At 52.0% G+C, this 124,171-nt stretch overlaps 10 protein-coding genes and 1 long non-coding RNA gene across 16 annotated transcripts; 5 read left to right on the top strand and 6 right to left on the bottom strand.

Annotated features, from left to right (window-relative positions):
- The first annotated feature begins 14,515 nt into the window (after positions 1-14,515).
- BST2 (bone marrow stromal cell antigen 2) lies at positions 14,516-21,334 on the top strand. Its single transcript, XM_049877368.1, has 5 exons — positions 14,516-14,954; positions 19,863-19,938; positions 20,351-20,411; positions 20,621-20,754; positions 20,946-21,334. Exons 1-4 carry the CDS (start codon positions 14,721-14,723, stop codon positions 20,736-20,738), a joined length of 489 nt encoding a protein of 162 aa, XP_049733325.1. The 5' UTR covers positions 14,516-14,720; the 3' UTR covers positions 20,739-20,754; positions 20,946-21,334.
- A 7,141-nt stretch (positions 21,335-28,475) lies between these two features.
- On the top strand, positions 28,476-34,132 carry CCDC194 (coiled-coil domain containing 194). Its single transcript, XM_049877367.1, has 4 exons — positions 28,476-28,796; positions 32,560-32,656; positions 32,960-33,092; positions 33,982-34,132. Exons 1-4 carry the CDS (start codon positions 28,476-28,478, stop codon positions 34,130-34,132), a joined length of 702 nt encoding a protein of 233 aa, XP_049733324.1.
- An 8,812-nt stretch (positions 34,133-42,944) lies between these two features.
- On the top strand, positions 42,945-58,625 carry PLVAP (plasmalemma vesicle associated protein). Its single transcript, XM_049877364.1, has 6 exons — positions 42,945-43,364; positions 47,215-47,311; positions 47,396-48,108; positions 50,865-50,928; positions 51,083-51,164; positions 57,573-58,625. The coding sequence occupies exons 1-6, from the start codon at positions 42,984-42,986 to the stop codon at positions 57,577-57,579; spliced, it is 1,344 nt and encodes a 447-aa protein (XP_049733321.1). The 5' UTR covers positions 42,945-42,983; the 3' UTR covers positions 57,580-58,625.
- A 7,342-nt stretch (positions 58,626-65,967) lies between these two features.
- GTPBP3 (GTP binding protein 3, mitochondrial) lies at positions 65,968-71,594 on the bottom strand. The gene is made up of 9 exons (XM_049877362.1): positions 70,379-71,594; positions 69,788-70,035; positions 69,593-69,679; positions 69,290-69,492; positions 69,049-69,121; positions 68,815-68,958; positions 68,497-68,662; positions 67,943-68,221; positions 65,968-67,762 (listed from the first exon to the last, which is right to left on the bottom strand). The coding sequence occupies exons 1-9, from the start codon at positions 70,855-70,857 to the stop codon at positions 67,537-67,539; spliced, it is 1,905 nt and encodes a 634-aa protein (XP_049733319.1). The 5' UTR covers positions 70,858-71,594; the 3' UTR covers positions 65,968-67,536.
- A 109-nt stretch (positions 71,595-71,703) lies between these two features.
- LOC126072345 (uncharacterized) lies at positions 71,704-74,647 on the bottom strand. The gene is made up of 3 exons (XR_007516492.1): positions 74,610-74,647; positions 73,876-73,986; positions 71,704-71,894 (listed from the first exon to the last, which is right to left on the bottom strand). It is a non-coding gene; the product is annotated as an uncharacterized LOC126072345 (long non-coding RNA).
- ANO8 (anoctamin 8) lies at positions 73,109-82,616 on the top strand. 3 transcript variants are annotated; one of them, XM_049877359.1, is made up of 18 exons: positions 73,110-73,465; positions 74,215-74,325; positions 74,434-74,566; positions 74,741-74,879; positions 75,146-75,242; positions 75,902-76,018; positions 76,099-76,226; positions 76,316-76,477; positions 76,649-76,801; positions 77,095-77,221; positions 77,334-77,389; positions 77,474-77,548; positions 78,161-78,961; positions 79,678-79,869; positions 79,973-80,104; positions 80,189-80,299; positions 80,827-81,505; positions 82,181-82,616. In XM_049877359.1, the coding sequence occupies exons 1-18, from the start codon at positions 73,360-73,362 to the stop codon at positions 82,561-82,563; spliced, it is 3,702 nt and encodes a 1,233-aa protein (XP_049733316.1). In that variant the 5' UTR covers positions 73,110-73,359; the 3' UTR covers positions 82,564-82,616. The 3 variants fall into 3 exon arrangements, with proteins under 3 accessions (XP_049733317.1, XP_049733316.1, XP_049733315.1); XM_049877358.1 differs by having other exon boundaries at positions 74,176-74,325; XM_049877360.1 differs by lacking the exon at positions 75,902-76,018 and having other exon boundaries at positions 73,109-73,465; positions 74,176-74,325.
- A 403-nt stretch (positions 82,617-83,019) lies between these two features.
- DDA1 (DET1 and DDB1 associated 1) lies at positions 83,020-92,918 on the bottom strand. The gene is made up of 5 exons (XM_049877363.1): positions 92,796-92,918; positions 87,563-87,643; positions 87,301-87,352; positions 86,224-86,285; positions 83,020-85,386 (listed from the first exon to the last, which is right to left on the bottom strand). The coding sequence occupies exons 1-5, from the start codon at positions 92,796-92,798 to the stop codon at positions 85,276-85,278; spliced, it is 309 nt and encodes a 102-aa protein (XP_049733320.1). The 5' UTR covers positions 92,799-92,918; the 3' UTR covers positions 83,020-85,275.
- A 1,623-nt stretch (positions 92,919-94,541) lies between these two features.
- On the bottom strand, positions 94,542-95,593 carry MRPL34 (mitochondrial ribosomal protein L34). Its single transcript, XM_049875838.1, has 2 exons — positions 95,457-95,593; positions 94,542-95,219 (listed from the first exon to the last, which is right to left on the bottom strand). Exons 1-2 carry the CDS (start codon positions 95,522-95,524, stop codon positions 95,006-95,008), a joined length of 282 nt encoding a protein of 93 aa, XP_049731795.1. The 5' UTR covers positions 95,525-95,593; the 3' UTR covers positions 94,542-95,005.
- A 2,143-nt stretch (positions 95,594-97,736) lies between these two features.
- Positions 97,737-107,307, top strand: ABHD8 (abhydrolase domain containing 8). Of its 2 annotated transcripts, XM_049877357.1 has the most exons (6): positions 97,737-97,930; positions 98,423-98,566; positions 99,970-100,714; positions 103,388-103,558; positions 103,712-103,928; positions 104,798-107,307. In XM_049877357.1, the coding sequence occupies exons 3-6, from the start codon at positions 99,978-99,980 to the stop codon at positions 104,954-104,956; spliced, it is 1,284 nt and encodes a 427-aa protein (XP_049733314.1). In that variant the 5' UTR covers positions 97,737-97,930; positions 98,423-98,566; positions 99,970-99,977; the 3' UTR covers positions 104,957-107,307. The 2 variants fall into 2 exon arrangements, with proteins under 2 accessions (XP_049733314.1, XP_049733313.1); XM_049877356.1 differs by lacking the exon at positions 98,423-98,566.
- On the bottom strand, positions 107,299-113,410 carry ANKLE1 (ankyrin repeat and LEM domain containing 1). Of its 2 annotated transcripts, none has more exons than XM_049877354.1 (9): positions 113,340-113,410; positions 113,111-113,263; positions 112,737-112,842; positions 112,512-112,644; positions 111,163-111,951; positions 110,886-111,063; positions 110,467-110,626; positions 110,226-110,355; positions 107,299-109,982 (listed from the first exon to the last, which is right to left on the bottom strand). In XM_049877354.1, the coding sequence occupies exons 1-9, from the start codon at positions 113,399-113,401 to the stop codon at positions 109,810-109,812; spliced, it is 1,884 nt and encodes a 627-aa protein (XP_049733311.1). In that variant the 5' UTR covers positions 113,402-113,410; the 3' UTR covers positions 107,299-109,809. The 2 variants fall into 2 exon arrangements, with proteins under 2 accessions (XP_049733311.1, XP_049733312.1); XM_049877355.1 differs by having other exon boundaries at positions 107,299-109,859.
- A 1,363-nt stretch (positions 113,411-114,773) lies between these two features.
- Positions 114,774-123,583, bottom strand: BABAM1 (BRISC and BRCA1 A complex member 1). 2 transcript variants are annotated; one of them, XM_049877353.1, is made up of 10 exons: positions 123,416-123,583; positions 122,983-123,106; positions 122,149-122,484; positions 121,223-121,281; positions 119,453-119,573; positions 119,296-119,374; positions 117,799-117,823; positions 116,205-116,334; positions 115,926-116,012; positions 114,774-115,208 (listed from the first exon to the last, which is right to left on the bottom strand). In XM_049877353.1, exons 3-10 carry the CDS (start codon positions 122,431-122,433, stop codon positions 115,005-115,007), a joined length of 990 nt encoding a protein of 329 aa, XP_049733310.1. In that variant the 5' UTR covers positions 122,434-122,484; positions 122,983-123,106; positions 123,416-123,583; the 3' UTR covers positions 114,774-115,004. The 2 variants fall into 2 exon arrangements, with proteins under 2 accessions (XP_049733310.1, XP_049733308.1); XM_049877351.1 differs by having other exon boundaries at positions 122,959-123,106; positions 123,416-123,582.
- Between the last annotated feature and the right edge of the window lie 588 nt (positions 123,584-124,171).

Genomic DNA, 124,171 nt, shown 5'->3' with positions numbered 1-124,171 from the left:
GTCAGTTTGTCATACTATCGTGGCTTGCGTGTTGCTGTGATGCTGGAAGCTGTGCCACCAGTATTTCAAATACCAGCAGGGTGACCCATAGTAGACAGGTTTCAGTAGAGCTTCCAGACTAAGACAGACTAGGAAGAAGAACCTGGTGGTCTACTTCTGAAAAAACTGGCCAGTGAAAACCTTATGAATAGCAGCGGAACACTGTCTGATATAATGCCAGAAAATGACCCCCTCGGGTTGGAAAGCGCTCAAAATATGACTGGGGAAGATCTGCCTCCTCCATGGAGAAGGACATCATGCTTGGTAAGGTAGAGGGTCAGCGAAGAAGAGCAAGACCCTCGAGGAGATGGATTGACACAGTGGCTGCAACAATGGGCTCAAGCATGACATGGGTTGTGAGGATGGAGCAGGACCAAGAAGTGTTCTGTTCTGTTGCACATGGGGTCACTATGATTCAGAATTGACTCGATGGCACCTAACAAACAACAACAATGTCCCCAAATAAGGTATTATGTCAGTACAATCAAATATATGCCATAGGTTAATGAACAGAAATAAGACAGCTGAGTCAGAAAAGCATGACTTTTTCCTTTAATGTCCCCATATTATCATCTCAAGAAATTCCTGGGTGGTGCAAACAGTTAAACACTAGACTACTAGCCACAAGGTTGGCAGTTCAAACACACCCAGAGGTGCCTTGGAAGACAGGCCGCGATCTGCTTCTGAAAGGTCACAGCCTTGAAAACCCTTCAGAGCAGTTCTGTGCTGACACACATGGGGTCACCATGAGTCAGAATTGACTTGATGACAACTAATGACAACAACATTATCATCTTAGCATTAACTGTTGTTATGGATTGAATTATGTCCCCCCCAAAATGTGTGTATCAACTTAGTTAGGCCATGATTCCCAGTATTCCCTGGTGGTCCTCCATTTTGTGATTGTAATTTTACATTGAGAGGATTAGGGTGAGATTGTAACACCACCCTTACACAGGTCACCTCCCTGATCCAATGTAAAGGGAGTTTCCCTGGTGTGTGGTCTGCACCACCTTTTATCTCTCAAGAGATAAAAGGAAAGGGAAGCAAGCAGAGAGTTGGGAACCTCGTACCACCAAGAAAGCAGCACCTGGAGCAAACCACATCCTTTGGACCCAGGGTCCCTGCACCTGAGAAGCTCCTCGACCAGGGGAAGATGGAGGACAAGGACCCTTCAGAGAGAGAAAGCCTTCCCCTGGAGCTGACACCCTAAATTTAGATTTGTAACCTACTGGACTGTGAGAGAATAAATTTCTCTTTGTTAAAGACATCCACTTGTGGTATTTCTGTTAAAGCAGCACTAGATGACTAAGACAACCATAAAAAGAAAAATAGGTGCTCCCTGTTTCTAAACTAGCCTCTCTTCCCCACTTCACTTTCCCACAAAGGATGTTCCAGAACTTTTTTGTCAAATTAAATTTGCCAAAGCTAACAAAGAGCCAAAGCTGGAACAATATGAGCCAGAAAATAAGTAACCTAAAGTATAAAATTAAGTTCATACCGATACAAATAAGTGATTGAAAAAATAAATAAATAGAAGAGACAAGTCTCCCATGCAGAAGAACTCCAAATCATTTATGTAGCTACTCTGCCCTGCACCACCCATCTGTCAGTCAGTGTGTTGTACTGTTATGCCTTGTTTGTTGCTGCGATGTCACGCTGGAAGCTATGCCACCTGTATTTCAAACACCAGCAGGGTCACCCATGGTGGACAGATTTCAGCAGAGCTTCCAGGCTGAGACACACTAGGAAGAAAGACCTTGCAATCTACTTCTGAAAATCAGCCAATGAAGACCATATGGATCACAAAAGAATATTCCCCAATTAGACTCAAACATGTAAACTATCGTGAAAAAGGCACAGGACCAGGCAATGTTTCATTCTGTTGTACACTGGGGCCAACTAGCCAGCAACTGACAACAACGACACACCACAATCGAGGAGGGGATGCATAACTCCTACCCTTAAGTGAGGGCTGCACATGGTGACTTCCTTCCTGAGAGAACAGTATGGAAAGTGGGGGAAAGAGTAATTTTACAGTAAAGAAACCTGACAAACACACCTCAACCAGGTCATCAGGGTCAACATCAAAAGTGATAAGTCATGTTGGCAGTATGTACCCTGGATATGGAGTTAAGCCCTCGACTACTAGCCAAAAGGTTGGTGGTTCCAGCCCACCCAGAGGTATCTCAGAAGAAAGGCCTGGCAATCTACTTCTGAAAGGTCACAGCCTTGAAAATTGTATGGAGCACAGTTCTGCTCTGCACACATGAGGTCGCCATGTGGTGGAATTGACTGACAGCAGCTAACAACAACAACCCTTGATAAGATGTGATAAGAACAGCCTTTGTGGTTTCCTCTCCAAAACCCGTCACCTCAGTCTAGTCATACGAAAAACGTCAGGCAAATCCCGACAGAACAATCTATGAAACTCCTGACCAGCACCCCTCAAAACTGCTAAGGGCGTTAAGAACAAGACAGTCTGAGAAAGTCGGAGGATCCTCAGGAAATACTATGACTAAATGTCATGTGAGTCCTGGATGGGATCCTGGGATAGAAAAAGGACATTAGGGGAAAACCAAGGAAACCCGAATATTATTCTGAATAATAGGTCCCAGGCTGGCGCAAACGGTTTGCTCTCAACTAACCTAAAGGTTGGTGATTGTTATAATGCTGTTGAAGTAGAAATTAATAACAGAAACAGCAAGGGAAAAAAACAAATATATGGAAACTGAACAACACCTTGCTTAAAAACTTCTGGGTTACAGAAGGAATCAAGGATGGAATAAAGACATTCATAGAATCAAATGAGTACAAAAACACACCTTACCAAAACCTTTAAAAAAAACCTTTAGGACACAGCAAAAGCAGTGCTTAGAGGTCAATTTATAGCAGTAAATGCACACTTCCAAAAAGAAGGGCCAAAATCAAAACATTAGTGCTACAACTCAAACGAATAGAAAGAGAGCAGCAAAAGAGGCTCTTGGTCACCAGACGAAAGGAAATAATAAAGATTAGAGTGGAAATAAATAAAATAGAGGCTAGAAAAACAATTGAATGAGTCAACAACACCAAAAGTTGGTTCTTTGAAAAGATCAACAAAACTGACAAACCATTGGCCAAACTGATAAAAGAGAAACAGGAGAGGAAGAAAATAACCCAAATAAGAAATGAGATGGGTGATATCACAAAAAAACCCAACTGGAATAAAAAAGATCACAACAGAATACTATGAAAAATTATACTCCAACCAATTTGAAAACCTAGAGGAAATGGGCAAATTTCTAGAAACACACTACCTACCTGAACGAACACAAACCAAGGTAGAAAAACTAAATAAAAGAAGAGACTGAAGAGGTTTAAAAAAAAAAAAAAAAACCCTGGCCCAGATGGCTTCACTGGAGAACTCTACCAAACTTTCAGAGAAGAGTTAACACCAGTATAGAAAAGGAAGGAATACTCCCAAACTCATTCCATGAAGCCAGCATAACCCTGAGAGCAAAGCCAGGCAAAGACACCACACACACACAAAAAAAAATACACACCAATTTCCGTCATGAACATTAGACACAAAAATCCTCAACAAAATTCTAGCCAATAGAATTGAACAGCGTATCAAAAAAAAAAGAAAACCATCATGACCAAGTGGGATTCACACCAGGTATACAAGGATGGTCCAACATTAGAAAATCAATCAATGTAATCCATCACATAAATAAAACAAAAGACAAGAACCACATGATCTTATCAGTCAATGCAGAAAAGGTATTTGTCAAAAGTCCAACACCCATTCCTGATAAAAACCCTCAGCAAAATAGGAATAGAAGAGAAATTCCTCAATGTAACAAAGGGCATTTATACAAAGCCAACAGCCAGTATCATTCTAACTGGTGAGAGACTGAAAGCATTCCCCTTGAGAATGGGAACCAGACAAGGATGCCCTTTATCACCACTCTAATTCAACATGGTGCTGGAGGTCCTAGCCATAGCAATAAGGCAAGAAAAAGAAATAAATGGCATCCAAATTGGTAAGGAAGAAGTAAAAGTGTTCCTATTCTCAGATGATATTGGCTTATACACGGAAAACCCCAAAGAATCCACAAGAAAGCTACTGGAACTAATAGAAGATTTCAGCGAAGTATCAGGATACAAGATAAACATACAAAAATCAGTTGGATTCCTCTACACCAGCAAAGAGAACTTTGAAAAGGAAATCACCAAATCAGTATCATTTACAATAGCCCCCAGGAAGATAAAGTACTTGGGAATAAATCTAACCAGGGACATAAATGACCTATACAAGGAAAACTACAAGACACTACTGCAAGAAACCTAAAGAGAACTACATAAGTGGAAAAACATACCGTGCTCATGGATAGGGAAGACTCAACATTGTGAAAATGTCAATTCTACCCAAAGCAATCTACAGATACAATGCAATCCTGATCCAAATTCCAACAACATTTTTTAATGAGGTGGAAAAACAAATCACCAACTTTATATGGAAAGGGAAGAGGCCCCGGATTAGTAAGCATTACTGAAGAAGAACAACAAAGTGGGAAGCCTCACATCACCTGATTTTAGAACCTATTATACCATCCCAGTAGTCAAAACAGCCTGGTACTGGTACAAAACAACAGGCACATAGACCAGTGGAACAGAACTGAAAACCCAGAAATAAATCCATTCTTCTATGAGCAGCTGATATTAGACAAAGGCCCAAAGTCCCTTAAATGGGGAAAATAACAGTCTTTTTAACACATGGTGCTGGCAGAACTAGATATCTATGTGTAAAAAAAATGAAACAGGACCCATACCTCACATCATACACAAAAACTAACTCAAAATGGATCAAACACCTAAATAAAATCTAAAATGATAAAGATCATGGAAGAAAAAATAAGGACAATGCAAAGGCCCCTAATGTTGTTGTTGTTAGGTGCCGTCAAGTCAGCTCCGACTCATAGCGACCCGATGCACAACAGAATGAAACACTGCCCAGTCCTGCGCCATACTTACAACTGTTGTTATGCTTGAGCTCATTGTTGCAGCCACTGTGTCAATCCACCTCGTTGAGGGTCTTCCTATTTTCCGCTGACCCTGTACTCTGCCAAGCATGATGTCCTTCTCCAGGGAATGATCCCGCCTGACAACATGTCCAAACTATGTAAGACGCAGTCTCGCCATCCTTGCCTCTGAGGAGCATTCTGGCCGCACTTCTTCCAAGACAGATTTGTTCATTCTTTTGGCAGTCCATGGTATATTCAATATGCTTCGCCAACACCACAATTCAAAGGCATCAAATCTTCTTTGGTCTTCCTTATTCATTGTCCAGCTTTCACATGCACATGCTATGATTGAAAATACCATGGCTTGGGTCAGGCGCACCTTAGTCTTCAGGGTGACATCTTTGCTCTTCAACACTTTGAAGAGGTCCTTTGCAGCAGATTTGCCCAATGCAATGTGCCTTTTGATTTCTTGACTCCTGCTTCCATGGCTGTTGATTGTGGATGCAAGTAAAATGAAATCCTTGACAACTTCAATCTTTTCTCCATTTATCATGATCTTGCTCATTGGTCCAGTTGTGAGGATTTTTGTTTTATGTTGAGGTGCAATCCATACTGAAGGCTGTTGTCTTTGATCTTCATTAGTAAGTGCTTCAAGTCCTCTTCACTTTCAGCAAGCAAGGTTGTGTCATCTGCATAACGCAGGCTGTTAATGAGTCTTCCACCAATCCTGATGCCCCATTCTTCTTCACACAGTTCAGCATACAGATTAAATAGGTATGGTGAAAGAATACAACCCTGACGCACACCTTTCCTGACTTTAAACCAATCAGAATCCCCTTGTTCTGTCTGAACAACTCCCTCTTGATCTATGTAAAGGTTCCTCATGAGCACAATTAAGTGTTCTGGAATTCCCATTCTTCGCAGTGTTATCCATAGTTTATGATCCACACAGTTGAATGCCTTTGCATAGTCAATAAAACACGGGTAAACATCCTTCTGGTATTCTCTGCTTTCAGTCAAGATCCATCTGACATCAGCAATGATATCCCTGTTTCCACGTTCTCTTCTGAAACCAGCCTGAATTTCTGGCAGTTCCCTGTTGATGTACCGCTGCAGCAGTTTTTGAATGATCTTCAGCAAAATTTTGCTTGCCTGGGATATTAATGATATTGTTCTATAATTTCCACGTTAGGTTGGATCATCTTTCCTGGAAATAGGCATAAATATGGATCTCTTTCAGTCAGTTGGCCAGGTGCTGTCTTCCATATTTCTTGGCATAGATGAGTGAGCACCTCCAGCACTGCAACCGTTTATTGAAACATCTCAATTGATATTCCATCAATTCCTGGAGCCTTGTTTTTTGCCAATGCCTTCAGAGCAGCTTGGACTTCTTCCTTCAGTACCATCGGTTCCTGATCATATGCCACCTCTTGAAATGGTTTTGTATTGACTAATTCTTCTTGGTATAACGACTCTGTGTATTCCTTCCGTCTTCTTTTGATGCTTCCTGCATCGTTTAATTTTTTTCCCATGGAATCCTTCAGTATTGCAACTCAAGGCTTGAATTTTTTTCTTCAGTTCTTTCAGCTTGAGAAACACTGAGCGTGTTCTTCCCTTTTGGTTTTCCATCTCCAGCTCTTTGCAAATGTCGTTATAATACTTTACTTTGTCTTCACGAGAGGCCCTTTGAAATCTTCTGTTCAGTTCTTTTACTTCATCAATTCTTCCTTTTGCTTTAGCTGCTTGATGCTCAAGAGCAAGTTTCAGAGTCTTGTCTGACATCCATCTTGGTCTTTTCTTTCTTTCCTGTCTTTTCAGTCCTTGATGTCATTCCACAACTCGTCTGGTCTTTGGTCACTAGTTTTCAATGCATCAAATCTATTCTTGAGATGGTCTCTAAATTCAGGTGGGATATACTCAAGGTCATATTTTGGCTCTCGTGGGCTTGCTCTGATTTTCTTCAGTTTCAGCTTGAACTTGCATATAAGCAATTGATGGTCTGTTCCACAGTCGGCCCCTGGCCTTGTTCTGACTGATGATATTGAGCTTTTCCATCATCTCTTTCCACAGACGTAGTCAATTTGATTTCTGTGTGTTCCATCTGGCAAGGTCCACGTGTATATGTGTATAGTCGCCGTTTATGTTGGTGAAGAAGGTATTCATGATGAAGAAGTCATTGGTCTTGTAAAATTCTATCATTCGATCTCCGGCATTGTTTCTATCACCAAGGCCATATTTTCCAACTACTGATCCTTCTTCTTTCTTTCCAACTTTCACGTTCCAATCGCCAGTAATTATCAATACATCTTGATTGCTTGTTTGATCAATTTTAGACTGCAGCAGCTGATAAAAATCTTCTATTTCTTCATCTTTGGCCCTAGAGGTTGGTGTGTAAATCTGAATAATAGTCGTATTAACTGGTCTTCCTTGTGGGTGTATGGATATTATCCTATCACTGACAGCGTTGTACTTCAGGATAGATCTTGAAATGTTCTTTTTGACGATGAATGCAACACCATTCCTCTTGGAGTTATCATTCCCAGCATAGTAGACTACATGATTGTCTGATTCAAAATGGCCAATACCAGTCCATTTCAGCTCACTAATGCCTAGGATATCGATGTTTATGGTTTCCATTTCATTTTTGATGATTTCCAATTTTCCTAGATTCATACTTCGTACATTGCAGGTTCCGATTATTAATGGATGTTTGCAGCTGTTTGTTCTCATTTTGAGTCGTGCCACATCAGCAAATGAAGGTCCCAAAAGCTTGACTCCATCCCTGTAATTAAGGTCGACTCTACTTTGAGGAGGCAGCTCTTCCGCAGTCATCTTTTGAGTGCCTTCCAACCTGGGGGGCTCATCTCCCAGCAATATATCAGGCAATGTTACGCTGCTATTCATAAGGTTTTCACTGGCTAATGCTTTTCAGAAGTAGACTGCTGGGTCCTTCTTCCTAGTCTGTCTTACTCTGGAAGCTCAGCTGAAACCTGTCCTCCAGGGGTGACCCTGTTGGTATCTGAATACTGGTGGCATAGCTTCCAGCATCACAGCAACACACAAGCCCCCACAGTACGACAAACTGACAGACATGTTGGGGAAGGGCCCTGATACATGGCATAAATAGTATACAAACCATAAGCAACAATGCACAAACACCAGAAGAGAAACTAGGTAACTGGGAGCTCCTAAAAATCAAACACTTATGCTCATCAAAAGACTTAACCAAAAGAGTGAAAAGAGAACCTACAGACTGGGAAAAAATTTTTTTGGCTATGGCATATCCAATAAGGGTCTAATCTCTAAAATCTGTAAGATACTGCAATACCTCAACAACAAAAAGACAATCCAATTAAAAAATGCGCAAAAGATATAAACAGACACTTCACCAAAGAAGACATTCAGGGAGCTAACAGACAAATGAGGAAATGCTCATGATCATTAGCAATTAGAGAAATGCAAATCGAAACTACAATGAGATACCATCTCACCTCAACAAGGCTGGTACTAATCAAAAAAACCCAAAATAACAAATATTGGAGAGATTGGAACTCTTATGCACTGCTGGTGGGAATGTAAAATGGTACAACCACTTTGGAAAATGATATGGCGCTGCCTTAAAAAGCTAAAAATAGAAATATCATACGATCCAGCAATCCCAATCCTGGGAATATACTCAAGAGAAATAAGAGCCATCACAGGAATAGACACACCCGTGTTCACTGCAGCACTGTTCACAATAGCAAAAAGATGGAAACAACCTAAATGCCCATCAACAAACAAATGGATAAACAAATTATGGTACATACACACCATGGAATACTACGCAATGATAAAAAACAACAATGAATCCATGAAACGTCTCAACATGAATGAATCTGAGTGAAATCAGTCAGTCACAAAAGGACAAATATTGTATGAGACCACTATGATAAGAACTCAAGAAAAGGTTTAAACACAGAAAAAAGCATTCTTTGATGGTTATGAGGGTGGGGAGAAAGGCCTAGCAACATGCTTCCATAAAGATTATAGCCACAAAAACCTTTTGGAGTAGTTCTACTCTGTAATACATGGGGTCACCATGAGTAGGAATCAACTCCTTGGTAATTCGTTGGGTTTGGATTTTAGTTAACGATAATGTATCAATATTGGTTCATTAATTGTGACAACGTACCAACCTGATGCAAGACGTCCCCCACCTGTCTGTCAGTTTGTCGTACTGTGGGGGCTTGCATGTTGCTGTGACGCTGGAAGCTATGTCGCCAGTATTCTGATACCAACAGGATCACCCATGGGGAACAGGATTCAGCTAAGCTTCCAGACTAAGACAGACTAGCAAGAAGGACCCGGCAGTCTACTTCTGAAAAGCATTAGCCAGTGAAAACCTTATGAATAGCAGCGGAACACTGTCTGATATAGTGCTGGCAGATAAGCTCCCCAGGTTGGAAGGCACTTGAAAGACAACTTGGGAAGAGCTGCCTCCTCAAAGTAGAGTCGACCTTAATGACGTGGATGGAGTAAAGCTTTCGGGACCTTCATTTGCTGATGTGGCACGACTCAAAATGAGAAGAAACAGCTGCAAACATCCATTAATAATTGGAGCCTGGAATGTATGAAGTATGAATTTAGGAAAATTGGAAGTCATCAAAAACGAAATGGCCGTAGTGAGCTGAAATGGACTGGTATTGGCCATTTTGAATCAATCATGTAGTCCACTATGCTGGGAATGACAACTTGAAGAGCAATGGCATTACACTCACTGTCAAAAAGAACATTTCAAGATCTATCCCGAAGTACAATGCAGTCAGTGATAGGATAATACCCATATGCCTAGAAGGAAGACCATTTAATATGACTATTAATCAAATTTATGCACCAACCACTAAGGCCAAAGATGAAGAAATGGAAGATTTTTACCAACTTCTGCTGTCTGAAATTAATAAAACATGCAATTAAGATGCACTGATAATTACTGGTGATTGGAATTCAAAAGTTGGAAACAGAAAGATCAGTAGTTGGAAAATACGGCCTTGGTGATAGAAACGATGCTGGAGATGATATGACAGAATTTTGTAAGACCAATGACTTCTTCATTGCAAATACCTTTTTCACCAACATAAATGGCGAAGATACACACGAACCTGGCCAGATGTAATAAAGAGGAATCAAATCAACTACATCTGTGGAAAGGCATGATGGAAAGGCTCAATATCATCAGTCAGAACAAGGCCAGGGGCTGACTGTGGAACAGACCATCAGTTGCGCTTATGCAAGTTCAAGCTGAAACTGAAGAGAACTAGAACAAGTAGATGAGAGCCAAAGTGTGACCTTAAGTATATCCCACCAGAATTTAGAGACCATCTCAAGAATAGATTTGATGTGTTGAACCCTAATGACCGAAGGCCAGACGAGCTGTGGAAGGACATCATACATGAAGAAAGCAAAAGGTCATTAAAAAGACAGGAAAGAAAGAAAAGACCAAAATGGATGTCAGAAGAGACTCTGCAACTTGCTCTTGAATGTCGAGTAGGTAAAGCAAAAGGAAGAAATGATGAAGTAAAAGAAACTGAACAGAAGATTTCAAAGGTCGCTTGAGAAGACAAAGTATTATAATGACATGTGCAAAGAGCATTTTTCAACCTGAAAGAACTGAAGAAAAAATTCAAGCCTCAAGTTGCAATACTGAAGGATTCTATGGGGAAAATATTAAATGACACAGGAAGCATCAAAAGAAGATGGAAGGAATACACAGGGTCATTATACCAAAATAAATTGGTCAACGTTCAACCATTTCAAGAGGTACCATATGATCAGGAAGCAACGGTACTTGAACGAAGGAGTCCACGCTGCACTGAGGGCACTGGCAAAAAACAAGGCTCCAGGAATTGACGGAATATCAATTGAGATGTTTCGACAAATGGATGCAGAGCTGGAGGTGCTCACTCGTCTATGCCAAGAAATTTGGAAGATAGCACCTGGCCAACTGACTGGAAGAGATCCATATGTATGCCTGTTCCCAAGAAAGGTGGTCCAACTGAATGCAGAAATTATCAAACAATATCATTAATATCACATGCAAGTAAAATTTTGCTGAAGATCATTCAAAAGAGGCTGCAGCAGTATATCGACATGTAACTGCCAGGAATTCAGACCAGATTCAGAAGAGGACACGGGACTAGGGACATCATTGCTGATGTCAGATGGATCATGGCTGAAAGCAGAGAATGCCAGAAAGATGTTTACCTGTGTTTTATTGACTATGCAAAGGCATTCTGCTGTGTGGATCATAAAAAATTATGGATAACACCACGAAGAATAGGAATTCCAGAACAGTTAATTGTGCTCATGAGGAATCTGTATATAGATCTAGAGGCAGTCATTTGGACAGAACACGGGGATACTGCATTTTTTAAAGTCAGGGAAGGTGTGCATCAGGGTTGTATTCTTTCACCCTACCTATTCAATCTGTGTGCTGAACAAGTAATCCAAGAAGCTGGACCACAGAAGAACGGGGCATCAGGATTGGATGAAGACTCATTAACAACCTATGTTATACAGATAACACAACCTTGCTTGCTGAAAGTGAAAAGGACTTGAAGCACTTACTAATGAAGATCAAAGACCACAGCCTTCAGTATGGATTACCCTCAACATAAAGAAAACAAAAATCCTCACAACTGGACCAACAAGCAACATCATGCTAAATGGAGAAAAGACTGACGTTTTCAGGGATTTCATTTTACTTGGATCCACCATCAACACCCACGGAAGCAGCAGCCAAGAAATCAAAAGATGCATCGCATTCACAAATCTGCTGCAAAAGACCTCTTTAAAGTGTAGAAAAGCAAAGATGTCACCTTGAAGACTAAGGTGCGCCTAACCCAAACCATGGTATTTTCAATTGCATCATATGCGTGCCAAAGCTAGACAATGAATAAGGAAGACTGAAGAATTGATGCCACTGAATTGTGGTATTGGCGAAGAATACTGAATATACCATGGACCGCCAAAAGAACAAAGAAATCTGTCTTGGAAGAAGTACAACCAGAATGTTCCTTAGAAGCAAGGATGGTGAGACTATGTCTTACATACTTTAGATATCTTGTTAGGAGGGATCAGTCCCTGGAAAAGGACATCATGCTTGGTAAAGCAGAGGGTCAGCAAAAAAGAGAAAGACCCTCAGCAAGATGAACTGACAAAACCACTGCAACAAGGGGCTTAAGCATAGCAACAATTATGAGGATGGCACAGGACAGGGCAGTGTTTTGTTCTGCTGTGCATAGGGGTCGCTATGAGTCAGAACCGACACAAAGACACCTAACGACAACAACAATAACAACACAAGATGTTAATAATAGGAGAAATCAGCATGGGGTTTATGGGAACTCTCTATACTATCTTCACAATTTTTCTGTAAATCTCAAACTGCTCTAACATAGAAAGTTTATCTTAAAATAACTAACAAAGCTAAAATCAGAAGAATGGCGGCAAAACAGTTCCCATTTGGAATTTTAGAGGGAAAAGCTGCAAACTTTCTATTTGCAGAAGATGAGTTGGAGTGGACTGGAGGGCAACAGGTTTGGGTTTTTTGCCAGGCAAACACAGGGCTGAAGAACCCAGCCAGGGGGCAGAGGAGACCTCAGGTTTGCAACACATATTCGACCCTTGAAGGAAGGTTCTATTATTATCTTCATGTCACAACTGGGGAAACCAAGGCTGACAGAAGGAAGTTATCGGCCCAGAGTCCCACAGGAAGGCAAGGCTGTCTACCCACAACTCTGACCCACAACTGTGGCCGTTGATGGGTCTCAAGGCAACATTAAAGTTTGAAGAGAAGACTGTGGCTCGGATAAGTCAGCTTTGCCAAGGACCATGTCTTCTGTGCCTGGGATCCTGGCCCAGGGAGGGAGACCCCTCCCCATGGGACACACAAGTTCCCCCTGGGGCTTTCCAGCAAGATTATCCCCCTTCCCTTGGTATTTGATTGCTGAGTGCTTTAATGGGGGACTTGTAGGCAGAGAGATGTCCCACCAGGGTGTTTTGCCAGGCCTTCTGGGAGGCCTGGGTCCCTGGCCTGGGCCCCTGCTTGCCTGCCATCTGGCCTGGCTGAACGCAACACTTGGAAATTGCCTACCTAGTGGAATCTGGGTTGTGGTCAAGCGGTGGCTGAAGGAGCCACTGGAAAAACTCACACTCCATGGGGCCAGGCCCAGCTTTGGTTTCACCAGGAGGGAGCAAGCTGCCTGGCGCCCTGAGCTGAGGAATGTCCTTTCTCTAGCCCTTAGGAACCTGTTGTCTGAGGGGGGAATCTGGCCTCCAGGTGGGGTCACCCTAAGCCTCTCCCCTCAGGCCATGACTTGCCTCCTGGTATGTCCTCACAGAATCGGGTCTCTCTGCATGGCCCCCTGGCCCAGCTGCTGTTGGACAGCCCTTGTCTGCTTGGACGCTTGATGATGGGGAACTCACCGCTTACAGCCATCGCACCAAGCAGGCAGGACCCTGTAATTGGGCTGATTTCTCACAGGAAGCTCTGGTTCCCTTGGTCACATAGCCAGGCAATCAAATGTGGCCTGAACAATCCCACCCCCACCTCCCACCCCCTTGGGTCCAGCCACCTCCTGGCCTCTCTCTTGGTTGTCTCCCAGGCCTGAGTGTCTTTCCCCAAAACGTGCTCCTCGCCTTGTGACCCTGTCTCACCACTATCCATCTGTCCACCTTGAGCCATCAGCTGGTCAGGTGGCCGCACACCCATTAAGCGCCTACTAGATGCCGAAGCACTTCGCTGACATCTTCTCACCAACCCCTCTTGGCAAGGCTCGTCCAATATTGTCCCACTTTACAGACAGGGAAGCTCAGGCTCCGAGGGTTGCTTGGCGTCCTGGGGTCGCACGGGCAGATTCTGGAAGAGCCGATTCCACTTCAGCCGGACAAGTTTCCGCCTCCACCTCCTTTGAGGTCTGGGGCGGCCCCTGGTGGTCAAAAGGGGAGCTGCAGCCTCTTTTTACTCCTGTCCAGGGCGCCTCCCGGCCTCCTGCCCGCTCAGGTTCCTCCCCTCCTCACTCACCCTCCGTGGCTCCTCATGGCGCCCCTATGCGGAGGCAGGGGCGCTGGGTGAACCCCTGCTGCGTTACCACAGAAACCCCTGAACACAAACCCCAGCCTCATGGGTCAGTCCCTGGCTCTGCACCACCAGTCAATCATTCACCGTCCCAGCCTCAGTTTCCCCAGCTAGACCAACCAAGGCCTCTGCTTCTGCAGGTTGTGATGAAGGCTAGCATGCAGTAGGCGCTCAGTAATGGCGATTGTTGCCCTCGAGAACTCGCATGAGAGGGGCAGGGACACGAGCTGGCGCTGGCGTATCCCAGGTGGCCCCAGCGCCCCTCCCACAAGCTTCCCCCGACCAGGGAAAGACCCGGGGCGCTAAAGCAGCAGAAACAAAACACGCTCCTTCGAGGGAAACGAAACTGAAAGTCTCAGCGGTCTTATGCCTACGAATACCCATTCCAAAGCTGCAGGTCAACACGGTCCCCAGGAATCTATCATTGGTCAGGGCTGCTCCTATGCTAATAAGGAGGCAGCCCTAGAAGATTCCAGCGCTGCCTGCAAGGCCCATTCTGCATCTCAGAGGAGGTCTGAGTGGCCCCAACTTTTAACCATCATTGTCCCACGGACATGAATGACATAATGGAACGAGTCATGGCGGGGGTCCTGCTGTTTCTGGTGGTGGGCTTGGCGGTGGCCCTGAGCATCTTCGCAGTCCAGGCCAACAGCGAGGCCTGCAAGGATGGTCTGAAGGCCCAGCAAAAATGTCAGAACACCACCCGCCTCCTGGAAGGCCAGCTGACCCAAGCCCACCAGGGCTTGCGGAGGGCTCAGGCCCAGGCAATCACCTGCAATCGGACTGTGGTAAGTGGGGGAATCCCCTACCAGGGCCCAGAGCTTTGCGGGGGGGGAGGGCGGGGGGGGCTACAAACTCCCCCCAAAATCCCCACAGCGGCAGTCTGGAGGTGGAGGGCTTGAAACTGCCCCTGGGCTCCCATATCAGGGGCTTGGCGGATCTCCAAATTCTCTCCAGGGTGCTGATGTGTGGTGGGGGCCTGAAAACTCCCCAGAACACCCAAAGCAGAAGCCTCAGTTTCCCACTAGGACTTGGGGGAATCTACACATTCTCTGTAGGAAGCTAGTGTGGAGGAGCTTGAAACTCCCAGTGGGCATCAGTCTTGGGGGGAACGGATATCCCCACTAGAGACTGGGTCTCAGGTCCTCACCAGGGCCCAAGGAGAGTGGCCTTAAAACTTCCCACTGCGTCCCTGGGAGATGAAACTTTCACCAGGTTCGAATGTTAGGGACCTTGAAACTCCCCTTAGATTTGGGCTTGGAAATCCCCCCTTTTGGAGGGAACCTCTAAATCTTGGCCACTTGCCCAGTGCATCTGGCAGTTTCTGTTAGGGTTTGGGCGTGAGTTTGGGGGAGTGGCTCAAAACTTCTTTTCAAATATGATATTTTTACTGGTGGCCCTGGAAGGGTGGATGGTTGTGACCATTCTTTGGAGTTGGAAGCTGAGATATGGAGAGGGTTGGAGGGGAACTGAAAGGGCATTTAACCCTAAGTGTCTCTGTCTCTAGACCTTGGTGAGAGGGTTCAGAGCCTTGGGACAGTGGCCAATGTCCCTACCACTGGGACCCCAGTTTCTTTTTCCCATTTTTTAAATTGTAGTAAAATATACATGACTTGAATCTTATCATTGGAACCATTTTAAGCATACAGTTGAGTGGCATTAAGTACATCCATAATGTGTAACCATCGCTATTGTCTATTTCTGGAACTTTTTAATCATCTCAAACAGGAACTCAGCACCCATTACCCACTAACTCCTCATTCTCCCTTCTTCCCCGCGGCCTCAGAAAACCACTCACCTACTTTCTGTTTCTATGTATTTGCCTGTTCTGGAGATTTCGCATACATGAGTCATACAACGTGTGTCCTTTTGGGTTTGGCTGATTTCACTGAGCATAGTGTTTTCAAGGTACATCATTGTTGTAGCATGTAGCAGGATTTCATTTTTTTAATAACTAAATAATATTTCGTGGTGTGTATATACCATTTTGCTTATCCGTCACCTGTTGATGGACACTTAGGTTTTGTCCATCTTTTTGGCTATTGTGAATAATATCGCATTGAACATTGGTATATAAGTATCTGTTCATGTTCGTGCTTATAATTCTTTGAAGTATATACTTGGGAGTGGAATTGCTGGGTCATATGGTAATTCTATGTTTAACTTTTTGAGGAACTGCTATACTGTTTTCCACAGCAGCTATACCATTTTATATTTCCATCAGCAATGCACGAGGGTTCCAATTTGTCCACATCCTCACCAACGCTTGTTATATTCTATATATATATATATATATATAGAATAGCCATCTGTCTTGGTTATCTAATGCTGCTATAACAGAAATACCACCGGTGGATGGTTTTAATGAAGAGAAATTTATTCTCTCATAATCTAGTAGGCTACAAGTCTGAATTCACGGCGCCAGCTCCAGGGAAAAGCTTTCTCTCTCTGTCAGCTCTGCAGGAAGGTCCTTGTCATCAATCTTCGCCTGGTCTAGGAGCTTCTCAGAGCAGGACTCCTGGGTCCAAAGGACATGCGCTGCTCCCGGCGCTGCTTTCTTAGTGGTACGAGGTCCCCCTGTCCCTCTGCTCTCTTCTGTCTTGTAGATTGAGTCCAGTCTCATTAACATAACTGCCAATAATCAGGTGACAAAACGGTGGACAATCACATAATACTGGGAATCATGAACTAGCCAAGTTGACATACATTTTTGGGGGGACACAATTCAATCCATAACACCATCCTAGTGGGTGTGAAGTGGTACCTTGTGGTTTTGATTTACATTTCCCCAATGACTAACGATGTTTAGTATCTTTTCAGGTGCTTATTCGCCATTTTATTTCTTCTTTGAAGAAATCTGTATTCAAGTCCTTCGCCCATTTTTTAATTGGGTTGTGTGTAGTCTTCTAAATTGTTGAGTTGTAGAAGTTCTTTATATATTCTGGATATTAATCCCTTATCACATAGATGATTTGTAAATATTTTCTCCCATTCTGTGGGTTGTCTTTTTACTCTTGATGCACAAAAGTTGTTAATTTTTTTGAAATTTTTATTGTGCTGTAAGTGAAAGTTTACAAATCAAGTCAGACTCTCATGCAAAAATTTATAAACACCTTGCTATATACTCCTAATTGCTCTCCCCCTGATGAGACAGCACACTCCTTCCCTCCTCTGTTTCTTTTCAAGTCCATTCAGCTTCTGACCCTCTCTATTCCCTCATCTCCCCTTCAGACAGGAGATGACAACATAGTCCTATGTGTCTAAAAAGTTGTTAATTTCCATGAAGTTAATTTCTATGTTTTCTTTTGTTGCTTGTGTTTTTGGTGTCATATCTAAGAATCCACTCCCAAATCCAAGGTCATAAAGATTTCCCCCATGTTCCTCTAAGAGTTTTACAGTTTTGGCTCTTAGATTTAGGTCTTTGAACCATTTGGAGTTAATTTTTTTGCATATGGTGTGAGGTAGGGGTCGAAGTTGCATGTTCATTTGCATGTAGATGTCCAGCTTTCCCAGTACCATTTCTTGAAAAGACTGTTCTCTCCCTCATTAAATAGTCTTGGCACCTGTCATGGAATGAATTGTGTCTCCCAAAAATACGTGTATCAATTTGGCTAGGCCATGATTCTCAGTATTGTATGACTGTCCACCATTCTGTCATCTGATGTGATTTTCCTATGTGTTGTAAATCCTATCTCTATGATGTTGATGAGACGGGATTAGCAGCAGCTATGTTAATGAGGCAGTACTCAATCTACAGGATTGGATTGTGTCTTGAGCCAGTATCTTTTGAGATATAAAAGAGAGAAGTGAGCAGAGAGACTTGGGGATCTCATACCACCAAGAAACAAGAGCCAGGAGAACAGCACATTCTTTGGACCCAGGGTTCCTGTGCTAAGAAGCTCCTAATCCAGGGAAAGATTGATGACAAGGACCTTCCTCCAGAGCCGAAGAGAGAGGAAGCCTTCCCCTGGAGCTGACACCCTGAATTTGGACTTGTAGCCTACTAGACTGTGCAAGAATATGCTTCTCTTTGTTAAAGCCATCCACTTGTGGTATTTCTGTTATAGCAACACTAGATAACTAAGACAGTCCTTCCAGTAAAATTTCCTAGAATAAATGCAAAATAATATTTTCTAGTATGAGACTGGTGAATTTTGTGGGTGTGGGGTTTACATTGACTTTACCCAAAGAGTTTGGTCTTTGCCCTCAGTTCCTGAGACATGATCTCTAAAAAGTCTTGGAATTTAAGTGTCTTCAATAAGGACTCCAGACCACACTCAACTAACAGGTTAGATGAGGTGACTCTGGGACGAGCGGATGGGGAAGGGGGAACTGCTCAGGCCAGAAGGACCACCTCATGGTATCAGCTAACATCAGGGGAGAGGGGCTGGTGTTTACATTATGTAATGTGCCTCTCAATAAAAGCTCTGGACACGGAAGCCCCATGGGCATCTGGTTAGTGAAAGACATCTGTGCACACGAGAGGGTAACGCATCCCTTTTTGAGACGTGGAGGCTCCGCGTTGGGAACCATCATAGGCCTCACCCTATGCATCTCTTCATTGTTTTTTTTTTTTTTTTCCTACAATAAAACTGTAATTGTAAAAAAAAAAAACTTTACACCCCAGTCTGAATCAATTGACCATATATGTGAGGGTTTATTTCTGGGCTCTGTATTCTATTCTATTGTTTTTTTTTATATGTCTGTCCATATGCCAGCATCACACTGTTTTGATTACTGTAGCTTTGTAGTAAGTTTTGAAATTGGGGATCGTGAGTCCTCCAACTTTTTATTTTTCAGTATTGTTTTGGCTATTTGAAGTCCCTTGGAATTCCGTATGAGATTTTGGATGTATTTTTCTATTTCTGAAAAAAATGCCATTGGGATATTGATAGAGATTGCATTGAATCTGCATAGTAGTATTGCAATTTTAATATTAGGTCTTCCAAACTATGAACACAGATATCTTTCCATTTATTTAGGTCTTTTTTAATTTCTTTCAGCAATGTTTTATGGTTTTCAGTATATAAGTCTTTCACCTCCTTGGCTGAATTTATTCTAAGTATTTTTTTGTGCTATTGTAAATGGAATTGTTTTTTAATTTCCTTTTTTAATTGTTCATTGCTAGTGTATAGACATAGAGCTGATGCGCTAATTCCGAATCCTGCAACTGTCCTGATTTTATTTGTTCTAACAGTTTTCTCTATTTCATTTATCTCTGCTCCAACCTTTATTATTTCCTTCCTTCTGCCAGCTTTGGGTTTAGTTTGCTCATCTTTTCCTAGTTCCTTAAGGACTACAATTAGATAATTAATTGTGATCTTTCTTCTTTTTTTAATGTGTTTACAGCTATGAATTTCCCTCAGAGCACTGCTTTTGCTGCATCCCATAAGTTTGGGTGCATTGTGTTTCTATGTTCATTTGTCTCAAAGTATTTCCTAATTTTCTCCTTTGACCCATTGGTTGTTTGAGTGTGTTGTTTAATTTCCACATATTTGTAAATTTTTCAGTTTTCCTTCTGTTATCTGTTTCTCATTTCATCCCATTATGATTAGAAAAAATATTTTGAAAGATTTCAATCTATTTAAATTTATTAAGCTGTACTTTGTGGTCTAACATATGGTCAGTCCTGGAGAATGTTCCACGTGCACTTGAGAAGGCTGTGTAAAATTTCTCACCTATCCCTTCTGTCCAAGGTGAACCTGACAGCTTCCCTGGAGGTGGAGAAGGCTCAGGGCCAGAAGAAGCAGACGCGTATTAAGGAGCTTGAGGGTGAGAGGAGGAGATGGGGCCACTGTTCCAGGGAGGGGGGTGAGGGGTGGAACCAAAGCCCTAGTAAGAGGTGGATCTAGATGGGGTGGCAAGGTCCTCCAAGTGGCAGGGGTGAGGGGCGGGGCCACAGCCAGGCCATATGAGATAATGGTTCATAGAAGGGGAGGGGTCAGAACGTGGGCCCAGTCAGGCACTGGAGAAGGGCCTGGTTCCAGGGTTGGGGTCATACAGAGAAGAGCAGCCAGAATCTCTTGGAGAGTGAAAAAGGAGCATACTATGGTTCCAAGGTGGAGTCAGGTGGGGGCTGGTCCAAAGTCCCCTGAAGGGGCAGAGCAAGAGGCAATCTGGGGTGGGCCCAGGTCAAGGGCAGGGCCACAGAGTGGACTCATCCCTGTCCTGTCCCACCCCCCAGGAGAGATCAAGAAACTGAACCAGATGCTGCAGGAGAAGTTGGCAGAAGTGGAGCAGCTAAGGTCAGAGAGCCCTTAGACAATGCCCTTGTCACCCCACCCATCCTTCTCCAAGATCTAGGACCCCCTTCAGCCCCAAAATCCCCATTGCCCAGGGGGCAAAGTTGAGGATTAGACTGGGGCAGCACCACCGCCCACTCCCTACCCCTGTGACTCTGGATGGGGAACACAGGCTTAGAGCCACTGCCTAAGTTACCCCATCTCTGTCCCAGAAAAGAGAAGGAGGTCCATAGAAATTCCAACAGCTACACCAGCGCTTCGACCACCCTGAGCCCCTCAGTGGCCTCTGAGCTCCTCCTGCTCCTGGGCCTCAAGGCTGCGCTGCTCTGAATCCCGAAACACTGCAGTAAGGAGGGGAGGGCCCTCGGAGAAGAAAGGTGGGAAGGGGCGGTAGGGAGTCAGAGATTCCACAGGGTCATGAGCTGGGGAGAGGGGACAAAGGGGGGTCAGGGGTGGGGCCCGGAGGGCCTGGGCTTAGGAGAGTAGGGTATTCTGTCTGCCTCTAGTTGGTCCTGAGTCTCTTATTGTTCCCCTTAGGTTACAGCCTGGACCGGTCCATTTCCCTTCTACTCCCCCTTTCGACACCTTCTTGACGTGGCCAGCTTTGGGGAGCCATGAGGCAGCCTTATGAGAGGCACAGGGTAGCATTATGAGGGGCACGGGGTAGTATTATGGGGGCATGGGGCAGTATTATGGGGGGCACGGGGTAGTATTGAGGGGCACAGGGCAGCCCTGGGGGTGAGAAGTGGCTTAGCTGACCCCAGGTGGCCTCCCCCCAGAGCAGGGCAGGGAATGAGCCCCCTGCAGGCTTGAGCATGGAGTGAGGGCCACCTGCTTCTTTGTCACAGTATCTGGGAGGGTCATTGTCTTCTGTGCCTTTGGGCTACAAAAAGTAATTAAAATCCCCTTTTGAGGGAAAGAAGTTACTCTGCTTTTGGCATGTGTCACTGCATCACCCGCAAGCATTTGGGGCCTTCCCTGGGGATGATGTGGACATCTTCGTTTTCTAGAAGGTTCCCAGGCACCCCCCCTGGGGCCAGGCAGGTATCCACCCCAGTGCTTTGCTCCACCTTCTCCTTCATCATACTGACTCTGCCACCACTCACTGTGGGCGCGTGCTGAGCGTCGTACTCCTCCTCATCCTCTTGTGATGCCCCTGGTTCAGATGAGGAAACTGAGGCTGTGATGAGGGCCACCCTGGTTCCAATCCTCTCACAGAAAGGGGGAGCTGGTATTCAAACCTGTATCTTCGGGCACACAGAACAGGCCTTGGTCAAGCTGTTCCCCCCTCTTCCATCCCCTGAACTCTTATTCATCCTGCAGCACCCAGCCCCAGGAACCCCTCTGTAAAAATGGCATGGGCGTGGTGTCTCTCCTCTAATTTCACAAGGGGGAAGGGGAATCAAGATCCAAAAGCCCAAGGCTGATTCCTATGAGGCGGAGGTCGGACATGCCTCCTCCCTCAACCATCTTTACCAATTCTGACACCAACCATCCCTCCCATGCACTCTCTACTTCTCACCTGGGTTCAGTAATTCATTGCAATGGCCACACAGAGCTCACAGACCATACTCATGATTATGGGGTTTATTAGGGAAGTAACGTTAACAGGATACAATTCAGGTTCAGAAATGTTCAGGATACAGTTCTCCCATCAGGACAGCCTCTTCCCAGCCGTACTCGCAGGCACAACTCTCTCTGGCCCTCTGCCTCTCCCAGGGGCACTCATCTTTCTCACTCCGTGGGTCGGGAAGCCCACTGCGACATCTCTCCTGCTGGTCTCTCCTGATACTGCTTCTCTGCCACCGCTTCTCACCATCTTCAGGGTTATAGCTTGCTCTCTCTTCTGGGTCCAGGAGTTTCTCAGTGCTGGAATCCCAGGTCCAAGGGATGCGCTCTCCTCTCCTGGTCGTTCCCCCATGGTGGTGGTAGGATCCTTTCTTTCCCATCTCTGGGGTGGCTCCTTTCAAGTCCAGTGGAATGGCAAAACTGACCAATCCCTTTGGTGGGCCACAATTACCCTACCGCACAGTCCCACCCAATCACCTGGATAGGAGTTAATGAAGTGCATTGGCCAGGAATCAAACCCTGGCCTCCAGCATGGAAGGCGAAAACTCTCCCACTGAACCACCACTTCCTTGAATTCCGTGACTGATGTCCTTACAAGAAGAGAGAGATTTGAAGACATACAGATGACACAGGAGAGAAAGGCCACATAAAAGTGATCCGTCGCACTGCACCCTCCTCCAGAGAACATATCTGCTTCCTCAAAACTGAGAGCTTAAGACCTTTCACCTGCCTTCCTGGATTCTCCCAGGCCCCCATGTCCCTTTCTTCTTATCTTCCTTCTTCTGAGTTCTTGTGGAATCCCAACTATTGTCCAATTTCCTGTCTGTGACTCTGGAGTCAGGACCCTGGATTCCCCACATTCCACACCGTCCTCAAGTCCCATGGCCCCGGCTGAGATGGTCAGTGGACTGAATGGTACCTCCTCCTGGATGGCTCCTGCTGTCCCTCAGGGCTGCCCCCATGACTTCCCCTACCACAGGGTCCCACACCGCAGACCGCATGTCCTCTCATTTACCCTGGAACCACACTCTACCCTCCCTGACCTTTTCTCTGTATATTGACCCTGCCAGCCTTCTTCCTGCCACTGGACCTTTGCCTGAGTGCAACCTGCCGCCCGGAGCACTCTCTTTGCTCTGAAATTTCCCCACTGCAACAAGGTTGATGCTTCAGCTGTGGGGGGCTGTATGAGTGACCTAGAGCTGAGCTGAGACCAAAAGAAGAAGGAGGCGGAAGGTCTGGGGAACTGTGATGCAGCCAGAGGAAACAGCCACTGCAGCGTTCTGGGGTGGCAATGAGCAAGCTTGGGTGTAAGAAGGACATCCTGGGGGCAGTCGATGTCTGAGCTTCCTGGGGCTGTCACAATAAAGCACTGCAAGCTGGGTGGCTTAAAACAACATAGATTTATTCTCTCTCAGTTCTGGAGGACAGAAGTCTGAAGTCAAGGTGTCAATAGGCCTGCTCTCCCTCGGGAGGTTCTTCCAGCTTCTTGCGACTCCAGGCGTTCCTGGATTTGTGGCTGTTCTGTCAGTTGCCATCAAGTCGATTGCAATTCATGGCAACACCATGTGTGCAGAGTAGAACTGTGCTCCACAGGGTTTTCACGGAGGTGACCTTTTGGAAGCAGATCACCAGGCCTGTCTTCAGAGGTGGCTCTGGGTGGATTTGAATTGCCAGCCTTTTCGCTAATAGTTGAGTGCTTAACCATTTGCAACACCCAGGCTTGTGGCTACGTCATTCAAATCTCTGCCTCCATTTTCATATGGCCTCGTCTCCTGTGCCTCCTCTGTGTCTTCAAATCTCTCCTTGTAAGGACGTCGGTCACTGGATTTGAGGCAGTGGTGGTTCAGTGATAGAATTTTCACCTTCCATACTGGAGTCCTGGGTTTGATTCCTGGCCAACACACCTCATACACAACCACCACCCAACCTGTCTGTCAGTAGAGGTTTGCGTGTTGCTGTGATGCTGAACAGATTTCAGAGGAGCTTTCAGACTAAGACTAGGAAGAAAGGCCTGGCAATTGACTTCCAAAAATCAACCAATGGTCTGATCTGCAACTGATCATGGGGATGGCGCAGGACCAGGCAGCATTTCATCAAGTTGCGCATGACTCAGTGGTTACTAACAGCAACAACGTTGGCCACCCTAATCCAGTATGATCTCTTCTTAACTTGATTACATTACATTACATCTGCAGAGTTCCTGTTTCCAAACAAGGTCACACTCACAGGTACCAGAGGTTAGGATTTGAACATATCTTCTTGGGGGACACAATTCAGTCCAGAGCAGGGGTCATCCTATGCACTGTAGGGCATTGAGCAGTAGGGCATAGATGTCGGTGGTGTTACCCGATTGAGATCCATGTCCTGGAGCAGCTGAGCCAATGAAACATACTCAAGTCAGAAAGAGAGAGAAAGTTTATTGGGAGGTGACACCAACGGGTGGGGGGGAGTCGAGAATAACACAGGCTGTCTTTTATATAGTCCCCCAAAAGCAATTTTTACATCAGAGCTTATATATCATTTTGGCAAGGATTACCTAATGTTTTTAAGCACTTAGCCCACAAATGACCAAACACATCACAAAACAACTACAGGAAGTGCTTTGTTAAACTAAAGATATGCATGCCGGACATCTGGACAGTTATCTGTATGTTTGTAACAGGCTGGAAAAAACTTACGTAAGAATCTCGGCTAGTGAAACTGGCCTGCCAAGTCCACTCTGACTGAGATAGGAAGCAAGAAAGGAAGTTGCAGACCAAAGTGTCAGGCAGCCTTCCTAGTTGAAGGCTACTGCAGGCTGAAGGCCATTTCTCAAGAGAACCTAGAAGAGGAGAGACACCAAGGCCACAGGAGCCGAGAGGGCTCTGCACCCCTTTGGAAGAGACCAGTGCCCCGGTGCAATAAAAATGTGTATAGATTACTTAGAGCATCATTTTGGCGTTAGTTATGTCAAGCTCTCAATCACCCATTTTGAAGAAGAGAAAACATGTTGCAAGGTATTAGGGTCACAGTAGCACCACCATCTCCAGGTGTGACAACCAAAAATACCTCCAGACATTGCTAATGTCCCCCTGGGGGCAGAAACACCCCCCCCCCCCGTAAACCTCTGTGCTCTAGAGAGTAGCTCTCATCTGCCTCCCCTCGTTTCCATGTCCCCAGCCCACAGGAGGGCTCAGGAAGTTACAGAACTAAGTCACCAACAGCCCCATCTAACAGATGGGAAAACTGAGGCCCAAGAAGCCATTTTCCAGGTTTTACAGCTGGTCAGAGGCAGAGCTGTCAATCAAACCCTTGGTTTCTACCAGGTTCCCTTTTGCCCGGGAAGTAAACACTTCCCATGAGATCTCAGCCCCACCTCCATTCACCCTCCCCTACTTCCCACTTCCAGCTTATACTATTCCCCGCCACCACCCCTCCCCCACAATGTCCCAAAACAGCTGCTACTGCCTCCTGTTTGTCCTGGGCTGCATTTAGCTGGTGGAGGCTTTGCCCAATATAATGGATTCGACCGCTCAATTTTTCTCCCAGATCCCCGCATCATAGTCCCAGGATAAATTTCTTTCCTTCCTAAAAATCCCCCCTGGTGAAAATGTTAGCCCAACAAACGAAAGGGCCACATAAACCAGAGACTCCATCAGCCTAAGATCAGAAGAACTAGATGATGCCTGGCTACCACCAATGACCGCCCTGGCAGGGAACACAACAGAGAGCCCCTGACAGAGCAGGAGAAAAGTGGGGTGCAGAACTCAAATTCATATAAAAGACCAGACTTAATGGTCTGACTGAGACTAGAGGAACCCCAGAAGACATGGCCCCCAGACTTTCTCTTAGCCCAGAATTGAAACCATTCCCGAAGTCAACTCTTCAGACAAAGATTAGACTGGACTGTAAAACATAAAATGCTACGCCTGAAGAGGGTACTTCTCAGTTCAAGCAGATACGCGAGACCAAATGGGCAGCTCCTGTGCAGAGGCGGGATGAGAAAACAGAAAGGGACAGGAGCTGGTTGAACGGACACGGAAAACTGGGGTAGAAAGGGGGAGTGTGCTGACGCGTTATAGGGATTGCAACTAGGGCCACATAACAATGTGTGTATAAATTTTTGTATGAGATACTAGCTTGAGCTGTAAACTTTCACCTAAAGCACAGTAAAAAAATAAGTAAAACTGTCGAGGTCATGAAAAAGGAAAGAAAAAAAAAAAAAACCCTTGCAATTTTGTCCCTTTTAGATGGCATCTGACTCCCCTGGCTGTGACCCACCCCATGGTCGGGAAGGTGACGCTGTATGGTTGTGCCTGCCTGAGTGGGTTCCAGCTCCTGCGGCAATCCACCTGCACCAGAGGCCGCTGTGTGTCCCTGGCCTAGGACTGGGCCTTTCTAGGCTCTGGTTTCTTTTCCTGGAATGGGTGTGGGGAGGGAGGGCTGAGTTTCTAGGGCACAGTCAGCTGCCTATCAGCTCATATTTACCACCCACCTACTGTGTGCCTGTCCCCGGGCAGGTCACAGCAGAAGTAAGGCAGATATGGGCTTTGATTTAAGAGTCTCCTGCAGTCCGATGGGGAGGTGGCAGGAATCAGTCTCGCATGCCGAAATGTAACATCACAGCGGAGTCCTCAAAAGGGGCCTGCACACAATGGAATACATACTACTCAGCCATAAAGAGAAATGAAGTCTTGGCACATGCCTCGTTATGGATGAACCTTGAAAACATCATGCTGAGTGAAATAAATCAGTCGCAAAAGGACAAATACTGTACGATCTCACTTATAGGTAATGCAACAAATATATAGAAACTAAAGCTTGCTAGTGGTTATCAGGGATGAGAGGAGCCCTGGTGGTGCAACAGTGAACCACTCAGCTGCTAACCGAAAGGTTGGTAGTTTGAACCCACTGAGCGGCTCTGCAGGAGAAAGGCCTGGGGATGTGCTCCCTCACAGATTACAAAAAAAAAAAACCTAGAAAATCCTATTGGTCGGTTTTACTCTGTAACACATGGGGTCGCTATAAATCAGAAATTGACTGGAGGGCACCTAACGAAACAACAACGACCAGGGGTGAAAGGAAGGAGGAAAAAGGGACTTCGTGCTTAGGGAGCAGTGAGTTCACGTTTGTGGCAGTGGAATGATCTGTAAAAGGATAGTGAGAATAGTTGCACGACTTAAAGAAGTTAATCAACGTCACTGAATTGTACAGGTGGAAATGGTTGAGATGGTGTATGTTTTATGATGTATTTTTTCACCACAATAAATTTTTTTTAAAAGAGAGCCCTAAGCTAGTGGTAAAGGGTGCTTCCTGGAGGAGGCAACATGTGGGTGAAAGCCAGGAGGTGAAGGGCAGCTAGGCAGGAGAGAAGCTCAGGCAAGGAATCAAACATGCAAAGGCCCTGGGGTGGGAATGTGTTCACCACAGGGGCACTGAGGGGGCTGGTGAAGAGGATAGTGACATCAAAGATGTCATCGTCGTTGTTGCTGTTGGTTGCCTAGTCTCCTTTGACTCATGGTGACCCCGTGTTCCATAGGGTTTTCAAGGCAGATCACCAGGCCTTTCTTCTGAGGTACCTCTGGGCAGGAGTGTTCGAACCGCCAACCTTTTGGCTAGTACGCGAGCACTTAACCGTTTGCAATACCCAGAGACATAATAGATCTTGTAAGAAGACCAAAAAAAACGCGCTTGCGGTAGAACTGATTCAGATGACCCTACAGCACAGAGTAGAACTGTCCCATAAGGCTTCCAAGGAGCAGCTGGTGGACTTTAACCGGCAACCTTTTGCGTAGCTGACAACCTCTTAACCACTGCGCCACAAAGGTTCCCGTGTAAGGAGGAGGAAAAGGAGAAGGGGACCGGGAAGGACAAGAAGGGGGAGGGTGCTATGGAGGGCTGAGGCTGAGCTAGAAGGGCTTGGGGGAAGGAGAGGAAGGAGGAAAAGGGAAGGAGGAGGGGAAGTTGGAGGTAGACAAAGGCGGAGGGAGAGTCGGAGGAGGAGGAAGAAGATTGGATCCGGAGGGAAGGGAAGCCAGGGACTGATCCTTAACAGACCCGGATTCGATTCGCGTTACAAGACCGCCCCCTGGAGGCCCAGTGGGGAATGAGGCCGGTCCGCCCTGCGGCCCTCACAGTGGGTACAGGAAAGCAAGGTTAATCGTGTGGCTCCCGCTTCCCAGCCTCTTTTCTCATCGGCAGAATGAGGACAACAGAACCCCAGACTCTGGCCAAGAGCCCCTTGCTCCTGCGTGGATGTGCTCGTGATTCATACCAAGCCCCAGAGAGGGAAACTGAAGTTCAGTGGGCAGTACGTGGAAGGCAGAGGCAGGACTCGAACTGGGATCCCCAGTCCAGTCTTGGGCACAAGCAGACTGTACTGGTTCCTGGCAGGGATCCAGCCCCTCCCCAAGGATCAGGAAGCCTTGTCTGGGTGGGGCGGAACCGTGGGTGTCCCTGGTGTCCCAAGTACCAATTAAATGCTCGTGGCCGTCTGGGGAGAGCGCTGGGGACCACAGCATGGCCGAGCTCGGGCCTGAGCCGAGCCGCGCGTGGCGGCTGTTCGCACTGTGCGGAGCTGCAGTGTTCCTGGCGGCCGTGGCAGCCGGCGCGGCCCTGCTGGCCTGGAATCTGGCCGCCTCGGCCGCCCGGGGGCCTCACTGCCCGGAGCTCAGGGCCAACACCACCGCGTCACCCAGGGACCCTCCCGAAGTAGAGGAGCTGAGACGCCAGCTGGCCGAGGCAGCCCAGCGCCAGGAGGCCCTCCTCAGGCAGCTGGACCAGGCCGAGGGTATCCGCCGGGAGCTGGAGGAGGCGCTGAGGGCCTGTGAGGGCCACCAGGTAGGTGGACAGGGTGGGAGGCCCGGGAATAACCCAGAATGTGGAGGTAGAGCACCTGTGCACCCATCTCAGGGCTCCAGATTTGAGGCCCTGCCACAGCCCATGCCTCCATTTTCCCAATTCTTCAGTCGAGCGAGGCAAACGCCCATGGAACCACAACCTCTTACAAGTTCTACAAAGTCAGTTCATCCTTGAGTGCACCTTCTGGCCAAGAGGGTCCCACTGCCCTCTTCTGCTATTGGGGGGTTAAATGGTGGCTGAGGAAGTCCTAAGAAGCCTGAGTGGCACAACCGGTTTACAATTGGCTGCTAACCTAAAGTTTGGAGGTTTGAACTCACCAGTGGCATCTCCGGAAGAAAGGCCTGTTGATCTACTTCCTCGTAAAGACTGCTAGGTTGTTGGGTGCCATCAAATAGATTCTGACTCATAATGACCCCATGTGACAGAGTAGAACTGCTCCATAGTGTTTTCTTGGCTGTAATCTTTACAGAACGGACCCCTGGTGGTGCAGTGATTAAACCCTCAGCTGTTAACCAAAAGGTTGGTGGTTCGAACCCAACACATCCTCTGTGGTAGAAAGATGTGGCAGTCTGATTCCATAAAGATTACAGCCTCAGAAATTCTATGGGGCAGTTCTACTCTGTCCTGTAGGGTCACAATGAGTTGGAATAGACTCAATGGCAATAGGTTTGGTTTTGGTTTTTGTGATCATCACAGAAGCAGATCACCAAGTCTTTTTCCCATGGGGCCACTGGGTAGGTTCAAACTACCAATCTTTCACTTAGCAGCCGAGCACTTAACTGTTGCACCACCAGGCCTCCTTTCCGTAAAGATTCCAGCCAAGAAAACATTGTGGAGCTTAGTTCCACTCTTTAACACATGGGGTCGCCATGATTGGAACTGACTCAAAGGCAAGAGGTTTTAATGGGAGTAAGTCTTAGACCCCAAGTCCACTTGGAGTAGCCCAGTGAATCCTTCCCACCCCCCTAGCCAGTGTCCAGCAGCCCTATTTCGAGAGAGACTCATATTTCGAGAGAGACTCATACCACCTGTAATTAGGAGGCTAAAGTTGGTGGTTTGAGGGAGGTATCCGCCAGGCCCTCCCTTTCCTCCAGCCACCCCCCTTCAGACTCTTTCTTAACCTTTTCAGCCTTGAGCCTCATAGAAGTTGTTGTTGTTAGTTGCCATTGAGTCAATTCCAGCTCATGGTAACCCCATGTGTGCAGAGCAGAACTATGCTCCATACGATTCTCGAGGTTGTGATCTTTTGGAAGACGGCCAGGTCTTTCTTCCAAGACACCTCTGGGTGGGTTTGAACTGCCAACCGTTTGGCTAGTAGTTGAGCGCTTAACCGTTTGTGCCACTCAGGGACTCTTCTCACAAAAGACCCATCCTCAAAATCCCAACCATTTATTGAGTGACTGGTATGTACCCTGACCAGCAAAGAGGTTGAACAGGATCTGAGTTTTAAACATCAAAACGGACCCCTTTTCTGTCTGCCCAAGGGAAGGGACTGGAGCGACTAAGGTTAAGAGGAGCACCCTGGGTTCAAGTCCATCTCTGCCGCTTTCTGGAAGATTCTCTGAAGAGGTCAGCGCAGTTGTTTCACAAAATATCCCATAGAGGGAACCAACACATACGCAGAAGCCCAATTATTGTCAACCACCAAATTGGCTTGGGTTGGCTTGAAACCCCAAGCTCAGGCAAATCTAAGCCCAAACTGAGATTTGAACTGGGGTCCGTTTAACCGCAAAGATAAGCCATTTCCACTGTCTGGTGGCTTGTGGTGGGGAGGGTGGGCGTGGGTGGAGACCACCCTCCAGGCGGGGGATACCACCACTCTTTACCCTGGGTTTCAGTGGTTACTTCTGTGTTTTACAACTACCAAATCAAAAACCAAAACAAAACACGTTGCCGTAGAGTGAAATCTGATTCAAAGAGATCTCAAGTGTTACATTACAGAACAGAACTGCTCCATAGGGTTTTCTTGGCTGTAACCCCTTTTTTTTTTTTTTAATTTTATTGTGCTTTAAGTGAAAGTTTACAAATCAAGTCAGTCTCTCACACAAAAATTTATATACACCTTGCTATATATTCCTAGTTGCTCTCCCCCTAATGAGACAGCACGCTCCTTCTCTCCACCCTCTATTTTCATGTCCATTCAGCCGGCTTCTGACCCCCTCCGCCTTCTCATCTCCTCTCCAGACAGAAGCCGCCCACACAGTCTCATGTGTCTACTTGATCCAAGAAGCTCACTCCTCACCAGTATCATTTTCTATCCTATGGTCCAGTCCAATCCCTGTCTGAAGAGTTGGCTTTAGGAATGGTTCCTGTCTTGGGCTAACAGAAGGTCTGGGGACCATGACCTCTGGGGTCCTTCTAGTCTCAGTCAGACCATTAAGTCTGGTCTTTTTATGAGAATTTGAGGTCTGCATCCCACTGCTCTCCTGCTGCCTCAGGGGTTCTCTGTTGTGTTCCCCGTCAAGAAAGTCATCGGTTGTAGCCGGGCACCGTCTAGTTCTTCTGGTCTCCGGCTGATGTAGTCTCTGGTTTATGTGGCCCTTTCTGTCCCTTGGCTCATAATTACCTTGTGTCTTTGGTGTTCTTCATTCTCCTTTGCTCTAGGTGGGTTGAGACCAACTGATGCATCTCAGATGGCCTCTTTCTAGCATTTAAGACCCCAGATTTGGCAGATCTCCTAGCCTTTCTTCCATGGCATGGCTGGGTGGGTTTGAACCTTTAAGTGAGTCATTGAGCGCAAACTGTTGTGCTGCTTAGGAACCTCTTTACTACTATGTTGTTGTTAGGTGCAGTCAGGTCACTTCTGACTCACAGTGACCCTATGTACAAATGAAACACTGCTGATCGTGCACCATCCTCACAATCATTATACTTGAGCCTGTTGTTGCAGTCACTGTGTCAATCCATTTTGTTGAGGGTCGTCTTCTTTTTTGCTGACCCTCTACTTTACCAAGCATGATGTCCTTCTCCATGGGCTGGTCCCTCCTGATAACATGTCCAAAGTGCATGAGATTAAGTCTCGCCATCCTCGCTTCCAAGGAGCACTCTGGCTGTATTTCTTAAGGACAGACTTGTTCGTTCTTCTGGCAGTACATGGTATATTCAGTATTCTTCGCCACCACCATATTTCAAAGGTATCAATTCTTCTTTGATCTTACTTATTCATTGTCCGGCTTTCACATACATATGAAACAATTGAAAATATCAGGACGTGGGTCAGGCACACCTTAGTCCTCAAAGTGACATCTTTGCTTTTGGGCACTTTAAAGAAATCTTTTGAAGCAGATTTGCACAATGCAATACGTTGTTTGATTTCCTCACTGCTGCTTCCATGGGCATTGATTGTGGATCCAAGTAAAATGAAATCCTTGACGTCAATCTCTTCTGCATATTTGTCCAGTTGCAAGGATTTTTGTTTTCTTTATGTTAAGGTGTATGTAATCCATACTACTATAAACTCATTGCCGTCGACTCCAACTCATAGTGACCCTATAGGACAGAATAGAACTGCCCCATCTTGTTTCTTAGGAGCAGCTGGTGGATTCAAACTGCCAAACTTTTGGTTAGCAGCCTTAGCTCTTAACCACTGCACCACCAGAGCTCCAATCCATACTACTATAAAAATACTATACGGACCCCAAATGACTTTCCAACAAAAATCTCAGACTCCCCCAGAAAGGGCGGAGTCAACTTACTGCCTGCCCCCACCTTCCATCTCTCCCTCCTTCCCTTCTCTCTGCAGAGCCGGCTTCAGACTCAACTGAAGACACTGAAGTCTGAGATGGACGAGGCCAGGGCACAGGGGACCCAGATGGTGGAGCAGAACGGGGCGCTGACAGGTGTGTTGGGGCTCAAAGGCGTAGGCAGGAGTAGAAGCGGGGAAGACCAGAAGGTTCGTGGATAGGCAAATGAAATGCAAACGAAATGTAAATGACCATGAAAACTTACGGAGAGAATGCAAACAACAGGCAAAGACTATGCAAGTATCTCAAAATCAACGCAAATGTAACAAAATATGCGAACGCCAGGTAAACAGCTCACAAAAGCAACAGAAAAACTATGCAAATACCACTCACGTTTAATGCAAATAAAGCAAAGCATGCAAATTATATGCAGACACTAAACCCTGCTCCTGCCCGCAGAAGCCCTAGCACGGTGGGAGGAAGCTGCAGCCGAGGCCGCCCTGCGGCTGGAGGAGACGACGCAGCGCGCACGCGCGGCTGAGGCCGAGGGTGGAGCCTGCGCAGCCCGGGAGGAGGCACTGAGAGAGCGAGTGTGAGTGAGGGGCGGGCCCGGGGCGGACGGGCGGGGTGCGCGGCAAATGGCTGTGCAGGGATTACTTCTTTCAGCCAATCGTCACATGGGGCGGGACGGAGAACAGGTTCTTCGGGGAGGCGGGTGGGGTTGCGGCTGTAAGGGCGTGACTTTGGGGAGGCAGGTGCGGGGAAGGTCAAAGTGAGGATCCTAGTGTAGGAAACCAGGGTTGGTGAAGAGGGTTGGGCTCTCTGGGGCAGGGGTCCCCAGGTAGGGCAAGCATTCTGGGAGGCAAGGGCTCCTGGGATCGGGCGCTGATAGGAGAGGTCCCAGGAAGGGACAGGGAGCCGAAGGGAAGTGTCCAAGGAAAAGGAAGTATCGAGAGAGTGGTCGCTGGTTTTGGTTTTGGGACCGGGCTTTTGGGGAAGGGGCGGGGCGGAAGCGTGGATCGGGGGGTCTTTGCGGACAGGCGTCCCTGGGGAACGGGGTTCCCAGAAATGGCCGTAGCTGGGAGACGGTTGGAGGAACCTGGGGTGGGAGTCCCGGGGAAAGGACAGGGATGAAGGGATCCCTAGAGGAAGGGGGTGGGGGGGCAATAGAGGTGGGTCCAAGGAGACGGGAGTTTGGAGGGCCTGCCTGAGGTATCTGAGGGTCAGTATGTAGGGGAGGGGGCTTCCAGGGAAAGGCCGGGGTTTGGATGGGGGACTCTGGGGGTGGAGGGCTGGGAGGAGGGGCAGGTGGAGGATCCTTGGAAGACGGAAAGAGGCGGTGGGGCAGGGGGTGGCTGTCCCTGGTGGGTAGAGATCTCTGAGGAGTGGGGTTCTAGGGAAAGAAGTGCTCAGATAGAGGATGGCTGGGGTCTCTGGGGACAGAGGTCCCGGTGCTGACCGGCCCCTTCCTATCCCGGCAGCAACGCCCTGGAGATCGAGACGAACCCCCAACGCAGAGGGTCGCGCCCCCGGCCCCGCTTGGGATCCCGACCCCGGTCCAGCCCTCGCTCGCGCGCCCGTCCCGGACCCCCCGGGGGCTGCCGGCGGACCACGCGGCGCGTACGGGGGTGACTCGATACCCAGCAGGTCGGGGCTTGAGATCAGGAGGACAAGCACCGCAGGGGTTCTTGCGGGGACATCCTGGATGAGACGCCCAGTCGCCACATCAGCGCTCAGCTTCAGACCCACAAGTCTCCCCAGACAGAAACTCTACAGACCCAGCTCCTGACTACTGCTTATTCTACAGTTGGGAAAACTGAGACCCATTTGGTCACTTTAAGTCGCATTTGGGACTTGAAGACCCCCCTGACTTCAGGACCTCCCTCATACCACATACATGAGAACTTGGAGACCAGTCCTGGCTCCAGAGTGACCCGGAAGGGTCACTTACCCTCTCTGGGCCTTAGTTTACCCTGTCTGTAAAATGGGCGATTTGACTCATTTTTAGGGAACTGGAACTTTCTTGACACCAAATGCAAACAAAGATGGCACAAGGGGAAAATTGCAGACCCATCTCCTTGTGAGGAGGGTATGAAACTCCCAGATGGAATTTTAGCAACCCAGTGGTAGGTTTCTTTAAATATGCCACATGAAAGATGACTCACACCTGAGATGCAGGGGTGGTTCAATATTCAGCAGCTTGTTAATGTAATCCACCATAATAATGAATCAAAGAATATAAATTCTGAAAAAGTCCTCAAAACCAGGGCCTAGGTAAGGTATTTAATATCGTTCTGGAGGTATTGGCCAATGCAATTAGACAAGAAAAAAAAATGAAGTATGAATATTAGAAAAGAGGAAGAGAATTCATACACTGAATCATATAAAAGTGCTGTTTATATAGTCAAAAATTGTTGAAATAGCAACAATTTTATATGGCTCAATTTCACATTATATTTGTCTTTTAACTTTATATTTCACATAACTTCAGAAAAACTGCAAGAATTGAAGAATTCCTGCGTATCTTACACCCAGATTCCTCAAATGTTGATTTTTTACTGCTTTATTTTATCCTTTCTTTCTCCCTACACACACACACACATAAACATACATACACACATACACACACATAAGACCCCTGGTGGTGCAATGGTTAAGTGCTCGGCTGCAAACTGAAAGGTCGATGATTGGGACCCACCAGCTGCTCTGTAGGAGAAAAGACCTGGCGATCTACACCTGTAAAGATTTCAGCCTAGGAAACCCTATGGGGCAGTTCTACTCTGTCCTATAGTGTCACTTTGAGTCAGAATCAACTCGACAGCACACAACAACACACACGCACACTAAGGAGTCCCTGAGTTGTGCAAACAGTTAACATGCTTGGCTGCTAAGGTTGGAGTTTCAAGTATACCCACAGACACCTCAAAAGAAAGGCCTGGTGATTTCCTTCCAAAAAATCAGCCATTGAAAACCCTAAGGAGCACAGTTCTACTCTGACACACATGGGGTCGCCATGAGTCAAAGTCGACAGCAACTGGTTTTTTAACGCTGAACCTTTGAGAGAAAGTTGCAGAAATGATGTCTCCCTACCCATAAATACTTGAATATGCATTTCCTAAAAACAAAGAAACCTCCCGTATAATCCTGGCACAATGATAAAGATCAGGAAATGAACGTTGATAAAATACTATTATCTAAGCTACAGACCTTAATCAGATTTTGCCAACTGTCCCAATAATGGCCTTTAGGACAAAAGAACATCCTGTCTCACACGCTGCATTTGTCAAGTCTCTTTAATCTCTTTAAACCTGGAACATGCCTCAGTCTGTCTCTGCCTTTTCAACACTGACATTTTTTTTATGCCCAGGCCAGTTAGTTTGTGAAGTCCCTCAGTTTGGGTGTGTTTGATGTTTCCTCATGATTAAACTCAGGTTGGCATTTTTGGCAGGAATACCCTAGAAGTGATTCAGTGTAAGATATCATTTGCTGATGGTAGGAACCCTGGAGAATTGACAGAAACTTTACTCTGTGTAAACAACTAGCTAGAAAATCCTTTGGAAGGAAACAAAACTTCCAATTCAAATCGTTTTTTATACCTGAGAATAAACTAATTTCTTTATTACAGAAGGCACCCTTATAAATTAATCATTAAAAAAAATTTGATAGAAAAATGGGCAAAGGACATAAACAGCCAGTTCACAGAAACATACAAAAAGGTGCTTAACCTCATTCATAGAAAAGAAATCCAAATTGTAAGTATGGTGTGGTACCACTTTCCACCCATAAGTTTGGAAAAGATAAAAACAAAAACACTTATTACACTGAGCTGGCGCTGCTGTGCAGTGGTTAAGAGCCAAGGCTGCTAACCAAAAGGTCGGCAATGCTGGTGAGAGTATTTGTTGGTACAGCCACTGGGGAGGGCAATTTCCTAGACTCTATCAAAATTTAAAACTTACATAGCCTCTGACCCATAAATTCCCCTCTAGTAGTTTTTCTACAACCACATGAAGGACTAAATGCCGTAGGGAACCCTGAATTGGATCTTGGGACAGAAAAAGAATATTAGTGGAAAAGAGGGGAAATCAAATAAAGTCTCGAGCTTAGTTAATAGTAATGTACTAAGGTTAATTTCTTAACTTTGACAAACATATAGGTCCCTGGGTGGTGCAAGAAGTTTGCTATTGGCTGCTAACCTAAAGGTTGGCACTTTGAACCCACTGAGCGGTGCTGCAGAGGAAAGTCCTGGCCACTTGCTTCTATAAAGATTACAGCCAAGAAAACTCCATGGGGCGGTTCTCTGTCACACATGGGTTCGCCATGAGTCAGAATTGACTCGACGGCAACTTCAGGAGAAGCTGGATGAGGGCCATTCAGGAACTCTCTGTACTGTCTTTGCAACTTTTCTATAAATCTAAAATTATTCCGTGATTAAAAAAAGTTTATTTTAAAAAAGGAGAAAAATTTTTAAAAATAATAGGGACATTTATTGCCTAATTCTTGGTAATTGCAAAAATTGGCAACAACCTAAATGTCCATTAATTGGGGATTGTTTAAATAACGTTTCTCTATATACCCATGGCCATCAAGTTGATTCCAACTCCTAGTGATCCTATAGGACAGACTAGAACTGCTCCGTGGGGTTTCCAAGGTTGGTGAATTCGAACTGGCAACCTTTCAGTTAGCAGCCTTGGCTCTTAACCATTGTACCACAAGGCTCCTGTTTATCTATACACTAGAATATTATATGATTATTATATATAATTATATAATATAATTTAGCATATTAAATATGCTAAAGGAGAGCTTCTCCGAGGATATGTGAGTGTAAAAAGCAGGGAGGGGAATAATTTTTTTTTAATTGGGGAGGGTTTTTTACCCAAATATTATGGAAGGAAACACTGGTAAGAGCTGTGGCCTCAGCAGAGAGGACCAAGGGGCTGGGGCTGGCGGGGGAGGCAGTCTCATGTTTCTCTATATACCTTTTGTACAGTTTCCAGTTTTTAAAAATCATGTGCATGTATTGCCTTTAAAACATTAAACTTTGTTTATAAAAATAACTAAGAGGCTGGTGTGCCCACCCCCCCTCCCCCGCATCTGTCAGTTTGTTGTCCTGTGGTGGCATGCCTGTTGCTATGGCACTGGAAGCTATGCCAACAGTTTTTCCAATACCAGCAGGGTCACCCACGGTAGACAGGTTTCAGCAGAGCTTCCAGACTATGACAGACTATGCAGAAAGGCCTGGCAATCTATTTCCAAAAATCAGTCAGTGAAAACCCTGTGGATCACAAGAGAATAGTATCTGACTGGCTTACTTTGGACGTATCATCAGGAGAATCACTTGCTGGAGGAAGACATTGTATTTAGTGAAGTAGAGGGCCAGCGAGGGTGAGGATACCCTCAGTGAGTTGGATTGACGCAATAGCCGCAACGATGGACTCAGACATGCTGTGGAACCTAAGGCTGATGCAGGACCAGGAAACATTTTCCGTTGCACCTGGGGTCTGCATGAGTCGGAGTTGGCAGCAGCTAACAAGAGGCGGTGTGTGCAGGGAGGGGAGTGGGAGTCCTTGGAACTCTGACCGCCCCCCTCAGCTAGTCTTGCTCATTATCTCCCCCCCACGCACCTGGAGCTTGGAGGTGCCTGATCAGGGGCTTCACCTAAGAGGGGGCCCACCTGGAGGAAGGACTGGAGGCCACTGCCCAGAGAAGAGGGGTGGGATGTCCCACCATGGCCACCAGGGGTCGCCCCAGCCTGCAGAGGTGGCTGCTGTCCATAGATGGCCCAGAGCTTGGGAGGCTGGGGTAGGGGGAGGTCTGAGACCCCCAAAACAAGTCCTAAATCCGGAAGCCAGAAAGAAAAGGCTCTTCCTTCTGCAGTTAGCCAGAGCTGGAGCCTCCCCCGGGATTGGGAAGGTGTTCCAGAAACCACCTTACAACACAGCTGTGAGCTCCACAGGAAATGGGCCCTGTATTGTTATTATTATTAATGTACTGATTTATTCCACTAGCTCAATTTTATCCATACCCACCACATCCCTGAAAATTAGTGCCAGGGATGCAGGGTACTAGGGAGCCACATCAGGTGTGTGAGCAGGAAGGGCACAGTCAGATCTGGTGTCAGAGAGAGTTGGGAATAGAGGGCAAAGGCTGGAGGCTGCGAGACCCTAGGGAGGCCAAAGCGCAGGGAATAGGTGAGGGATGATTCTGGGCTAATGTGGGGAGAACCAGCCCAGGTCCCAGGCTCCCTAGCTGTCCAAGGTTGCAGATCACATTCCTTGGTGGGACCTGCCTGCTGAACCCCAGAAGGTCAGTCCCTGGCCTCTCCTTACTCTGCTCCTTACTCTTACTCAATCCCTGGTCTCTGCCTAATTCTCTGTGTCTGTCTCTGAGCCTGTGTCTCTATCTTTGCCCTAGCTGCTCCCATCCATGTCCTCCTCTGGGCAGGGACAGGGGCAGGGGCAGAGATGAGAAGCTCCAGAACAGCCACTGGGGTGAGAGGGCGCGTGGGACAGCAGCAGCCTGACCCCACCAGCGCCCCAGTTCCAGGCAAGAAAATAGACCCGTTTTTCAGCCGGATGCACAGAGGCCCAGTGAGGATAGGTTGCCTCCCCATAGGGCTCTCTCTTTGTCTTCTCCGTCACCTCCACAAACACAAAAGTTAATTTCACTTAAATTCAATCAAAAACCAAACACATTGACGTAAAAGCAGACAGTTTTCTGAACTTCACCAAATTTTTTCAGCAGAAATATCGCTTCCTCAAGCATTTTCCTAAAGTTCTGTGAAATTTCTTTTAAGACCTCATGTCTCCAAGGACTTCAGTTTCCGCCTCCAGGTAGTGACAAAGTCGGCTCCTTCACGACAGTTTTTCCTTCTCTGCCCAAACAAACAAAACGAAGTTGATTTTTTTTCATTAAAAAAAAAAAAGTTTGAAACTGTGGCTTGATTTTGTCATGACCCTCCAAAGGAATTCAAAGAGATTAATGTGCAAAATTTCCTGTGAACATGACAAATTGGTTTCAGGAAAAAACCGAATGAGTACACCAGGGAAAACTGACCAGGGCCAACACGTTTAACCTCGCGTGAATTCACGGATCAGTCACTTGCCCCTGCCCTCTGGAGTTATCTGGCTAGGAACATGGACAGATTGTTTATAGAAAACCTGATTTTAGACACGGTTGGCAAGGTGTCAAGGGGGATGATTTCTTTGGAAGACAAATGGGTGATAGCTGGGACTCAGTGGTATTATTTCTATGGATTTAATTAAAAATTTTATTTCATTCATAGAAACGAGAACAAAACCTTGGAAACAATCTAAATACCCATTGGTAGATATTATGGTAATATGTATGGAGAAAACCTAAACAGCTGGTAGAAGGAATCAACAGAACTCAAAGATACAACATGGAGCAAAAAAGAGCAAACTTCAACATTGTCTTTTCCATTAAAAAAGAACCTAGCTAATAAAACTAAACCCATTGCAGTCGAGTCAATTCTGATTCATAGTGACCCTGTAGGACAGAGTAGAACTGCCCCATAGGGCTTCCAAGGAGTGGCTGGTGGATTTGAACTGTCAACCTTTTGGACTGAAAGAAGAAACAATAATCAAAGATGTGAGATGAATTGGCAAAAAAGAAACACAACAATGTTTTTGAGCTTGAAACAAGCTACTTTAGTGTGCATATTTAAGGTTCTGGTTCTTATACTCTCACAATTGCTTAAAATTGTACATCAGCATGATCAGGTCTAGGGTAGCTTTTTGGTTTTCTGGGAGTTCATGGTTGCCTTTCTTTTTCCTTGTCAACAGGCATTACATTCATACATACGTATATGCAATACCTTCAATATATCATGGAGAATATGATATTTGTTAGAATAGTATATTAATAGCATATTAGTGCCGTAACAAAGTATCCAAAACTGGGTGGCTTAAAACAACAGAAATTAATTTTTTCACAGTTCTGGAGGCCAGAAGCCTGGAATCATGATATTGGTGTGTTGGTTCCTTCTGGAGTCTCTGAGGGAGGATCTGTTCCATGCCTCCTTACTACCTTCTGATGATGGTCAGCAATCCTTGGCATTCCTCGGCTTGTAGGTTACTACGATATCTGCCTCCATCTTTGTGTGGCCATCCTTTCTCTGTGTTTATTCTCCTTTATAAGGGCACCATTCATATTGGATTACGAGCCCTGGTGGCACAAACAGTTAAACGCTCACCTGCTAACTGAAAGTTTGGCGGTTCAAACCCACCCAGCAGCTCTAGGGGAGAAAGATCTGACAATCTGCTCCCATAAAGATTATGGCCAAGAAAACTCTATGGAACAGTCCTGCTTTGTCACATGGGGTAGCTATAAGTTGAAAGTGACTCCACAGCACCTAACTATAACAACAACATATTGGATTAGGACTCACCCTACTCCAGTAAGACCTCAGTTAATCTAACGGATAATACCTAACATTCACAGGTACCAGCGGTTAGGACTTTAACATATCTTTTGGGAGGACGCAATTCAACCCATAACAAATATCCAGGATCTTAAGTACTTTACCCCGCCCGTGTTTGTCCAGGCACTGCCCCTACCTAAGTTTCTCTGGTAGACTCTTGTCACCTAGGCTCCCTCCACCCCTGTCATGTCCCCCTTATCCTGCTGCTTCCAGTCCCAGCCCCTCCCATCTTTAAAAAAACCAAAGCCACCATTTATTACAACTGAGCGTGTGCCAAGCACTGTTAAGTGCTTCAAAACCAGCTACATTGCAGCCATTTTAGACAGGAGAAGGCTGGACTCAGAAGAGCGAAGTCACACAGCTGGTAGATGGCACCGCCAAAATTTAACTCCAGCCGCCCTAAATTGCAACTGGTTATGCACTGTGCCTGCATTGCCCCCATTAGCACAGTGCTCCTCCTCCCACCCTGCTCTGGGGGCTCTGGGTGGGCCTGGCCAACCTGGATAAACAGCTGGTTGGGCACCAGCTGCAGCCCCCGACCCTTCTCACCCCGCCCAACCCCCTTGAGCTGCCAAGGGTCCGGAATCACTGGGGTAGCTACAAAGGCCAAAGGTCAGACAGTGGTTTCCTGACTCCCCCTGGGAACTTCCTCCTTCTCAACTCAATCTCCCTCCCCTCCCCCTCTTGTGGAGCACCACCCTGGAGGACCCCTCCCCTGTCAAGTAGTCCCCCACTACATTACCCTGGCTAATGGGAGGGGTCCCCACGCCCTGGCCCTCACCCTACTATCTCCCACAGTGGACAGCAATTATGTTATTGTCATCCAGGACCCAGCTTCCTCCTCAGCCCTGTCTTCCCCAGCCCAGCTCTGACCCCCCGACCCCTGGGGCTAGGGGTGTCTGTCTCAGGCTCTGTCTCCCCAAGACTGGGGGTCAGTATGGGTTCGAGGGTCAGGAGGTCAGGAGGCAGGAAGCTGAGCCCCAACCTAGTCGGACACTTCCCAAAATCTCCCTGAGGCCCGAGTCGTGCTGCTGAGTAATATTAATATTAATAATAACAGCAGCCAATCTTTTCTCGTGAGCCTCACCACAGCTCTGTATCTTACAGAGGGGAAAACTGAGGCACAGAGAGGGGAAGCCCCTTGCCTGAGCTCACACAGGCTGAGTTCCAAATCCAGTGTTCCTTCTGCTGGCCCAAAGCATTTATTGATCGCCGACATGAGCAGACATTAGGTGGATGACAGAGTTTGGGGAACCTAGCGCTGCTGCAGTCCACGGTCCAGCTCTCCTCAAGGAGCTCTTGAGTGCAATTAATAAAAAAAAAGAAATTTTTTTTTTTTTTTTTTAATTGTGTACCCAGCTCTAGGCTTAGCCCTTCTTAAGTATTGTCTCATTGAACCATGCTGTGCTGTGGGTACACATTCAACCAGCCTGCAGGGGTTAAATTCCAGGAGGTCTTCGAACCATGAGACCCAGGGCAAGTCCCTCCTTCTCCCTGTGCCTCAGTTTCCTTCTTTGCATAACAGGGATAGCAACAAACCTGGATTGACTGCTGTCAGGTTGACCCTGACTCATCGCGACCCCACGTGTGTCACAGAACTGTGCTCCACAGGGTTTCCAATGGCTGACTTTTCAGAAGTAGATTGCCAAGAGTTTCTTCTGAAGTGCCTCTGGGTGGACTTGAACCTCCAATTTTTCAATTAGTAGCCGAGCACATGAACTGTTTGCGCCACCCAGGGACTCCAACAAGCAGGGGCATTAAATGAGATCATACACACCTGGTGCTGAGAACAGAGCAAGGGCAGGGGAGGGGAGAAACTGAGGTTCAGGGAGGCGGGTCACCCCTGGCAGTTGCGCCTGGCCCCCCCTCAACAGCCCGGGTGGGAGTGTTGTGATAACCCACAGCCCCTGTTTCCTCCTGGCCAGGAAGGAGCCAGGCAGAGGAAGTATTAAAAGAAGTAATATAAACACTCCTCCTGTGGCGGTATCCAGGAGGGGCCGCCGCCGTGCCCAGAGCAGACCAGCCACCCGAGGGGTGCACATGGGCCTGGTCATGGAGCGTGGGGGGCCATACTCGCGGGGGCTGCACAAGGCGGGGGTTGGTGAACACGGCTGCTGGTACTACTTGCGCTACTTCTTCCTCTTCGTCTCACTCATCCAGTTCCTTATCATCCTTGGCCTCGTGCTTTTCATGGTGTATGGCAACGTGCATGGTGGCACTGAGTCCAACCTGCAGGCCACCGAGCGCCGGGCCGACGTCCTCTATGGCCAGGTCGTGGGGCTCACAGCCACCCAGACCAACCTGACCAAGGAGCTCAACCTCACCACCCGTGCCAAGGAGGCCATCATGCAGCTTCTGCTGAATGCCCGCCGTGACCTGGACCGCATAAACGCCAGCTTCCGCCAGTGCCAGGCTGACCGGGTAAGGACTCGGGCCCCTCGCCACCCTGGGTAGCTTTACACCGTCTCTCTGAGCCCCTGTGTCCTCATCTGTGAGATGGGAACTCTCACAAACCCTACATTTTACCTGAGGAGCCCCTGTTGATAAACAGTGAAGACTTTTTTACAGGGTAAATATAAAAACCCAGTGCCGTCGAGTCGATTCCGACTCATAGCGACCCTATAGGACGGAGTAGAACTGCCCCCATATAGTTTCCAAGGAGCACCTGGCAGATTCGAACTGCGACCCTTTGGTTAGCAGCCGTAGCACTTAACCACTACGCCACCAGGGTTTCCAGGATAAGTATATCCCATTCAATTTGGGGGCTATATTTATCCTAAAAAAAGATTCGTTGTTTATCTGAAATCCACGTTGACCTGGGCATCCTGTGTGCGAACTGGCAGCCCAAGCCCATGACACGATATGTGTAAAGAGCTCTCAATGAGCCCACATATACCAGATGCATGCAAATTGTTGTCGTTATTGTTGCTAGTTGCCCTGGGTTTGATTCCAACTCATGGCCACCCCATATGTGCAGAGTAGAACTGCTTCATAGGTTTTTCAAGACCTTTTGGAAGCAAGTTGCCAGGCCTGTCTTCAGTTAAATAAAAGCTCTCAGCCTTTGGTTCTTATTCATAATAACTATAACCAACCCTTTGCCGTCAAGTTGATTCAGACTCATGGCGACTCCACGTGTGTCAGAGCAGAACTATACTCATAAGGTTTTCAGTGTCTGCTTTTCCACAAGTAGATTGCCAGGCCTTTCTTCCAAGACACTTCTGGGTGGACTTGAACTGCCAACCTTTCGGTTAGCAGCTGAGCACACGCACTGTTGGCATCACCCAGGGGCTCCATAAGAACTATGTTGTTGTTGTCGTTGGGTGCCCTTGAATCAATTCCAACTCATAGCGACCCTGTAGGACGGAGTAGAGCTGCTTCATAGGGTTTCCTAGGCTGTAACTTTTAAAGGAGCAGATCACCAGGTCTTTTCTCCCTTGGAGCTGCTGGTGGGTTTGAACTGCTGACATTTCAGTTAGCAGTCACGCCTTTAACCACTGTACCACCCGGGATCCTCATAATAACTATATTTCCCTTGTGACTGCATCCACCTTATAAATATTACCACATCATCGAATCCAAGGAGGTAGTGAGAATTTGTAAACCCTTTCACAAACCAGGAAATGGAGGCCCGAGAAGAGGAACTTTCCAGGTGGGGGGGTGGGCAGAAAAAGATGGCCTGGGGGACAGTCACAGCCGCATCCTGAGGGTCATGTGGAGACCCCATCACCCCCTTGCATCCCCAGCTCTTGCAGAACACACTGTCAAGTGTTACCTCACATACAGCTTCCCTGGGAAGGGCCCACCAACCAGGGATAGCAAGGAGAGGGGACCTTGAGAGCCTCCCCTCAGGCTGGGGCTGGGACAGGGGAGATGGGGAGGGCAGGAGTGAGAGGACGCTGGGTGGGGGGCAGCGGTGGTTTCTCCCACAGGAGGAAAGATCTACATTGGGGCCTCAGACCACCCAGCCCTCCCCACTGGGCTGGAAGGATGTAGGGAGTGCCGTTCAGACGACAGGGTCCTGTGTACCCCTTTAGACTCCCAGGGCGGGTCCCCATCCTTCCACTCAGACTCTCAGGACAGGGCCGTGCCTCCTCTACTCAGACCCCCAGGGTGGAGCTGTGTTTTCTCCCTCAGACTCCCCTAGGACAGGGATACCCCACAGGTGGTGCTTGTCACCGCTCTCAGAACCCGCACCCATATCTCTCCCCTCAGCCTTGGGATCAGCCAGTTTCCATCTCCCAGAACAGTCAGCCGCCCAACCTGGGAGCCACTGAAAATCCCAGAATCACAAAATCTTAGACTCACACATTCATCCCAGATTCCCAGGCCCTCCCCCAACCCTCATCATAAAATATATAAACATTTAAGAATCTTGGATGGTTAAAACTTTAAATTTGAGAATCACAGCCTCTTTTCCACTTCAAGTGTCAAATTCCTCTTACCTGGAACCCCTTAGGTTTTTTCCAACAACTCTGGGGCCCTCAGAGTCCCGTGCTGCCCCCCAGAGTGGCTTCCTTTCCACCAAGCCACAGCAACCCCACACGTCTCTGATCTTAAAAACCCAGTTGCTGTGGAGTTGACCCAGACTCATGGAGACCCCATGTGTGTCAGTGTAGAACTCTGCTCCATAGGGTTCTTAATAGCTGAGCTTTTGAAAGTCAATTGCCAGGCCTTTCTTCCTACGCACCTCTGGGTGGACTCGAACCTCCAACCTTTAGGTTAGCAGCTGAGTGCAAAAACCGTGTGTACCACCCAGGAGGGACTCTGATCATAGTGGGTCTGAATCTTGGTCTCTCCCCAATCCTGGTTGTGCTAGAAATATGCCCTAGCCAAGTTGACATACATTTTTGGAGGACGCAATTCAATCCATAATAGCACCTTTGTCGAAAATCTGTTAACCTCAACTGTGCACACAGTGTGTCTACTCTTCATCCATGTTGTAGCAGGTATGGGCACTTCATTCCTTTTTATTGCTGAATAGTATTAATTGTAAAACCTTTGAAGACTGCCTTAGTTTCCCAGGGCTGCCATAAAAGGTCAATGCACGAGGCTGCTAACCAAAAGATTAGAGGTTGGAATCTACCCAGAGGCACCTCAGAAGAAAGGACCCGGGTTCCACTTCTGAACAACCAGCATTGAAAACCCCTATGGAGCACAGTCTTGCTCTGACACACATGGGGCATGGGGTCACCACAAGTCAGAATCGATTTGATGGCAATCGGTTTTTTTTGGGGGGGAGGGGGGTGACTTTAAAGATGAGAAATTTGTTGTCTCACAGTTCTAGAGGCCAGAAGTCTGAATTTAGGGTGTTGGCAGGGTCGTACTCCCTCCTAAGTCTCTAGGGGAGAATTCTTCCTTATCTCTTTCAGCTTCTGGCAGCCCAGGCTTTCTTGGCATTCCTGGGCTTTTAGATATCTCATTACTTGGCTTCTTCTGTCTGTCTTCTCACCCGTGTGTGATTCTGTCTCTCTGTCTGTCCCTTTCTTTTATTAGACACCACTCCGGAAGGATTTGGGTTAGGACCCACCCTATTCTGGTATGAGTCCCAAACTAAAAAAAAAAAAAAAACCAAACCCGTTGCCATCTAGTGTATTCCAACTCATAGTGGCCCTATAGGACCAAGTAGAACTGCCCCATAGGGTCTCCAAGGATTGGCTGGTGGATTCGAACTGCTGACCTTTTGATTAGCAGCCAAGCTCTTAACCACTGTACCACCAGGGCTCCAGTATGAGTCCCTGGGTGGTGAAAATGGTTAAGTGCTAGACTACTAACCAAAAGACTGGGAGTTCAAACCCATCCCGAGGCAGCTTGGAAGTTAAGGCATAGCAATCTGCTTCCAGAAAGTTAAAAAAAACCTGTTGCCATGGAATCAATTCTGACTCACAGCAACCCTGTAGGTCACAGTTTTGAAAACCCTATGGAGTAGTTTTACTCTGCACACATGGGGTTGCCAAGAGTCAGAACTGACTTGACAGCAACCAACAACAACTACTCTGATATGGCTATTAATTTAACTGATAACATCTGCAAAGAAAATCTCTATTTCCAAACAAGGTCACATTCACCGGTTCAGGGGTTAGGACTTCAACATACCTTTTTGGGAGACACCATCCAACCCATAACAAAGACCAAACCTACACCCCCTGTGAATCTAGCCAACCAGGCCACATGGGTGCTCAGCCTGGGACCTCAACCCTGAGACTGAACAGCCCAGGGCGGGGAGCCCACAGGGTTGGTCACTGACCTCCATCTTGTATCCCTGTCCTCACAGACCATCTACCTGAACAACGAGCGATACATGGCTGCCATCATCTTGAGTGAGAAGCAATGCAAGGAGCATCTCAAGGGGAACAACAACAGCTGCAATGGTGAGTAGGGTGGGTAGTCGGGCACTGGGGTGGTGAACACCCAACCCCCAAGCCTTCCCGTGTCTGAATCTCCTGTGTCCTTAGCTTTGCTCCTCATGCTGGGCCAGAAGGCCAAGACGCTGGAGGTGGAACTAGAAAAGGAGAAGGCCGTGTGCACTAAAGACAAGGAGGCCCTGGTGTTGGGCAAGCGGGTGGTGGAGGAGCAGCTGGTCGAGTGCGGGAAGACCCAGGGGCAGCTGCAGCAAGAAAAGCGCATTGCGGAGGAGCGACTACGGAAGGTGGAAGCCCTCTGCCTCCGGTGGGACAAGGATAAGTTTGAGACGGACCTGCGGAACATCTGGAGGGATTCCATAATCCCACGTACCCTGGACTCTCTGGGTTACAGTCCCTACCACCCCTTCACTGGGGAGATGGCCTCCATCCGCAGGACCTGTGACCACATGCCTGAACTCATGAACACCAAGGTGGCAGAGCTGGCCCGCAGTCTGAGAGTGGACATCCAGCGCGTGGCCAGCGAGAACGCGGACCTCCAGCGCCAGAAGCTGGAGGCTGAGCACGGCCTGCAGGCCAGTCAGGAGGCCAAGGAGAAAATAGAGAAAGAGGCCCAAGCCCGAGAGGCCAAGCTCCAAGCCGAATGTGCCCGGCAGACCCAGCTAGCTCTGGAGGAGAAGGCGACTCTGCGAAAGGAAAGAGACAACCTGGCCAAGGAGCTGGAGGAGAAGAAGAAGGAGGTGGAGCAGCTGAAGATGCAGTTGGCCATCAGCAACTCAGCCCTGGACACCTGCATCAGGGCCAAGGTGGGCTGGTGTCCCCACAAAAGGGATTGGGGTTGGGTCTGGAGGCCAAGGTGGTAGTGATGTTGAACTTGAGTTTGGAGTTGGCTTTGAGGTTGATTTCCATGTCTACGCTGGGTTAGTTAGGACTTCCTGAAAGGTTTCACTGGCATTAGGTTGGGATGGAGTTTGGAATGAGAATTGGCATTGAAAATGGGATTGTGTAGGATTAAGACTGGAGTTGAGGGTAGAGTGGCTGGTCGGTCTACAGTTGGGTGAAGCAGTAAATGTAGGATTTTGGTTGCTTTAGGATTGGTTTGAGTTTAGGCATTGAGGCTGTATTTGGAATTGAGTCTGGGATGGTTGTTGAGTCTAGAGTTGGCTTTAGGGTTACGGTCACGTGTTAGTTTATGGTTTTTCTGGCATTAGGATTGGGGTGGAGTTTAGAATTAGAAACCTAATTGAGAAAGAAGAAAAGGAGAAGAGTTGAGGCTGGGGTTGAGTTTAAGGTGGTTAGTGGTCCTCAAATTGGTTTAAGGATAGGTTAGGGATTCATCTAGGGTTGAGATTAGGATTGGGGTTGGGGTTAAGATTGGGGTTGGAGTCAGAGTTGGGATGTATTTGTGTTGAAGGTTTCACGGGCATTGGGTTAGGGTTGCATGAGACGTCAGGTTAAGGAAGGAGGTTATGTCACTGGGTGCCACAAATGATTAAGCACTCAACTTCTAGCTGAAAGATTGGCAGTGTGAACCCACCTGGAGGCTCCTCAGAAGACAAGCCTAGAGATCTGCTTACAAAAGGTGATAGACTTGAAAATCCTATGGAGCAGTTCTATTCTGCACACATGGGGTCACCATGAGTTGGAATCAACTCAGTGGCAACCATCCAACAACATGAGTCAAAGTTGGTGTGGACATTGAACTGATAGGGTTCAATGATAGTATAGTTGGGCTGAGGCGAGTTTTTGGTGACTGCTGCGTCTGGAATTGGTTTGGGTTAAAACTACAGCTCCATCTAGAATTTCATCAGCCTTAGAATTGGGGTCGAGTTGGAGTTTGGAGAGTGAGAAAAGGTTAAAAGTTGACTCAGGGTTGCATGTAGGGTGGCAGGCCTAGGGCTGGATGAGAAATGAATCTAGAATTTCTCTTGCTGTGGGATTGGATTGAGTTTAGGCATTTAGACTGGAGTTGAGTCTGTGGTAGGTATAAGTGGTTGTTGGGTCTCGAGGTGGTTAGAGATTTGGGGCTAAAGATGAATTTAGGATTTCATTGGCTTTAGGATTGGGATTGGCATTGACAATGCTGTCTTCATGAAACTCCCAAACTTTTGGGAGAGACAGATAAAAATAAACAAGTCATGGTTGTAAGAATAGTCAAGAGCCCACAGTTATTAGGCTCTTATTGTGATCTTGGCACCGTTCTGAGCACTCACTCAATGGGTTAAGAGTTGAGGTTGGGTTGGGTTTAGCGTGGCTGGTGGATCTAGGGTTGGAGTTGGTATGTATTTGAGTTGAAGGATTAGGGGGATACTGGGTTAGGGTTGAGGAACATTGGGATTGGGGTGAGGGTCAGGGCTGGGCCTAGAGTAGAAGCCTATGTGAATGCTCCTCTTGGGATGGAGCTTGGCTGAGGGCTGCGTTGTGGTTAAGGTGAGGGCTCCATGGAGGTTTGTCTTTAAGACTGAGGAGGATTTGAGGGTTGATTTGTGACTGAGGATGGGTTTAGGGCAGGGGCTCTTTTGGGGTTAAGGTCAGGGCTTCATGGAGCACTGGCTTTAGGATTAGAGTGGATTTCGAGGTTGAGTTGGGAGTGAGGATGAGTTTAGGGTGGGGGCTGGGTTGGGGGTAAGTTTCAGGTAGAGGTTGAGGTATAAAGTGGGAATTGGGGTTGAGTAGGGTGTTGGCGTTGGGTGGAAACCCTGGTGGCATAGTGGTTAAGTGCTACAGCTGCTAACCCAAGGGTCGGCAGTTCAAAGCCGCTGGCGGCTTTGAACTGCTGACCCCTCTTTGGAAACTCTATGGGGGCAGTTCTACTCTGTCCTATAGGGTCACTATGAGTCGGAATCGACTCGACGGCACTGGGTTTGTTTTTTTTGGTTTAGGGTGTTGGGAAGCTGTCTGCAGGTAGGCACGCTTCAGCCTAGGGCTGGGACTGGGGCGATGAAGTTGGGATTAGACTTTTCATATTGGGTGAGTCTAGGGGATGTGGTTGGAGTTGGAGTTACATCTAAAGGTATGGTCAGACCAGGTTTGGGATTGGATTGGGTTTAGGTTGGGGCTTTCTTCTAAGGGAAGTTTAGTTTTGAAGTTGAGGTCAGATTTTAGGGCTATGATTAGGTTCAGAATTGGCTTGGATTTTCGTTTGGAGGGATTTGGCTCAGGATTTCGGGAGGATTTGAGGATAAGGATGGAGTTGGTTTCAGAGTAGGTTGGCTTCAGTCTGAGAGGGCCAGTCTGGGTGGGTTGACACCATTGGGGTTGTGGACTGGGGTTGGGTTAGAGCTGAGGTTGAGATGGAGACTGAGGCAGGGCTAGCTCTGAGGAGTGGGGTCTCTGAGGGCAGACAAGCGGAGCCTGTCCCTGGAGTCCCCAAGTCCTCTGAGGGCACATGGTGGGTGCAGGTGATTATATGCTTATCATTGGTGTGCATCCTTCTCTGTGACTGTCTGTCTCTCTGTCCTGGAAGGACTCAGACCCAGGCGTGGAGGGGCAGAAGTCTCCTGGTTTCTGAGCTCAGGGGACCTCTGCTCCTGACAACCTCCCTCTACCCTTCTTCCCACAGTCGCAGCCGATGCCCTTTCCCTTGCCAAGACCTGTGGGCTCTCCCCTCAACCCTCCACCCATTGGTGAGTGACGGAGGGTAGAACCAGAGGGAGGGGGGTCTTTTCTACCCTGCACCCCACCCCAGCCCCACTATCCTAGGCTGCCAGGCCATCCCCCAGCCCAGGGTCAGGGGCTGCTTGGCCAATAGGTGGGCCTGACCTTTCCCTCTCCCTGCAGACCCAGCTAGCCTGGAGGAATTCAAGAAGAAGATCCTGGAGTCCCAGCGGCCCCCTGCAAGCCATGTGGTAGCCCCATCCAGGTGAGGTGCTGGGCAGGCTTAAGGGCTGCACATGAGGCTGGGACCAGGGCTCGAAATGGAGGGAGGATCATCTCACACTTGCTGCTTCTGTAATTGAGTGCCTGCTGTATACCAGGCCCTGTGCTGGGTCCAGAGATACAGAAGCAACCAAGACACATTAGGTTCCATCCTCACAAAACTCCCAGAGTAGTGGATAAGACAGCAGTGAACAAGTCATGATGACAAGACTGGCCAAGAGCCCACAATTATTAGGCGCTTATTGTGAGCCTGGCACAGCTCTAAGCACTTTGCATGATAAACTCATTTAATCCTCACAACCCTAACAGGTGTGAGGAGGGAAAACTGGGGCACAGACAAGGTGTGCATCGTGCTTGTAGTGAGTTCGAGGGAGTATACCCAAAAACCCTATAGGACAGAATAGAGCTGCCCCATAGAGTTTCCAAGGAGCGCCTGGCAGGTTCGAACTGCCGACCTCTTGGTTAGCAGCCGTATCACTTAACCACTACCCCACCAGGGTTTCCTTTATTGAGGGAGTGTAGGAGCTGATAAAGGAAAAATATATGGCCACGAGATAGGAGCATTGCGTGACGAGCTATTTATTGGAGCCAACACATTGACAGTCCCCTGCAGCAGAAGGTCTGTGAGGAAGGTCTGGTGCAGGAAGCCACCAGAAGGGGAAGAGGGCAAGGAAACCCTTGGGGAAGAGGAGAAGGGGAGGGCTGATGTGTGCCTAGATGATGTCTTCTGCAGCAAGGTGGAGAGGCTGGGTCAGAGAGCTCCGAAGGCACCAGCAACTTGTTGCTGTTGTTAACTGCCGTCGAGTTGCCCGTACTCATGGAAACCCCATGCACGATAAAACAAAACACTGCCCGGTCCTGTGCCATCCCCATGTTTGGTTTTAGATCAGATCATTGCGATCCATGGGGTTTTCATAGGCTGATGTTCAGAAACAGGTCACCAGGCCTTTCTTCCTAGTCCGTCTTAGTCTGCAAGCTCTGCCCAAAACTGTTCAGCATCACAGCAACACGGAAGTCGCCATGGACAGATGGGTAGTGGCTGTCCATGAGGTACATGGGCCAGGAATCAAACTGGGTCTCCCACATGGAAAGTGAGAATCCTACCACTGAACCACCACCTTAAGGTCCTCATCACTACAGGATTTTATTGTACCTAGGGTCAGCAGATGTTGGGCCCAGTTTTGCAGGGTATCTAAAGCAGGCTGGCCCTAAGTGGCTAAAAATCTGCTTTCTTGGACCATTTTTAAAACAATTGGATGTGTACAAATTTGAATTTGGCACTGGCAGGTGTTTTGGGGGGGAGGAGTCCCTGAATGGCACAGTGAACGGACTTGGCTGCTTACCAAAAGGTGGGCAGTTCAAGTCTACCAGAGGTACCTTGGAAGAAAGACCTGTCTATCTACTTCCAAAAAAAAAACAGCCATTGAAAACCCTATGGCGCACAGCTCCACTGACACACAGAGGGTCACCAGGAGTCAGAGCTAACTCTATGGCAACTGCTTTTTTGGGGCGGGGGAGAGGCTAACAGGCTTCAGCTTGCTATGAAGAAGTAACCTGGGGTTGATACACAGAGGCTATCTTTGGCTCATTGATGTAACAGGGGGCCAGGTAACAGAGCCAGGGAATGCAGAGCTGGGACTGGAGCCCAGGCTCTCAAACACCAGATAGGCAAAAGAAGGCCTGGAGCTGGAGGGTGAGAAGGAGCTGGCCCTAGGGAGAGTGGAGGGAACAACGTTCCAGGCAGCAGACACAGCACGTGCAAAGTCCCTGAGGCTGCACTGGGGTAGGGAGGGTTTGAAGACCAGCCAGAAGGGGTGTGGCTGGAGCAGAAGAAGCAAGAGGGAACAACATTCAAGAGTGACCCTGGGCCTCTCACCCAGCCCTCTGCCCCTTGGTTTCCACCTCTCTAAAAACGAGGGGCCTGAGGTCAAGGGTATGGAAATGCTTTGGCCACTGTAAAAAGCAAGGCTGGGGAGCCTCAGCAGGACACATTAAGGGCACCTGGCACACACTCAGGCCGTGTCCTGACACCCGTGAACCCCTCCCCAACCGGGGCAAGTCATACGTTGGGGACACGCTGTGCGTCACTGGGAAGGTGACTCAGACTGACTCCCTGAGAACGCTGTGCTCCTCCAGGGTGGCGGCTACTCCTGTTCAGGATGCTGGTGCTGACTGAGGGGCCGGGGATGGCATTCCCATTTCACATTAGAGCCCAAGCTAAAGGAGGTGCTGGGATTTTAAGTCAGATGCCTTGGATCCCAAAACCTGTGCCTTTGACCATTTTGCCTGGCTATTATTGTCAGCCTGGCTGTATCGCAGCCTCAGGGAGCTGAGTGCAGGCACTTGGGCAAACAGATTTCCAAAGTCCTTGCTTTGTAAAAACAGCGTGACGGTAGTGTCTGACCTCCTCTAACTTCACGAGGGGGAGGGAGAATCAAGAGCAACAGCCCAAGGCTGATTTCTATGAGGCAGGGGTCAGACATGCCTCCTCTCTCCGCCATCTTTACCAATTCTAACACCAACTATCCCTCCCACAGCACTCTCTACTTCTCTGCTGGGTTTGATAATTCATTGCAATGGCCACACAGAACTCACAGTCAGTACTCACAATTATAGGGTTTATTACAGAAGTAACTGTTACTATTCAGGGTCAGGAACACCCAGGGTACAATTCTTCATTAGGACAGCCTTTTCCCAGCCATGCTCACAGGCACGCCTCTCCGTGGCCCTAAGCCTCTACCCAAAGGCACTCAGCTTTCTCTCTCCGTGGGCCAAGACCCACTGTGCAGTCTCCGGCTGCCAGTCTCTGCTGCCAGTCTCTGCTGCCAGGTCTCTCCTGCCACCACTTCTCACTGTCTTCAGGGTTACGGCTCACTTCTCTCTCAGTCTCCTGCTTCTAGGAGCTTCTCAGCACAGGGATCGTGGGCCCAAAAAACATGCTGGCTCCTGGCTGCTCCTCCTTGGTTGTGGTGGGATCTTCTTGCTTCTTTTCCTCCTCTGGAGTGGCTCATTTCAAGCCCGCGGGATGGCAAAACTAACCAATCCCTTTGGTGGGCTACAAGTACCCTATCACACAGTCCCACTGAATCACTTGGGTGGAAGTTACAAGACCATGGCTAGAAAGGCCACACAAAAACGATCTATAAATCGAAGCTGTCAGCTCCCCAGGAGGCTCCATGTCCAGCTCCCCCATGCTTTTTCTTACATACCCACCCCAAAAGATGGGGGAGCTCACTCCCTTACAGGACTGCCCTCCAACTGTCTGGGGGGCTTCACGTCACTTCATCTTACATACCCCCTGTGATGGGGAGCTCACCTGCTTACAGAACTGTCCTCCAGCTCTGAATAGCTTTGTTTCTCACAGGGAAGGAAGCAAGAGGGTCCGGAAAAGACCCTGCTCCAGACAAACACGACTTTTGTCCCTCCGTCTTGGCCCAAAGCCCTCACAGCAAGGAAGGAATTTCTATTATTATCCCCATTTCTCAGAGGAGGAAACTGAGGCCCCAGGGAAGTGACCAGTCTGGGGTCACGCAGCAGCAGTGGCGAGTCAGACCGGGCTTTGAGCCCAGGGCTGCAGCTGAGAACCAGGGAAGCACTTGACATTGTTTACCCCAAATGACGTCCCCCTGCTGAGAAAACAATGCCCACTCAAGCCTGGGCCCCGCCTGGCTTTCTCTGCAGGGTCGCAGGAAGGGCCTCTGGCCCGCTTAGCTCCAGCTATGACTGCCTGCCCCCCAGGGAGCGGGGTGGGGGAGTGGTGTGTGCGTGTATCAGCTCTGGGTTCAAGCTCTGGCTCAGCCAGCCAGGATACCTGGGCCAAGTCACCGTACTTAGAATCACAATACCCAAATTTTAGATGCATCTGATCAGAGGCCAGTTTGAGGCCCACCCTGCCCCAGGCATGGGGGGGAGCTCATTCCTTTTCCATTTTCTGAACTTCAAGAAAATCTCCACCAGTGCTAACTCACCCTTAACTCTTCCTGGGTATTTGCAAACCTCCCGTGTTTGCAAAGCAAGAGCAGACTGGGGCTCAGCCTTTAGCCTAACTCGAGGACAAAGTGTTGCTGTTTATTGGACATTTTGAAGTCATTTGCTCTCGATGGCAAGTGCAACAGTGTTCCTGGACTTGGTAAGGCCAGGTGTCCTTTGGAGAGAAATTTGTTTAAGTTAAAAAAGACCATTGATATAAAGGCAAATATTAAGTAAATATTGGTACAGGCCAATGTGGCCAGAGATGGCAAAAATCACCAGGGGGGTTCCTGAAAGATTAAAGATGTGAGTTCAGCTCTTGCTGGCTTTGAGCTGGGCTCAGGTTCATGACTATTATGATTCTTTTGTTCCTGAGTGGAATTCACTGTGGGTTCATTGTTGAACCCGTATTTATTGAGCAGCTGCTGGTCCCTGGATGGTGCAAACAGTGAATATGCTCAGTTGCTAATCAAAAGGTTGGTGGTTCGAGTCCACCCAGAGGTACCTTGGAAGAAAGGCCTGGTGATCTATTTCTGAAAAATCAGACACTGAACACCCTATGGAGCTCAGTTCTACTCTGACATATGGGGTCACGATGAGTCAGAATTCACTTGATGGCAACCAGTACTTGTACTGTGTCCTGGGCATAGGCTGGGTGCTGGGGACACAGGGTAGAACAAGGCACAGACTCCCCCAACCCCCGACAAGGCTCACACAGTACAGAGGGAAAGACAGATGGTAAACCAGATAAAGCAGTCATTACAAGGCCCCTTGGTGATGGACGAGGATTTAGTGATGGTCAGGGTTTAGGACCAGAAGCTTCTGGCCCTGAAATGGCACCAATTAATTTTTGTTAGACTACTAACTAAAAGGTTGGCAGTTCAAATCCACCCAGCAGCACTGCGGCGAAAGAAAGGCCACACCATCTGATTACAGCCAAGAAAACCCTATGGAGCACAGTTCTACTCTGAAGCACATGGGGACACCTTGAGTTGGAATCAACTTGACGGCAATGGGTTTAGTTTGTTCTTTTTTTTTTTTTGGAGATGGGTGAGACAGGAAAAGGATGAGGAGGTGTGAGGAGGCTGCAGTGTTGGATGTGGGTCAGGGAGGGCTTCACGAGGAGGGGACATTGTCTGAACAAAGAGCTGAAGGAGGTGAGGGAAAGAGCCATGGGGAATCCCCAGAAGGGTGAATCAGGAGAGGGCAAGCCTGTGCAAAAGTCCTGGGGTAGAATCATGCCTGGTGAGTTTGAGCTAGGAGGCTGGTGTCACCGGAACCAAGTAATCAATCAGGTAAGTGGGAGGCGGTGAGAGCCAGGAGGTGACGGGCAGGGAGGACTTTGGGAGCCGAGAGAGGGTTGTGGCAGAGGAGGGAACAGACTGTGGGGGGCAAGCGGGCGGCAGCCAGGAGAGGGCAGAGGTGACGGCACTGGTGATGATGGGGCTTCCGAGCCCCATTCTCCTTGTCTGAAACACGGGGACCATCCTTTCTTGTAGACAGAAGGGCAGGAGTGGAACCCTGGCCCCAAATGGGGGAGAATCCTGGTTGACGGGGGAGGTGGAGCCAGGAAGGGGGACAGACCTGGCCAAGGAACGTGAGGCCCTGGGGCCCCAGGGAAGAGACAGGGAAGGAAGGGAGGGGGCCAGCGGAAGCAGGACTTGGCCGCGGCCCCCTCCTTCCCCCACCAGGAAACAGCCTCCTGCCAACCCCTGACCCCTCACGAGAACCTCTGCCAGGCCCAGGAGGGGGAAGGGCTCTCCAGACAGCAGCAATGAGCTGGAAGTCATACAAGGGAATCTTGCATCATTTAGGACTTTCACAGCGGGTTGAGTCCCTGAGAGGGTGGCTGGGCAGGGTGAGAGCAGAGGGAGAGCTGGATGCCAGGTCCAGAGGTTCAGGCTTTCTCCTGAGGGCACTGGGGAGCCATAGCAGGTGTGTGAGCAGGGGCAGGCTCACTAGAAAAATACTTCTGGGAGTGAGGCACCAGCACCCAGTCAATTCTGTGTTGACAACAGAGGGAGACTGAGGCTGGCCTCAGGTCCCAATGCGGGGGACCAAGGGCTACTGAGCAAACTCCCAGGATCCCCAGGACTCTGGGTAGTGTTGGGACAGCCAGACAGGCTGCAGCAACTGCCTAGAGCACAGGAGGGGTCCTCTCTGAACCTCAGTTTCCTCGTCTGCACAATGGGGAGGTGTGTTCCTCCCACAGTCTGGGGAGGTTCAAAGAGTGGGAGTTGAAGGAGGAGCCTGAACCCCAAAGTAGGCTGGGGGTCCTTGGGAGCAAGGAGGGACCCAAGGCAGGAGGAGGCAGGGCTGGTTTCTCAGGACATCTTGCCTCTGAAGATGAGCCTCTAGGGCTGGCAAGGTCTGTCTGTCCGTCTGTCTGTCTAATGGACTGTTGTGTGTTTGTTTGCTCCAGTGGCTGAGGAGACTCCAGGCCTCGAGGACCAAGGGGGCCCCCGACTTGATGGTGCAGCAAAATGCTCACGGTGCCGACACAGCCCTCCTGCCGTCCGCGAGCCCAGGCCGTAGGTGGACAAGCTTCCCACTCACTGCACCAAAGACCTCCCCACCCCCACCACCACACTCAGTGCTGTCTCACAGCCCCACCCCCACACCACACAACCGACAGCTGATGTCCAGAGTGACAATGTCATTCACAGGCATGGCGACAGTATCACACAGCAAGGGTGACAATGTCACCTCCAGACACGTGATGGCATCACCCACAGACACAGTGATGACCATGTCACACAGAGACATGGTGATAACATCACATGCAGTGACAATGTCACAGACACGACAACATCGCACATGGTGATGACATCACACACGGCAACATTACACAGACTCAGCGACAATGTCACATATACACAGTGACAATGTCACCCACAGACACAGCAATGATGTCACACACAGACATGACAATGTCACACATGGTGACATCACAGAGTGACATCACACACAGATTCAGTGATAACACTACACAGAGACATGGTGTCAACATCGCACACACAGTAGCGATATTACACACAGATATGGCATCAGTGTAACAGACACAGCGTCTGTGTCACAGAGTGACAATGTCCCTTCACACCCGCTTTTTTTATTCACCTAGTGTCACCTCCCCATGCACATGGCCAAGCCCCCCCCATGGCCCCCACCCTGTCTGCACACCTCATACCCCACCCCCATCCCCTACTGCCTGATCTCCAGAAGCTTCCTCACACCCGCAGGGCTGGGCAGTGAGAACAGGAAGACATTAGCTGCTGTCCCCACTTGATGGTTTCCAGGCCCCTTCACAGGGGGCGCCTGTCCAGGAGTGGGAGGAGCCCCTCCTCCCTGCCCCTAAATGCCCAGAGAGGGAAGTTGTCCCCATTATTCCTCCTACCCCCAGCCCTGCCCCATATAAATGTTACTGGCACTTAATAAATGTTAGCAATCCCTTTAAAGACCTCAGAGCCCTGATTTCTTCTTTGAAAAGAGACCATGTGGCTGTGAGCCACAAAAAAAACTAGAAAGAAGATGAGAACTGAACCCAACCTCCCTCTCAACTTCCCCAGGCCACTAGATCCCTCACCAAGAACAAACGTGGGGACAACACCAGGATCCCCCAAGATCCTCCGCTGGCAAGATAATAGCTCATAACCATTTAATGAAATGCCTACAAAGCATAGCCTTGGGACAGCTCTGATTGCTGTTAAATTGAGGATTTCTCTTCAAAAGCAGGTTTCCGTTTGAAAATGATTTGTAGCTTTGGTTTCTGCAGGATTGCAAAGAATCTTCCAGGTGTTGACAGTGATTACAGAGGTACAACAGCCTGCAAAGAATTGCAGGAACTCCTGATCTCCAAAATGATTCCAGGAGCAATATCACGAAAGTCCCTGGCCATTGTTTTGTTTTGTTTTGTTGGTTGGTTTGTTTTGTTTTGTTTTTGCAGCAAGAAAAGACAAAGGCTGTCAACCTTAGGGACACTTCGACTTATCTGTATCACTGAACTAGCCAGTGTTGTTGTTGTTGTTTGCTGCTGAGGAGCCAGTCCCCAACGAAACGAGACGCTGTCCGGTTCTGCGCCATCCCCGATTGGCGTCAATCAGACCATTAAGATGCACAGGGTTTTCATTGGCTGATTTTCAAGAGTCGATCACTAAGCCTTTCTCCCTAGTCTGTCTTAGTCTGGAAGCTCCACTGAAACCTGTTCAGCATCATATCAACATGCAAGCCTCCACTGACAGATGGGTGATGGTTGTGCACGCGGCGCGTTGGCCAGAAATCAAACCCGGGTCTCCCACGTGGGATGCTAAGATTCTACCACTGAACCACCACTGCCTCATAAATCAGCCAATAGCCAGGGAAATACAAATGAAAGGAACACAGAAAATCACACTGCATCCAGCAGACCCTAGGAAAAAATTATAAAAAGCCATAATGCCTATTGCTGGTGAAGTTGCAGAGAAAAGGGCATTTTCCTACAGGCCTCCTAGAAATGCAAGTCCCATCATGGTTCTTCTAGAAATTATTCAATATTTACAGGAAACAAAGCAAATGGGCATCCATGGAAAAACTGCTTAAAAATTATGGTCTAAAATCTCAGCTTGTCTGAGGTGGAGATACCTACCCCTCCCCCATCCTTCCAAGCACATCCCCTGGGACCTGAACAGGGAGGGTGTGAGTCAGGAAAAGCCGGGGCTGACAGCGCCACGCTTAGGACAGGCCAGTCTGCAGGGACAAAGGAGCGATATTTCCTGGATGCGGAAGTGAGGGAAGCACTCGGCTGGGGCTCCACCAAGCCAGGCCAGGGCAGTCAGCCAGGACAGCCTCCCAGACGGGCCGGCCTGCTGCCCCAAGGAAGTGGGGACGTCCCTGACCCTGAGCCTACTGCCCTGGAAGCCCACAGTCAGGGAGACACAGACACTGGCTAGCCCCAGCAACCACAGGAGCCTGATTTGGGGTTCCTGGGCCAGACATCTCTGGGTTTGAATGAGTGGTCAGTTTTCTCATCTGCGAAATGGGCATAATAACAATTCTAAACTCTCAGGATAAACGGGTACAGGTCTCTAATGCTTCTTTGGTCTCTGCCATCTAGAACATCTCAGGATATCATCCCATCCTGCCAGCCCCATGGCTGGGCCTGGCTCAGCCCTCCTACACCTGGACCTGAGCCTCCACCTCCAGTACAGCCCCATGATGACCCCAGAGGATCTTTCTGCCACAAAGATCTGACTCTGTCCCTCCCCTGCTCACACACCCTCCATGGCTCCTTATGGCCCTGGAGAGAAAGTCCAGCTCCCCAGCTCTTTTGTGGCCCTGCACAGTCCAGCCTTTGCCTCCAGCTGTCCTGGACATTTAATTCTCAGACTGAAGACTTACCGAGCCTTTAGTTATGCTGTGCTCTTGGACTGAAATACCCTTTTCTTGCCTGGAAAACTCCTCATCTTCCTGCAAAGCTCCAGAGTCCCCTCCTCTAGGCAGCCGCCCAGGTTTAGCCCTAGTCCCGTTGGGGCAGGAGGTGTTTGAGTCTGACTCTGAACGTTCTTTGGAGGCCAAATGGGGTCTGCGCGTTGAAAAGGGAGCACCTGGCCTGCCAGCCCCCTCCCTGACCCTTCATTTAGCTGCTGGGTGAGGTTCGGACTCTTTGGGGATTTCCTGTGACCTCTATAAATAACCCCCTGGCTGCTTCCCACAAACCGCCTCACCCTTCTTGGAAAAAAGGAACTGTAGCCAAGGACCTAGGTCCAGCAGCCTCCTGCCAAGGCAGCGGGGGCAGGGGGAAAAGCACTGGTCAGCTTGCCCGGAAGTGCATCCCCCTCCCCACCCAGACCCTGATGCCGCTCACCCCTCCTTGGGAGCCCTCCCAGACCCTCCCCACTCTGAGGACGTATGGACACCCACCCCCATTTGATTCACGGTTTTGCTTTTTTTCCCTGGGCCTCAGTTTATTTTTCTGCTAGTGGACATCATAGTAATATCCAAGGACTCACCTCACGGAGGGACCTTTCCTTCTAAGAACACCCGTCCCCCGCCAGCTGTTAAACAAGTACACAAATCAACAAAGAGTGATAAAACACAAAAAAAATCTGTGAAAAAAGGGGGTCGGTCCCCTCTAGTGGGATGTTGGGGAATTATGGACACCTCCGGAAGACCCCCTTCATCCCCGTCCTGGACACGTCCAGCCTCTGCTCATGCGCCCCCTGAAACCTGAGAGCTTGTATCTCCCACAACACGGGGTGGTAATTCTAGCCCTTGACCTGGTGAGTGACTGTTTCCGTATCTATTTCTTGAGGGACGTTAACCCACCAGACATCTCACCAGGTAGACGAGAGCGCGCAGGCGCTTTGATGAAGAGCTGCCACGCACCGCCTTTGCGAGGACAAGGCGCCCTCTGCTGGTTGGTCGCCGCCACATCGTGCCCCTGCCCACTCCCAAAAAAGAGAAACACACTGTCCTCGAGTGGATTCCGACTCATAGGGACCCTACACGACAGGGTAGAACTGCCGCATAGGGTTTCCAAAGCTGTAAATCTTTATGGTAGCAGACTGCCACATCTTTCTCCCACAGAGGGGCTGGTGAGTTCTAACCTCTGACCTTTTTGGTTAGCAGCATAGCCCTTTAACCACTGTGCCACAGGGCTCCATTCATATCCCCCAGAATTCTCAGAATCAAACCAATGCTGCATTATCAGGTCCCCCACCCCCACTGCTCTTTACTCCTCGGCTTCGTCCGCTCTTCTCTCCCTCTCATTCCAACTACATGACTGCTTCACTCTGTCTTGAACATACCAGGCCTGCTCCCACTTCAGGGCCTTTGCACGTGCTGTGACCCTGAATAGTTCAACCTTTGCCTCCAGCTGTCCTGGACGTTTAACTCCTCGATTAAAGACTCACTGGGCCTTTATGCTGTGCTTTCCGACTAAAATACCCTTTTCTTGCCTGGAAAACTCCTCTTCTTCCTGCAAAGCCCAACTCCAGAGACCCCTCCTCCAGGCAACCTCCCAGGTTTAGCCCTTGCACCCTCTGGAGCTAGAGGTATCTGAGTCTGGCTCTGATTCCCCCAGCCTGGGAGGTTCTCCCAAGCCTCCTCCATCTGGCTTGCTTCTTCTCACCATCAGATCTCAGTGCACGCGCCACCTCTGCCGGGCAGCCTATCCTGAAGTCCCCTGCCGAGGTCAAGTTTCATCTTGAGCTCACGCAGCAGCCACCAGGCTTCACTGTAGCATCTGTTCTGTAACAAGGGCAAGGACCCCACTGGTCTCCAGCACCCTGAACACTGCCTGCCACACAGCAGGTCCTCAATGAACTCAAATTTGAAATTAAACAGACCTGTAGTCAAACCTCAAAACCAGGGGACCTCCAGCAAACAATTTTACTTCTCTGAGCCTTAGCTTCCTCATCTGTAAAACTGAAACAAAATACCCACTTTATTGTGCTGCTATGGATTCAGTAAAACAATGTGTACAATCCTGGCATACACTAACTGCTTGGTAAAAATTCACTGAGTGAGTGAGTGAATAAAGAGTAAGCGTGGAAAGGGAGTGCGCACCTGGGGTTTGCAAGTGGCTTTGAAGATGCAAGTTTCAAAAATAACACTAAACATCAGCCTGTTTAAATGCAAGGGCTAGAGAGAAGGTAGCAAGGGCAATTTTATCTTTTTGCTCTTAACTATGTCAATCTAATTAAAATTCCCTGTATCTACAACGTGGCCTTTTAATTAACAAAAGGCATTTCAGCGTGGTTTGTGTATGATATCAAATAAAGAATATTTAACACTTCTCCCATTTTATACATTATCTATAAAGTCAGATGCTTTTCAAAGTCAGCATGATGACATACAGTAGCAAGTTGAACTTTGCTTTTAAATTCTTTACTATCTAAGACTAAATTGTAATTTAGGGTCATCTTTAAACAGATATTCAAAAACACATAAAACTGCTGAATTACTGCATGTGTAACGGTGCTTTTACCACTCATTAGAAGGATTAAGGTAGCAGAGAGAGATTATCAGCACACATTTGTACAAAACAAGATTACGATTTTTTGGGAAAAAAAAAACTACTAAAAAAGAAATAACACTGAAAAAAGAAAAATAAGTGTTGACGAAGATGTGGAGAAACCGGAACCCCCATGCATTGCTGGTGGGAGTGTAAAATGGTGCAGCCGCTGAGAAAGACAGTTTGGCAGTTCCTCAAAAAGTTGATCATGCAGTTACCATATGATCCAGCAATCCTAAGTATCTACTCAGAAGTGAAGAAAGAAATAAAAACGGAAACCTGTACACCAACGTTCATGGCAGCACTTTTTACAATAGCCAGAAGGCGGAAACCATCCAAGTGTCCATCAGCAAATGAACAGATAAAATGGTGTCCGTCCATATAACGGCATACTACTCAGCCATGACGAGAAGCGAAGCACTCATACAGGCTACGATATAACTGAACCTTGAAAACCTCATGCTGAGAGAAAACTCAGTCACAAAAGGGCAAATATTGTATGATCGCATTTATATGAAGTATCTAGAAAAAGCAAATGCATAGAGACCAAAGTTTATTAGTGATTATTGGGGGCTGGAGGAAAGGGGGATTGGGGAGTTGCTTAAAGGGCTGCGGTGCAGTGAATTCCTTAATAAGGTCTTTCTAGCCATAGTCTTTGTGACACCCACACAATGACTGTGTGGGCTACGCAAATATGGTGTATGAATCTGTGATAGTTATGTGTCAGCTCGGCTAGGCCATGATTTTCAGCAGTTTGGCAGTTGTATAATGATGTAGTCATCCTCCATTTTGTAATCTGATGTAATTATCTTCTATTTTGTAATGTTATAAATCCTAGTCTCTATGTCTGTGGTTATGGTAACATTTGGGAGTGAGTTGCCCATTATGTTAATGAGGCAGGATTAGGGCTGGATGTATCTTGAGTCACAGTCCTACTGCCTACCCTTACTCAAGTCATGCCCTTATTTGAGTCATACCTTTTATCTTACAAGAGATAAAAGGAGAAGCCAGGGGGAAGGGAAGGCCCACTATCATCAAGAAGAGCTAGGAGTGGAGCATGTCCTGTGGACCCGGGATCCCTGTGCAGAGAAACTCCTAGACCCAGGAGACAGAGCTGTAACATCAGAGACAGCACAAGATGGCAGCAAATGCAACAGAACCAGCAGCAGAACCAGGGGTCCGACGTGAGATGGAGCAGCTACAGTAGGCGTGCTGACCCTCAGAGCAAGAGGGCTGAGTGCCTTTGAGCTAGGTTTACTGGTGGAGTAGGGTTCTGTGAAGTGTCTGTGGCCTACCACGAGGAGACTGGTCAGTTCATGGCCCTGGTGGGAGGGCTATGCCTTGAAATTGTTTGTCAATTTGGCTGGGCCATGATTCTCACTGTATGTGATCATTCCCATGATCTAATCTGCTGTGAGTAGCCAGTTGAAAGGGAGTTTCCTTGGGGGTGTGGACTGCATGTGAATATAAGCAGACATGCTGGCTTTTTTGCTCACTCTGGATCCTATGGCTGTCTCCTGTTTGTCTGACCTCCAGTTCTTGGGACTTGAGCTATCTGCTTATCTGCCAAATTTGGGATTCGTTGATCTTCACGGCCTGTGAGCAAGAGCTCTGCTCTCCGTCCGGTCGATCCTGGGTTCACCAGCCCCTGTGGCTATGTGAATCAAAAAAAGCCTCTATCCTGATCCACAGACTTGGGACACTCAAGCCTCTACAAACGTGTGAGCCGTTCCCTTGATATAAATCTCTCTCTATATATTTATACGCTTTACTGGTTTTGCTTCTCTAGAGAACCCAGCCTAAGACAGGTTCCCCCTGGGCACTTATTGGTGGAACTAAAGAGATTTGTAACACTTGCCCTGTTAGCAGGGCAGTGGCAGGGTGGAGGGCCAGAAAGGCCTGCCTGCAGGCATGGCTAAGAAGAGGCTGTCCTGATTGAAGAACTGTATCCTATGTTGTTTCTGACCCTTAATTATAACCTGCTACTTCCCTAATAAACCCCATAATTGCAAGTACAGTAGTCCCTCCTTATCTCCAGAGGATATGTTCTAAGACCCCCAGTGGATGCCTATATGTACTATGTTTTTTCCTGAACATACATGCGTATAATAAAGTTTAACTTATAAATTAGGCACAGTAAGAGATTAACAATAATAGAATGACTATAATATACAGTAATAAAAATTATGGAAATGTGGTCTTTCACTCAAAATCATAGTGTACTGTATGCACCATTCTTCTTATAATGTGAGATGAAAAAATGCCTATGTTTCGAGATTAATGATGTAGGCATTGTGACAGCATTAGGTTACTATTGACCTTCTGATGGTACCGCTAAAGAAGGATCCTCAAGCCATGATGTTGACGGTTGGGGATACTAGATAGAAGGGTTTTTTTTTTTTTCCAAAACCTTTTGGAAGAACATCATAATCAGAAGTTTATGGACTGTGCTTGACTGCAATAACTGAAACCACGGAAAGCAAAACCACGGGTAAGAGGAGACTACTATATTTCCTGAGTTGTGTGTGGCCATTGCAACAAATTATGGAACCTAGCTTTAGCAGAGAAGTAGAGAGTACCATGGGAGGGACAGTTGGTGTCAGAATTGGTAAAAAGGTTGGACGGTGGCGGTGTCTGACCTCAGCCTCATAGAAACCAGCTTTGGGCTGTTGATTTTGATTCTCCTTCCCCCTCATGAAGTTAGAGTAGGTCAGACACCTCCGCCAGGCCATCTTTACAGGGGCACTGAGTCTTAGTTTGGTGTGATGGAAAACCTTTGGAAATAATGGTGGCAGCTGTACAACAGGTTGACTGTAGTTAACGTCACTGAAGTGTACACATAAAATGGCTAAAATGGCAAGTTTTTGTTATATATATTTTATCACAATAAAAAATAAGAATTTTTTTAAGTTTGAAAAGAAATGGCTATTTGTACAGTAATAAACACTCTCATTATATAACACAAGACAAATATTTGAAAGGTGCATTCACAAATGTGTAAATGTGCAGAGAAAGTTCTGGAAAAACATATTACGCTGTGACCCCTGGAAAGGAGATGAGGGAGTTTTCCATGTTTAAACATTTCAGCATCACCTGAGTTTTTTACTGTGGTGAAATGAGTTCCTTTACGGGGCCTTTTACCTTAGTTCTTTGGAAATAGTTTGATAGATTTTTCCCCTAAGCCCTAAGGAGTTACCTTTGCCCTAGTTTTCTACCCCAGAGGGTTTGTTACTTTGTTCAGGTTGATTGACATTTCCTGGGCAAGCTGTGAACAGGGATGGTTTGATACTTTTTGTCTGGTCCTGGGCTACCGCCTGCCCTGTGATTGGTATGCACCTTGCAGGGATTGGTCAATATACTATGCAAATGAAGGATCTATGGCCTACCAAGAGGGGGCGGTGGGAGGGCTATGCCTTGAAATTGATGAGGAGCTGAATTCCACGGAACCAACCTCACAGAGGGTGATGGAAGAAACCTGCGACTAGGAATGCAGCTAAGAGAACTGAACAAAACTCTACACTGGCTATGAGCTGGGTCACTGAACCAGTGGAGAAGCTGACAGCAGGGAGGCCTATCCTAAGGGGGCGTGCATAGCAGAAAGAAGGGCCTGCTTGCTTGCATGGCCAAGAGGAGCTGAGAGAGCTGTCCTGTACCGAAGAAGGGAGGGATATGCTCTCCAATTCAGGGGAGACTTCCAGACCTTGCCTGCATGTTTCCTGACCCTGAGTTGTACCCTGTTGATCCTAAATTGTACCCTGTTGCTTCCTTAATAAGTCATTTAACTGTAAGTAAGGTCTGTGAGTTCTCTGTGGCCATTGCAATGGATTATCAAACCCAGAAGAGAAGGAGAGAGGGCTGGCTGGTGTCAGAATTGGTAAAAAGTTTGGAGTGGAGGTATGTCTCACCTCTACCTCACAGGGATCAACTTTGGGCTGATCCTGGTCATTACTCCCGTGAAGTTACACAGGTTCTGATGCTACTCCCACTGTTTTATATTTACATTCCTTTGGAATTTGCAAAATAAATTAAAAACTACAAAGCAAACAAAATCCTGAGATCCGCCCCGCCACAATCCCAACTCTCCATTCCTACTCCCCCAGTGTCTCGCACTCAAAAGGGACTTCTGTTCAGCCCCACTCCAGGGCCCAAATGCCCAGCTAGTCTCTGCAAGGGAATCTGGCTGGCCACAACCTGGTTACCACTAGCAACATGGAACACTTTACCTATGAAGGCAGCTGTTTGCTTCCCTGTTTTGGTATCAAGCTCTTCCTCGGCTGAATGAGAATTCCACTTGTCTTAAGCTATTCCCAGACCGCTGAAGGCTTCTGGGCATCTGCCCAGCCAGGGTCTGAGCCTTGGTCTCCACCCTGTGGTGCCCATCAGGATTCACTGTCCCTCACTTGCCCACACAGAAGTCCCGGAAGATGACATCCAGGATCTCTTCAGTGCCCCCTCCCCCCGTGAGGCGGGCCAGGTGCCCTCGGGCGACCCGCAGCCCCTCGGCTGCCAAGGCCAAGTCTCTTGCCTCCTTGTAGTGGCCTAGGGCATCCAGGCAGGCCTGGAGGTGATGCTGGTGCCTTGCGCGTGTCAGAAGTGGTGGGCCTGTGGATGGGTCCCCACATCTAAAAGAGACAGAGAACATGGTCACTTTCAACTTTCTCAGCCAACCTTCCGGAGTGAAGGGTGGAGATGGTTGTACCCATGTCACAGACACACAAACTAAGTATGAGGCAAGTATGTGCCCAAAGCCAGTAGCTCAGCTCCTACTTAACTCCAGTCTGGAGTTAGGAGAGGGGACTCACAATGCAGCCAGCTCCTTCCTCAGGGCTTCCAGGAGGCTCTCCAGCCCCTCCCCAGTCAGGCAGGACAGTAGCAGGTGGGGAGGCAAGTCAGGACTGAGCCCTGGGCCCTCCGATGACAGTAGGTCCAATTTGTTCAGCACCAGCAGGAGGCGCTGGCTGCTCTCATTGGTGCTCTGGGTTGCTAAGTGAGCCACAACCGTGTCCAGGAAGTTGCAGCTGGAGGGGGAGGTCAGGTCAGAGGCATCCAGCACGGCCAGAATGAGGTCAGCCTGCTCTAGCCTGGGGGAGCAGGAAGAACCAACTTAGCATGAAGCCAGAGCAAAGCCCATTAGGTGACTGGGGCGGGGAGGGGGGAGGGGGCACAGTCTGAGGGGGCGGGGCAGAACATAAGAGGGAGGGGCAGGCAGGAACGAAGGCAGAACTTAAAGGGCTGCCTTCCCCAAACCACTGGAGTTCCCCACTTAAGAGAGTTTAGCAGTTTTCTCTAATTCAGGAAGAATGAAAAACGAACACAATACGGAGAAAAAGCAGAATAAGAGCCTGGCTCCACCCACCTCGCGCGGGCCCGTCTGACACCCTCCTGCTCCACAGGCCCCACACCCTCGCGCAGCCCTGCTGTGTCACTCAGCAGTGCCGGGAACCCGGCCAGGTCCACAGGGGTCTCCAGCACATCACGGGTGGTCCCTGGCTCAGGGGACACGATGGACACAGGCTTCCGGCCTGGGAAGGAGAGGAAGGAGAAGGGTAGAGCTGAGGGAGTCTGTTCTTTCCCCCATCCACCAGGTCTCTAGACAGAGCCTTGGTCCACCCTGCCCCCAGCTCTAGGCCCCGTCTCCCACACAGCACCAGCATCCAGCTTGGCTCCCACGCACTGAGCAAGTTCACCAGGCTACTCTTGCCGGCGTTGGGAGGTCCCGCAACCACCACGTGCGCCCCAGAACGGAGCCTCTGCCCTCGCCGTGCATCTCGGAGATGTGCACCCAGTGCGGCCTCCAGTCCCCTTACTGAGCTGTCCACTGGGGGGAGGCAGAGAGACAGAGTCAGGGGGGGCTCAGACGGCTGAGATGCCAGGGTGTCCCTAGCCCCCGCACTCTAGCAGGCCCTACCTCGCTCCAGGACGTCTTCCTCCAGGTTGTCATCTTCACTGAAGTCGATATAGGCCTCCACATGGGCCAGAGCCTGGGGGAGGGGGAGTGTGAGCACCCAGGGCCCCCCATCTTATCAGGCCACGTGACGTAAGGGGCCAGATTGGGGGCTGCAGGCAGGAGGCTCTCAGACAGGAGAGGGACAGGTGAGAACTCTCGCACAGAGAATGAGTGGAAGGGATACCCTGCCCCCTGCACTCGCCGTGGTGAGGGTCTCAGCCCAGTCGTGGCACAGGCGGCCCAGCTCCCCGTCCAGCTGCCGCAGGGCCTGCCGCCTCTGCGCCTCTGTCTCCGCGTGGATCAGATCTGCCAGGCCCTCTACCTCGGTCAGGCTCAGCTTCCCGCGGGCAAACGCCCGCCTGGTGAACTCACCCGCCTCTGCAGGCCGCAGCCCTGGCACACCACCTGCGTGAAGGCCCCAGTCCTCAGCCCCTGGGTTGGGAAGACATGCTCCACCCAGGCTTACAGGCAAGACTGGCCTCAAATCTGTTGCTGGCTTACTCACCCAGAGCCTGCAGAACTCCGCTTACCACCGCAAAGCCTCCGTGTACGTGGAACTCCGCGCAATCCTCGCCCGTGAAACTTTGGGGACCTAGATGAGAGACAGGGAGGAGTCCAGGGAGACCACAGCCTGAGCACACGCCCGAAGTGGGGACTCCAGACAATAGGAAGCTACAGGGGCTTCGGGAGCTGGTCTCACCTGGGAACCACAGCACCAGTGCACGGTCCAGCGGCTCCCCGGAGCGCGGGTCGCTGAGCAGGCGCAAGCTGGCGCTACGGGCCGGGGGCAGGTCCCGGCCCGCTGTGAGGCTCCGGAGGGCGGGTCCGCTGGCCGGGCCACTGGTCCGAATCACAGCGACGCCGCAGCGGCCTTGGCCGGAGCTCAGCGCGAAGATGGTGGCTCCAGAGCCGGGGGCCGGGACGCCGCTGCCGTGGCGCGAGCAGAGTCTGGGGCGGGAGAGGACAGGTCAGCGCGTCCTGGAGGCTGTGCCGCAGGGTGGCAGGCGAGTGGAAGACTCTAAGGCCCAGCTGGGGGCTCTGAGGCTCGGGGTGAACAGATTGGAGGGTCTAAGGCCAGAGTGTGACCCGACTGGGACCGACCCCAGAAAGTGACCCAGATGTGGGCTTTGCTGCAGGGGGTGGACAAATTGGGGCTTGGACGCCTGAGAAGGACGCTAATAGTAACTTTGCAGCAGGGAACTGGACCGCCAGACCCCAGGGGTGAGTTCAAGGTCCAAGCAGCACCCCCCTACTATCATACATTCTCCCTGGGGTTCCCCACCCGCCCCACCTGAGAAGCCCACGTGCTGCCCGGGCCTGCAAGGTCCACAACCCCCGCCACATGGATTCACAACCTGCGACCTTGCCTGGCCGCTCGCCGGGGCTCCTGGGAGGCAAGTACGGGCAGGAGGTCCCACCCCCTTCGTGGCGTGATTGGCCGAGCGCTGAGAGCCTCAGGACTACCGTTGGGCTCCTTCCATTGGGCTCCTTCGGAGACGTCCCGCCCACAGACTGCAGATTTTCATTCTTACTGGTTGGTTTGAGCCGCACGAGGGGCGGGGGAGGGTGTGCAGTGAAATGGCGTTCCCCAGCAACCAGAGACCTAGGTTTTAGGGTCCTAGCGCAGCCGTCATCCGACACAACGGAAATGAGGGCGGGAAGAAGGTGAGGGCACAGCACAAAGCAGTGGAAATGACAGCGAGACGAGGGTTCCTGTTTTCCCTCCGGCCACTCTAGCTTTAGACTAGGCAAGGACCTATTTGTGTTCATTTTCCTGCCCAAGAAAAGGGGGCCTACACCTCTCTGCAGAAATACTGGGTAGTGCAAACGGTAAATGAACTCGGCTGCTCACAGAAAGGTGGGAGGTTCCAGTCCACCCAGAGGCGCCTCAGAGGAAAGACCCAGCGATCTACTTAGGCAAGATCAGCCATTGAAAACCTTATGAGGCACAGCTCTACTCTGACACTCATGGGGTCGCGATCTACGCCACGGCAACCGATTTGGTTTTTACCTTTCTCTAAGGCCAGGTTAGGAGTCCTGGTGGTGCAGTGGTTAAAGCGCTCGGCTGCTAATCGAAAGATCGGCGGTTAGAACACACCAGCCGCTCGGCGGGACAAAGATGTGGCAGTCTGCTTCCGTAAAGATTTACAGCCTTGGAAACCCTATGGTGCAGTTCTACCCTGTCCCATAGGGTAGCTGTGAGTCGGAATTCAGTTGAGGGCAGTGGGTTTGGTTTTTGGTAAGGCCAGGCTGAGATCTGAAGCTCAGAGCATCTCACAACCCTAGCCCAGGGAATATCTTGCCTGAACTTCTGGGAAGAATTCTACTTGTTTTGCCCCAAACTCTCCAGCTTCCTCGCCCCTCCCAAGCCTTTCCTCCTGCAGTTCCCTCGGCTTCGGGCGTTCTTCTTTTGACAAACAGCCTCACGGCCTAATTCCAATGACTCCTCCTCCACGAAGCCCACCAGAGGTGCTTCAGCATAGCTCTCTCTGGGCTTCCCTGACCCTCTCTCTGTCCCAGTCCTAATCCCTCAGGGCTGTGGGTGTCCGGTTTGTCTCGGGCTCACCGAAGACCAGAAAGGGGAGCCCTGAAGATTACTTTCAGGTTAACCCAGGACAGCGGCTGTACCGCGCGGAATAAGGCGCAGACGGTGGAATTCCGGGCACTTGGCTGGGCGGGGTCTTCCACAGCTGTTTCTTGCGGTCAATTTTCTGGTTCTTGAACAAACGGACGAGCAGAAGGTGCAGCCGGGCTTTGGAAAAGTTCGAATCCCCCACTCCGTACCCTGCCCAGCCTCAATTTTTCATCTGTAAAATAGGAATAAATGACAACATTCGCTATCCCCGAGTTGTTCTGTTTGTCACAAGTATACATCAAGTGTCTACTGTGTGCCAAGCACTTGGATCCAGACCCGGTCCCTGCCCTCACTGAGCTCCCAGTCTAACGGCAGAGGCTACTCTCTGAGTGGTCCAGGGGGTAGGGATGCGAGACAAAATACAGAATACCCAGTTAAATTTGAATTTCAGGTAAACAAGGAATAACTTTTTTAGATAACTATGTCCTGTGTGGAAACCCGAGTGCTGTAATGGTTAAGAGCTATGGCTGCCACCCAAAAGGTCGGCAGTTCGAATCCACCAGGCACTCCTTGGAAACTCTATGGGGCAGTTCTACTCTGTCCTATAGGGTCGCTATGAGTCGGAATAGATTCGACGGCAGTGGGTTTGGTTTGGTTGTTTATGTCCTGTGTAATTTTGGGAACCTATCAAAAAATTAGGAGTCCCTGGGTGGCACAAACAGTTAACAGTTGACTACTGACCGAGAGGTTGACTGAACCCTCCCAGAGGTGCCTTGGAAGAGAGGCCTGGCAATCTGCTTCCAAAAGGTCACAGCCTTGAAAACCCTATGGAGCACAGTTCTACTACTCTGCATACATGGGGCCGCCATGAGCTTTCATCTACTCGACAGCAACTGACATCAACAACAATCAAAAAAATTATTCCTTTATATGAAATTCAAATTTAATTGGGAGACCTGTATTTTGGCTTGCTAAATCTGGCAACTTTATGAGGGGTCCTCTCTGAGGAGGTTACATCCTTAAGGGAGTAAGGGCTAATTGGGTGACGGCGAAATGAGAGTGTCCCAGGAAGCAAGAACTGCACGTGCGAAAAGTCCTGAGGCCTGACCTACTATAATTAGTTCACATCCCTGCTATGGGAGTTGTCATTATGGTTACTACCCGGAATCTTTCCCAAGCTTCGCATACCAGGCCCACGGCTCTCTCACGTCCTCCCTCAGCAAATCACGCCTATCCCAGATTTCAAACTGCGCCTCTGCGCTGCTGGGTTTGTAGATGGGGAAAGTAAGGCTACAAGGCGGAGACTCTAGGTCTGAACACCCAGAATGCGGCGCGGGCGGGGACACTGAGGAGACCGAATTTTCAGTGCGGGCGGGGACGTGAACCAGAGAGCGTGGTGGGCGGGGGAGACGGGAAATCAGAAAACAACACGGGCGGGGACGAGAACCAGAGAGTGAGGCGGGCGGGAGTGGTGGAGAACCAGAGAGCTACGCGCTCGGGGCTGGAGAAGGAGAATCGAGGTTCGGTGCGGTCGGGGACGAGAAGCAGCACTCGGGCGCCCGGGGACAGCGGCCGGCGCGGGCGGGCACGGCCTTTGTCTCTTCCTCCTGCACGTTCGGCGGCGGCGCCGGCCCCATGAGCCCGCGGCACCCCGGCGCCCGGGCCGTCCACAGCCCCTGACCTGCCCCTGGCTCGCCATGGCTGAGGCCATCTCCGCCGCCGGGGGCACGTCCCTGGAGGGCGAGCGCGGCAAGAGGCCCCCACCCGAGGGCGAGCCTGCAGCCCCTGCATCGGGGGTGCTGGGTATGTGCGCGGCAGTGGGACCCCAATAGGATTGGCAGGTGCCTGGGTTGCGCGCGGCTGCTGGACCTGGAAGGAGGGGCTGGGGTCAGCTGTCTTGGGCCTGGAGTGCTGCCGAGTGTCAGGGTGCAGGCCCCTCCCGGCACTGCGGCTGCGGCCGGGCGGGTGGGGCTGAACGGTGCAGCGAGCTGGGGTCCCAGCACAGAGACCCGGACACGCCCCTCCCTCCCTCCCAGAGCCCCAGGTGGGGGCTGAGCCCCGCCACCCTTGGTTGGTGGTACCGGTTCGGCCGGGCGGGGACGCGGTTGAGAGATCCTCCCCTCGGAGGACACGACTGGTTCTGGGTTCGAATCCCAGCACGGTTGTGTGACCTTGGGCAAGTTGCTTAACTCCTCCGGGCCTCAGTTTCTCACCTGTTACATGGGGGTAAGAGCCGCACCCACGGCGGACATAATATGGTGAAGTGCTCCGGGCTGCTCGTAAATGAGCTCCCCTTGATTGTGGCTTTGGAGGCGGAGCTGGGCCTGAGAATGAGTAGAATTTGTAGGGGAGGACCTGGGGGAAGGGCATTCTGGCAGAGGCTGGTGCAAAAGCGTGGAGGGAGGAAAACAAACCAAGGCCTTGAATGCCGGCCTGAGAGTGCTGGGGAGCCTGGCAGGTGTGAGCAGGGGCCAGGTCCGGTCCGGAGTGGCCTGAACCGGCGTCTGGTCCAGTCCCGAGTGGCCTGACCCGGCGCCCCGCCCGCCCTTCAGAGAAGCTTTTTGGGAAGCGGCTCCTGCAGGTGGGGCGCTACCTGGTGTCCCACAAAGCATGGATGAAGACGGTCCCCACTGAGAACTGCGACGTCCTGATGACCTTCCCAGGTACCCTGCCGGTCCGCCGGTGCCCACACGGGGTGAGCTCGGGCTAGACTCTGTAGGAGGCCTCGGCCCCTCGTGGCAAGAGCCATCGGACCCTGTGCCCCTTGCCAGACACGACCGATGACCACACGCTGCTATGGTTGCTGAACCACATCCGCGTGGGCATCCCAGAGCTCATCGTGCAAGTCCGCCACCACCGCCACACACGCGCCTATGCCTTCTTCGTCACTGCCACCTATGAGAGGCGAGTCCCTGGGGCCAGGCCTCTCGACGACCCTGCCACTTACCTCCCTGCCTTTCCACGCACCAAGTGCACTGTCCAGCTGCCCCACATGTGTCCCCGCCAGTTGCACCATCCTAGCTCCTGGATGGTTAGCTGGGGCCTCTCAGTGAGCCACCTTCCTTTTCCTGTGCGCAGCTTGCTCCGAGGGGCTGACGAGCTAGGGCTGCGAAAGGCGGTGAAGGTGGAGTTCGGCGGGGGCACTCGTGGCTTCTCCTGTGAGGAGGACTTCATCTATGAGAACATAGAGAGCGAACTACGCTTCTTCACCTCCCAGGTGGAGCCGGCCCTGCCCCTGCACCCTGCCTTCGACCCGTCTCCCAGTCCCCCACTCATGTCCGCGCCCCACGCCCATGTCCGAGTCTCCCACTTGTGTGTCCCCGTCCCCTATTTGTCTCCAGCCCAGTGAGCCTCCCTCACCCCCATGTCCTCCCCACGTCCCCTGTCTCCTCCCCCGTGTCCCCCGTTCCACACGCTCGTGCCCCAGCTCCCCACGGACATCCCTGGCTCGCTGTCCCTGAGCTCACACCCTATCCCCCACAGGAACGCCAGAGCATCATCCGCTTCTGGCTGCAGAACCTGCGCGCTAAGCAGGGCGAAGCTCTGCACAACGTGCGCTTCCTGGAGGACCAGCCAATCAGTGAGCAGGGCGGGGACAGCCCTCCAACCCCAGTGGGAAGTTGGGGTGGGCTCTTAGAAGAGCAGCTATTGGTGCAGGAGGGTGGAGCCTAAAGCCAATCAGCTAGTGAAAACTTGGGCGGACCCTTGGTCCTGAACAATAAATCAGCAGAGGGGCGTGGCCTTGGTGAAAAGGTGGGGCTTGTCCCTGGGGGTGTGGCCAGTGGAGCTCTTTCTTGGCCTAAGAGGCGAGGTAGGACCATGGACAGCGCTCCCAGTGGTGCATGGCTGAGACCCTGGGCCTCAGAACTCAATTTCCCCTCCAAGAAACAAGCCACCTCAAGTGCACTTTCCGATGCCAACTTTGAGCCCCACCTCAGACTTCAGAACCATGGACTGAGGCCTCTGGAAATCGCAAAGTGGCTTTATTTAAAACCATGATTCCCCACTGGAACCCCACCCTCTCGAGTGCCTCCCTGTCTCCCCCACCAACCCCTGCAGCCCCAAATTCTTCAGGAGAATCAGATATTCTCTCCACCCGAATTCCTCCCTGGCGAAGAGCCTCGGCAGTTTAAGAACGAGTGAAAAGCTGTGACTTGGCTTTCAGCCAAGCGGGGCGAGCCAACCCGGGTGCACGGTGGTGGAGGGAGGCAGGGGTCACCGGCGCTCGTCCCCCCACAGTCCCCGAGCTGGCGGCCCGCGGAATCATCCAGCAGGTGTTCCCGGTACACGAGCAGCGCATCCTGAACCGCCTCATGAAATCGTGGGTGCAGGCAGTGTGTGAAAACCAGCCTCTTGGTGCGGCCCAGGGCCTGGGAGCCGGTGGGCAGGGTGTCTGAGGAGGCCGGCGGGGCTGACTGGGACCTTTTCCCCTGCAGATGAGATCTGCGACTACTTCGGAGTGAAGATCGCCATGTATTTCGCCTGGCTGGGCTTCTACACATCAGCGATGGTGTACCCGGCCGTCTTCGGCTCAGTGCTGTACACATTCACCGAGGCTGATCAGGTGCGCGTCGGGGCGGTGGGTGGGGCTAGGGAACTGAGACACAGTCCCTAGGCCCACGTGCCAATGCCCGAACCTCCCTCTCCCTGCAGACAAGCCGAGATGTGTCCTGTGTGGTCTTTGCCCTCTTCAACGTGGTTTGGTCCACGTTGTTCCTGGAGGAGTGGAAGCGGAGGGGGGCGGAGCTGGCCTACAAGTGGGGGACGCTGGACTCCCCGGGTGAAGCGGTGGAGGAGCCGCGACCCCAGTTTAGGGTCAGTCGGGGTCTGTGCCCAAGGGTAATGGAGAGACCACACAGGGTGGGGGGCACCAGAGGAGCAAGAACAGAGTGGAGGGAAAATGAAACTGAAGACTGGGAAGGGTGACGGAGTCTCACACCCTGCCTTTGGGCCTCCTGCTGCCCACCCCACCCCACCCCACCTCAGGGCATCCGGCGCATCAGCCCTGTGACTAGGGCGGAAGAGTTCTACTACCCACCCTGGAAGCGGTTGCTCTTCCAGCTGCTTGTCAGCCTGCCGCTGTGCCTGACCTGCCTGGTCTGTGTCTTCCTGCTCATGCTCGGCTGCTTCCAACTGCAGGTGACCAGTGGGGACCCCTGCCCAGCCCCTCACCACTGAGCTGACCCAGATGACCCCCTTGGCCAGCCCTCCCTAGCCCTGACCCTGAATGACCTGTGAACCCCCTACCCAAACCCTTAACCTACAAGTCGAGCCTTAAGCCCGGGGGGACTGTGAGCCCACTGTCCACCCCTGAGCCCTGACCCCAGGTGACTGTGACTCCCTGCTCACCGGAGCCCTGCCCCTGGGTGACTGTGACCCCTGCTCACCCCCCACCCTGAGCCCTAACCCAGCTAACCCTACCCCAACTGCAGGAGTTGGTACTGAATGTGAAGGGACTGCCCCGCCTCACCCGCTTCCTGCCTAAAGTCATGCTGGCCCTGCTGGTCAGCGCCAGCGCAGAGGGTTACAAGAAGCTTGCCGTCTGGCTCAATGACATGGGTATGCCCCACAAGGGGAGATCCTACCACCCAACCCACCACCCATCCCTGGATGAAGTTCCTCACCACCTCTTCGGGTCCCATCACCCCTGACTTGCCCCCTTCACCCCCAGAGAACTACCGGCTGGAGAGTGCCTATGAGAAGCACCTCATCATCAAGGTGGTCCTGGTGAGCAGCGATCTCAGGCAGGTGGGTGGGTGGGTAATGGGGGCCTAGGGGCTGGCACAGGGTGACTGCCACCTGTTCCCACAGTTCCAGTTTGTCAACTCATACCTGAGCCTCTTCTACATTGGCTTCTACCTCAAGGACATGGAGCGCCTGAAAGAGGTAAGTGCCAGGCCGGGTGGTGGCCCTGGAGACCCATACCATGGGGGGGGAGAGAGGGGTGTGGTGGCCCGGGCCCCAGCTCTTTCCCCCCTCCTCCATCCTTCTCTCCTTTCTGTACGTGCGTCCATGTGTCCTTTCTCTGCTTGTCTCTGCCCCATCTGTCCGTCCACCTGTCCGTCGGTCCCTCCACAGCTCCTGCTCGTCCTGTCCCTGTCCCAGAGCCTCGAGCGGCAGCTGCAGGCGGTGCTGGTCCCGCTCGTGGCCCTGCGGTTCCACCTGCTCCTCCTCTCCCTCCGGGGCCTCCTGCTGGAGGCCCGGGCCAAAGTATGGGCAGGCATCAAGGGGGCCGAGCACAAGGGCTGGCCAGTGTGGCTGCATTGCAGCTGGGGCTTAAAGAGGGGATGGGGCTGGTGGCAGGGCATGCAGAGGCCCTGGGGTTGCTCAGATGCAAGGCTGTGCCTGGCAAATTTGGAGCCTGAATATGGGGCCTCTAGTCTGGGGGCGCCTGAGGGGACAGGGGTGGAACCAGCAGGCAGGTGTGGGCACATGCTCAGGGGTTCCCAGCCCCACCTGCCCCCCATGCAGCCGCTCTCACCCCCTTCCTGCCCCCAGATGCTGGCCACCCTGCTCATCACCCGGCAGTTCCTCCAGAATATACGTGAGGTCCTGCAGCCTCACCTGTACCGGCGGCTGGGCCAAGGCGAGCTGGGTCTCCGGACCATCTGGGAGCTGGCCCGTGTCCTGCTGGGCCTGCTGGGCCCGCGGCGCCCTGTGCCTCCCCACCTCGAACCCCAGGCTGTGGAGGGGGGCGGCAGTGTTGGTATGGGGGGCCGAAAGTGTCTCCGAGGGGGCTGCGGGGCACCCGAGGAGGAGGAGGAGGCGATGGCGGAGCGGCGGCCAGCTGGGGAAGGTGGGGAGGAGGGTGATGGGCTGCACGGGGGCCCAGAGGAGGTAGAGGAAGAAGAAGATGAGGAGGAGGAGGACAAAGAGGATGAGGAGGAGGGGGAGGATGGCAGCCTCCTGGACTGTGGGCTGCGACTGAAGAAGGTCAGCTTTGCTGAGCGGGGCACCGGGAGGCGCCGTGGCCTGAACCCCGAGGCCCTGCTGGAGGAGGGCAGCCCCACCATGGTGGAGAAGGGCTTGGAGCCTGGTGTGTTCACGTTGGCTGAGGAAGACGATGAGGCTGAGGGCACCCCCAGCAGTCCGGAGCATGATTCTGCCTCCGTGCTGCTGCGCCGGGCTGGGGGTGAGGGCCGTGACCAGGGCCCCGACAGTGGTTCGGAACCTGAACCGGGTGTGGGTGACTCAGCCCGCCGGCGGCAGAACCGGGCTTCCTGGATTGACCCACCAGAGGAGGAGCATTCGGCCCAGCTCACGCAGGCAGAGCTGGAGAGCTGCATGAAGAAGTACGAGGTGAAGTGGGTGGGGCTAGGGGGGCAGAGTTGGAGGGCAGAAGCAGGGCAGGCAGGCAGTCTGAGAGGGGTGTCAGGGCAAGGGTGGGGGCAGTCTAAGGGAGGAGGCTGGACAGGCACATAGTCTGATGGAGGAAGCAGGATGGGGCAAAGAGTCTGAGAGAAGAGGCAGGATGGGGTCACACAGTGTGAGGGTGAGATGCAGGGGAGGGGGCAGTCTGAAGGTGGAGGCAGGAAGGGAGGCACACAATGTGAGTGAGGAGGCAGAGCAGGGGGCACACAGTCTGAGAGCAGAGGCAGGGTCTCTAGGAAATGGACACAGAGTCTGAGGGCAGAGGCAGGGCAGGGTTGGGCACACAGTCTGAGGGTAGAGGCAGGACCTGGGGGGTGTGTGTGTGTGTGCACAGTCTGAGGGCAGAGTTGGAACAGGGGGCCCAGTCTAAGGGCAGAGTCAGGGCTGGGGGATGGGTGCACAGTCTGAGGATGGAGGTGATTGAGGTGATACCAGGGCTCCTAAGGTGGTGGGAGCCTGCAGGAGGGGACAGCTAGCACAATCCCAAGGCGTGGTCAGCTGGAGAAGGCCAAGGGCAGGGAGGGCTCTGGGTTCCTAGGGAATAATCCAACCAGAGAGCATAAGCCCAGGGTTTGATGAGAGGAAGCGGTCTAAGAAAGAAGGCATGCTGATATGACAGCGGCCCACCTGCCCACCCACCGCAGGACACGTTCCAGGACTACCAGGAGATGTTCGTGCAGTTCGGCTATGTAGTGCTCTTCTCCTCGGCCTTCCCCCTGGCTGCTCTCTGTGCCCTCATCAACAATCTCCTCGAGATCCGCAGCGATGCCTTCAAGCTGTGCACGGGCCTGCAGCGGCCCTTCGGGCAGCGTGTTGAGAGCATTGGCCAGTGGCAGGTGGGGAGGGAGGGTGAGGGCAACTGGCAGAGGGGGCGGGGCTGACAGGAGAGGGTCCTGGAACCGCCCTTCCTGAAGTCCCGCCTCACCTACCACCCCACAGAGGGTGATGGAGGCCATGGGCGTCCTGGCAATCGTAGTCAACTGCTACCTGATCGGCCAGTGCGGGCAGCTGCAGCGCCTCTTCCCCTGGCTCGGCCCAGAGGCAGCCATCGTGTCTGTGGTGGTGCTCGAGGTACGGCTGGCGGCCAGGCTGGGCTGAGGGGTGGGTAGGTGGGAGTCCCCGGAGCCTGCAGCCTGTGTCTCTCTCTCCTGGTAGCACTTTGCTCTGCTGCTCAAGTACCTCATCCACGTGGCGATCCCAGACATCCCAGGCTGGGTAGCTGAGGAGATGGCCAAGCTCCAATACCAGCGCCGGGAGGCCTTCAAGGTACAGGGAGCCAGGCTGGGCTCAGTTTCCCCTTCTGCACTCAGTAAGGCTTCTCCTTCTCCGCTGCTGACGGGTGGCAAAGACAGATCTTGATGGCTGAGCCCTTGGCCCCAGGGCAAGTGTGCAGCCAGCAGGGGTCGAGGTGTCACAATTAGTGCTCCAAATGCATGGGACCCTTCCGGAATCCTGGTGACATCCAGTGCTGGGCTAGCCCAGAGCTGGTCCTCATGGGTAGCCATCTGCCAGCTGCCCCTCAGTATCCAGTTTCAGCAGAAATGGCCCAGTGTGGGCCAGGTGAGCCGATAAGTGCTTAAATCTCTCCCACTCCAGCAGACAGCGACGAAAGTGGGTCTGGAGATTCAGCTGGTGCCCAACAAGTGTTTAAATGTCTCCTACATCCACAGAAATCACCCAGTCGGTACCCAATAAGTGTTTAAACTTCTGCAGAGTGCACCCGTGTGGGCCTGGGGCCGTGGGTGGCGCCCGTTCAGGTGCCTGTCGCCTAATAGCGCGTGCTTTGTCTGCAGAAGCATGAGCGCCAGGCGCAGCACCACTACCAGCAGCAGCAGCGGCGACGGCGGGAGGAGGAGGAGCGGCAGCGACACGCAGAACATCACGCTCGGCGGGAGCGTGATACCACCGCTGGCAGCCGGGAGGAGGCACGGTCCGAGGGCTCCGGGCTGGACCCCGCTGCACCCGAGAAAGCCTCGGCCAAAGCCAAGGGCGGCGGGGCGGGCGGCCACGGCGCCGAGCGGCCCAAGCGCCCAGGCTCGCTGCTAGCACCCAACAACGTCATGAAGCTGAAGCAGATCATCCCGCTGCAGAGCAAGTTCCTGTCCTCAGGGACCGCAGCCTCACCGGCTGGCGCGACCACCGGCCCAACTTCCCGGCCGGCTGCCGCCCAGTCGCCTACAGGCAGCGACACCCGCCTGCCCGCCTTCCTCAGCTTCAAGTTCCTGAAGTCGCCAGAGACCCGGCGGGACCCTGAACAGCGCAGCCACTCGCCGCCCAAAGCATTCCACGCCGGCAAGCTCTTCCCCTTTGGCGGGGCCCGGGCCGAGGCCGGGGCCACCGGGGCTGTGGGGCAGGCCCAGCCAGATGGGATCCCCAGCGGCAGCGGCGGTGGCCGGGCCCAGCGGAGTGGGCCGGCAGACGAGGCCGCGGCGGAGGAGCTGGAAGCCGCCCGGCCCGAGGAGGAAGGCTCAGGTCATAAGCTTTAACTCGGGGGTGGGGATGCCGGGCCTGGCTTTGGGGTTAGGGGGTGGCCAGGCCTGGGGACAGAAGCGCCCCGGTCTGTGGTGCCGGTTGGGGACCTGGAATCGTGGTGTGTGGAGTCTCTCTGGGGGCCCTGGAAAGCTGAGAGCCATGTGCCTGACCCTCTTCATCCCAGGGAGGGATGCCAAACCCCCTCAGAGTACCCCTCTTGGGGAGCCCCCAACCCAGCTCACTCTGGTGTGCCTAGACCCCCTAGGCTCTATGCAAATCTTCACACAGCCTTTCCTCAGAGGTGGGGCTGGGGCTGCCCACCCAGTGGCTGGGGAGCTCAGCAACAGGTTATACCCACATTTGCACCAGGTGGAGGCACAGGCCTCACACCCCCCTCCCCAGCCCTACCTCCTCTTTCACCTCAACCCCAGCCCTTAGGAGCCCAAGAGGTGGCAGCTACAGCACAAGGGACTTAGGTCACATGTCAGGGGGAACTTCCCCAGACTGTCCTTAGTGCCCAGAGGCAGGGGATGCTACGAAGATGCCCCACTGGGCCTCCAACCAGAAGCAATAAGGCCTTGACGTGCCTGTGCGCCCGGGAGGGGAGAGCGGGCAGGGTCCTGGGTCCGGCGGCACAGGCAGCACCCCCCGGAATGGCCCCTCTCACCTCCGCAGGGACAGCGCTGGCCCCAGTGGGTGCCCCTGCCCTCCGCACCTGCCGCAGCTGGAGCCCTGCGCTGCCATCACCGCCGCCACCACCGCCGCTGCCCAGACCCCTGACACCGCCGCCCACCGGCTGCTGGCAGTGGGACGGGCCATGGGGCTGTGGGGGCGAGGGTGCCATCCCACACCAGGTCCCTGCCACTGCTGCCACCACTGAGTGCCCACCCTGTGCCCATGCTGGGGCCCCACCTGCCCCACAGCCTCTGCCAGGGGACACCAGCTTCTACAGCCTCCCGCCCCCACTGTCCACCTCTGGGCATCCCGAGTCTCCGGAGCCCACACTCAGCCCCAGCCCCAGCCCTCAGGCTGTGTGCTGGCCCAGTGGCTGGCACTAGCTGCCCGCCTGCCCACTGAGCTCATATGCAATACCCATCCAGGGCCGGCTGCCCCTCTGAGGGCCCAGGCCACCCTATCTGCCGTCGTCCTTTCAACCAGGAGGGGGGTAAGCAAAACAAAGCCCCCAAAACCTACAGAACACACACACAGAACAGGCAATTATTTATTTGTTTTTAATTTATTTTGTCATATTTTTGTAAAACGGCAGAAATGCAATAAAAAGTATATTTCAAGAGTGCCAGGGGTCAGCGCTATGGAAGAGGCTAGGGTAGGCACCCCTTCCCTGCATATGCTGGGCCACGCTTGGGCCTCCCCCTGGAACTGGGACTCAGGGCCACGATTAGGTTTGCGGCCATTGCTGCCTATGAGGTGGCCCAGATTTGGGGACCAACCGTAGCCTTGGGGCCTCCAGAAGCAGTTGCAGCACCTGCACACCTGGGCTCAGCCACCCAGACAAGGAGCCAAGTTGCCAACATGAGGAGGCAGCTTGGGGGCCAGGGCCTGGGGTCGGCAGGGGAGGGGGCGTGCATGGTCCTCTCTGGCTATGTAGGGGATGGGGGATTTGAGAGGTGGTGCTTCCTGGCACACCGCCTCCCTGGGTCACCCTCTGGGAACCCAGGACAGTGGCAAGAACAGAGTATAGAGTCAGAAGGCACCAGGAAGGATGGGGAAGTTATGATGTGGCAGGGGTCCCAGGGACAGACACAAGCTCCCCTCCCCTACCCAATGTCTTGAACCGGTAACATGACCTCTGACCTTCACTGTCACACAAAGGCGAAGGGTTCTGAGCCTACCACGGCCACTGCCGAGGAATGGGCTGAAGGGACCAGAGAGTTAGGGGACGAGAACAGGGCACTCTAGAGGGACTATGAGGAGCAGTTCACTGGAGGCAGAGCACAGCCTGTGCGAAGGCACAGAGGTGTGGGAGGCAGAGTGGTGGGGGGAGCACAAGAGACAGGGGTACTAAGGGGCAGGGAGGTGGACAGAGGCTGGCACAGGCTCTATCCCAAGGACAATTGGAGCCATAGATGGTGCGAGTACGGGCAGACTCAGATTCAAGGGTTACCTCCCCAACAGTGAGGCCACAGGGAGGCCTGGGTGGGCACCATTCCATGGCATCAGCCCCAGAAGCAGCCGAGCTGTGCGCGGATGGCAGCAGGAGACTGCAAACAGGGATATGGGGCTGGCGGGGCAGGGGGCAGCTGAGAGGAAGGGCAGGGACGCCCCTACTCCTCTGGCCCCTGTCTTCTCAGTCACTAACAAGCAGCAAGGCCATGCGCCTGCTGGGGTCGGACTGACCCAGAACTGGGGGCTCCAGTCTGAGTGTCTCCAGCAAGCTTGAGCCCTTTTGGCTGATCGAGGCCAGGCTCGCCTTACCTAGGCACATCCTGGAGCAACCAGTGGGATTCCAGGACCCAGGCATCGTGCCTGGGCCTTAAAGGAGCCCTTGGGGTGGGTGCGCCTGGCCAGCTCAGCCTGGGGGTACCTGGGACCACCTCCTCCCAGGGAGCTGGCAGTCCAGGCCCTGACAGTGATAACCCAGCATAGGCACCCCTCCCAGTCAGGTCCATGGCGCAGCCCCTCACCCTCTCCGCTATCCACGGTGCTTGGCTCCCACCCTGCGGCCCCCACTGGACTGGGTGGGCAGGAAAAGTGGCACTGCCCCCATGCTTACAGGCACCTTCTCCCCAGAGCCTGGGGCCCAAATGCCCCCATGCCCCACACCCAGCCCTTCCAGCTGAGAAGGGGTCACCATGACACCATCAATCAGGTCCATGACAGGCGGCTGCACTGGAAGGGCCTTCACTCTGACCCGGGGCCTGGGGTCCAAACACCATCTACAGTCAGCACGATGTGGAGGGCTGGTGGGGTCCTGAGACCCCAGAGGCCCTGCACAGGTATGGCCAGTTGTCTCCACTGCCACCCTGCTTGGCAGTGTCCTGGGAACCATGTCCAGCCAAAGCTTCGTCCTCATGGGGACACCTGGGCAGGTGAGGTAAAGGAGCAGGTCCAGCAGGTCTTGGCTCTGAGCGAGACGGCTGCAGTGGGCCCACAGGAGAGTCCAGCTGGTCCCCAGTACTGGTGAGGGTGCCCTCTTGGTTCCTCCTGGTGGCGATCAGATGCCTCCCAAAGACGTAAGGTCGGATAGGAAAGATCCTTTTATTGGGGTGGACACGGAGCACGCACTAGTCCATGATAAAATGACTGAAGAGAAAATTCCAGAAAGGCCTCCTTCGCCCCCTCGCGCACGCTCAGAGCGAGATCGAGGCCCAGAAGAGTTCCCAGTGGAATGCTAGACCGGGCTGCATCTTAAAGGCCTGGGCTGGTGGCCAGGCAAGTGGGGGAGAAAGCTGCTTGGTTGTCCCTGCAAGCCAGGAGGCCGGGACCCCTGGCCCCCACCCTCTTGGCCACACTCTTGTTTGTGAGAAATACTGGGGTGTGGGGGTGGGGGGAGAGGTGGGGGAAAATGACAATTTTTTTTTAAGAAGCATCTATCAACATCACGCTACGGGCTCTGATGTCCGCTTTAACCATCGCTGGGTACACTTTACAGCATAAATAAAAACTCAAGGAAAATAAATACATCAGCTCCTAGGAAGGTGGGCGCAGTGTGGATGGCGCGGTGTGGGCAGGGTGGGCGGGGCGGGGCGGGCATGGACGCACGGCGCAGAGCAGACACGACAGGAGGCGCAGTGAGGGCAGTGTGTGTCTTAAGTGTCCTCGTGCATGTCCTGGCTGTCGGTCCGTGCGATCTTGCGAGGGGGGGCCGAGCTCTCGCCCTCCAGGTCCACTTGCTCCTGGTCTCGCTTCTTGGCGGCGTTCTGGGAGACAGGGGGGAGGGCTATGAGTTGGGATGGCCCCTGAAATTCTAACCTGAGCCCAAGCTCCAGCCCTGTGCGCAGATAAGGAAATTGAGGCTCTGCCGGACACATGGGGCCTGGATGCGGTCCTGGGACCAGGCAGTGAGCAGGGCCACGTGTGACCAGGTCTGGTTGGGCACCCACGAACCTTCCCCCTGGACCCGACAGTCCCTTCCAGTTCCCAGGGCTGAGAACCTACAACAGGTGTCTCACATGCTCACCATGGCTTGCCACAACCCACCCCCTGACCATGTGCTGCTCTGAGGACACCCGGGGGCTGTCTTCTCCCTCTGCAGGAGTTGAGGCCTATGGGGCATGAGGGGACCAGGGTGTCTTCTCAGCAGTCCCTTTGTCATGAGGCCACTGAACAACATCACCTGGAGTTCACCATCCCACATGCACCGTTAGGTGGAAACACAAGCTAACCATGTTGCAGAAACATACAGGCTTTCATTAAAAAAAAAAAGTTCCAGTTCTCAGAAAGGACTGCTCTGTGGGGGGTGAGAGGGGTAGGGGCACCAGAGGTCCCACAGAGGGGATTTTTCACTGCAATCACACCTCCTTGTGTGGACTAAAGTTGTCATCATATGCTCCCCATGGGCCTCCAGCCTGGTTACCCAGTACATCATGCCCCGCCCTTCCCCAAGCACCAGAGCCTGGTTAGCTCAGCACAGCTCTTCCCTAAGCTGGAATGCTCCTTCCACTCCTTAAGCACCTGGCAAACTCCTACTCCACTCTCAAAGCCCCACTCAACCACCCAGTCCTCCCAGTCCCAACACCTGGACCTCATGGCCTCACCTTTTTGTCCCATTGCTGATGTAGGTAGCGCAAGAGGATATTTGTCTTTTCTGTCACGATGACTGAGGAGGAAAGACAGGAAGTCGCAGGAAAGGCGGCGAGGGAGCAGCTGAGACGGCCCTTCACCAACCCTGCCTGTACCAGCCCTCCCAGGGTAGGTGCTCGGCAAGGGGGATGCGCCCTCCACAAATGGCAGGGACCCAGCCCTCTGCAGCTGTACCTCCTTGCCCAGGGTGGCCTTCCTGGAGGAGATTTCTAGAAAAGCCGGAGTTGCCACCACAAGGGGCCTGAGCTGGCTGCCTGTCAGCCCTCAATGCCATGGGCAGGGTCCATGCCCAGGTGGGGAAGCAGGACCCCTGATCGCATGCCCCATGCTGAGGGGAGTGCTAATCTACAAGGCTGCCCTAGTGACCATAATGCCCAATCCAGAGGGTCTGCGTGAATTCTTGTTCAAAGTTAAAAGAAAAAGCTAACACCATAACAAATCACCTTGGGGCCCTTCTGCCCCATGGGCTCGGGCCTTCCATGTGGCTCTCCACCTAGCAGCTCTGTCCCCCGGCCACCCACCCCTAGACACCCTCTGCTCCTGCCCTGCCGAAAGCACCCACCCCCTCTCCCCGGGGATGCTCAGTCTGAGTGATCCTGCATCCTGGCATGGAGCCGGCACAGGGGACACTCGACCTGAAGAGAGGCTGTGGGGAGGGGGGGTGAAACAGGAGGCAACAGGTCAAGCTCAGTGAGGGCAGAGCAGACTCAGGGGATTGCAGGTACCACAAGGAGCTGGGTCTGACGCCAGCACATGAAACCAGGAGGGTCCCAGTGAGTCCAGGTGTCCACAGGGTGGGAGCGAACCGAGTCCTCGCGTGCACAGCAGCCCAGCACCCGTCATGGAGGCTCTTTAGTCACCTCCCTTGTGGCCCTGCCCACTAGGCCCCCAGACGCAGTCACCCCAATGTGAACTGGAGCCAAGTCCACGGCCCGGGCAGAGGCTTGAGGACACCCAGGGTCCCGTGCAGCCTCTGGGCCCCACCTCTGGGCAGCCAGGCCAGAACAGATGGATGGCTGCAGGATACTTACTTTGTTCAGATGGGTATTCCCGTGTGGGCAGGTAGACTGAGGGACGTCGGTTCTGTGGGAGGGCAGGAAGGGATTGGTTAAGAGCGTGGCAGACCTGGGTCCTTGCACCCTCCATATAGAGTAGGTGGCCCAGCAGGAACTCAGGATAGGCTGGCCTTGCAAAGTGACCTCGCATTTCTGCCAAGATCTCACTCAGGCGGGTGCATGCCCCTCTCCCACCTGGTAGCCTCCCAACCCCTGCAACCCCCAGACACGCACTCACCGAGGCTTTGCATACAGAGTCAGCATGGAATCGGCTAAAATTGCTTTTGTTGTAGACAGGCAATCCTTTCAGAAAATCAGCCTAGAAGACAGGCAAAAGTGCACATGAGAAGCCAGGCCCTCAGCAACCAAGTAGCAGCTGGGCTTCTCTCCTTTTTTCTCCTGAGTTTTCCAGAACATACCCTGGAGCTGGCCGCCTGCTGTGCAGTGAATTACTTAATATGGCCCTTCTAGCCACAGTATGACTCCCACACAATGACTGGGGAGGATTATGCAAATACAGTGCTTGGAGCCCACCAAGGTGACAGGACAGCTTCCTAATAATGAAAATAAGATGCATAGCACCCCTGTGGGAGTGAGACCACACAAATAAGGTGTATGGAACCCTAAGGAGAGGACTGGTTGGTTTTGCCATCCCACTAGGTTTAAAGGGAGACATGAAGAGATGAGCTGTAACACGGAAGACAGAGAGGGAGAGGGAGAGCTGTAACACCGGAGACAGCAAGAAGCAGTGAAAGAGAAAAGGTGGCAGCAGAACCAAGAGACTGCATGAGACTGGCAGGAGACGGCACATTGGACTTTCCAGCCCCTGGAATGGGAAAGCTGAAAGCCTTCGGGCAGGAGGCTTCCTGGTGGAATGGGATGCCTCCGGGCACTTGGCAGCAGAGCTAGGTAGCTAGGCTCACCAAAGCATGGGGTAAGAGAGCAGAGCGCCTTCAGGCCAAGGCTTACTGGTGGAGTGGGGTGCCTCCGGGCACTTATCAGCAAAGCTAAAAGAGCTTTGCAACGCTTGCCCAAGCAGGGCAGAGGCCAAGAGGCCAATGCCCGCTGAGAAGAGGCTGTTCTGACTGAAGAGCTGTACCCTGAGTGTCCCTGAACCTGAACTGTAACCTGTTACTTCCCTAATAAACCCCATAATCCTGAGTACTGTCTGTGAGTTCTATGTGGCCACTGCAACGAATTATGGAACCCAGTAGAGAAGTAGAGAGTGCCATGGGAGGGACAGTTAGTGTCAGAATTGGTAAAAAAGGTTGGAGGATGGAGGTATGTCTGACCTCCATCTCACAGGAATCAGCCTTGGCCTGCTGATGTTGGCCTTGATTCCTCATCCCCCTTGTGAAGTTAGAAGAGGTCAGACGCTGCCTCCGTACCATTTTTACATCACCCAATATGCATACGTCACGACCAAAAAAATACCAACCAATGGGTCAGTAAGTGCTTTGCATGGCCTTTCTGTGGGGTTCTTGCGATAGCCTGTTACCACAGGCGAGAGGTGAGGACACTGAAGCTGAAAGAGAGCAGACTACTTGTTTACAGCCATACAGTGCATCGGCAGCAGGAGGAAGACTCAGGCCCAGGACAGCCAGACCCCACCCACTCACCTCAAAAGCCCCTGGGCTCTGGCAGACAGGACTATCTATGAGCGGAGAAGCCGCTGGCTACCCTAAACGGGTCACAGCATTAACATATTAACCCCTAGGAACACATGGCTGTCTTGGTCCAAGTTTCCATTAATCCATCTTTGATAGAGACTTAGGGATGGAGAAAGAGTTATTCATTCTAACCCATTCCCTGGGTTTGCAGATGGTTAAGTGTTGCTCTACTAGCTGAAAGGTTGGCAGTTTGCCCCAACGTCCAGCAAGCCTCAGCCCACGAGGGATCCTGGCATGGAAAGGCCCTTGACTCTGTGTGGGAGTGAGTGTCTTTCACAGAGCCTCAGGCACCAAGTGGGAGGAATCAAGGCCACCTCTGGGAAACTGAGGCAGGTGAGCTGGGGGCTGACTCCTTGGAGAGGGACACAGGCAGAGAGCTTGGGGCTATAGGTCAGGGCGTGCTGGGCAGGGTGGGGAGAGGTGTGTCTGTGTAGGGTTTCCTACGTTCCCCGCCCTGACCTGCGGGCTTCCTGAATACCTCACCATATAGGCTCTGAACCTGAAGAGGCAGCCTGGTGTCACCCATCACGCATACAGAGAAACTGAGGCACACCAGTCACATCTCACTTGTCCAAGGTTACCTGATTCGAGGCCAGGCTACTCCCACTGTGTGACCCACCACTGCCTCAGTTTCTCTGCCTGCAAACCAAGGGCTACGGAGCCCTGCAGGCTTCATCAAAGCTTTAGAACTCGGCTAGAGGAGGGACTTGCACCCTCGGGGTGCACCTCCACACCAAAGCCTGGACACTCACCGACAGGGAGATGCTGTGCAGGGGAAATTTCACTACCCCTTAGGGCAGGCATTAACAGCCTCTATGAGATTCAGCTAGGGATCCCATGGCTGGAGGGTAGACAGTATCTACTACCATGCAGCGCTCACACAAGCATGAGGCCACCTCAGGGTCCCTTGAACATGCACCCCCTCTTAGGAACCCAGCCCCAGCTTAGCCCTGGACGAGGGGCCAGCTTCACCCAATCAGCATGTTCTTCTCAGGCCCCACCCACATGACAGGGCACTAGGGGAGCCACCACAGACCTGCTCTTGGCTTCAGGGACCCCTGCTGGGTGGGGCACAGATGTGGGCCAGAGAACCACACAGGTCAGCATAAGTGGCCTTGAGAATATGGTTCCAGGAGGGGGAACCCCAGGTCAGCAGCTGGCAGAAGCTTGGCAAGCCTGGGGGTGCATAAGGATGAGAAGGGGTCCCTGTCCCAGTAATGCCCTCCTCAGGCCCCTCCACTGCCCCCTGGGGACTCAGTTCAGCCCTTGGCCCAGCGTGGCCTTCCTGGCCTCCAGCCACAGCACCAGCGCTGTGCCATCTCCAGGAATGCCTCTTTCTCCACACGGAGCATCCATCAACACCCAACAACCACTCTCCAACCCCAGCCCAAAATGGCTCAAAGCCCTCCCCCTGCCCCTTCCCTCTTCCCAAGCCTCGGGAACCTCACCCACAGTGGTTCGTAGCCTGGTGTGGTCACCTGCAGACATATTCCCCTCTCTTCCTGGCAACCCCTAAGGGAAGAGGGCAGGGCAGGGCTAAACCCAGGTCCCTGGCCAGGCTGGAGTGGTGCTGGAGCCTGCAGTCACACTCAGCCCTGGCTCAGGCCCTTCTTGACTGTGTGACTGACACGAGGGACCTGCCAGACTCACTGCCCACCATGAAACAGGGCCTACTTCATAAGACTGTTCTGAGTCTCCAGGATACAACCTACAGACAGAGCTGGCAGAGCTCCCTGGAGGGGAGCCACCAGCACCCCGTGTTTGTGAAGAAGGGATAAATGGGGTCGGGGTACAGGGTAAACTGGAGAATAAGGCCCCGAGACAGGAGGACATCCTCAGTGCAGCCAGTCCAATCCCAGCCATCATTTCCTCAACAAATCCCATGAATATCTGCGTACCAGTCACTGCTGCGTGGGCCACCCACCACTGACTGAGCCACAGTCAGCTCCGTTAGAGTGGGATGAGAAGCAACATTAGGCTAGGAGAGGAAGGGCATGAGAGCCCTTGATCAGGATGGGCCTCCCTGAGGAGGTGACATCATGGGAGGAACAGTCCAGACTAGAGATCAGCAGGTACAAAGGCCCTGGGGTAGCAAGTACTTTGCAGGTGAGAAGAGAAAAAAGGCCAGTATGGCTGGAGCTCCCAGAGGGACACAGAGGGGGAGATGAGGTCACAGGGGTGGCAGTGGCTGAGCCATGCAGGGCCTAGTGGGCCCGGGGGGAGCTGATGTTTCCGCCAGGTTACAACAGAAAACCCCAGAAATGTTTTATTCCAGAAAGTGTATAATCTGATTTATGTCTTTAAAAGCCCCCTCTGCTCTGGGGGTGAATTACTGACTGCCAGGAGCAGGATGGGAGTCCTTGAGTGGCTCAAATGGTTAACTGCTTGCTTATTAGCTAAAAGGTCAGCAGTTTGAAACCACCCAGGAATGCCTCAGAGGAAAGGCCTGGTAATCTGCTTCTGAAAGGTCACAGCCTTGAAAACTCTATGGGGTACAGTTCTCCTGTGCACACATGGGGTTGCATGAGTCAAAATCGATTCAACATCAACTAACAACAATGGGCGGGACCAAGGCAAAGAGGCCAGGGAGGAGGCTAGGACAGCCAGCCAGGCAGGAGGTGGCCCTGCTGGACCAGGGTGGGGGGACGTGGCCAAATCCAGCGTGCATCCTGGGGGCAAAACCAACAGAACCTTCTTGTGGCCTGGCCGTGGGGGATGCAGTCACAGGGAGGAATCAAGGGTGACCCAGGTTTGGAAGACCCACCTTCCCATCTCCTCCTCCGCTGCCCGCCACAGCACCATGCTGAGGCATGTGGGCTGGGGGCCCTGGGACAGGGGGCAACAGGGCCTTCACTTGTCCTGAAAAACTCCCTGCCACCCCTGCTGGCCATGGAGATGCCGACCAGGGCCAGATGGGGGGCTTCAGCACAACTCTGGGACCAAGACACTGTCTCTTTACAGTTGGGGAACCCGAACCTAAAACAGCCCCCAGACCCAAATCGCGGGGGTGCTCAAGTTTCACAGAGGGGATTTAAACCTCCAAGGACCAGCCAGTACTATTCTTATCCCCACTTCAGGATGAGAAGGCAGCTGGGGAGGGTGTCACCAGCCCCAAGTACCCAGACTATTGAACAGTCGTGGTTGCAAGCCCTTTACGATGTCAGTTCCCTAAATGGTGACAACCCTATGAGATCCAGACCATGGTGATCTCGGTTTAAAAGGGACGGGGCCTGGGAATCCGGGAGATGAAGTCGTGACCTCTTACGGGAGGTGGGCCCCGAACGGCGGGTATGGGGTCCGGCCCTGGGGGACCGAAGCGGCCTGCAATGTCGCACTTCCTTTGGCTACACGGGCCCACCGCGTCTCGATGCCAAGCCCCGTACCCCACCGTGACCACCAGGCCGGCCCCCAAGACCCTCCTGAACTGGACAGGCCCAGACCCGGCGCGCCGGGAAAGAGGCTTGAGCCAGGGGTCTCAGTGGACCCCATCCCCATCTTAGTCGATTTCCGGAGGGGGCCGCGACCCGGAAATGAATGAGTTGTCAGGGCCTGAAAGCCTAAAAGGGGTCAGGGGTCGAGGAGGGAGCTGGGGCAGGGTCAGCAGGAAGCGTGCGGCAGGGTCCGGGCATCGAAGATCATAGGTGAGTGCGAGGCGAGGAACTGGGTCGAGGGGCTGGGCCTGAGGGGGCCGGGCCAAGCGGTGAGGGGAGCCTAAGGGATTACTGGGGGGGGGGGGGGGGTCGGCTCGCGGCGCCATTTTGTCGAGCGGAGGAGGGGTACAGGTCCGGCGGCCGCACTCACCATCTTCTGTTTCCGCCGTCGCCGCCGCCGTCACCGCCTCCTCAGCCGCCGCCGCTGCCGCCGCCACCACCACAGCCGCCTTCTCAGCCGCCGCCGCACAGTAACTTCTAGCCACGGCACAGCCGACACTGCTGGCACCACCGGCCCCCGTCATTGGTCCGCTCTCTAGCCCCACCCCGCGATATGGCGCTCCGAGCGCCCCCATTGGCTAGGTACTGCAAAGTCACGCGCCCATTGGTTGCCACACCTCCGCCTTTCGCGTCAGGTTCGGTTGAGGGCGCAAAACCCCGCCCGAGCCTTGGAAGCAAAGGAGAGATCCGGAAGTGGGCGGGGCCTCGCCGCGAAGCCTCTTGGGAATTGTAGTCCCGGAAGCCCTAGGTCCCTCCTCTTCTGAGTCCTCGCTACTCCAAGACTCCTGTTTCTAACCGTCTCATTGGGTTCTCACAGAGCTACAGAAGATTGGGACCATAACCCTTATGGCCTGTTTCTCGGGGTCCCAACCTTGGGTTTCGGCCCCTCTGGCTCGGAATCTCTATGGGGCAGTTCTGCTCTGTCCTATAGGGTCGCTATGAGTCGGAATCGACTCGACGGCACTGGGTTTTTTGTTTTTTTTAGCTATGGCTGGGGAGACCCTGGTGGCGTAGTGGTTAAATGCTACAGCCCCTAACCAAAGGGCCAGCAGTTCGAATCCCCCAGGTGCTCCTTGGAAACTCTATGGGTCAGTTCTACTCTGTCCTATAGGGTCATTATGAGTCAGAATCGACTCGACGGCACTGGGTTTGGTTTTTGGTTTTGGTTAGCTATGGCTGGGAAACTCTGGTGGGGTAGTGGTTAAGAGCTAAAACCAAAAGGTCTGCAGTTCGAATCCACTAGGCGCTTCTTGGAAACTTTATGGGGCAGTTATACTCTGTCCTATAGCGTCACTGAGTCCGAATCGACTGGACTGCAACGGGTTTGCTTTTTTTGGAGCTATGACTGCTAAGTGAAAGGTCAGTTCGAATCCACCAGCTGCTCTTTGGAAACCTGATGGAGCAGTTCTATTCTGTCCTATAGTGTCGCCTATGAGTCAAAATCAACTTGGCGGCAAATGGGTTTGGTTTTTATTTTTGGTTAGACTGCTTCTGCACTGCTGCTTGAAGATCTTTCAACCGACCACTCAGACCATCGCTCAAACACCTCCCATGGCTTCCTAATGCCATGAAGATCCAGTTGCATCTCCTCGACTACGAACTCCGAATTCTGGGCCTCACCCACCTCCTGTCCCTGCCCAATCCTTCCTCCCTCTGGCTCTCTTAGTACCCATCAGCTTCTCCAGGAAGCGTCCCGACTACATTTTTTCCAGTCAAGTCAGACCCCTTGGGTTCCCTCTCTTCAGAGCCCCTCAATCCCACCTCCCAGCCTTGACCCTGCTATGTCCAAACTGCCTGGGTAGGAATCCACTCCTCACACTTCCCGCCTCCTCCGTGAATACAAGAATCTGTCAAATACCCAGCATCTAGGTTTTTGTGTAGGATAAGCAATGCCATTCATAGTATTATTACTCCAACAAAACAGCAAAGGAGAGATGAGCACCTCATTTTATAGGACCCAAATGAGCCTCTGAGGGCCAAGGCCTTGTTCAAGGTTTCGCAGCCCATCCTCTGGGGGAGGGTACTCAATCCTCCTCCCCTCACCAGCATTCCCCCATTCCCAGACCTACGTAAGTTATGCTATTTATATATATAAAACAAGTGGAAATTTGAGCAATAGACATTTAATGACATTAACGAATTACTGCTAATTTTTTAAGTGTGGTAAGTTTTGGGATTATGAGTCCTTATCTCCACAGGGATACATTTTGAATTATTTACAGAACAAATTAAAGGATGCTGAGATCTGTATGAAATTAACACAGAAGGGATTAGGATGCATTGTGAGCTGCTGGTGGTCAGGGCTGCGTACCATTTAGTCATTGTACTGTTCTGTGGACTGCTGTGTATGTTCAAAGTTCTTCCTAATCCAAACGCAAAAGGATTTGGCAAGGTCTGACGCAGCTCCTCTTCCAGTCTCACCCTAAATCTTCTTCCTGGCCCAGCCCCCAAATTTGGAGAGCATTCATGACCGAGTTGTCCCTTCCCCCCGCAAAAAAAAAAAAAAAAAAAAAAGCCCCAGGCGAGGTCCCAGGGGAGGGAAATGCTCTAATGGAGGTCCCGCCAGCGGTGTCGCGCTCCTCAATGGCTCAGCGACTTGCGACCCTTCAGCATACGGCGAAGAATGACCTGGACACCGGCCGGCGTGCTAAGGCGCCGGATCCAGCCGTGTTTGTGTTTGCGCTTGATGTTGCTCGGCTGATACTCGTTCCCGCGCGCCCTGCCCCGGGCCGGCTGCGGAGTAGGGAGGCCCCAGGCGTCCAGGAGCCCCAGCCAGGCCCGGGGCTGGAGCCACCTAGGAGTGCAGAGAAACAGGGGAAAAGGTCAGAGTGGCGCTGTGTGACTTCGGGCGCGGCGCTCAACCTCTCCGAACCTCGGCTCCCCGATCTGCGCCGCGACAGGGCCTCGATGCAAAAGGCGTTCCATAAATGCGCAACAGATTGGCACGTCATGTGGGGAGTAAACAGTAGGCGCCAGTCCCCGACACCACTCTCACTCCCCTATTTGGAAAGAGGTCGCCTTGAAGACTCACCTGCCCCCCAGCAGCGCCGCCGACCGGCCGGCAGGGCCCCACAGGCTCCGCAAACACCCGGCCGCCATGTCCAGCCACGGGTCACGCCGTCCCTGTCGCCCGCGATTCTGCAGCCCATAGGCACTGCCGCATGGTAAAGGCTTCTGGGAAGTGTAGTGTCTCCAAAAGCAAAACCGGCGTTGCTGCGAGAGCCTCTGGGAGTTGTAGTTCCTCTTCTACTCGCTATGGGCGTTGAGCTTCGTGCCAGCAAAGGATGTAGTTTTTCATGGAAACCAGCAGGTGGAGGCTAACGGCCCCTCATCGCTAGGCGCACGAATACAAGACATTATGTCACGCGGTGTGCTGGGAGTTGTAGTTCCTTCCGCCGTTCACCAGCAGGAGGTGCCCCCGGGTGGCCGTGGCGCAGCTGGTGGCAGCTGCAGGAAACGGCTGGTAGATCCCCTCCCCATCCCCAGCAGCAGCCGGGCAGATGGCACACAGCTGGGTGGCAGCTTTCTCTGACCCCTGCCAAGTCTCCACTCCTTGGCGGGGAGCCCAGGAAGCCTGAGTTTGCGATGGCTGGATCTCCTTGTGGTGGTCCCCCATCCCCTCTTGCCTTCCGTTTCTCAATCTGTAACCCTCATGGGCTCCAAACTTGACCCCGGCCGGTATTGCCCCTGTTCAGCCCTAGAGTTTTTCTAATGCACAGATCTGAGCCCCTCCCCTGCTCACATACCCTCCATGACTCCCCATTGCCCCAGAAAATGTCCCGCTCCTCTGGGAGGCATGCTAGGTTCTCTATACACACAACACACCCTACATTTCAGTCACACCACACCCTCCTCTCTGCCTGGTGGGCTTTCTTATTCTTTCTTTAAAAAATCATACTCAGATGTTCCTCTCTGGCTTCCCGCCCTGTTCCTCCCTCTGGCCCAACCCTGACTCCAAGTGGCTGGGAGTGCCTACACCCCAGGGACCTCTCAAGGGCCTGGCCCGGAGCTAATTCTCTGTGGGCGACCCAGCATCTCCCAGCTTGAGATGGGAGTGTTTGCTGAATGAATAAACGTATAGTCTCCAGGGAGCACCCTCAGTGGGCAAGTGTGGGTGGCTGGACCTAATGTAGCTTTGGCAGCAAATTCCTGGCTAAGGGAGTGGGCCAGGAGCAAGGGAACAGTTAACCCTTTGTTCCCTGAAGGCCATGCCACCTGCACCACCTTTTAGCAAACAAATAACTACCACCATAATAATAATACCAGTGAGTGATTTAACAATTTATTGAGCATTTATTATAGGCAAGCCCCTATAACCTACATAGCAAACTCTTGACAGGGTTAATTTCACAGAGACATGAACCGACTTCTCGGAGAAGTGAAGTGACTTCTCCAAGACCACACTTCCAGCAGAGACTGGGTTTGAATGCTCGGCTCTCTGACTCTCACTCTCCTGGGGGCCTACCTTGGCCCAGCCTGGACCACTGAGTTGGGGGTGTCTGCCTCTGGTCACTGCCCTTCTCAGCTCCATTAGTACCAAAAAAAAAAAAACCATTGCCATTGAGTGCATCCTGACTCACAGCGACCATAGAGGGCAGAGTAGAACTGTCCCATAGGGTTTCCAAGGAATAGCTGGTGGATTTGAACTGCTGATCTCTTGGATAGCAGCAGTAGCTCTTAACCACTGCGCCACCAGGGCTCTACTCCTTTAGTAGGCATCCGTTAAAGAGGCAGAGTTGTGAAGCTCGGATTCTCTATCTACAGCTCAAAGACTTTTGTTTTAAGGTTTAGCAAATAACAATTATCGAGCCTTGGAATCACATAGCCTTGGGTTCAAGTCCCAGCCTTGCTCCTTGCTTGCCTTGTGACCTTGGGCAAGTGACTACCCCTTATGCACCTCAGTTTCCCCACCTGAAACTGGAGAAAGATCTGAGAGTCTGTTTCAAGTAAAGAAGGGTAAGCACGCAGAGAGGGTATAGCGGCAAGGGGACTCCGTTTAGAGGAAGCAGGGCAGTTCGGAGAAGAGGCTGGCCAAGGAGACCTCATGGGCAGGGAAAGGACCTCGGCCGCCCACTCTGGGGAGCCCCACGACTCCAGGGTGCGACCCCAACCTCAGCCCTGGGCCAGGCCGGATCACTGACCCCACCTCCGCCAGCCTCATGAAAGGGGCGGGGCCCCTGCTCCCAGAGCCCGCCTCCATCTTAGTGTTGCGTCTCTGATTGGCTACCTAACTAGGCCAGTTAATATCACAGGTACGATTGGCCTAGACGCCCGCCCGTCCGCACACGGCCACGCCCCTCGGGGAGGGACTTAAAGGGCCGGCTTGCTCCGCGGCCGTGGGATGCCCCAACGCTGACCGCTGGGGTCCCGCGTCCTCCGCTTTTGCCCGCGTAGACTCTCCGGGCCTGATCGCTCGCCACCATGTAAACGGCGCCCGCAGGCGGACTCTGGCTTCTCGGCCCGGGACCCCTCCGCCCCGCCCCGGGCCCCGGGGCCCTCGATGAGGTGAGCGGGGGGGATCGGGCCGAGCAGGGGACCGAGGCTGTTGTCCGAGGGGGGTGCCCTCCAGGCTAGGGCTCCTAGGAAGCCGCGGAGCCCTAGCTGTCCTGGCCCCGCCGCAGGGCTGATGGGCTCCAGGGGGCGGGGGGGGGAAGAGTTGGCGTGGCGCATCTGCGCCCCACTCCGCAATCCGGGTGGGGGCCCTTCCCGGGCTAGGGGCGCGGCTGCCTCCCCTCCAAAACCGCAGCCCGGGCCCCTGAGGCCAGGCCTTGGGTGAACGTGACCCCTGCGTCGACCAGGCTGGGGGCCCTGGGCTGGGGGGCCCCGTCTCAGCGGCCCCGGGCCCTAGACAATGGGGGGGCACTGCGTGGGGCTCACCTCGCGTTATGTAACCGCCTAAGGTTGCCATGGACACGGGGTGGGGGGGCAGCATAGGGATAGAAGCATGGAGGCCCCGAGCCACAGCAGTGGCGCCTCCATTCTTGTCTCCACCATTAGGGCTTTTCCTGGTCAATCCCAGAACTCTGGGAACAGAGAGCGGCTTCCTCCCAACGCCTCCCCTGCAAAACCACAGATTCCACACCCCTGGGCCTCAACTTGCCTATCTGTGAAACAGGCCCAGCTCACCTGTCTTGGGCAGAGGTAGGAACTCAGGGAGGCCAGAGTCCTCCAGCTCTGCCCTGTCGATATGAATGTAATTTTAATTAGAATGGGCCCACTCAAAATGGGGAGCTGAGCAGGACCTTCTTGAGCTCAGTCCCAAACCTCCTCCCCGAGGTCCTCACCTTTCTGGGGCCAGGTGCCTAGCCAGAGGCCTGGGGTGGGGCTTAGTGGGGGCCTGTACTTTTGAAGATGCCTTCAGAGGTCCTCAGGAAATGCTGGTTTAGCCACAACAGATGGATCCTGATAGAACAGGAGAAAAATGGGGAACAGAACTCAAATTCTTAAAAAAGTCCAGAATTACTGGACCAGTTGAGACTAGAGGACTCCCCGGGACTATCACCTTGAGATGCTCTTTAAACCTTGAACCAAAACTATTCCCTGAGGTCACGTTTAGCTAAATAACAGATTGGCTCATAAAATAAAGAATATCACCCGTGAGTAATGAGCTTCTTTAAAAAATCAGCAGAGTTCTTAACCACTTTGCCACCAGGGCTTCAAAAATTATCTAGGAGACCAAATGGTCAAAAATTACTCGGAAGCAAAGATGAGAAAGTAATGGGGCAGGGAAACTAGAGTATGGTACTGGAAATGGTACAATCAGAACAGAATGAATGAGAATGAGGACACATTGTGAAAAATGTAAACAATATCACTGAATAATTTGTGTTGAAGTTGTTAAATGGGGACTTAGTTCTCTGTGTAAAGTTTCACCTTAAACACAATAAAATATTTAAAAAAAAAATGCTGGTTTAGTGAAAGTGAGTACAAGGAGAATGTGTGAATGAATGACTGAGTTTAGGCAGCCATGTTGTTGTAGTTTTCATTAGTTACCATCAAGTTGATTCAAACTCATGGAGACCCCATGTGTGTCAGAATAGAACTGCTCCGTAGGGTTTTCAAGGCTGTGACCTTTTCAGAAGGAGATTGTCAGGCCTGACTTCTGAGGTGTCACTGGGTTAGTTCGAATCACCAACCTTTCCACTAGTACTTGAACATATTACCATTTGTGTCACCCAGAGTCTCCTTCAGGTGGCCATAACTGCAGTAAACTCAAGCTAGGCCAAATTTGCCACAATGTTACCTCCTCTGGGAAGCTCTCCCTGACTCCACTCCCTTCCCTACAGATGTCTCTTGGGGACAGCCATAGCCAGGTCCCTCTTTCAGAGGCTGCCCGGGGAGGGTGGCCAGCCACCAAGCTGGCACTGTGCAGATAAAGCCTTTTTCTAGTACCTTGGCTGGCTCCAGCCCTTCCCAAGCTGAAGCGTCTTAGAAGGAGCTCCTAGTCAGGCTCCTCCACCCAGGTGCCAGGAGTGGGTGTTATGGGGATGGAGGGCTCCTCCTGTTTGGATGGCCCCTGAGCTGGTAACTGTCCCCACTCGCAGGACACACCATGCTGACCGGGGTGACTGATGGGATCTTCTGCTGCCTGCTGGGCGCGCCGCCCAACACTGTGGGACCCCTGGAAACCGTTGAGTCCAGCGATGGCTACACCTTTGTGGAGGTCAAGCCAGGCCGCGTATTGCGGGTGAAACACGCCGGGCCCACCCCAGTCCCCACCCCACCGCCGCCACTGCCACCCCCCAACGATGCCCAGCGGGACCGTTCTGGCCTGGTCCACTGCCAGCGCCGGATCACTGTGTACCGCAACGGGCGGTTGTTGGTGGAGAACCTGGGCCGGGCACCGCAAGCTGACCTGCACTGGCAGAGCGGCTCTGGGGAGCCGCCGACTGCCCTGGAAGTGGAGCTGGCTGAGCCAGCAGGCAGTGAGGGCTGCTCTGGCCCAGGCAGCGCGGGCAGCAGCGGGCGGCGGCGGCGCACCCGGCGCCCCAAGCGGACCATCCACATTGACTGTGAGAAGCGCATCACCAGCTGCAAGGGTGCCCAGGCTGATGTGGTGCTGTTTTTCATCCATGGGGTTGGCGGCTCCCTGGCCATCTGGAAGGAACAGCTGGACTTCTTTGTGCGCCTGGGCTACGAAGTGGTGGCACCTGACCTGGCAGGCCACGGGGCCAGCTCAGCGCCTCAAGTGGCCGCTGCCTATACATTCTATGCGCTAGCGGAGGACATGCGCGCCATCTTCAAGCGCTATGCCAAGAAGCGCAATGTGCTCATCGGGCATTCGTATGGGTAAGTCGGCACTGGTGTGGGGCTGACGCCAGGGCTGGGAGCTGTCAGGGACCAGACATCTACCCATAAAATGCTGACTTCCTCCACAAAATGAAATCCCATGAAAATCTGCAACAAGACGGACAGTTCCCGTCACTATTGCTATCGCGTCACATTGTTTTAAGGCAGTTTTTCAACCTCAGCACTATGACATTTTGGGATATTCAGTGGTGGAATTCTCACTTTCCATGCGGGAGACTCGGGCTCAGTTCTGAACCAATTTACTGCAGGCACAGCCACCCCCTGTCAATGGAGGCTTGCATATTGCTATGAGGCTGAACCAGCTTCAGCGGAGCTTCCAGACTAGGACAGATTCAGAAAAAAGATCTGGTGGTCTGCTTCCGAAAATTAGCCAGCGAAAACCCTGTGATCTGATCCTGTTGTGCATGGGGTTGCCATGAGCCAGGGCTGACTGGACAGCAGGTAACAGCAACAACTACAATTCTTTGCTCTGGGGACAGTTTTGTACACTGTAGGATGTTTAGCAACATCCCTGACCTCGACACACCCCACCACCCCAGTCGTGTCAAAAATGTCTCCAATATTGCCCTGGGAACAGAATCACCCTGGTTGAGACCTGCTGTCCTAGGCTAAATTTAAAAATCAGCAGCTCAGAAGGGAGAATGAAGAACACCAAAGATACAAGGAAAATATGAGCTCAAGAGACAAAAGGGTCACATAAACCAGAGACTCCATCAGCCTGAGACCAGAAGAACTGGATGGTGCCTGGCTACCACCAATGACTGCCCTGAGAGGGAACACAACAGAGTCCCTGACGGAGCAGGAGAAAAGTGGGATGAAGACCTTAAATTCTCACAAAAGGACCAGACTTACTGGTCTGACTGGACTGGAGAGACCCCAGAAGACATGGCCCTGGGCTCTCTGTTAACCCAAAACTAAAACCATTCCCGAAGCCAACTCTTTCAGGCAAAGATTAGACTGGACTATAAAACATTAAATGATACTTGCGAAGAGAGTGCTTCTTAGCTCAAGTAGATACATGAGACTAAATGGGCAGCTCCTGTGTGGAGGCGAGATGAGAAGGCAGAAAGGGACAGGAGCTGGTTGAATGGACACAGGAAATACAGGGTGGAAAGGAGGAGTGTGCTGTCACATTATAGGGAGAGCAGCTAGGGTTGCATAACAATGTGTGTATAAATTTTTGTATGAGAAACTGAACTGTAAACTTTCACTTAAAGCACAATAACAACAACAACAACAACAAAAATCAGCAGCTCAGGCTATCCACATGTAGTAAGGAAGTGCTCATTGGAATCCTGTAAATTCTCTTTACAAAGGCATTTTTCAAGAGCTCATTCCACTGAAGGCTTTGGGCTAGGCACCTGACCACTGAAAAGTAGTACCATTCTCTACTTCATCCAGGCAGAAGCACAGGATTTGATAAACCAGCCAGGTTGAGAATCACTGTTTTAGTGATTGTAACCCATGCTACAAGACAAGACAAAGAAATAAGTTATGTAAGTATCCAAAAGAAAGGAATACAGACTGGGAGGTAGCACAGTTCTTACTTGCTAAGATGATAACATCCTTAAAAAGTCAGTGTTTATAGCAAGTGACTCCTCCAGTTAAATGAGGACCTGGCTGTGGTAGTTCCTGTTGACACCTTTATGTGCATCAACTCATAACAAGGCTATGAGGTCAGCACCTTTACCATTTCAGGAATGAGGAGACTGAAGGTCAGAGAGGTTAAGCAACCTGCTCAAGGACACATAAAGAGTCATTAGTACAGTCAGGTCAGCCTGACTCCTGCCTATATCCTTTCCCACCCTACAAACTGCTCTGTGATAGAAGCTTGTTAAACCCAGAGCCTTTGCTTTAGAAACTAAACGGCCAGGAGCTGAATATTTTAGGCTTGTGGCCATATAATCTCTGTTGGCAACTTCTCAACTCTGTTGTCCTACTAGCGAAACTTATTTACAAAATACCGTAAACTTTTTTACAAAAAAGGGTGACCATCCCACAGGCCATAGTTTGCCTACCCCTGCTTTAGAGGGAGTGAGGAACTAGACTTTGGGGGCCTCTGAGGTGGTGGCCTTCCACCTGGCATAAACCACACTCAAAGTAGGAGAGAAAAGATCCTTAAAGGGGACAGATACCTAGGCAACAGTGGCCTTCTCTGGGTAGGGTCTGTTTAATCTGATTGCTTTCCTGACACTTGTTGTTTGTTGCCCTCAAGTCAGTTCCAACTCCTGGCAACCCCATGTGTGCAAAGCAGAACTCCTCCATAGGATTTTCAAGGCTGTCACCTTTCGGAAGCAGATCTCCAGGCCTATCTTCTGAGGCACCTCTGGGTGGATTTAATCAGCTGGTAGTATAGCACTTCATCAGAGACATTTGGTAATATGTAATCCATACCCTTTTTGGGGGTCATGGAGCATTTGAGAATCAGATGAAAGTTCTGGATTTGGATCCTCTGTCCAGAAAAATCTGCCCTCAACACACACACACAGTCTCACAATTTTCGAGCATTCGAGAAGCCCCATCCGGCCCTGTCAGGTGTCCATGGATTGTAGGGGGAAATCCTTGGCCTTCAAGGACCCACCTCCTGGATGAGGGGAGGGCATTAACCCCCTCCCTGCCTCTCTCCTGCTGACCTTCAACCTTCCCCGGCAGCGTCTCCTTCTGCACGTTCCTGGCCCACGAGTACCCCGATCTGGTGCACAAGGTGATCATGATCAACGGCGGGGGCCCCACAGCGCTGGAGCCCAGCATCTGCTCCATCTTCAACATGCCCACGTGCATCCTGCACTGCCTGTCCCCCTGCCTGGCCTGGAGCTTCCTCAAGTGAGTGCCCGGATCCCAGGACAGAGACCCTGGCCCGGCATCGCCAGGAGTCAGGTGGAGGGAAGGCTGCTCTGCTGGGGCTGGGGCTGGCGTCCGGGGCGACCCTGCTGGTGGGGCTGGCACGATGGGATCCTGCGGTGCTTCCTCCACCAGGGCTGGCTTTGCCCGCCAAGGAGCCAAGGAGAAGCAGCTGCTGAAAGAGGGCAACGCGTTCAATGTGTCGTCCTTCGTGCTGCGCGCCATGATGAGCGGTCAGTACTGGCCCGAGGGCGACGAAGTGTACCACGCCGAGCTCACCGTGCCAGTCCTCCTTGTCCACGGCATGCACGACAAGTTTGTGCCCGTGGAGGAGGACCAGCGTATGGCCGAGGTAGGGGGGGGGGCCGGAGAGGGGCGGGCACCTCAGGGGGCGTGGGCTGCCCAGGGGGCGGGACCTCTGGAAGCGCTGCCTCTGCCTTCTGCGCGCAGGCGCAGAGAGCCGAAAGCGTTCCTCTTCTTGCAAAAGGTGGAATCCTGGAAGCGCAGCTGCCCTGGACGGGTGTTAAGATCACGTGCGTCCCCAGCCACCGCCCCTCAGAGGGGTGAATGCTCTGTGCACAGGGTCTGCGCTGTGGATTCATGGGAGACCAGTGAGGGCAGTGTGGTTCTGGGAGAGCAGGGCCAGGGAGCATCAGACCCCATTAGAGGCATCCAGGAAAGGGACTTGAGACCCTTAGCACTTAGAATAGCTCTGGAGTAGTGGTACTTACCTGGGGCGACTCTGCCTCCCAGGAGATAGTGGGCAACTTCTGGGGACATTGTTGGTTGTCATGACTGGGGTAGGTGCTAGTGGCATCTAGTGGATGGAGACCAGGGATGCTGCTCAACATCCTACAGTGCACAGGACGGCCGCCACCCGAGAGGCTGATCCAGAATCAAATGTCAGGAGCGCTGAGGTGGGAAACCCTGCTCTGCACATTCTGTAGACACTTAATAAATGCTGAAGGAATGAATGAGTTGGCCCATCGCATCCTGCTCCAGCAGGGTGACAGGCCATCTTCTGGCCCCCCATTAGATTGAAGGGTGGACTGCATAAGGGACGTCTGGTATTTCCCAGTGGGGGATTCCCAGGACAGGATCCCCTCTCCCCCCGACTGGGTGGACTGGGAGGGATGAAGGGTAGACTGTAGAAGGGACTTTCCTGTGCTGAGGGCTGCGAGTGGATGGTGGGAAGTTCAGGGCCACCCCACGTCCCCGCAGATCCTGCTCCTGGCCTTCCTGAAACTCATCGAAGAGGGCAGCCACATGGTGATGCTTGAGTGCCCGGAAACCGTGAACACGCTGCTCCATGAGTTCCTGCTGTGGGAGCCGGAGCCCACGCCACAGGCCCTGCCTGCGCCCCAGGAAGAGAAAAAGTAGCTGCGGGCGGTGGGTATCACTTGGTGAGCAGTGGAGCTGGAGGACCTGCGGCCAGAGCCATTTCTGCAGCGCAGCCACCTGGGCGGCCGCTTGTCCCGCCCCCGTGGGCGGGGCCAGGTCAGGGAGACGCCCCTGGGCGGGGCACTGGGGAGCTAGGTGGAAGCCCCACCCTCTGCTACTGTCCTGCGGACCCATACTGTATGGGGGCCGCTGCCAGGACCCCACGGAGGTGACCTTGTACAGAAGCCCCCCAACCCCCACTCCATAGCCCAGGCAGGCTCCCACCCCCGCTCTCTGTCTTTGTCAGCGTGCTTTATCCCGGGACCCGCGAGCCCTGCAGGGACCCTTGGGGCCACTCCCTCCCCTGAGACCCCCGCAGTACCCCCTTTCCGTCGCGCTGGGAGGTATTGTCGCCCGAGGTGGGTGGGGTGGGGGGTCTGGCGACATAGAACCTGCACATCTCAACTTATAACTCAATAAAAAAAAATGACAATCGGGGCCTCTGAACCCGTGTTGGAGGACCCCAGGGCAGAGTCCTCACCCCCTGAGCCTCATTTTCCCCATCTGCAGACTGGGCTGATGCTGGTGCTGCACCCTCTGGGCTGACCTGTAGAGCCTTGAGGATGTCTATGGTCCAGGTTGCAGAAGGTTGAGGATGTCTATGGTCCAGCCCCAGAATGCAGGGGCTGCTTGGGCAGTATTCCCATAGAGGGAGACAGCCAACCAGGGAGTGAGCTCTCATCCCTGGCCGGGAAAAGGAGGTCCAGTTGAGGTCCACTCGGAGATTTTGAGGATCAGTAAACAGGGTACAGGTCTGTTGTTAGCTGCCATTGAGTTGGCCCAACTTATGATTACCCCATGCACAGCGGAACAAAATGCTACCAGATCCTGCACCATCCCTGTGGCCAGTTCAGATTGGACCATTGTGATCCATAGGGTTTTTGTTGGCTGATTTTTCAGAAGCAGACTGCCAGGCCTTTCTTCCTAGTCCATCTTAGTTTAGAAGCTACCCTGAAACAAGTTCAGCATCACAGCAAGAAGCAAGCCTCCACTGACGGATGGTGGCTATGAAAAAGGTACGTTGGGCAAGAATTGAATCCAGGTCTCCTGCATGGAAGACCCAAAAAAACCAAACCCATTGCCATGGAGTTGATTCCAACTCATAGGGACCCTATATCGTTTCCAAGGAGCTGCTGGTGGATTTGAAATGCCCACCTTTTCAGTTTGCAGGCCAGCTCTTAACCACTGTGCCGCCAGGGCTCCATGAAAGACAGCTGCCATAAGTGAGTGCTCACTGTATGCCAGGCCCTGTGCTGAGTGCAACACCCATCAGCTCATTGAATCCTCGTCACACCACCCCACCTGCACCCATTAGTTTGACTTATTATCCTCCTTTTATCTCTTAGCTTGGTTTAGGGTCACTTTCATCATGAAGACAATTTTTATTTTTAAACCACCAAATCTGTCTTTTCCTTTTATGTTTAGCTGGAGGATTTCCCTGCTGCATGGCCAGAATTTTGCTCTTCAGTATATCTAGGGGGAAATCCTGGTGGCACAGTGGTTAAGAGCTATGTCTGCTAACCAAAAGGTTGGCAGTTCGAATCTACCAGGTGCTCCTTGAAAACTCTATGGGGCAGTTGTACTCTGTCCTATACGGTCATTATGAGTAGGAATTGACTCGACAGCAATGGGCTATATCTAAGGAGTGCTGGTGGTGCAAATGTTTAAGCACTCAACTGTTAACTGAAAGGTTGGTGGTTCAAACCCACCTAGCAGCTGTCTGAGAAAGACCTAGCGATCTGCTCCCATAAAGATTACAGCCAAGAAAACTCTGAGGCATTCTACACTGTCACATGGAGTCACTATGAGTCAAAATCGACTTGATGGCACCTAACATATTTTACTTTAATATGTGCCCGTTTAGGCACAATTTGAACTCAACTTTTTTTAACTAGGCTGGCGGTTCATATCTACTCAGCATCGCCACGGAAGAAAGGCCTAGCTATCTACTTTCGTGAAGGTGGTTGTTGTTAGTTGCCATCAAGTTAATTCTGACTCATGGTGACCCCGTGTGATAGAAAGTAGAACTGTTCCATAGAGTTTTCTTGGCTGTAATCTTAATGGAAGCAGATCACTGGGTGGGTTTGAACCGCCAACCTGTATGTTAGCAGCCAAGCACAAACTGCTTGCACCACCCAGGGACCCTCCGTAAAGATTACAGCCATTGAAAACCCTATGAAACACAGTTCTACTCTAAAACATGTTGGAGTCGACTTGACAAACAGTTTTGTTTTGACATCGGTCTCAGTTCCCCTGTGCTGCTGTAACACAAATGCCACAAGTGTGCAGTTTTGAAGAACATTTATTTTCTCACAGTTCAGAAGGCTAGAAGTATGAATTCAGGGCACTGGCTCTAGGGGTGGGTTCTCTATCTGTCGGCTCTGGGGAAAGGTCCTCTTCTTTTCCAGCGTTACTTGGTTCTTTGGTGATCAAGTGTGCTTATCTCCCCCTGTTTGTGCTCGATTGTCTCTGTCTATGCTGCTCTTTATGTCATTTAAACCAAAACCAAACCAAACTAGCTGTCGTCAGGTCAATTCCAACTCATAGCGACCCTATAGGACACAGTAGTACTGCCCCATAGACTTTCCAAGGAACACCTGGTGGATTCCAAGTGCCAGCCTTTTGGTTAGCAGCCAAGCTCTTAACCACGCCACCAGGGTTTCCTTATATCACTCAGAAGTGATTCGGTTTAGGACCCACCTCCCACTGACACAGCTTTATTAAAAAAAAAGCTTTATTAACACAACGAAAATCCTATTCCTAACCCAAATCACACCCACAGGTGTAGGGGTTAGAGTTCCAACACATATTTTTTTGGGACAGGCCCAGCTTAATCCATCACAGTGCCTGTCTAGGTCCGTCTGTGGTTTGTGTGAATTAGAGGCGGGGATCGTCTCCTCGGTTCCTGAATCTTCTCTCCTTACCCCACTTGTTCGTGAGCCTATCTTTAGTTTACACCAGTGGTCTCAGCCAAGGGAGGCTTTATCCCTCAAGGGACATTGGTGATGTCTGAGACTTTTTTGGTTGTCACAGCTGGAAGGGGGGGGCTGCTACTGGCAACTAGTGCGTGGAGCCCGGGGATGCTGCTCAGCACCCCATAGTGCACAGGTTGGCCCCCACCACAGAGAATGATCCAGAATGAAATGGCAGCAGGGCTGAGGGTGATAAACCCTGGGTTAGACTAAATCCCATCTCTTCATAGGTCTCTTAGGACCTCTGGATTCTTTTCTGATGACCTGCTTGTGTATTCCTGGGCCAATGCCATACCATTTTAGTTGCTATTGCTGTATGAGACTTGATGTCTGGGAAGCCTCCCTGTTTTCACACATAAGGAAAACAGAAGCTCAAAGGCCTCTTAAGCTTCATACAAGTGGTAAATCCCAGGCCCACTCCAGAGACTGTGTCCTTAATTCCAATACCAGCTGTCCCCTCTGGCACTCAGTAATGGGAGAATGTGAGGCAAGTGGAACCTCAACCCAGGTTACAGACTGCTCCCTGTGGGCCCTGGTTTGCTGAGCCATGATGAGCGGGTCATGAACCCAATGAGGCAACACATCTCCTTAGGTCCCTAAAAAGACCCATTGTCATCAAGTCGACTCCAACTCATGGCGGCCCCATGTGTTAAAAAGTAGAACTGAACGCTGTTGGATTTTGTTGGCTGTGATCTTTAGGGAAGCAGATCGCCAGGCCTTTCTCCCGTGGTGCTGCCAGGTGGGTTCAAACCACCAGCCTTTAAGTTAGCAGCTGACTGCAAACTGTTTGCACCACCTGGGCTCTGCCAAGTCTGTAAACCCACTTTGAAGAAGCAACATCTAGAAAATTTCAACTATCCCCCACAAACTAGGCTGCCAGCATCACAGCAGTACCTCACACGGATGGTGGCTTGGTGTTTACAGAAGCTCTTTGTATATGTGACTAGTCTGCAATCTGGTAGCACAGCTGGGGACCTGGGGTTATTAACCCCATTTTACAGCAGAAGAGACAAGCTCAGAGAAGCCACACCACGAGGCCCATGCTGTACAGCAATTCTTCCAGCCGCTGGAGGTAATGTGGTCAGGTGAAGGGTGTGATGGGGCTGGGACTCTCTCCATGCACTTGACCTCCCATAGTGGGAGACAGCCAAACAGCCAATCCCCTGGTGGGGAAGAGGAGGTCCAGTTGAGGTCTGTGTGGGGGTTTTGAGAATCAGTGGACAGGGTACGGGACTTGTTAGCTGCCACTGAGTTGGTCCCGACTTATGATGACCCCAGGGACAAGAGAACATCTCCCACTTGGGAGTTCCACCTGGGCTTCGGGGCCACCTCTGCCCAGTGCTGGGCTGAGCCACAGCTTTACCTGATGACCTTGTTTAATCCCCTGAGGTAAGGCCTCTCACTGTCTGTGTTGTTCAACTAAGGAAAGTGAGGCTCAGACAGATAAGTAACTGGTCTGGAAATGGAACCCCTGAGTATGTCTCTAAGGAGCCCCCAGCCTGCCCCACAAGGGGGTCCAGCAGCTCCTCTCTGTGACTGGCAGATAAAACTGGACTGTCTATGCAACAAGGACCAAACTGCAAAAGCACCAGAATGTTCCGAAGCACCTTCAGATCCCTGCTTGTCTACCTCTGGTGATAGGGAGCTCACTCCCTCCCTGGCAGTCCCACCTCTAAAGAGTTCTCCTTTAGCCGTGGAGGGAGCCCACCCCACCGGCCTCGCCTTCTGGAGGCAGAGATGGTGGCTACTATCTGCATGTGGTCGCCAGGATGTTTAAACACTCTGCTCTTCGCCCAGGCCAGATGGCCGGTTCTCCAGTGCTCAGCCGCGGGCCTGGATGTCCTGGGGCCGCAGTTCTCGCTCGCCCTCAGCTAGGAAGACAAGGAGGGCACGGTGCAGCAGGTGCACCCCCAGGCGGCGGCGCCGGGCAGGAGGCCAGCTCGCCACCACTCCGTAGCAATGCCCTTGTTTCTGGTTGGTCAGCGTCTGGATCCCTGGGGAGATTAGGGGTGGGGTAACTGGGCAACTCAGGGACCCCTAGCACAAGTATGTGACAACGAACCCACTGTGTATTGTCTTCTAGTGGGGATAAACCGACAAAGCAAAATATTCGCACAAGTAGGTACAGAGTTGGTGCTCAATGACTGCTCATTAAACAAACGAACAGGCCTGAGATGGAGGGATTGAGGGAATTGGCAGGCCAAGTCTCCCCCGTGCACCATGCACCAAGCACCCACCTAGAGCATCCACAAGACATGCCTCCCGTGTGTAGGCCTCCGCGGCGACCACGTGCTGGAAGCAATGCAGGGAGATGACACCACGGTCACTGGCCCAGATGTCCAGAATCCGGCGCACCTTGGCACAGGCCTGGGGGCCCAGAGTGGGGATGGGGTCATGGGTCAGCCTCCCAATTCCCTCCTTCCTCTCTCTACCTGTGCACGGCTGCCTCTGCAGGAACCCTGATCCTGATCCCCACACCTGCTTTCCTGGCCGCCCACGTTGGCCAATGGCTTCCCAGAGATGGGCATCTGGGCGGGCCCGCGTCCCCTTGCCCACATAGAAGATGGCGCGGACAAATGTCTGGAGACGTTCAGCTGGGGTCAGCAAGAAGGCTCGGCCTGGCAGGTCCTGAGTTTCCCTGGAGAAAATGGGCAGCTCAGAGAGGGAAAAGTGACCAAGGGGACCCCAGAGACAGTCCCCAAGGTCACAGAGCAGCTCTAACCTGTGTCTAGCGACCCCACCTTATAGAATCAGAGAGAAGTAGCTATTTCCTGAGGCTGCTTGTCATGTTGAATTGGATCCACCTGCCTTTATAGATAGGGCCAGACGCTTACTGAAGTCACACAACAAGGAAGAGTCAATCCCAAGAAGGTCCAGCTCCCACTCTTGAGTCTTACCTGGGGTCCAGCAGCAGGTACGTGAAGCTAGACTTCACAATTCCTTCCCGCCACCTCCTGGCGGGATCAGGCTGCTCAAACTGCTGGGCTAGTGCGTCCTCTTCTGCCTGGGCATCTGGGATGCGGCCTGTCCGCAGGGCCTTGGCCAGCTCCGGGCTGTGACCTGCAAGGTTTGGGCCTGGGACGGGAAACTGAGTCAAGGGAGAGGGAGGAAGGAGTGGTTCCCAGAGAGGCGGAAAGCGGGGCTGCAGATGCTGTGGGCTCAGAAGGGACTAACCAGGCCCAGCCTTGGCTTCTTCTAGCCGCTGGAGGTAGTATGGTCGGGTGAAGGGTGTGATGGGGCCAGGACTCTCTCCGTGCACTCGGAGTTGCCACAGCAGCTCCAGGTCAGACACGGCAGGGACCGGTGGGTGCCAGCAAGTGGGGACAGGGTCCCTGCCATCTGTGGACTGCTCCTCGTCCTCTGTCAGCCAAAGGGCAGCCACATCGCTGTCAAGGGATGTCTGGTCATCGGTCAGGAAGTACAGGTCAGGGGGTCCCAGTGGCGGTTCCCATGGGGGGTTCTGGGCTGGGCAAGGAGTGGAGGAGGTAGAGGAGGAGGAAGCGGAGTCATCTGCATCCGTGGAAGACAGAGTCAGGGCCTGCAGATGAGAGTTGAGTTCTGCCTCCCTGTTCCCCATTATGGCTCGATGAGCCAGCGGTGAGGCACTCAGGGACCTTGGCACCCTCTGGGGTGGACAGACACCAGGCAGGAGTCCCTGCATGGTGTGGGGCAATGACCTGGCCCAGGGGGGGCTGTCAGGGGCTGAGTCCTCGGCTCCAGAGGCCTCCACTGCGGTGACAAAGGAGGCTTCAGAGCTGTAGTCCCAAAGCCCCAGGGGGGCCTCCAAGTTGTGGTTCTGGTTAGCAGCCTCCTGGGGCTCAGGGAGGTTGGGCTGCCCAGGAGCAGCCTCAAGGCCCAGGTCCCTACCGTCACCTATGCCCAGCTGGGTCTGGAGCACTGTGGAGTCCAAGGTCACATTGGGAGGGACAGAAAGGCTGGTGCGCTGTCCATTTTCTTCAGGGCCTGGAGTAGGGGAGAGACAGGGGATCAGAGAGGAGGGGGGCATGGCGGGAGAGACAGAAATATCTGAGCCGAACTCAGATACAGGCAGTTGGGGTTACAGAGAAGAGGGAGAGAGCTGGAGGCAGAGAGAGCCAGCAGAAAACAGTGGGAGACAGCCAGAGACAGCTGGAGAGCATCGAAACACAGCCAGAATACCCAAAGACAGAAACAGCCGGAGACCACTGGAAACAGCTGGAGATGGCTGGAAACTGCCAGACAACTGAAAAAAGTGCAAGAACAATTGGAAGCATTTCAAGACAGTCGGGAACCTCAAGAGACAGTGGGGAAAAGGCAGAACCAGTCAGAAACTGCCTGAGACAGCTGGACACGTTCTGAGATAACCGGAAATAGAAGATGGTCAGAAACAGCCAGAGATAGAGCCAGAGACAGCGGTTGCTAAAGCAGCTGGAGACAGATAGTGCTGGAGACGTGAGGAAACAGAAAGTGCCCGAGACACTCAAAGCCATCAAAAGCAGTAGAAGAAGCCCCGAGGCCCCGAAGGCCCCGAAGGCCCCACTCACCACCGGGCTCTGGATCGGGCTCCTGCTCCTGAGTCGGTGCGCGGATCCGGGTTCGCATCCCCAGCTTCCCCAGGACGCGCGCGCAGTCCCGGTGTCCCTGCTGCTCTGCCAGATCGAGCGCGCGGAGACCGTCCTGCGGCGGCGCAGTCAGCAGGGGGCGCCCTAGGCCCTTTGTCCGCCCTCCTGCCCGCGCGCGCTCCTCGCCGGCCCGCGCAGAGTCCCCACCTGGTCGCGCAGCACCGGGTCCGCTCCCTGGCTCAGCAGCAGCTCCACGCCGCGGAGACAGCCCCAGGCGGCAGCCACATGCAGCGGGGTCAGGCCCTCAGACGAGCTGGGTGGCGGCCGGAGAAGGGTCAGCATCGGTCCTGATTTCCCATCGCCGCAAGCCTCCGCCCTCAGATCCGAACCCCTGATCCCCACCCTTTGGCTCCAGCGCAACCCAATAGCCCGCCCACGACCTGGGACTCCAACCGCCCCCTTCCGACCCTGGTCCCAGCCCTTGGGCCCCGAGCACCACCCCCGAACGGTGCGGCCCCTCCCTGGGCCTTCGGGCCTCGCCCCCGACCTCTGTCTGCCTGCCCGGTGACGGGCCGCCTCACCGAACGTTGGGATCCCCGCCCCGCCGCAGCAGCGCCTCGAGGCAGCGGAGGCCGCGCGGGCGCCGCGCCCCGGCCGCCAGATGCATGGCCGCCGCGCCGTCCGGTAGCACCAGGTTGGGGTCGGCGCCGCGCCGCAGCAGCTCCTCCACTTCCCTGGGGACAGGGGACAGCGGCGTCAGCCTAGCCCCGGCCTTGGCCCAACACGGCCCTGCCTGGGCCCCAGGCTCACCGCGGCTCCTCCGCCCGAAGCGCCGCCCGCAGCAGCTGCGCCAGCCGGTCTGCAGCGCCCATGGCCGGGCGGTGCCGGCTCTCCCCGAGCCGCCGGTTTCCCGCGCTATTCCCGCGCGCATGCGCCGCGGCGTACCGCTGCCCGTGGATCCCCGCTTGGGGTCCCCAGCCAGGCCGCGCCGCGCCACACCGGACCTGCGTCCACATCTGGTTCGGGGTTCGCGTCGGTGCCACCCGGACCCGAGACCCGGGGTGGCGCTCAGGAAAGAGGTCTGGGGCCACCGATAAGGGCTGGGGTGTGCCAGTATCTCAGCTCATATTGGGGAGACCCACCCCGCTGGAGGCGGTGGAGCTATGATGGGGACCCGGGGTGCCCACAGTATGGAAGTCTCTCGGAACCCTCTACTGAGAAGACCTCCATTGATGTGTTGTTTTTGCTTGCCAGGAGGTCACTTCTGACTCAGGACAACCCCATGTGTGCAGAATAGAACGGCTCCATCGGCTTTTCAAGGCTGACCTTTCAGTAGCAGATCGCCAGGCCTTACTTTCGAGGTGCTTCTAGGTGGTTTTGAACCACCAACCTTTTGGTTAGCAGTCAACTGCTTAACCATTTGCACCACCCAGGGGCTCCCCATTAGTGCGCACAGCCCCAATGCTACAGGAGGCCTCCCTGTCCAGCCCCCACCTCCAGAAGTTCTGTGCAGCAGTTTTCAACCCCGCGGGAGTGGGAGTCCATTACGTAGGAATGCTGACGCTGCTGTACCTCTGCTGCCCTCAGCCTCCTCTGTAAAATGGAGGCTGGTGTGAGGATTGAAGGAGCAGGCACAGGACACACTAGGTGTTCAGTAAATGGTCACCGGGAGGCGAGAGCAGTTGCTCAATAAAACTATTTTCATCTCATATGGAGCTAAGAAAATCTGGCTGGTAAACTTCTTTCACAAGTGCACATTATCTAGAAAAGTGGTTGAATGGTGGACCTGTAGTGTGTTACCCCTATCCCCTTCCTCTGGGAAACATCCACACTTCCCTGATAGAACTGTCGATCTTCCAACCCCTGGGGAAAGGCATGATCTGGGCCCAACCAATCAGAACATCCTGGGGCTGTGGCCCATGGCTGTCCTAATGGGAGCTCACATGACCCAGGCAGGGCCAATCATACAGGGGTGCTGGGAGAGCCCTCACTTCACCTGGTTTGGGGTTTGGTGAGTGGTGGGGCCATCTCATCCCTCTCCAGGGTTGGGAGAAGGCAGGGCACATTGGACATCAACCATACAGGGCATTACATGTGTTGTCCAAGCACCCGGATACAGCCTGGCCTGCAGCCACCAAGCTTCTCAGCCACAGGAACCAACTCTTTCCTGTTTTGGCTCAGTGGATGGGTTTTTCTGTCATTTGCAACCAAGAAGATCCCAGTTAATACAAGTGGACTGGGGTGGTGGATTCTCACATTTTTATTTTGATGACAAAATCCCACGGGAAAGATTAAAAGCTACAATTGACATCAACTAGGGGTGGGGGATCAGCTGGGGAACATGGAGAATGGGTGCACACAGCCTCTCGGTTGCCTCCTGGCACCCCCTCAGGTCTCCACAGAAGCCAGTCTGAGAGCTGCCACTCCAGGCCAAGGCTGTCACCATACAGGGAAGCTGAGGTGCTCACGGCTGGCTCAGACAGTGGCCTCAACCTCGGCGGCCTCATCCTCCTCTTCTAGCAGGCTGTAGGAAGCGTGGCTCTGGCAGGGCCGCTGCAGCGGGTGAGCCAACAGCTTGGCCATGCAGTTGTGCAGCTCAAGGGCCGGCCCCGCCAACGCCACCTCATACTTGTAGCTTGTGCCCTTGGTATCCAGGCTACCCATGAAAGCAAACATGTCCTGGGGAGGCCACGAAGAGGGGTCTGGTCAGCCAGGGGTTCCCCTAGACAGGCCCTCCCTGCCTCTGGAGGGCTTCCCAGAGGAGGGGGCTTCCCAGATGAGTTCTCCAAGCAGAAAATACTTTCAGCATTCAGCAACCACTCCCTCCCACCTGCACAGTCCTCCCCCTCTAAGTAGAGGCACAGTCGGACACAGATACCCCCAGCCCCAATGACGTTCTTCCTTAAGGAGCAGGGAAGGCATCCCAAAGGAGGGCCTTCTGAGTTGAGTATTAATGGGTGAGTAGAAGGCTGGTCTCCACTTTGTAGTTGGGAAAACTGAGGCTCAGAGAGGTAAGGGGCCCACTCAAGGTCTCACAGCTACTTGGGGCTGAGATGAGAAGAACCAGCAGAGCCTGGGGAGGGCCCAGTGAAGGCACAGGCAGGAAGGGCAAGAAACAATAGAGGCTGGGGAGGAGGTAGATGGAACCCAGACATGTTCCCTGAGCCAAAGTCCCAAGGACCCCCAGCCTCCCTAGCATGTGACTCCTGCCTTATTTGGCCACTGTGAGCTAACAGCATACACATAAGCAATGGCTGTTGAATGACTGAATGATCATGGCCCAACTGGGCCAGGGCTCCAGGGCTGGTAAATGGAGGTAAGGACCCCTGTGGAGGATCCCCCCAGACCCCAGGTAGTCACCCATACCTGCCCCACACGTTTGCCATGGCCGCTCACCTTCCAGCTCATCTCCTCCTCCTTCTCATCTGCACCGTTGTGGATGTAAACAACATCGAAGAAGAAATATGGACACTGGAACATTTTCTGCAGGGGAAGAACACCAGCCTTGGGGGCTCAAATCATCCCCTGCCCCCACGGCCATGATCCTGAATGCTCCTTCAGCCCCTGAAATCCATTCCCAGGTGCCCCAGCCACTGCCGCTGGGAAGTCCCTCCTGGTGTCTAACCACCATCCAGCTGGCTCCAGGTGTCCCTTCCTCTCCGTGGCCCCACCCACCTTCATGGGCTCCGTCAGGGAGAACTGGGGCTGGCAGGGCGGACGGCTGTAGACGAGTATGGTGCGGACCACATATGGGGGCGGGATCGTCTGCACATTCTCTGTGACTGGCAGTTCCGTCTTCTGCTGGCTGCAGAGCCGGAGGGCAGGGTCCAGCCAGAGCACACCCTGAGGGTCTGCCCTGCTCATCACCCTCAAAGAGAGCCCAGCTCCTCACCAGGTGGGCAAGGCCCCTCCAGAGTTCACTGCTGCCTCTGAACCTCCCCACCCTGCTGTTCCTTCTGCCTGGAGCACCTCCCTGCCTCATCTCTCCCCCAGTGAGCCTTCACAGACCCCTGGGGCTGGATTCTACTCTGTCCACCCTCAGAGCCCTAAGCGTCCCCCATCACAGCTGAGCTGGAACTGCCTAGTGACATGTACCTCCCCTACCAGGCCAGGATACCCTGATGCAGGGACCATATCTTCTTTGCTAAGTCAGCATCCCAGGTGGACCCCACCCTGGTCCAGGATGGGGTAATGTTTGGGCAAAGAGCACTAGGCAAATGGAGGGTTCTTAATAGTAAAAAGCAAACCTTATCACCAATAAGAAAAAGTCAACATCTCCACAGAAAAATAGCCAAAGTCCACAAATAGATAAATGACTGGGAAAATACTGAACGGCTTAAAAATGAACAAAAAGAAGAGAGAATGCTGAACTGTCAAATACTGTGTTACATACAATTTTTTTAAAATGTAACAAAAAGAGGCTCAAGGAAAAGCACAGCAAAGTAACGTGCAGCCTTTCCCCACCTATCAAATGGGTAGAACTTTCAACAGGAGGATCAATCCCAGTATTAGGGAGCCTGTGAGGAGACAGAGCACCTCAGGCATCAATGTTCAGAGGTAAGTATTTCTTAAGAAAATTCTTCAGCGAAGTCTAGCAAAATCAGAAGCATGCAGCTAGTCTTTGACCCAGTATGTCCTCCACTGGGAATTTACCCCAGGGACTCATTTGCAAAACCGGCTGAGATGGTCGTACCAGGTTAATAAGGATGAGAAAGGGGAAAGAAAGGAGTTAGTTAAAATAGCGGTTGGCAAACAAAAAGTGGTTTTTACATATTTTAAAGGGCTGAAAAAATAAAAAGTAGAATATTGCCTGACAGGTGAAAAGTCTATGAAATTCAAATGTCAGTGTGTGTCAATAAAGTTTTGTTGATACACATCCACACCCATCCATTATGTATTGTCTATGGCTGCTTTCTGGAAACAACAGCAGAGTTGAGTAGCTGTGACAGAGACCCTAAGACCTGCAGAGCCTGAATTATTTACCATCTGGCCCTGTATGCTAAAAGTCTGCCAACCCCTGGGTTATAAAAAAAAAAAAGATGAGGGCGAAGGAGCATGTGGCAGTCACAGAACTAGTGTGAGACTCGGGGAAGGGCCTCTTTTGAGAAAAATGTTTCCAAACAGAGAAGTGAACGACTGTTCCAGGGGGAGAGGCTGGGAGTGGGGAGGCTTTGGGGCTCCACTGACTATGTCTGTGCTGGTTGGAGCTTTTGCCCACAAGGGATCTTTCCTTCTAAAGGAAAAATATCCTTTCTCCTCAGGGACTTACATGAGGCTGAAGAGGCCTTCAAGATCTGGCGGAGTGCTAAGGAGAAGGCAGGTAGCAGAGCGGTGCCAGGCAGGGGCGGACAGGTCCCCTGACACTGGGAGTGCCCATTTCCCACAGTTCTGCTAGAGACGTGCTATGTGACCCTGGCTAAGTGGCTCCACCTCTCCGAGCCTCGGTTTCCCCTTAACATGAATCAGGAGATGGGGGACTAACATTGGATACCCTGGAAACTCTGGAGGACTCAAAACTCCCTTTCCTTTACGGTGAGGGATGCTGTCCTCACAAAGCCTGAGCCTGAGACCCCAACCCTCGTCCCCACCATTCCCAGCCCCCACTGTCCTCCCCCTTCACTTCCAACTGATTACTTTTTTAACTTGCTGGGACCAGGGATCCTTTTCTACTCAAGTTTTTACTTTAATGTTCAGCTAGAGTCTCTGGGTAGTGTGAACAGGGAATGTGCTCAGCTGCTAATCAAAAGGTTGGAGACTCAAGTCCACCCAGAAGTACCTCAAAAGAAAACCCTGGCAACCTGCTTCTGAAAAACTAGCCACCAAAAACCCTATGGAGCACAGTTCTACTCTGATACGCACAGGGCTGGCATGAGAGAGTCAACTCGATGGCAACTGGCTTTTATTAATGTTCAACTTGGCATAAAATGTGCCGCGCCCGGGTTGAAGGGGCCATAGGGGTAACTGCAACTTTGGGGTTACGTGCTGCCGTATACTGAATGCTTACTGTGTACCTGGCCCTGCATGAAGTGCCCCCGTGCGGGTACATCCTAGACAGCCTAAGTCAGGATCTGCGAAGCTCTTCCGGTGGTACTTGGTGTCAGAAACAAGCTGTTTCTGCTATTTGTACGAATGCCTTTATCTTCCCAGGAACTCTCTGGGTTAGGCAGTTTGGCGCCCCATTTGGCTGTCTCTCTTGTTAGCTGTCATCCGTCGGCCCCTGACTCACGGGGCCCCCATGTGTCACAGAGCACAACTGCGCTCCATAGGGTTTCCTTAGCTATCACCTTTATGGCAGCAGATCACCAGGCCTTTCTTCCGTGGCACCACTGGTTGGGTTCAAACTGCAAACCTTGACGTTAACAGACAAGTGCAAACCATTCAAGCCCCTCAGGGACCTCTGTGCACCCAGTAGGTGCTCAATAGAAACCAGCTGCTGAGTCTACGCCAACTCCTAGTGACCCCATGTGTTGCAGAGTAGAACTGCCCCACAGGGTTTTCCTGCCTGTAATCCTTACTGAAGCATTTCACCAGGACTGTGCTCCGTGACGCCACTGCGTGGGTTCACACTGCCAACCTCTGGGCTAGCAGCCAAACACCAACCGCTTGGGCCACACGGTATCTTTGCCCCATTTTAAAGACGGGAAAACCGAAGTTCAGAACTGGGATCTGAATCCAAGTGATCCTGAGCCAGCCAACCCTCTCCCCAGCTCGGGTGACAGGAAGGGCCACCCCCCCCCGCCACAGGGGGTACCCCCAGGAAGGATACTGAAGGTGGAGCAGGAGGCGGTCTCCAGGTCGTAGAGGCAGCTGCACAGTTCACGGGGGTCAGAGGTCAGGCCTGACAGCTACAGGAGGCAGAAGGCTCAGCGGAAGGGTCCGGGCCTCACCCCCAAGGTACCCCCGCGCCCCCCACCCCGCCTCACCCAGGCCGTGTCATCGTTCACCACCACCAGGGCGAACTCGTGGCTCTTGTCGATCTTGTGCTTGGTCCGAACAAACATCTCAATCATCTTCTGGGAGACGTTGAGGGCGTTGGTTTTAGAGCTGTGGGGGGAGGCAGGCAGTGGGGCGCACTGAGGCAGGGCCTCCTGGACCGAGGGCCCCAGGGCTCCTTGCCCACTCAGCTGGGAAACCTTCCACCACCCCCAAGATGATGTTCAGAGGTGCAGGTCGGACACCAGGTCTGGCTGACCTCTGAGCTCCCACCCTCTCCAGGTGGGGCCCTCTGGGCAGCCCAGTTCTCACATTCACTCCACTTGAGCCCACGCTGGAACTCTCCTTGGCAGGACAGTCGTGGGCAGGTAGCAGGGAGGGGAGGGCAGGCTCATCCACAAGACCAACCGGAAGCCCCTCAGGCCTGGGCCACCTGACCCTGCAGCGACTCAGGTGGCTCAGGGCAGGGGCTTTGGGGTCAGCCAGGCCTGGTTCTGAATCCCGGCTCTGCTCACTCCCTGAGACCTCTGCTTCTCACAGCCTGTTAGGGATTAAACTGTGTCTCCCAGAAATATGTGTTGTAAATCCTAACCCCTATACCTGTGGATGGAGCCACAGTGGTGCAGTGGTTAAGAGCTTAGATGCTAACCAAAAGGTCGGCAGTATGAGCCCACCTGCCGCTCCTTGGAAACCCTAGGGGGCAGTTCTACTCTGTCCTACAGGGTTGCTATGGGTTGGAATCAACTTTTTTGTTTAATACCCGTGGACGTGACCCCATTTGGGAATAGGTCTTTCCTTGTTATGTGAATGAGGCCATATCAGTGTAGGGCGCGTCTTACACCAATCACTTCTGAGATATAAGAAGAGCAGATAAGGCACAAGAGCAAGCAAGCACAGATGGGGAAAATGCAGATGCCATCTGGAGATCCCCACGGAGTTGCCTCCAACTCATAGTGACCCCACGAGTGTATAGTAGTACAGGGTTTTTCAAAGCTGTGACCTTTTGGAAGCAGAGTGGCAGACCTTTCTTCCAAGGCACCTCTGGTTGGGTTCAAACCGTCAACCTTCCAGTTAGCAGTCAAGCGCGAAACCATTTGCTTCACCCAGGGACTCCAGAATGCTGGGGAAGCTGAGACAAGGATTTTTCTCCCAGAGCTGACGGAGAGCCTTCCCCTAGAGCTGGCACCCTGAATTTGGACTAGCCTTCTGAACTGTGAGAAAATAAACTTCTGTTCTTTAATGCACGTATACTAAATCAGAACCTACATTTTAACAATATCCCCAGGTGATCCTTATGTATAAAAAATTTTGAAAACCACACTGCTCTACTAGTGGTTCTCAAAACTGGTCCCTAACTAGCACCATTAGCCTTGCCTCAGTAAAAATGCAAATTCTCAGCAGGGGTTCAAACCAGAACAAACCAGTTCAAAGCCCCCACTTTAAAGTCACCCACTTATGGTACTTCTGTTACAGCAGATCTAGGACTTTGAGATGGGGGAGTGTTCATTTAAATTTTCTAGAAGTTGCTCGTTCAGAGTGGGTTTAGGGACCTGGGGAGATCAGATGCTTCATTAGGTTCATGACCTCGAACCAGAGCCCATAGAGAGGAGGCTCCAACCTGGATGAGGTTCCACCTGCCTCAGATTTCCCTGTTGGCGAGCCTCTAGTTGCTCCGGGGGACAAATGGTACTGGAAGTCTCTGTGACAGGGCCCCTCCCCAGCCACGGCTAGGTGTTTGAGCCCCAAGATGTCCATCTCACCCGTTGAATGACTCCAGCTTTGGCAGTGACATTTCCTCTGACAGGTCTAGGCAGATGATCTGCAAAGGATGTTGGGGGGTGGTGAGGGGCCCTGGGTCCAGCAGCAACTGGCTGTGAACACCAGCCCCCAGACAGCCCCACTACCCAAGCCTTCCCCTGCCAAGCAGCCCCACTGACAAGGCAAAATGTTTTTGTTAGTTGCTGTCGAGTCAGGTCCAATTCATGGCCACCTCATATATAACAGGGCCCGGGTGGTGCAGTGGTTGAGAGCTACAGCATGCTACGATGCTAACCAAAATGTCATCAGTTTGAATCCACCAGCTGCTCCCTGGAAACCCTAAGGAGCAGTTCTACTCTATCCTATAGGGTCACTATGAGTTGGAATCAACTCAATGGCAATGGGTTTTTTGGTTTTATATGTAACAATATGAACTGCTGCCTGGTTCCGCACCATCTTCACAATCCTTGGGGTATATCTGAGTCCATCGTGGGGCTATTGTGTCAATTCATCTCAAGGAGGGTTTTCCTCGATTTTGCTGACCCTCCAGTTTACCAACTATGATGGGCTTTTCTAGTGATTGGTCATTCCTGCTGATGTGTCCAAAGTAAGTGAGGCAAAATCTCATCATCCTCACTTCTAAGGAACATTCTAGTTGCATTTCTTCCAGGACTGATTTGTTCGTTCTTCTGGCATCCCTGGTATATACCACAGTCTTCACCAACACCACAATTCAAGTGCATCAATTTTTCTTCTGTCTTCCTTTTTCACCATCCAGCTTTTGCACACACATAAAGTGACTGAAAAGACTGTGGCTTGGCTCAGGTGCATCTTAGTCACCAAAGTGACATCCTTTGCTTTTTAACACTTTAAAGAGGTCTTTTGACAAGGCGATGTAGCGACCGCCCCATTCCCAACCAACACTTACCACCTTCTCTGGACAGTTGACCCTCGGTGTTCGAACCTGGACCTCAGGGGCTGGCGGGGGCACCTGCCAGGGCTTTGGGCCAGCACCTGGTGGGTTGGGAGTCCCATCGTCAGCACTGGCTGCCTCACCCTCACCCTCACTACGGCTGCCCACGTTGGCCTGGGTCCCCAGCGCCCGGTCCTCGGCCCCCTCCGGGTTGGAGCGTGTGCGGGGCCGAGGCTCGGCAGACTGCTCTTCCTCCTCCTCTTCTTCCTCAGTGGGGCTGCTGGGCTCTGCAACTTCCATAGTTCCTGTGTAGCTGGATACAGCAGGGATGGGGGATGCCAGGATCCTTCCCTTCAGGGTTTAAAGAATATTCGGTTAATAAAAAAATAATGACAGTGACGTTTCCTCCAAAACGTCCAGGCAGATGATCTGGGACAAAGGACTGGGCATGAGCTGTTTACCAAATATGAGAGTCACCCCTCGCAGGGCCTCAGTCTCCTCAACTGTAAGATGGACAGTTTTTACACCTATTAGCCCAGCATCATCCATTCTGAATTAAGGTAATAACCTCCCACTTTTCAGTAGAGTTAACCTTGCCCCTCGGCTTCCTGACCAATGAGCACATTCCAGCACCCTGGCCACTGTGACTGGCTCAGTGACGGGCACACGACCCAACACATGCCAGTAAGGGGCAGCTATGGGACTTCCAATGGTGCTATTAAAGAAGAGGGGCTCCCTTTAGGGGTGTGCAGGCTGGTATGCCCACTCAGAAAATGACATAAACAGACTTCTGAGCGCCCGGATCCAGCTATGCCTGAAACTTACCAGTTCTGTAAGCTAGCAACTTGCCTTTCTTGCTTAAGTCAGATTGAGTTGGATTTTCTGTCCCCTGAAACTGGAAACGTCTTCGCGAATAAAGTAATAATAACTTCTAGGATTCTCCCACGAGGGCGCTGGGATGCCTGGAGGATGTCTGTGGAGGGGAGAGGCAGAGATCTGGGTGCTACAGAACCCTTTGCGGGGAGACAGAACGCCGGTGGAACAGTTTGACTATATGGACAATGCCCGGGATGGCCTCTGAGAGCCTTGCAGCTCCCACAACCTCTAAGGAAAACAAAGCTTTAACTGCAGCAAGAACGATGGAGGCTAGACTGCAGCAGAAAACAGAGCTGAAGGCGGCAGCTCAGGGCAGGGGAGCAGCTGGATATCTGGGGTCAAAACTAGGGGAGCTGGGCCTCTAGGGATGGGCCCTGCACGCTTTCACCACCCAACTTCTGCTCACCGAAGCCGGAGCCTCTTTCCAAATCGGCCGACGACTCCCTAAGAAGCCGCCATCTTCCTGGCCGGAAGTGACGATAACCCACCGCAAGGCCTCCTGGGAAGTGTAGTTCTCATTGCGAGCGAAGAGCTGAGCCGACGAGGCCCGATGCGTGCTTGGAAGCTGATAGGCTGAGACTGCTAAGGGACTGAGTTTCTAATATTCCTGGAGGAACCAAATTAAACTGATCAATACGGTGATAGGCTGGTAAGAGCAGGGCGGGTGGGGCTTTCAAGGTAAGAGGCTCAGAGAGATGGAGGAGGTCTAACTTGCAATGTGATAGGCTGGGCGGGCGGCATTTAGGGTGAAGAGGCAGGGCTTGGGAGGTGATTGACAGAGTAGTCCTGGCTCTCAGAGGGGGTGGATTTTCCAGATGGAAGTGGGCGGGGCCTGGCCCCGAAACCACGCCCAATTGTTTCATCTTTCTCGTTACTTACATATATTTGCATCAACCAAAAATACTAAGGCAGAACAATTTCAAATCACCTTTTTAAAATTTTTTTTTAAATTGTGGTGGCACAGTAGGTAAGCGCCTGGCTATTAACAGGAAGATTGGCAATTGGAACCCAGCAGCTCTTCTAGGGGAGGAAGATGCAGCAGTCTGCTTCCAGCCTTGGATACCCATTGGGGCAGTTCTGTTGTTTAAGTGCCATGAAGTCCGGCGCATAGCGACCCCATGTACAACAGAACTGCCCGGTCCTGCACCATCCTCACAATCGC

This window comes from Elephas maximus, chromosome 3, assembly GCF_024166365.1.
Source record: "Elephas maximus indicus isolate mEleMax1 chromosome 3, mEleMax1 primary haplotype, whole genome shotgun sequence".
Taxonomy (NCBI): Eukaryota; Metazoa; Chordata; class Mammalia; order Proboscidea; family Elephantidae; genus Elephas; species Elephas maximus.
The sequence above is the reverse complement of the archived record's forward strand: the minus strand, read 5'-3'. Positions and strand labels throughout refer to the sequence as shown.

Coding starts and splice junctions, on each gene's coding strand:
- BST2 (XM_049877368.1), top strand. CDS start 14,721: ATGAATGACATAATGGAACGAGTCATGGCGGGGGTCCTGCTGTTTCTG. Junction 19,939..20,350: donor GCGTATTAAGGAGCTTGAGG/GTGAGAGGAGGA, acceptor CCCACCCCCCAG/GAGAGATCAAGAAACTGAAC. Junction 20,412..20,620: donor GCAGAAGTGGAGCAGCTAAG/GTCAGAGAGCCC, acceptor TCTCTGTCCCAG/AAAAGAGAAGGAGGTCCATA.
- CCDC194 (XM_049877367.1), top strand. CDS start 28,476: ATGGCCGAGCTCGGGCCTGAGCCGAGCCGCGCGTGGCGGCTGTTCGCA. Junction 32,657..32,959: donor GCAGAACGGGGCGCTGACAG/GTGTGTTGGGGC, acceptor TCCTGCCCGCAG/AAGCCCTAGCACGGTGGGAG. Junction 33,093..33,981: donor GAGGCACTGAGAGAGCGAGT/GTGAGTGAGGGG, acceptor CTATCCCGGCAG/CAACGCCCTGGAGATCGAGA.
- PLVAP (XM_049877364.1), top strand. CDS start 42,984: ATGGGCCTGGTCATGGAGCGTGGGGGGCCATACTCGCGGGGGCTGCAC. Junction 47,312..47,395: donor GAACAACAACAGCTGCAATG/GTGAGTAGGGTG, acceptor CTGTGTCCTTAG/CTTTGCTCCTCATGCTGGGC. Junction 48,109..50,864: donor ACACCTGCATCAGGGCCAAG/GTGGGCTGGTGT, acceptor TTCTTCCCACAG/TCGCAGCCGATGCCCTTTCC.
- GTPBP3 (XM_049877362.1), bottom strand. CDS start 70,857: ATGAACACAAATAGGTCCTTGCCTAGTCTAAAGCTAGAGTGGCCGGAG. Junction 69,680..69,787: donor ACTGGTGCTGTGGTTCCCAG/GTGAGACCAGCT, acceptor TCTCTCATCTAG/GTCCCCAAAGTTTCACGGGC. Junction 68,959..69,048: donor GGAAGACGTCCTGGAGCGAG/GTAGGGCCTGCT, acceptor GCCTCCCCCCAG/TGGACAGCTCAGTAAGGGGA.
- ANO8 (XM_049877358.1), top strand. CDS start 73,360: ATGGCTGAGGCCATCTCCGCCGCCGGGGGCACGTCCCTGGAGGGCGAG. Junction 73,466..74,175: donor CCCTGCATCGGGGGTGCTGG/GTATGTGCGCGG, acceptor CGTCTGGTCCAG/TCCCGAGTGGCCTGACCCGG. Junction 80,105..80,188: donor TGTCTGTGGTGGTGCTCGAG/GTACGGCTGGCG, acceptor CTCTCCTGGTAG/CACTTTGCTCTGCTGCTCAA.
- DDA1 (XM_049877363.1), bottom strand. Junction 87,353..87,562: donor ACTCTGTATGCAAAGCCTCG/GTGAGTGCGTGT, acceptor GCCCTCCCACAG/AACCGACGTCCCTCAGTCTA. Junction 86,286..87,300: donor GGAATACCCATCTGAACAAA/GTAAGTATCCTG, acceptor TTTCCTCCTCAG/TCATCGTGACAGAAAAGACA.
- MRPL34 (XM_049875838.1), bottom strand. CDS start 95,524: ATGGCGGCCGGGTGTTTGCGGAGCCTGTGGGGCCCTGCCGGCCGGTCG. Junction 95,220..95,456: donor GCGGCGCTGCTGGGGGGCAG/GTGAGTCTTCAA, acceptor CTGCACTCCTAG/GTGGCTCCAGCCCCGGGCCT.
- ABHD8 (XM_049877356.1), top strand. CDS start 99,978: ATGCTGACCGGGGTGACTGATGGGATCTTCTGCTGCCTGCTGGGCGCG. Junction 100,715..103,387: donor CTCATCGGGCATTCGTATGG/GTAAGTCGGCAC, acceptor CTTCCCCGGCAG/CGTCTCCTTCTGCACGTTCC. Junction 103,929..104,797: donor AGGACCAGCGTATGGCCGAG/GTAGGGGGGGGG, acceptor ACGTCCCCGCAG/ATCCTGCTCCTGGCCTTCCT.
- ANKLE1 (XM_049877354.1), bottom strand. CDS start 113,401: ATGGGCGCTGCAGACCGGCTGGCGCAGCTGCTGCGGGCGGCGCTTCGG. Junction 111,952..112,511: donor GCCCGATCCAGAGCCCGGTG/GTGAGTGGGGCC, acceptor CCCCTACTCCAG/GCCCTGAAGAAAATGGACAG. Junction 110,356..110,466: donor GTGGGCGGCCAGGAAAGCAG/GTGTGGGGATCA, acceptor CTGGGCCCCCAG/GCCTGTGCCAAGGTGCGCCG.
- BABAM1 (XM_049877353.1), bottom strand. CDS start 122,433: ATGGAAGTTGCAGAGCCCAGCAGCCCCACTGAGGAAGAAGAGGAGGAG. Junction 117,824..119,295: donor CGCCTCCTGCTCCACCTTCA/GTATCCTTCCTG, acceptor GCACTCCGCCAG/ATCTTGAAGGCCTCTTCAGC. Junction 115,209..115,925: donor AGGAGGAGATGAGCTGGAAG/GTGAGCGGCCAT, acceptor TGGCCTCCCCAG/GACATGTTTGCTTTCATGGG.